We start from the raw sequence: 143,090 nt of genomic DNA on the forward strand, positions 1-143,090 counted from the left end.
GCACAAGGTCAGCAGTTTTGGAATATGCATGAATGGACGTGAACCAGCCTGCCTACGCCACAAATAGCAAGCACAAGCCAACTGCCGGGGAAGGACATAGCTCGAGCAATCATCTGCTCGGTTGGAACTGAGTCCAGCAGCTTCGCGGCCAGCCTGGACACCACCAGGCGTCAGCAGAGGCCCGCGAAGGTGGCTTCGCTCCCGCTGCAACCCGAGCCTGGCCCCGAGCAGGGAAACACGCCGCTGCTTTTAGTGGGGGTAAAATTAGAGGGAGAACGAACATTGCCATTTATCTTCCCCTACCTGGGGCATCCACAAGCATTTTTTTCCCAGCAGGCTGGAGTTTAAGAGCAAACTGAATCTCCAAAACCCTCTGACAGTAGTGGAGGCTCCCAAGACTGCTAAGACCCCTTGAAATGCCTTGAAGGTATTTTGTGCTTGCCGTAACTGTGCTCTTTCCCAAGTGGCAGACATCCCCCCTTGCTCCACACCAAGACCAAGGCTCTGCTAGCCCACCCTGCCTCTCCTCCTGCGTGGGCCTTCGCACCACGGTGGTCCCTGATGAATCGAGCATGCCTTCCTGCTGGCTCCTTCACCTTATCGGCTGCCTCTGCTATCAGTGAGCCACCGTTCACATTTGCTGAATTCCAGCCATTCCAGCAAGCCCATTCCTTAAGGAAGAGCAGAACCCGAACGGTACTTTCTATGCAGATTTGGCACTGCTGTTACTATTAAATGCCCTGAAAACTCTGGGTCACTGATTCGTAGTAGGAACTCCTCTGCTGCTAACCTTCAAAATCAGTGCATGTGTAAAAACATGCCCAGCGTGACATGCCCAGTAAAGAGTAACTCTACCGACTTATTTCTGACATCCATGAATGGAGCTAAGCACAGAACAACTGCCAGGCCCTCCACCTGACACAGACCCCCAGAGGGTAACAGCAGCAGCACAGCCTGCTCCAGCTCACGTTCCCACCAAAAGCACCACTAGAGCCACGCTTCAGACATCTTAGATAAAACCCAGAAAATACCAGGGTTCTTCAGCCACCCATGATGTGCAGGTACCCTGGGACCGTTTCGGGGGGGACACGGCCCCATGCAGGACTCTGGCAGTGCGTGGCAGGCAAAGGGCTCAAGCCACCGAGAGGAAAGCCACGGTATAGAAAGTGTACGAGTACCGCCCTGCGGAAGGGAAAACGAGCGGTGACGTAGCGCTCAGCAGGGCCTGAGTGCTGAGCAACGCCATGTCCCACATGCAGTACTCGGCAGCAAACCACAGGAGGAGGGGAGTGCCCAAGACTCGGGCTGTCAAAGTGGCAAAAAGTAGCGTAGCTTTCTAGATAGGGGACTGGGTATCCTCTAGGAGACAGGGCATCCTCCAGGCATGAGGAACATCTTGAAAACGCTGTCCCAGCTCAAACCAGGGCATCTCCACTTGGGCTGAGCACACCGGACATCCCACCCAGGTACCACTGCTGGGAGCTGCCTTGCATCTTAAGGCCAGCAAGTAAAATCAATGGGTGTTTGCTCCAGGCAACCTAGCCGAGCCCCATCTTGCCCCCAGGGACTCCTAAGCAGAGCGATTTCCCCCGCCCAGCGGCCCGCCGATGCGTCAGCTCAGTGTCACCCGCACCAGTGACGCCTGGAGCTGGCCCTGCAGTGACCAAGGGTTCACGTCCACGGGGACGCAGAGGCTGCGGTGAGGAGAAAGCAGAGGATGGACCGGCCTCAGGTGGGCGCAGGGAGAAGAATCACAAATAACCTGGACCAGCGACCGACCCCAGCGACCACCTCGAACACCACACGCTTCCGAAAAACCGGGCAGAAAGAGCGAAGCAGGAACGAGGCGGGAGCACTCACCGTTCGTGGATGACGTCAGGCAGTGGAAGACGCTACCGGTGGTGCAGTTCTGCCAGAGGTCCGCCGTGTGCCCGACGCCCACGAGCCATTGCTGCAAGAGAGACACAGCCCCGTGAGCCGGGCGGCACCGGTGCGCGCTCCTGCCATGGATTCGGCTCCCTGCCCACCCGGCATTTCCATAAAGCAACACGGCGCAGGAGAGCCCGAGAGCGTGTATGCGTGAGAGTACCCCTGCGGATGTTCCCAAGCACATGCTTTTCTTAATAAAGGGGCTGGAGAGCAAACACTATATTTGCCTTTAGCTGCTTTTGCCTCAACGGCGTCGAAACAGAAGCTCTTTATTCTCTTTAAACATCGGCCAAACCTCAGAGGGGAAGCGTGCTTCTCTCCCCTCTACCGTCCTCTCTCTCAGTGGCTGGCCTGGCTATTTGAACGGTTTCACGTGATTTCTAGTGACTCAAAAAAATTTTTAAAGGCTTCTACTGCTACAGGAAAAAAAAAAAAAAAAAAGAAAGAAAACTAGTAAAGCAAGCCTCGAACTCACTACTGTCACAAAGGTTCTGCATTAAAACCAAGCAAAACTTCTTCCTAAGCAGGTGATGTGTTAACTAGGTTCTGGCCTGAGAACAGTCCTGGCAACCCTGTGCCTGTGCAGCATCCAACCCTCAGGCTTCCCACTGCATGCAAAGCCTTGACAATCCACGGCAGCAGCCCATCTAGTTTAGGAGACAAAAGCTGGGCCTACTTTCACAGCCCAAAAAAAGAAGGTCTGGAGACCAAAACAGTTGGTGCCAAGGAGCCAGCGTCCACACTGGGCTTGTTTCAGGGGCCTTGCTCAGACCAGCCTTCCTCTGGTCCTGTGGCCTGAAGCCTGTTAGCAGTTGGAGGTCATTTATAAAATGGCAATGCATCTTCCGGTTTAGTTTCATCCAAAAAGAATCTAGTTTAGGTGCTCCGAGACTGCTTCACAATGTGAACCAAAGCGTAGTAAGGCGGAACAAGCAGGAGATTGGCTTCAAAAGTGCTCTGTTCCTCTGGACTAAAATGCTAATGTGGATGCACTCAGTATGCAGCGCTGCACAGCATGTTAACCACCAGCTACATGCCGAGACCACAAATAACGAGTTTTCTGTGCAAAATGCTCCAAAATCCCACTGTTAGTAAGAACAGCAATGTGAAAGGCAAGATTTCCTGCTTAAAAAAAAAAAAGGCTGAAAAATAAACCAAGAATAAAAATAATGTCTTTGGCTTGGTGGTACCTCGGTGCCCGCCCTGCCTGAGCACGAAGGAGGAGGAAAGTTCATACTTACACTAACGATGGTGGAGACGAAGAGGAGAACGAGCACGGAGACGTGGAGCACGATGATCCCCAGCAGCAAAAGCAGCATCTTGGCGGTAGTCTCGGGCAGAGCTGGAGAGGGAGAGAGATGCTAAATGTCCTGCAGGGCGCCCTGTGCGCGTTATTTCTGTGCCGGGCGGGTGTGAATGCCAGGCCGGAGGGCGGCAGGAGGCGCTGCGCCGACGGGCAGAGCCGAAGGAGAGGCAGCCAGCTCGGTTAAATATACTGGTGCCGGAGCAGCACGTCTGCTGTGCCAAACACGCGTGGCTGGGGAGGGGAGATGCGCGGGGGCAGCGCGCACGGCGGCCGGCTCCCGCGGCTGCCCCGGCCCCGCCGGCGCCCCCGGGGGTGCTCCGAGCCCCCCCCCCCGCCCCCTCTGCCCTGGGGATCCCCGGCCGGGGGGGTGGGGGGGAAGCGGGTTCCCCGGCCCCACCGCACCCGGGGGTGCTCCGAGCCCCGCTCCATCTCCCCGGGAGGCTCGATCGACCCCTCTCCCCCGGGGCGGCTTCTCCCGGCCCCTCTTCTCGGCCGGGGGGGGGGGGGGGGTTGTCTTCCAGGCCCTCTCTCCCAGGGGTGCTTCCCTGGTCCATCTCTCCCCGAGGGAGGCTCCATCGGCCCCTCTCCCCCAGGGACCCCCGGCGGGTGGTTCACTCGGCCCCTCTCTCCGGAGGAAGGGTCTTCCGAGCCCTCTGCCCCGGCGGGGCCTCCCGGTCCATCTCTGTGGAGAGCTCTCCCGGTCCCTCTCCCCCCGGGGGGGCTTCCCCCGGCCCCTCTCCCCGGATTCCCCCCTCCGGGGGCTCCCCCGGGCCCTTTCCCCTGGGGGTGGGCGTCTTCCAAGCCCTCTCTCTCAGCGGGGCTTCCCTGGTCCCTCTCCCCGGGGGGAGGGTGGGGGGGCTCCCTCAGCTCCTCTCCCCGGGGCGCTCCCTTGACTCCTCTCGCCTAGGGGCGTCTTCCGAGCCCTCTGCCCCCCCCCAGGGGGGGGGCTTCCCAATCCCCTCTCCTCCCTTCGGGACTCGCGATGGGAATGCGGGAGGGGGGGGCTCCGCAGACCCTTTCCCGCGGGGGGCTCCGCTCCCCCCGCAGCCCCGGGGGCAGCACGGAGCGGCGGGGCCGCAGCGGCCGCGCGGGGGTCCCTTTCCCACGGGCCGGGCCGTACTCACGTCGCGGGGCCGAGGCGCGCGGGGCGGCCGGAGCGCAGCGCAGCGCAGCGCAGCGGAGCGGCGCGGCCGGAGCGGAGCGGAGCGGGGCGGCGCGGCGGGCTGTCAAGTTTCCCCTTTAACCGGGACCAACGCCCCGCTTGCGTGTGCGGCCCAGGGAGTGTCCTGGCGGCGAGCGCCCGCCGCGCCGCTCTCATATAAATACGGCGGCGGCCAGCGGCAGCGGCAGCGACCCCGGCCCTGGCCCGAACCGAGCCGAACCGAGCCGAGCCGAGCCGCCGCCGCCGCCACCGCCGCCGCCACCACCCATCCCGTCGCTTCGACCCACGGCTGTCAGTCACCTACTGCTGGTGGCTCCCCCCCCCCCAACCCGCGCATCGCCCAGGCACCCGCCGCCCGCACCCACGCCGCGCACCCGCACAGCGTTGCGGGCGGGCCCACGCTGCGCGTGGCAGCACCGCAGGCACCTTGCACGCGCCTAGGCGCTGCACGCCCACGCCCCCCCCCCACGGCGCCGCCACCCACGCCCCCGCGCGCCCTGCCCTGCTCCGCGCCGCCGCCGCCTCTCGCGGCGCCGGGGCCCCGCGCAGGCTCCGCCGTGCCGGCAGCGCGGGGCCGGGCAGCGCGGTCGGGGGGAGCGCGGCGGCTCAGCGTTTACGGAAGAGCTGCTGGCCGCGCTGAAGTCAGGGGCAGTCGCGTGTCTGACTTGCGTGGCGGGTTCCCAGGGCTCGGGCCGGTAAAGTGACACCTGTGCAGTTTGTTCCTGCCGTGACAATGAGATTCTGGCTGCTTCGTCTGGAATATTTCAGCAAAACCTTGTAAAACCGAGCAGTTTTTCATCAAACAAAGTGGGGGTGGGGGAGGGGGATTTTCCAAAATGCTGGAGGATGTAGGTGGCCGGAGAGGAAAAGGTGGCCACACGCTGGCAGCCGTCACTCAGGCCTTGTCCGCACCTATTGAAATGACTGTCACCCCCCTCCCTAGTCCCCACGGGAGACCTACACGCTCCTGGGTGTCCTGAACGCTGGGATCAGCCTCCCCATCACTTCTCCCCTCTAAGTGCACCAGCTCCAAACTAGTCCTAATTTGTTGCAGAGACAAGGCAATTCGGCATCCAGCCACTGAAACTGTAAATCTTGGGAGAAAGAGGGAGAGGAGCGTGCTTGGCTGCTTCCTCCTGGCAAGCGCCGGCTTGTTCCCTGCAGCACGGGCTTTGGCTCCTCCACGCAGCCCCCTGTATAAACGGGCCCGTTGCATGCAGTGGGGCCGGCGAGTGAGAAATCACAGCACGGCGCAGGGTGGGAGGTAGAGACGGGCCAGAGACTGAAACGAGGGCCCCAGCCCGCCCGTCTGGCCGTACTCGCTCCTTTTTCCAGGCTGATGCTTGGGCTCCTCTCTGCAAGGGCTCCTATTTCAGCACGTGCCGGCACGCTCAGCCGTGAGGCCACGGAGCCTAATCTGCTAGCGTGGCCTCAGGCTCTGTAATGGGCAGGAGGTTTGCCCAGGCTAGCCTCAAAGAGTTCAAGTTGCTTTTCCCTCGGGAAAAAATACATGCAATATCCATTTTTCTGAAGACGGCCTCTCTTCCTGTGTGCCTCTTTGCCATGTCACACTGCCGCATGCCACTAGCAGGCTCCTGCACGCAACATCAAGGACCCATGCCGTCTGTGACTGCAAACTCCCCAGGGATGAAAACATCTGGAGCGGCATCAGCACGTTCCTTACTGATGAGGTTATTTGAGCCTTCTTGCCTCAGCGGGTTGGGAGCGGACTATGTTTCCTGTGCAGGAGGAACCACCGTGCTAGGGGCTGTACAGACACAAGACAAGAAGAGTCGGGTCCCCAAGGATGCCAATCTAGCCCGCCTTTAGGCACTAGCTTGTGTTTAGGGCTTGTAGGTCTGAGGAGATCCCAGCCGCCGTGTCGTGGATAGATCCGATTTGCCAGTTCCCCCAAAATGCAACAGGGAGAGTCACAGCTGTAGAAGGCATCGAGGAGGAGCAGGGTCACGTACTGCACCTGAGCGGGGAGCTCTCTGCTCAAAACGTTCCCCCATGCATGTGGGAGGGTGCCAATACTGTGCTTCCTGTTCTGCAAACGGTGCCAAAGGCGGCTTTTTTAAGCGAGAGGGAAGTAGCTGAAACTCAAATCAGAGAACAGGGTAGCCTGAGGGTCATGAAACCTGTTTTGGCTGTGAGTTGGGGATTAGGAAATGTGGAGAAAGCAGAGTGCAGAGTGCATCACTCGAGTGCTCCTCAGACACATTTTTCTTTCTTTCTCTCTGGATCCAAACGGAGCAGGGCTCTGGAAAAACCTCTGCTGAGCATGTGAGATCCCTTGCAGCTCTAGGGACTCGGCGCCACGCTGCTTCCAAGTGGGGCGGCGAGCTCACGTGAGCACAGCGGAGGGAAGGCTTGTCCGTGTGCCCGCAGCTGAGCGGAGTACGTGAGTGTGTTTGTCCACAGGCACTGGCACGTTTGTGCAGGTAGTGAAAAACACTGCAGGATTTTTTTTTTTTTAATTTCCCCTGAGGCAAGCGTAATAGTCCAGGGCAGAGAGGACCTAATATCCAGAAAACATCTAGTGGAGCCAATGGAGAAGAGCAAAGTAAGAAGAGAAAACCTGTGTTGCCTGGAGAGCTTCCAGGCAGATTCCTGAGCACTCACAGCACTCATTTCATGACGAACCATCTGCCGTGCTGAGGCCGGGAGGGCCGGCTGGGCTCCGCGCCCGACCTGCCGCCCGGCGCCGGCCCAGGAACTTGCCCAGCGCTTTCTGCACCGAGGTCGGGGTCTCAGAAGCCACCTGGCTCCCCTCCACCGATCCCCGTACGAGCGTGGCTAACAGTGGTCACGGTCTGAATAGAAACTGGCGCCAGAATAAATTTGGAGACATGTATTGTGTACAAAGGAGATTCACCACAGGCTCTGCTGGGAGCGCTGTAAGGTTAAAGGGTTGTATAAACACTGGATGAAAAAATGTGGATTTCTCACTTCCAACCTCTTCCAGGGGATCACTTAAAACGCTTTATGATGATTCAGCTCGAGTTGCTAGAGTAAAGTAATGAGAATTTAGGAGGGAAATCATTTTTTCATGTAACTTTAATGGCCTCAGATGCTAATCTGGCAAGGCAGCGGTAAACTTTGAGGACTGTGCTGGGTAGAGTCTAAACCTCGGTTTAACCATGGTCTCCAGCACTGCCTGAACCAGCCCATCGCCGTCCAGCATACAGGTGCGCCATCCCATTCCTGGTGTTTGCCCCAGACCTGTAACCCCTCTTAAAACAAGTGTTTTCAATCTGTGTGAGAAGACAAGATTGTCTCTGCGTGTCTCCTTGTGGATGACCTTGTTTAACCTCAGGACTTTGCTCCATCATCAGAATTTTAGGGACTTGTTTCCTGTTTCCTACCCTGGTGATTAAAACCATTAGCAATAGAGGATTTAAAATGCAAAGGGGAAGGGGCAGAAATCTGCCCTGAGATCAGCAAGGCTGCGGCTTGTGCAGTGCTTCAACAGGGGGCTGGATGGGCAGGGAACAAAACAGGAGGCGAAAGACAAGGGAATAAGCTTTTTTGCAAACAACTGTGCAACTAGGTAAGTAAAGGGCACGATAAGCAGACACGCGAGAGTACAGTCACACACTCATAGGTAACTATGCTCATTTGAATACATTAATATACTGTTTGATGTGCCTGTTATAGAGAACCTATAGTGCTCCCCCCCAAAACACGCATACATGTGTGTGTGTACGTGTATATATATTTATACATACATGCATACATATATATATATATATATACATATATATATAAAATATATAAATACACATTCACATAGAGAAATAACTATCTAAATCAATGTTTCCAGTTGAGGGGATGGGGGAAGGCTCTCCACTGTGACGGCTTGACTCTAGCTGGCAATGAGAGCCGGTGTCAGAGAGCCGCCAGTTCCTTGCCCCTTCCACAGCACAAGAAGGAGGGGGCTGTGCGATGAGCGTGGCTAGGTCTCAGCCAGGCGGCAGGCGAGCCTGTGGGGGCCGTGCCCCGGGAAGGAGTGCCAGTGCAGGTTACTGTGCCGTTTGGAGAACGACCACTCCACCACGGGCCTACAAGAAGAATGGATCAATTCTCCAGTCAGAAATGCCGTTTGGATCAAAACGCGGGATCTTCCAAGGGAGAGCGTTCTTTACCTTTCCCCATAAAACCCGCAGAATGGCTATTTGAAAAGCCATTTCAAGCAGCAAAATGGAGGGGGTGACATTTAAATTTAGCAAACTTCTAAAACAAGAGTTCTAACATCTTGGAGACATTTACTTACTTACCCTTATGTTTCTTTTCCACCAAACCCAGATGAATTTATGAAATATTTTAGTCTTGCCAACATGACGTTCATGGCTGAAAACCAACTTTGTCCAATGTTTTCCTTTCAACTTCAAGCCAGTTGTCATCACTGATGCAGTCAAGCTGAACTCACTGGAGAAAATCCCATTGGCTTCAATGAACCCCAAATTTACCCACTGTCTCCAAAAACCAACCAAATTTCCTAGCTGGGCCATGACCGTAGGTCAGAAAACACTCCGATACCTTAGAAACTGTTATTTACGGCCTGTTCTTATTTGTGCTTGTTTCCTGCAAGCTAATATAAAAGGACGGATCAGTGCGTGCCGTGAGCTGCTGTCTTGAACCTACAGAGAAGACGAATCTAAAACAGCTTCAAGCCACTTTTTTGCTCAAGCTATGGAGATTTTGGCTTCAGCAGTCCCAGGTCTGGCCCCTTTTTCAGTCTCCTCAGACTTTATAAGGTTGGACACGGATGCTCTGAGGTGTGACGCTCTGTACCTTGGGGCTCCTTGCTGAGGGACACAGTGGATGCTGAAAGTCTGCATGGGCTCAAGATTAAACTGGAACAAGAGCATGTGAAAGAAATCTGGGGGCCTATTAAATTCAAGGACAGCACTGTCAGCTCAGGAAGTCCCTTGAGATGCTACTTGCTGAGAGCTGGGAAAGTGCATTGGGGAAGTCTCGCGGCACACATGCCTTGTTCTTGTGCTTTTATCTAAGCGTTTGCTATCGGGGCTATCCAAGCTTGAATCTGGGGCTCGCTGGACTTTCAGGCTGAGCCAGTGCAGCCATTCTGATGTTCTTATACTTCACAAATTTCCTTTAGCCATAATTTGACTGAAAATGTGTCTCCTTTTCTCCACTGTAGTGAGAAGGGTTTTTTTTTTTTTTTTTTTGAACTGCTGGTGCTGTTTTAGGAAGTCTCACCCTAAAACATGATAATCTGCGTTTGTTACGCAATATACTGTTAAAGTATTTTTGGCAGGCTTTCATTTCACCCAAATTTGTATTGGACTCCTTCAGGGCATTTGCTGATTTTCTTTCTGAGGCAACAAAAACGTCAACCCTCCTTTCTGAACAGCTTCTGGCTAGACTGGCCTTGACTGTTCCACTGGGTCCTGGAATGACACGAAGCTTAACTTGTGCAAAGCAAGGCTGTCCTGTTTTATAAACTTATTTCCTTTGCTCCAGCCAGTAAACAGTTGATTTACAAACCCAGCTATGCAGGCTTTATTGGAACGATGCAGGAAATCTGGCAGTAGGCAGGGTGGGAATATGGCTGTAGGAGGCAAAGGAATTTCCACGAACTAACTTTCTCAGCAACTTGGCCGATAAAGTGAGCAATAAAACGGCAATAAACAGCAATAAAAGCAGACAAGTCCTCCTGAAGACTGAAGGCATTTAAAGAAAGGAAACAGATCAAATCGATGCAGAAAGGCAGTCAGATGAGAAGGATAGTACTATCTAAAAGTGAATTAAGAAAACGAGCAATGGTGCAAATCAAAGGCATCTCTCACATCAGAAGCAGGAAGGCAGGACAGCTGTTTTATGTACCTGGTAGACATCAAATATATAGGCTACTGGGCTGTAACCCTAAAAACAGCCCTGCAACAATCTAACAGAGAGGTTTTACTGACCGGCGACTCAGTTGCGAGGAAGCGAAATCCATCCCTGTGCATAGGGACTGCATGAGACCCTGCTACAATCCTGACGTCTGTTGGGATTTCACCGCCTCAAACTGTCCCTAGAGACCCATTTTGGAGGAGTTTGCGGCAGGGCTGCCTCTTGTCGTGTGACGTGCATAGGACATACTGTGAGGGGGGAAAAAACAGGATTCAAACTGAAGCACACGTAGGATTAGGTGATCAGAGTGCCTGGAGGATTTTAGAGTTTCAACTATCGGAAGAAGTAACATGAATATTGTTGACTTATGGAAAGCTGGCGTGGAGGGGAATGAAAACCCTGAGGGATCTGGGAGTCCTCTAATGTCTGGGAAATCTGCTGCAGGAAAGCAGAAAGTATTTGTGAAAGAAATTAGGGAGGCTGCAACTGAAATTCCTCTGGTTAAGGCTCCAGTGGAGAAAAGCACTGCCTTGCCAGTGTGTGTAAAGAAGCATCAACAGGATAGGACAGCTGGAGAAAATTTACAGTCAGACAATTGTGACAGCACGTGAATGCTGTCAGTTATGAGAAAGCCTTAGGGGAGCTGGGCTAGTGGGAAGGAGGAGTGTTTGGGGCGCTCTGAAAGCAGGTGGGGAAAATAGGAGACTTTGGGTGCTGCCTGCTCTGCATGTGCTCTCACAGTAGAACAGGACTCTGATTTTATTTAATCTGACTCAGAGATGAAGGTGGAAGCGAAATGATTGTGAACGTGTCACTGACGCCAGGATTACACTCCAGGGACTTAAAAGTATGAGCCTCTCAAAAGCAACTGTGGATGCTTCCACTTCTTAGTGCTCAACTTGGGACAAGTTCACAGGGCCCGTTTCTCAAAAAAAAGAAAACGCACGGCTCTTTCCAAAAATCTGCCATCTGAAGCTGGGCTTCAAAATAGCACGGTAGCCAAAATCACTACGATTTGTGAGAGTCTTGAACAAAGAAACACAGGGTGAATAACAGTACAAATAAGCATTCGGCATGAAGGTCAGTGAGGAAGCTACTAAAAACTGGAAGTCACTATGAGTTCAACAGACCAAAGACTTATTTCAGGATACAGGAGGGCAGTCAGTTGTCTGGTGAAGCAACAAGATAAGTGGAGGAAGGGAAGGTACACGGAGCTAGACAGTCTTTTCCAGTTTCTGGCTTCTCTTCTCTTTTGAAAGGGAAGCTACTGTCTCCAGTGTGCTTTGCCTATAGCTCCGAAATGCACCTAAAGTGGAGGGTATATATATTTTCAGTCTACAGGTTAGCAAAAAAAGGTTAAAAAGGCCACTGCTTCCTGTTTAGGGCTGCTGCCATGAAGAGAGATGCTGCCAAGATGCAGAGGTTGGGGGCAGGACCTTACTGCAGGTTAGAGCTCTTGAACTGGCCTGTGGGAGAGTGGAGCAACCACAGCTGGGGAACCCAGGACAAGCCGGTGGGTCTGTCTGGCTCTGCGCTGCAAGAGGGAGCCATCTGAGGATGCGAGACAAGAGAAGCTACTCTCAGCTCCTGAGAGCCGACATGCCTGAGGTTCATGGCTAAGAGTCTCAAGGGAGGAGAATGGACTTGAACTTCTCCTTTGGAATTTTTGGTACCTAAATGCTTTAGGCTGAGCTCAAATCTCAGCCTCAGCACCACAACGGAGTAAAAATACACAAGCTGCCTGACAAAGGGCTACAGATAATTTGTGCTGGATGAGTACAGGCCTTGCAGTTCCTGCTAACCCCAGGGATGTGCTCTGAAGCTCGATAAATCTTGGGGTGTGATCAGGATTAGATGCAAGCCCAGGGTGAGTGCCACCATCTTCCTCTGGTCCTTGTTCTTGTGACCACTGCTTAATTTCCACTGTGTACAACAAAGCTCCAAAGACTACTGCTCTGCAGGAGCATGGTGCCAGGGGGCTTCCCCAGGGTGCTCAGCTCTCTGAAAAAGCTGCAAGAAAATCCTTTTCCCTGTCCAAGCTGCCCAAGTGCTGACGAAGAAACTCTTGGCTGGAGATCTCATTGCTCACGGTGTTTAATGATCACGCAGCAGTTGTGAGAGATCTGCTTTATTTCCCATCTGGCTGATGCTGGCTGTGCACAAGCCCCTCAAGAGCTCCACGGCACCTTGCTCACTGTCTGCCTCCAACACTTGGCCCTTGGGACACAGCCTCAAGACTGCCCATGGAAGGTGAGTCTTCACTTTCACCAAATTAGGGGCCACGTTTTTCTGGAAGCGGATGAGGAGTTGAAAACAGTTTTAGGAAAGAGGTTGAAGAGTTTCCTGCAATTTAGAACGCTTATGGCCTCTTTTATGCCTTATTTCAGCTGCTTCCTAGCCATAACCTTCTGCATTCCTCTAGGAGATAAGGGCGAGACAGAGAGTTACGGCAGAACAACCAGCTCTCCCCTACCGACGGCAGCAGGAATACTGCGATGGAGTTAAACAAAACAACAGCATGCCTAGTTATGTAAGAGGGTTTTCTTAACACAGCAATATAAATGAGACTGAAATGAGTTACAACACCGAAGCTGGAGTGAAGAGAATCACATCGAACTTTCTCTGAACTTTTAAGAAAATAAAAAAATCAAACACAGATGCAATACATATTACCCAGCTAAGTCCTGCCTTCTGATCCTCTTTGGCAGTACCAGCACCTGGCTCCAGCTGTCTATCCTCTTATGCTAATTATAGCAGTAATTTTTCCAGATAGGAACTGAGATTAAAAGTCTCAGGAGGGTCTTAAGTGATATATGAGTCTAAGGACCAATTTCCAAAGTGACTTTGACGATGAACCTCAGATTGGTTAAAGATTTATCCATCTGAAAATTCAAATACTCAGTAAGATAGTTCTGATTTACAGCATCAAAACAGTTTCACTGCAGTCAGGACAGCTGACTGAAAGATTCATTCATATCCTTATGTTCAGGGTGCCTCGATGTTTCCACCAATGAATGCAATACAAGAGTTTAAATTGGGAACCACTTCATACTTACACACACAGCATTTTCTTCAGTTAGCTGGTTGAAAGTACTTCCTCGTTTTAAGACCCTAGCGCTGACATTTTAGATGACATTTAGATCTTTCAAAAGCGAGAAAATTATGATATATAGAAATCAGTTTTCAAGGCAGGTTTTTCTATTTATGAATAGAATAAACTGCAATGCTCTGTAGGATAGTTTTTGCTTCTCCTGCTGCATCACTAAAAATACATGGTGGATGTCATCACCTAATTACTCTGACAAGTAGTTTTAGTTCCCCTTGTGCTTTTTCCACGTCAGACAGATTCAAAAGGAGGAAGACCCGACCATTTGTTTCTCCTAAAATCACAGATTGGAACGGCAGGAATGAATCCCAAAGGGTAGATTTGCTTTCAGTGCCGTACAGGATATTTTCAGCTACTCTTTGACACGCTATGAAAGAGCAGTGGAAAAAGGAAAAAACAATGGAAAAAAAATCCCAGTAGACCATATAACACACAAAGTGATTGTTTAATTTCTACTCAGAGCTTTCATTAGTAAGTGAAAGTATGATTGCATATTTTCAAAGCATCTTAGCACAATTGAGAATACATTCCCCCAAAGATACCACGAGTTAGGCTAAGACAAGGCTAAACATAACCCACCAGTCGGAGAGCATTGGGGAAGGTCTTGCGCATCCCCATACACTTCTCCTGGTCGATGAAGAGGGAGTTTGCCTTGATAGCCAGGTCATGCTCCAAGGTCGACTTGGTGTGAACCAACATTTGCAGCGTGTCCTCAGCATCCCTCAACCTCTGCTGAAGGCTCTGGATCGTGTCATCGATTTCATGGACCTCGTTGACGAGGCTAGAAAACACCGAGAAACCCCACTGTTAACGGGTGCCGGGATGGAAGTAGCCTTTCCTTGGCGTGTTTCTAGCACAGCATTACTGACAGGCCCCTTGGCACAGCATTTCCCTTTTCAGCACGTTGATAATATAACTAAAAGGAAACGTTTCTGGCAGATGTGTGTAAAAAAGGACACACAGGGCTCCTCCCGATCTCCATTGGGTGGCATGATTAAGTCTGCGGCCAGGAAACTGCTCTAAACCTTTGGTGAAGCACAGGAGCGTCTCCCAGAACAGCCTGTGCCCCCGAGAGGAGGGACAGGCAGCTGTGGTTTCTGGTTCCTGTTCTGTTTTTTCTGCTTTGCTGCCTTGCCCTTCGGGATTTCTCTGTGCAGGGGTCCTGCCCACACTCACTACCGCACACTGCAAAGTGAGGAGGACTGGTGAGGTTGAAAGCGAATTCGGAAATAAGGAGATGATGGAAAAACAAAAGCGGGTGAGCTGCTGAGAAAAGAGACTCAGGAGAAATAGCTGTGCTTGCAACTCATGAACAGAGCTCAAAAATTGCTTTTAAAAGACAGAACGTCAAATCATGACTAAAAGGCTTCTCGGGAGGATGCCCTGCACCAGGGCAGGGAAGACACGGAGAAGGAAGCAGGTGAGCTTTCTGCACTCTTTCTTCCTTTTGTTAAAAAAAAAAAAGAAGGGAGGGGGGCAAAAATCCCTGCCAGAGTTACAAACTTGACAGCTCCCAACTGCCCCACCCCGTAACATCAGCCAACTCAGATTTGCATTTCTTTTTGTGCCTAGGCAAAGAGTAGCAGCAAGGTCATCTCTAAGGGCCAGAGAGACAGCTCCTCCATTTGCGAAAAATTGTCACTTCTGCCTTTTTGGGGAAGGTGCTTTCTTTGGTTTGCCATCCTTTCAAAGCACACGATACCCTGGAAAGGATGAAGAGTGGGTGCGGGCAGGCTGCAGGCCCTGTACAGTGCCCGGCACAAGATGTTCCTCCTGGCAAGCCTCTAGGTTTCTATCAGATGCTGGGTTGCAGCACCAGCAAGCTCTTGCTCTGCGACTGCCACACCCAGCTGACTGCCAGCAGGACCAGAGGGGCCTGTGGGGGAGGGAGGAGTAGGAGGTGAGGAAGGAAGTCCTTGACGAAGCCTTGTGGAGAAGGCAGATAAGGTGTTGCAGGAATGCAGAGGAGAAGTGCTCAAGCCAACCACCCCAGCCCTGTGCCTATGGACTCATGAGCCCAAAAGCTTGGTTGTGTTTTCCCCCATCCTCAGCAGAAGTTTAGACAGCTGGTACCACTGCCTGCTTCTCCCACAACTTACACCCTCCCTTGTAGCTACGCAAAAGGAACCAGCTAAGCATTCTCAAGGTGAGGTTGTAGGAGCATAAAGGCCCTGTTCTTCAAGACTGGACTAGGCACATCCAGCTCCCAGGAAAGCAGGCAGGAGGGAAGAAGGTGTTCACCCAAGCAGGAGAAATTCAGCCCCTCGTGAAGCAGCATCAGACCGCACCTGCTCGTGGCATGACCATAACGACACAACAGCCTCCTTTGTGGGTACAAAGCTGTCACAGCACCCAAAGCCTGGGGTACTCACTTATTGTTTTTGATTATATTCATGCATTTAAGGAAAGACTATTTAGAAAAAGGCCCATTATTAACTTTGTCATCCAATGATGCTCCTGTGAGCTACTGGCTGGTGGCTCCTTGAGGACAGGGACAGCCCTGCGCTCCTGCCTTACCGTATCTGGGCACTATCCCGGCACAACTCCACATTTGGTCTCCATGTGCGCTCGTCCAGCCGGGTGTGGGCCACTTTTAATGGCGGTCCTTTGTCCCGAATGGCTTTTTGAATGGCTTCTATGCTCATCTCAGTCTGGAAGATTTCTTGCAGGGTCTAGCATTTAAAAATAGAACAAATACATGAATTAAAACATATCTTCCAATATATTCTCAATATTCAATATATTTGTCATATGTTCTCAGATGACAACATCACCTCCCCTTTTCTCCTGCCCATCTGTAGAAAAGCCCGAGTTCATCAAGTAGACCCTGCTGTCTCTTCTAGCACATCTTCAATACACCTGCAGCTGGGTGGTGGGTTGGTTTTTGGTCTATGGCTTGCCTCTTCCTCCCTTCGCTACCTGCTGTCAGAGCCTCTCCAGCCCAAGTGGAAGGAGGCGGATGCAGTGCTCCCGTCTGGAGCAGGTACAAGGTTGGGCTCGGACTGCTGCCACTCCACCACTTATAGATGCGCAGATCCAGCAGAGATTTCTCCTCAGGGGAAAAGCCTCTCATTGCTGTAGCCGTCACACCAGAGGTTTTGAAACAGAGTGATGGATCAATTGAATTACTGCTTCCCAAAGTTACTGCTTTCAGGAACTATTCATCCACCAGTAGCCACTAATGGAGAGCAGGTTTTTAATGGAGCTGCTTTTAAAAGCATGGCATCAACCTGCATTGCTGAAAGCCCAGGCCAGCTTCTGCTCAGTCATTCGATAGTGGACTGAGCACCAAGCCGTTTTTAGGAAGCTTTCTGCAAGATCCTCCTGTCTGAGCCACATGCCTGTAGCTCTGATCTCAATTCATCCTGCTCCGCAGAGCAATGCACAAAGCACTTAGATATATGTGCAGCAAACACAAAGCACCAAGAGTCAGTGAGTCCTTTTCAAAAGAAGAAGTGGTTCTATGAAACCCCAGACAGGCGTCCTGGCAGAGAGACAGCAAACACTTTATACACAGTGACAGTTTCTGAAGTAACAACCAGGAGATGCAACAAGCGTTTTCATTTTCTGCTAAAAACCCTCCTTATGTTGCCAGGTTGTCAGCTAGGATATACTGCCAAATGACTTGACAAACAAAATACAGTGTTGTTTGAGATGAAGTAACACTGCAAAGTCAAGTGTGCTGGAAAACAATGCCACCAATACTTTGAATTTCAAACAGAAAATTATACTATAATCCAGATTTCTGTGGAGACCATTCCTCTGCTTGGGCCAGATCTTCACAGAGGTTCAAGCTCCTGCTTTGGAGGTATCTCTCATAAGTGACAGTTTTGCATCCAAAGTGAAGGGTTCAGGTTACCTTAGCCAGGTGGGTCTGAATCTTATTTTTGGCATCTGCTGTCTCTGCAATGCGATTGGTGAAGGCGACGTTCACTCTGTTAAACTGGTTCCACATCTCGTTGGCGGTCAACACCAGCAGGTTCTCGATGTCTCCCCGCAGCTTGGAGGAGGCAGCCCGTTCGCTCTGGGAGCGTAGGACATTATCATCCGTAAACTTGGCCCAGGACTCTGGCACAGAGATCCTAGGGAAAGGAAAGAAGAAGCTCATGATAACACCATGCCACTGAGGATGACTATGAGCAATCGTGGATCCTGCTAGGGAGGAGCTTGGATTAAACACAGCTTTAAGGGGAACCTGGGCTCTTAATTTGACTGTATGTTAGTTCAACGTCTGGATACCATTTGCTCAATAATGCTTATCAAACAATGACATATTCATGAAAACAACTGCTATTTTTAGGAAGGCTCTGTCAAAAATGCCTAGATGATAAAGATTTCCAGACCTCATATCTACAAACATGTTAATGGCATTTAAGTGCCAAATGATTCACAACTTCATGACAACGCATGCATCGCGATCAATTGATTTTGCTCCTAACTTATGATCGCTAGATAATATTCGATTCCCTGTTTGTGCATTCAGAACGAAGTTCATGCCTGTGCAGTAGTCCAGAACAAGGTCAACAAAAGACTTAAATACCACATAAGCTCCATGTAAAACATGCTGATCCTCTGCACATTTTACCCCCTCTGAATTTTAGCTTCAATCCTTTGCAATTCATTTGCCTGTCTAAATATGTCTGAGCTCCACTGTGAATAATTATTCAAACATTAGAAAAATTGGATCAATGTATGCCACTCCATAAACTGCATGTGTCTATGAGAGCAACAGATTTATTCCTTTAGCCCTTTGCCAGTTATGGCATATTTATGTGAGGGCTGGTTTAGGTCACCATTCATTTATTGCAGAGTCAAAGCTGAATTTCTGGCATCCAAAAGCAGCTGAACTGTATCCCAGTACCGCTCCTCTTTCTTTCCTGAACTCCCATGTCATTTAGGCTTCCTGCCAGGCCTTCTCTGCAGAGGGGTGAAACCCCCAGACTTTACATTAATGAGGAGCACTCAAGCAAGACCTAACACATCTTTGAAAACATGCATAAACTTAATGAGCAGCGTAAAGGTGCTGAATTGAATTCCTTCTTTTTTAGGCTGATCTCCGAACCCTGATAATGTTTAATTAGGTGGGGGTCATTTCCCTTCACTTTTGCCCTGTAAATTTTAGGTGTCCAACTGGAGGCAGAGGGACCTGCCGTCTTTAAAGTGAGGAGAGAGGAATGGCACCTCCAAGGCAATTCAGCCCCTCCATTGGTGGCTCGGGAGGTGCAGTGGGTATGCCAGGCAGAGTGGCATGTCTTTACAGAGGAGCCTGAATGACCACCTCCCCACCAGGGAGAGGCACTGTGCCTCGGTCGTTCAAGCTCTCCCGGTCACAGGAAGCTGGGCAGCGTCTCCCAGGGACCCCCATGGCTCCATGCTCCCAGCTCGAACCCAGCCGGCGCACATGATGCTCAGCGTAAACTCACGTAGCATCGACCCGCTCCACCCCTCGGTAATAACTGATGCCATCGGAAGTGTTCCTCAGGTGGTGACACTTGTCATCGATGCGGTGGGCAGCCTGTTTGTCAGCCAGGTCCTTCTCCAGCTCATGCTGGGCTGCCCTGCTAGACCTTCAGCATGAGAACAACCGCTATTAGTGAGGATGTAGAAACATGACACGTCACAGTGTCCCACTGCCTCATTTTTAGCAGCTCCCACCCCAGCAGCGGCATGCCCCCAAGAGCATCGCTATGCATTTCCCTTAGGGCCTACACTGGTTTGGCAGCTGCAGGGTGGAGGTAAAGGTGGGAGGTAAAGTTAGAGGTCTGTTGGAGGTAAAAGTAGGGGTCTGTTGAGGGGTCGCATGACAACTGCAAACCCAGGTCAGCCCTGTGAGGTGAGATATGGAGTTCCTCCTCACGCGAGCTGGGCGATTGCCTTATCCAGGTACCGCTGCATCCTCTCCTGACACGACCTGATGACGTCGACCTCCTGGGAAACAACAAAGCAAGCGGGCATCAGTATCTGTGCTTGTTCACCCTGCTTGCACTCATCCCCTTGGGCTTCCCTCAACCTTGTAGAGCAAGAGCTTACCTGCTCATCTTTCTGCTCAAGGCAAAAAGGCAGGGAGCGGAAAGCACCATATCCCTCAACTCCACTCATGCAGCTGACCCAACGCACAGTGATTGTGAGGGGGAACAGGCAGGCGTCATTTGGCACTGGTCCAAGAACGAGCTGAGGGGTCCTCAACCTGCTGCCCTATCGGCTTGCTGGGCAAGTCACTGGTAGAGACTGGGGTCGAACTCCTGCCACCTGGGAGCTGAGGTGAGCATCCCATCCCTGGTTTGCTGTGGGGACAGCTCCGTCATCACGGCAGTGCCCAAATGATCCTGTCACCTCCTGGTCACCCCCAGTAGGAGGCAGCTTCGCAGGCAGACCCGGGAAGGGCAGTCATGCCCAGAATTAACCCTAAGTACATCCCTGAGAAGGCACAACCCTGACATCCCCCCTCAGGCCACGCTTTCTTTTGGCTCAGTTCACCCATGGCCTTTCCCACTCCGTGATTTAAATTTTGGGTCGGCCCAGCGGACAACTGCTTGTTTCCAGCTGCCTGTCCCGTTGCAGCTGCTCCCGCTCCCCTGCACCCTGTGGCAGGATATGGAGCCCCGGCTATGTGCCATCCGTGCGGGTGATGGGGACAGCCAGCGCTGCCGTGACAGGAGACACACTCTTCCTGCTTCCAGCTGCCAGGCCCACAATGCCGCAGATTTATTCACGGACTCGGATCAGTCACATAGCAGCTACTCCGGCTGTGGCGATGGCCTTTGCATTAGCTTTCAGGGCCCGGCGGTGGGTTGCCAAAAATTTTCTCATCTTGACATCAATGCCAAGTCCCAATTAGTTCCACTGCATGTGGGCAGGGACTGCTCCCGACCTGGGATAAACTGGCAGAGTGGTTATATGGATCAGCAGTGCTTATACGCAACCATCTCAAATCAGAATCTGCCCTTTTTGCCCCCTAAATGTTTTGTCCCTAGGAAAAATCACAGGGGACAAGAGCAGATGGATTTTGCCTTGATATAAATTCTCAGTCGTTTGTGATAAGCATTCAGCTCCACTGAAAAAGGCATGTTTTGCACTTTCAGCTCTCTTGACTTTAGCACCAACCTATTGCATTTCTGAAGACCCAGCTACTGAAGGCAGGTGAGTAGCACTTCAAAGAAAAGTTTTATGTTTTAAGCCCTCTTGTCTGCAAAAGCCAGCTGAGAAGCACGGCCTAAATGCATCCTAGACACTTGAAATACCAAAAGCCATTAAGGAGATGATACCAACTCTGATCATTTTCCTAAAAATCTCATGACCTTTAAGCTAATCTTCTAATATTTTAGGGCCTAACTCATAAGAAAAAAATCTTCACACTGAGCAGTGGCTTCAGAGTCCCAGGCGCTGCTATTTCCTCCCCAGTTTCATGAGGCTTTTGCAGAGATTATATTTCGCCTTACCCTACATTAGAATCCCATCTTCGGTGCCAACTCTTGTCTTGCTTGCTTTTTGCTGGTAATTTAAAGCAGACTATATAAAGGCAGGCAGGAGGCACACGTTTTTATAATTTCTATAAAATACATGGCTTAACTGCACATAGTGGGCCTTCTGTTGCAGCCACGCTAGGCTGAGCACAGAAGCAAAGCAAAGCTGAGGGTAGACATAATATCTTTTAGTAGATCAACTAATATAGTTGGGAAAACCAGACAAGCTGTTGGGCATGTGCTGCCGTCTTCAGAACTATGTGTGTATGTGTGTTCAGATACGTATAGATCTGGCGCTGGCAGAGCTCTGAAGTACAGGGACATTGTGTCAGAAGAGCGTTTCATAATCTGCTTAAGGAAAGACTAAGTAATTCCTATCCACTACAAAAAGGCCCAGCTGTTTTTCAGTGGGAGCTGCTCTGGCAGGAACACTATGCTTCCTTCCTCTCCAGGAGAAAGTCTTACTCATGAGACAGGGGCACACGGCTCTGCGGAGAGACACCATCCCCCAAGCCTGGCAGGTTTTGGAGGTTAGACTAGTTTGTCTCGTGAAACATTTCTGCTTCATGGTGGTTATTTGTCTGAGCGTGCAAAGTAGCCTGGATCAGGCCCTTAGTCTCTGTGCTGTGCTTAGCCAATAGCTCTTTGGAAAGGAGTGTTTACTAGTAACCACCAACTCAGCACCGTGCGCACGCTGGAAAATCACTGCGCTGGGTGGCCAACGTCCCTGCTCTCTTCCTCCACCACCTGACCAACGGCTCCTGGAGGCAGCACCAGCCCCTTCGCAATGCAACACACTGATGATGGCAACACAGATCATGGGTTAGAGCTACTTTGACCTAATCTGCCCTGAGGAGACTTTGCAACCCTGTTTCCTAGCTGGCCTGGTAACAAAGCTTACTGTTAAGAGCTGTTTCTCCACGTCATCATGGACTAGATCAATGCCCATCCTCTTCTCCCGGTGAAGCAAGCACTCTTGGGCTACCTGTTGGGTAAATAACATTGCTACTGGCTGCAGGAACAGGATGCCCGATAGGGACGGTCCTTGCCTCCATTAGTGTAAGAGACAAGAAATAATAGGTGGGCACAGGAAAAGAAGGACAGAGTTGGTCACAGCAGGAATTGCTCATGCTCCAATGAGGACTTTGATGGTGCTGGGGAGGGAGTCTGGTGTGTCCAGGGAGTTTCTCCAGGCTTAGGGACAGTCCAGAAGAAAAGGCAAAGATGCTTATTCTAGAACATATCAGCAAAAAGCAGAGGCTGGCACCACAGACTGGCTGGAGGCTGTGGGACCTCTCCGCAGGAAAGACTACGGCTGTGCTTTGTAAAGTGTGCCATATCTCTAGTTTCCCTTTTGGAAAAACGTCTCTCCCCTTGCACGGGGGAGAAAGCATCGCACACAGGGCAGGGCCTGGGGCTGCACCCTGGGACTTTGCCAGAGCAAAAAGGCCAGGGCAGAGTTTAGCTGACACCGTGCAGCCAAGCTGCAGCATCAGCATTAAATAAGCATGAAGGAGCCCATGTGTCCCTGGTGTAACAGCAGCTGCATTCAAGGATCTGCACCAGGCTTTAATCCGACCTGATCAGAGCCTCATAGTAAGATTTTTGTATCCCAAAACAGGATTGTGCATATACCACTTAAAGAAATATTTGGTTAAGCAAATACTGTTCTGATGTGTTCAACATGTGCTGATAGGGAACGTAGCAGATGGCAAGGGCTGTGCTTATTACTAACTTAACTAATGGTCTCTTAATAAAAAACATTCTCGATGTTATGGAGCTCCAGTGAAACTCAATTAGATGTTTGAATGGCTGCACATGTTAAAGTGATTGGCTACAGTTTGTACCTCACTGGAAACAGTGCCTACCTGGAGGGGGCCCTCCGTCTCCTCCAAGGCTCTTTCCAGTCGCCTCTTCATGTCTGTAAGTGCATTGGTCTCTCCAATCATCTCATCCAGCTCATGGCGGAGCTCTGATTTCCAAAATTCAATATCATTGACACGTTCGCCCAGATTTTTGGTGCTTTCTGCTTGAGTTTTCCTCGTCTGCTGATCTTTATCCTGAATCATGCGGGAAGTATCAACTCTCAGTCTCTCTGCGCTGTGCCGGGAGGTCTCCGACTCTTTGTAGTTGCTCAGGTTGGACCTGTACCAGTCATCAGGGGTGTAGCGAGTGAAAAGCGTTGTTCGATTGGAAATAAAGGGAAGCATCTTGCTGGGGGTTAATCCCTGGGAGCTTTTGGAATACGGAGCCAAAGTTGGAATGATGCTAGCTGCTTTGTAATAGGAATCAGGTCTCCAGGGAAGGCTCAGACCGTGAGGCAACGCGTAGTAAGGAAACCGGTTTTTATAGCTTGAAGCCATGGCGCTGATGGCAGGTAGAAAGTTGGCGGGTGTTGATCTCGGATGGGCATAAGTTGCCGTTAAAGTAGAGCCGACAAGCTCCATTCTTGAAAATTGTTACTCAGTTATGTCTCCTGCATAGAAAAGGAGGAGATGAAAGAAGACGATCTCGTTTAGTAAGCTCCTATACTTACAGTACTTCTTATATGAACATATGCAACTTATAACACAAATGGTGAGGCACACAACACCCACGCATCACTCAAACAGATCTAAAACTCTGAAAAGCAAATCCTTTCTGACAGCGTCCCAAGCATTTGTATAAATAAGGATTTGACTTTGTTGTTAGTATCTAGTGTCACATCTTGAAATGCAGAGAGAAATAAATCATGGTTGCTACTGAGAATGACAGAAGTTGTGTTATACTTTTCCTTAGATCTGTCATTCCAGTGAAATTTTCCTTGGTGATTCTCTGCTGTTAATTAGCCTTTTAGCTAGGGTATGTGCTGATCTTGGAGTATTCCAGATGTGACATTGTATTTAAATATTCCATTACCAGCTCCAAGAGCTGTGTCCCTTTGGATATACAGCTGCTACCACTCCAGCTTAATCCACGGATGAGGGACTCCATCTTCGTCATCTGTATCTTCACTCGAGTTAACTGATCAAGCGAGGAGTCTGCAGATGAGCTGAGCTTTGTAGCACTATGTCCAAATTTAAAAAAGTGATTTCACCCTTAAAAAGCAATCTCCCTTGACTTATAAAAGAAGAAAAAAGTCTATGGCTCACCCAAGATAAAATAAACACGCTCGGAAAAGAGATATCCCACAAAGTCTTTCCAGAATGGATTGTAACTGCCAGCCTCGCAGTAACCCTCAAAGGGGTGACCACACAGGAAGATTTTGCTACTAGTAATTGCATCTTCTACTGTGGATGCTATTGGCCTTTTCAGACTGGGGTCATTAGCCACTTGTTATCAGAAATGTAGTGCAGACAGCCAGTTAATGTACATAACACATAATCCACGGACAAACACTCAGAAGGGTATGTTGCGCTGACGAAGCTCCTGGATGGGTATAAGCGTCAGTAGCTGGTGGACTAGGTCCTGGTGGCCGCCCAGGGGGACCAGCCCTGGAGCCCACACAAGCAGAGGGAGAAGCCTTATAGCCACCTCCTGCTGCAGAAAGACACCAAATCTCCAAAACTCCTGTGTTAACAGGAATTATCAATCAGGAACATATTTTCCAAAAATCATTTAATTTAACTAAGGGAAACAGTTCCATATTTAACCATATTGGTTAACTACTGCGCCACTTAGGCCAGCATCTCTCACCTGCTCCAGACTCCGGGACCCAGCTTGCTCCCAGCCAGTGGGACAGCTCGCTCAGTATGCTGGGAAAAGCCGAGCCTAGGAGCGTGTGCTTGCACTGCTCCACAGCCCTCAGTCAGGGGTGTGTCCTTCCCCCAGCACCGTTCCATCCCCTTTGCATCCAGCCTGGCTCAGGAGCCCTAGTGAAAGATGAGGATGCCAGTGTGCTAGGACAAGAAAACCCTAGATGGGAGTGGTGTTTGACATGAAGCTTGTACTAAATCCCATTTGTTACAGCATAAAATAAACTTTATGCCTTTAGAAAGGGAGGTTCTGTATGAAATAAACTCACTTTTACTCTAGGATAAAGCACCCACAAAAGCAATTACATGAATAGAGATTTAATTGCTCCTTTGGGGTTATTCTGATCTATTCGCATGTGTAGACTAACTGAGAGGCTGGTTTAATTTTTAAAACGTTGAACCTTTTGGGAAAGAGAATTTCTTTCATTTTAGTCACGTCAGCAACAAAGAACGCTCCTCTCAACAGAAAGGCAGGACCAACAATATTTCATGATTTTTTACTGAAAAGCTTAAAAGGCAATAGATGGGAGACCCACAGAATGCTCAGCAACCTCATCCCAAGCTACATAACACGTCATTAAATATTCAGCAAGTGATCATTCAGATGGGATGAAAATAGAGATGAGAAAGTGCATTTTTCTCAGGGACAACCACGAGGCAGAAAGATAGGGCAGATCTGACTGTGATCCAGCTGATATTACTGTACACCGAGGGCAATGCCCTTTAATTCGGTAAGCCAGGCTGTTCGCAGCCCTGTGCCTTTCGTGGAGCTGTGCCAGCTTGCACCAGGCAGTGAGCACACGACACAGCTCATTAGGTGCAGGGAGACCCACAAAATTTCTGGCTGCTGGTACAGATCTGAGTGGACCATTGATAAACCTGATGCAGGGGCCTCCAATGACAGCTGTTTAGGCAGAGCAGTTTTTTTTTTTTTTTTAACCCTAAAAAGCAATATAAATGAGATGGAATAAAATAATGCAAGGGATCAGTCAAACCAGAGAAAACTAGAGACTTGAGAGGTGACAGCAGAGGAATAAGCCTGTCCATGAGGACAGTTCACGGCTGAACCCAATGGAGAAACTCGGGGATCTGCACACAGCCCTGGCAGCTACTGCAGCCCCGGGGATGGCTGTATGTGTGTTCAGACATCCAGCCATGGCAGCGGGTGATCTAAGAGACATTTTAGGTCACTGGTGCCTGCAATGGTTTGATAGATCCAGATGACCAACATCTCAAACCAGGTATTAAATAAATGAATAATGAATTTCAGGTCCTCCAGCTAAGCAGTTTCACAGCAAAATAGGGATGAGTCACAGAGAAAAATGCCCAGCCTGCATCTGGGAAATTGTTGAACTTTGAGGACTTTATTTTCAAGCCTTGACCGATTTTGGCCATGCTAGCTTTGGGCTGCCCCGGTACCTGCTTTCGGACCACTGTAGCTGCGGGCACCAAGCCTCGTCCCCAAATCAGACCCGGCCTCAGAGGCTCTGGGGTAAGCAGCAGGAAACTCACAACCTCAAATTTAGCAAAAAACTTTCGCAACCATGACCCTCTGAGCCAGTTTGGCAGAACCCGGGACGAAATGTCTGCGCTCAGGTCCAACAAAAACCACTGTGTGTGCCGGTTCCCACACACCAGTTCCTGCAGCCCTTTTGTCCCTGCTAGGGAGACATTCCCGCCCTCTCCCTCTTTCTGTGACACATATTTCTACCTGAGAAACAGCATTTGGAGAGTGGGAGACAACTTCCCTGGCTGCCACCCCTGCCAATAAATCAGTCCCTTTCAGATAGTGACACACAGGCTTAGTTAAGGAGAAAAAAAGCCCTGGGAATACATGGGGGTTACATTTCCCTGCGTTTCCAGCTGCAAGCGGGGTTGCTACATGCCCCGGGGGACGAGCCATCCCCAGGTGACACTCGCCGGACCCCTTGAGCGCACACTTTATGACATTGGGCACATCTGGATGATATACCATGTATTTTGGGGGCTACTTTTTTAGCCCCCTCCTTCCTCCAGCCAATTAAAGCCCGTGCACATCCTTAGCACTAGGAAAAACATATCTGGGGCCAAGTTTCCTGCTCGCCCTGCTTGGCACCCAGACTGGGTGCAGCCTCTCACCGCAGCAGGTCTGTGCCCAGGGGTGCCCGGGTGTGCTCCCAGGGTGTGCAGGGCCCCCGGCGAGGCCGGGCCCTGGGGGCTGCTGGTGGGGCTGGGCAGAGCTGCCACTCACCACTGTGCTGGTGGCTCCGGCCTCGGCAGCGGGGCCCAGGCGTCCCCTGCTCTGTGACACGCGCCCCGTGTGCTGCGCGTGCCCACGGCAACGTTGCTATGGGTGCGCAGGATGCTCGGCAGCCGAACGCTGCCGCCAGGCAACCTGGTGCAGCTGCTGGGCAACTCGGTCCCCTGCTGGTCAACCCAGTACATCCATTGGGCCATCAAGTGCATTCACTGGGCAACCCAGTCCCACGCTTGGACAACCCAGTGGCACCCCTGGGCAAGCCCCTACCTCCACTCAGCAACCCGTTCTTGCTCTGGGGCCAGGAACGTTTTCTAGGAGAGTGAGGTTTTCCTAGTTATTTCAGGCTTTGAACTGTGAAAAAGCACTGAAACAGATATTGGAGGGGCCTCTTCAGGCTAAGGTGGTTAGCCCAGGCCAAGCCACTGCTCAGGGTAACCCAGCTGCACCGGTACGTGACCAGATATGCTGGTGATGGTCACCTTGGCTTTTGAGAAGGGACAGTCTGCCTGCTCTATTTTATGCAACTTTGATGTCAGCTTTCTGGCTTCTAGCAGATACAACATTTGGGCACTTCTATTCCAAGAGAAACTGTACACCACCACATGAGACTCCTGCTATTATTTATTAGTATACGCACTATGCACTCAAATAGTCCTTGGAAAGGAAAAGGCTTTTCTCTAACTTTTGAAAACATACATCAGATCTGCAGTGAGGACCTCCATGTTCCACTTTATCCAAGAGCAAATATCTTCATCTAATTCATTTTATTATTTGAGATTTACTGTTAGAAATGTGGATGGTTCATCAACTATTTGGGCTCATATATTTGTCTTCTCAGATTCTTTTTCAGTTTCTTCTCATTTCACCCATCTACCACAGCTGTGACTGAGCATGCCAAAATGTTTTACATCTTCTCATTAGTGCAGTCACACCCTGCCCACTGCTTCTCCTTTCTAGGCACAGGCATGTGTGCACACATATACACACACACACACACACACACAGAGCTAGCCAACATGAGAAAACGATGCCTTCATTGCCAAAGATCTGACATGAAAATATTTTAGCCAAACTGTCTGGTGTATGCAAAGCTTAGCACACATGGATTTCACTTTTAACACACATTTTGCTTTAACCGGGTGAAGAATCAGCTTAATCAAATTGAAATCCAGGGTTCATCCCACAGGCGGCTTTTCCTTAACTAAACCAGAGAAATTAATTTCAATCAAGCCTATCAAATCTCTGCATTTAGGCAAGATCACAGATCCACACTTACACACTCACCCTCTGGGATCTCTTGCTCTGGGATCCTTGCATGTCTCCCACCCTTCATTCATGACCTGCTCTCGCTCCATGCCCAGAGCTCATTTTGCTCAGATGAATCACTGCTCTTTGAGGAACACCACTAAGGCTTGCAGGCAGCTCACAAGGCCTTCGTAGCATTTACTTAAATTAACCAATAATAACAGGTAACCTTGTAAATCACCCGCAGGTGCTCTGGAGGGAGGACCCCAAAACAAAGGTGTCCCAGGGCACACACTAATGTAGGGGACAGTGGGAGAGGTCTGCTGAGGCCAACAGCACTTGGGATCAATGAGAAATCAGCCCGATGGAAATTGCTAGCAGAGAAATCGTACAACAGCATTTAAAAGCAGGTGGCTTTTTAAATGCACTGTTAAAGACATTCACCTGAAAACAGTGGTCCTGAAAACCCTTTGTGCTGCAGGTTCCACATTGAATTAAGTGGACTATTCACATTATCTCCAGTTGTCCCAGTAACTACACCAGGTCCCTTCGTTGTGACTACGGTTATAACAACAGTTAATTCATAAAACTAAACACTATCACTCCCAGGGTTGGTAGTGCATATTCGGTTTTGATTGACATGTGAGAATATAGTTTGTTCCAAAACCCTAACTGAGCTCAGACTTAAAAAAAAAAAAAAAGAAAAAAAGTGAAAATTTGAGGCTGATATTAAGCAGAGGTTGCCAATTTTTGGCACATAAGCCCAGCTTCGCCTCTTTGACTAAATTGCAATTATAAGGCAGATGTGTAGGCACCTAAGTATAAAACCTACTGCCAAAAAGTGTCACTCTTTCTGTCACAACTCTGTGTTCTCACTGGCTATTAATATGACATTACATGGGGACCATAAGCCGTTCTTCTGAAAATACGCAGATCCAGATCTTTTATAGCTTCAGAGTCTACATGTTACTATAACATGGCCTAATTGTTGAGTCTGACTTCCCTGCAGAATATTGCTCTCTCTCCTACAAACACTACATCTGCCTGAGAGGGATCAACTGCCCGTTCAATAGCAGGATGATTTTTAAAGGACACACGAATTCATGGAGAATTAAAAAAAATAAACAAACCTTCTTTAAAGCAATGCTGATTGTTGCAATTATTGGAATAACATTGGGACAGACGACAAGCTACCTTAAAAACGGTCAGAAAAGTTCATGTTCTAGCTTTTCTTTGGAGAGATCCTTAGGGATGGAAGTAAGCAGTTTTTGAATGCATGCTTTGGAAAGTCGTGCCCCCTCTCTTGCATGAGCAGGTTTCCGTGTGAGCTGCATCCTGTGCCGGTGCACCCAAGGACAGGGATGCTGGCAGACGCATGCCCCTGGCTGGCCCAGGGCTCCTTTAGGGTTAAAAAGATTTTGTTTATATATTTATAAAGCCAAGGCTGGCTTCTAGGAACAAGCTGTATGTGCAACTGCAGCCCAGAGATGCTGCCCTGAAGCAGGCACCATCTGGCTGGGAAATTCATGAGACTTTCCAGGGTTTTACAAGGATTCCTGTGTTCAAGGAAAAATTATGAGCTGACCATAAAACACAGAGGGCTAAGGACTCTCAAAGCGTGGCCTGGGGCTGGGCTGCTTTAATTTCTACACATGCTAGTGGAAAAAGATGGTTGAAGCCATTGCCAAGCCCCCTGCACCCAGGGCCAGAACCAGGACAGCAGGAGCAGGGCACATAGTTGGGACATCAAACACAGGGACACTGATCAGGTTGGCCTGGAGAAAGAGTCAGCTTTGGCCACAGCCCTTGAAGCTGGCAATCATTGCGCATGGCCATGCTGAGCTCAGGAAAGAGCCACCAGCCAGTCAGACCCCCTTTCAACGCTTCGTGAGCAGCTCTGGAAGAGGAGCAGGAAAACAAGGCTCCTCTGCAAGGCTGCACCCAGGCAGAAGCAGGGCTGGCCCGCCGCCTGCTGTGCCAGCGTTCTTTTGGGCTTTTTTGTTGTTGTTGTTGTTGCCAAAACATAGTCAACCATGCAGAGGCACGTGCCACGGGAACAGCCACCACCTGAGTGCTTGACCTAATACGATCTCCCTTAGAGGCAATTTAGATTTCTTCTTGTCGGTTCATGGGCAGTAGGTGCCTGCTTTTGGTACAGAAACATGAAAGGCTGAACTTTCTAAAAAACGTAGCTCCTTATCGGCTGGCAGTCACACCTCTGAGCTCTGTAGCTGGGCAGGTAAACCCTGGCAGAAAAATATCTGCAGTAATAATGAGCAGTAATGCCAAATTCAGATTTGTGGTTAATTTCAGTTAATTTCAGTCATTTCCTCAGTTTCCTTAAATAGCTACAAAAACACAGTACATCAACAGACTGCCTCAACAGGGCCTGACTCTTCTCCATTGCTCTGATTTAAGCTGGGATGAACTCTGCTATGTCGATGAAGCTGCACAGGAGTAAATCTAGTATAAGAGAGGGAAGAATCAGCCCCTAAAGTTAACTGCTGCGATATAACCTGGCCTGTTTGCACGTGGTTGTGTTGGCAAAGGCTTGAGAAACCATTACACGTTGTCAACACATCAGTACCTGCAGTCCCGTTCTACCTTCATTTCACTATCTTCATATAAAGGCTGTTAAAAATGTTTGTTATGAAACCTTTTCATTCTCTGAGGTGGAAGTGGGTTGTATGTATCCCCTTGCCTTGAAAGAAGCATGAGCAACAGACCAAATATTTTGCACACATCTTGGAGACAATTATCCAGATAAATTGTTCCTTATCTATCCGTATCTATGGGCTTTTATGTGCGTTTCTTTACATTTTATTTGAGGTGAGTGGTTGCTTTTCCAGAACTTGGGTTTTCTGCCAAAGTTCACGTCTCCTTTTCCACCCTGACTGTCAGCTTTAGCAAAACCCTGACATTACTATCAATGCAGTGAAGGGAAGTCGTTCTGGTGGAGTACTTCTGACACCCACAGTACTCATATTCAGTGTAGACTCCTCTTTGCCTTGGGACTGTGCCCTTGTTTCACTCTGGCAGAGCAGGGAAATGAGGAAGAAGTCCCTACTTGGTCTACTCAGATCTTGAGTCCACAGCCCTGTTCTTCAGATGGTGCCTGCAAACTGCGAGTGGACAAAGGCAGGCTGCAGTGAGGGGAGGCAGAGACATACCTTTGCCCCATCCTGCCAGTTGCTCCCTTGTTGTCCCGATGGAAAGGGAGGAGTAGGCTGTTCCCCTCCCTTTCATATGCTCTGCATCAATCGTGAAGGAGAGAGCACCTCCCACCTCCAGCCCTGACCTCAAACTTGAGGGACCAACACTCCTCTACAGGAAGACATTTCACCAAATTTGTTAAAGGCCCTGAAAATTTGATTTAGTTAAACCGGCAAGACTCATCGTGCAGACACATAAATTCCACTGTATGCTGACCTACGCCTGTCTCCACACAAAGTAGCACTGGAAAGACGATGCTCAGAAACGACATATAACTTGTAATAGGAACTCATTTCACCCAGTTTGACCCACTGGGGACAGAATAAATCAGTCACCTCACCTAAGCATCCACACTGAAAACTAAAACGTCTTTTACACTCAGTGGGGAGAAACAGACCTCTCCAGAAGCCTATCTTAGATGCTTTTTTTAGGCTTAGACAAATGGTCTCCTGGAAGGCCCATTACTCTCCATGTCCCACAAAAGATGCACAGATTGCTCAGACTTCCAACTGCCCTGGGACAGATGAACCTCAGACTGAGTACAGACTCTCTTGAAAACATGATCTCTACCATTAGTCCTTTAGCAAGGCCAGACCTACAGAAAATCTAACCTCATAAAGTTCTGGTTCCCAGAGATGTCAAGCATGGAGAATTGCCTGTACACTTCGGTGAGCTTCACCACTGAAAATGAGGCTCTTAATGAGGAGAGAAACCGATAAAGAGATCAGTAAGTAGACTGGTAGATGAATTATTTAGTTTAACCATAGTAACGTATGATTGAACTTTCCAAACTATAAAAGTGGCATGAATAAATCATCACAAATCCCTCCTTGAGCTCTCATGATGAGTCACAACCACCAAACCACAGATTCTCATTTTGCTTGCTCAGGGCAAGCTATGTTGCATATCCACAAGGTTAAGATGCAGATAACTTATGTAATCATAGTAATTGAAACCTCAGAAAATGTAATAGTTTAATATGGGGACATTTTCAGCGGTGCCTGAGTGACTATAGAAAATAAAAGTCGGTGACTTCAGTGAGAGTCTGCCTGCAGCCACTTCAATGTACAGCCAGCTTGAGAGGGGGGTCTGGATCTTGCTCTCTGTATTGACCACATTGCAATATCCACGGCCGTGAAAACAATGTGCTTTAAATTGCATCCAACAAGCAAAGGATTTGTTCACACCACAGTGAAATTGTCATAAGATTCAATCAACTACACAAATAAATAAGACACACACAAACAGTTATGACACAGGCATATATACCCGCTGAGTTACAGTTCTATAAAAGGTCTAGACATCAGCATGAAAAGAGGTGAAAATATGAACACAGTAGACCGTGCAGAGCATAGCGTCACGTATCTGGCCGTTTGTGGAGTCTCCCAGGAGCCTGATGGGAGTTTAATTCTTACATTTTTTAATGACTGGAATCACTTCAGTAGGACTAGGAGGTGCTACTTGGCTTGGATGTCACCTCACAATTTTGATTTATAAAAACTGATACATATGCTGAACACGTGCCTTTGTGGCTTATTCCAAACCCCAGACGTGTCTGTAGAAAAGCCCTGCTGATTTCCTTAACAGCTGGATCAGCGCCGGGAGCAGATCGGCAAAGGACGGGGGATCCACGGCTGACACTTTGCTGAGGTACGGCACGATCGCACATGGGCACATGTTAGAGGTTATGTCCTTGGGCATCCTTGTCACACAGAAAGTGCCGTATGAAACCATCCCCAGCTAGTTTTCCTTTGTATGTCCCATTTCCATGCCTAGCCCGTCATTTATCAGAGGTGCAACTTTCTGACAGCCCTCAGGGCTGATGTTTTTCATAGAAGGAGGCTGGCTGAAGACTGAGGGGTGCTGAGGTCACCGATGTCTGATAACTGACGGTGGTGGGAAGAAGGGAAGTGAAATCAAGTTTCTCGATGTTCACCTTGAAATATCCCACCCGTGAAAGCATTTAACCATGTGCTGTTTATTAAAATCACAAGCAGCCCTATTATTTCAATGCAATTTAAACACAAGCTTAAAATTGAGCTTGAGCATCTGAGATGTGCTGAGTAGAAAAGGATGGTTTATGTGATTAATGTTACACGCATGCTTTTGTGCTTAGCTGAAGTGAATTATTGGTGGCCTCTCCATACTCACATACACTCCTCATTTCTGAGCCAGATGTGAAAGCAATTAGCACAATGGGAAGACTATCTTTAAGTCTGCGGGGCTTTTTATAGGTTAATGTTTATTTTTGGATATGTTTTCTTGAGGTGAATTTTGGCAGACCATTCAAGGACTGGTTTATGTCATGACTGGCTATTGTTTAAAGGCTTTTTATTGCTTTGGCAAGGGTTTGGGTTGGAAAGGAGAGTGTTATTGTATTTTTTTCTCTGTCATCATATTCAGGCTACTATTTAACAGACAGCAAAAGGATCACAAAGTCTCCAAAGCCGATAGGAACGACATCAACTTCTGCCTCCTCAGGAAATATCAAGGGCAGAATGCAGTCCCGTCATGGAAGGACCCAGAAAGCTCATCTGGAAAAAAACAGCCTTCACGGAAATTGTGCTAAAAAAAAAAAAAAACCCTTCACTTTTCAACTCCCCTTGCAGTACAGCCAGGGTGATCTTTCCATGGTAAGATAAACACTCTTCTCAGTGGCATTAAATATTAACAAAGGAGTGGTGCACCTCTCCATATGCCCACTGAAAAAACACACTGACTTGCCTTTCCCTGCTGCTCTGAAAGTCAAGGCCAGGGAGAGCAGCCTTGGCTCATCACTCACCTTGTGCGGAGCAGAAAAGCGCCCCAAGACAGAGCTTTGGGCCTTGTCTACATGGAGAAATGCACCAAATAATTGCAGCAGGACAGCTACCCCCGAGATTTCTGGAGGTCCAGAACAAAAAGGTCCGTGTAGCACCGCTATCAGTGCAACGCCGTGTTAATGAGGTGCTGGGACACTTCCCCACCATCCATGCGCTGCTTCAGGTCAGGGTAAAGGAAACATCTCCCAGTGCACAGACACTTCAGTAAATACTCAGCAAACACAGTACATTTTCCTTGCATGAATGGCTGTAATAAGCTTGCTGGCCACAGCATTAAGATTGGTTTGCTCTTGCGTTTCAGCTCACCTCGGCTATCTGTTCCGCTTAGACAGAAGCAATGCCTAGAGGGTGAGCGTTGAGCAAGGCTTCACTGTGTTGGATGTGGTCCAGCCATGTGGTGAGGTTCACTGAAAAAAATGGTCTAAATAAATAAAGTAAGAAAGGGATGCAAGGCATTCCAGGTCATGCAGCAGAAGCAAGAGGAGAAGCTGGATGGTGTTGGCTGAGGGCTACTGCCCTGTCCTTTCTCCCATGCTCTCTCCTTTATTAGGCTTAGGATACAATTAGCTATTCACATGTGAGCACACAGAGGAGAAAAAGCATAGGGCACATCCTCTCTTCTCCATCCCAATATATTGGCTGGTCTGCCCAGGGGACTTGGCAGACAACTGCAACCAAAACTCAGTAATTTAGATACGAGTTCTTTTTGTTTGAACTTTCTGAAACATAGAAGGACTTGGCTGAATAGTTCTGCCAGTAATGCACTGATGAAACATGTGTATGAAGCACTTACGAATATTATTCATTTTAAAACACCATCCAGTCTGTGCTAGGCACTGAAAGAGCTGACATCAATGCTTCTGCAAAGGGTTCACCTGTAGCGTTACTTCTGCTAAAAATGAAACAATAATTCCGTGCAATCGTTATAATTTAGTATCACTCATTAGCTGAACTGAGTGTCTAATTCCAGAAGAAATTCCTTGTTATCAGATTTAGCTGCTGAGAGCACGGATAAACATAAAGCATGTGTATTTAAGAGCCGTCCCAATATGTGAGATGAATAACTCCGACTGCATTCAGTTGTTGGACGAGGAAAATAAAGCAGCCTGCCCTGCTTGGCCAAGTATTAGGCTGGAATTGGAGTCTAAATCTGAACTGTCCTGTCCTTTAGGAAAATTCAGTTTTGTTACTACATTTGTGACTGGCCCTTATTGCTGTTACAGCTCAAGCCAGGATGCCAGGGATGAATACGGCAGCAAAGTATGGGACGAATCTGGATCCCTTTCTAGCTGCAGCCTGTGACGCTCAGGCCTTCGGAGGCTGAAGTCCGTGTCACTCTCTGGTTTCCAGACACAAGCAGCCGCTGGGGTCGTGAGGGTTACAGAGGAAGTTTACTACTTCAGAAGAAAGTAAAACTGTTTCCATCGAAAGCTAACAAACAATTCAGATAGCTGTAATCAGATTTGATTCCACAAAATACTTGATAGAATTTGATTTTTTTTTCTTTGCCAGAAATGGCAGATCAGACTTCCTAATTAAAAAAAAAGTTTTCCTTTATCCCTGGGAGTGTCTTCTGTTGTGTATCTGTTCAACCTGTGACAGCTCAAGGAGAGGAACATTTCTTTTCAGCCCTGCCCTGCGGCAGACCTTTAGAGCGATCATTAAGATTTCATTACGTAAATATTTTGCCTGATACTTTATCTCATATTACATGTCATTTTTATCCTTGGAACACTGTGGTCCACGTAGCCAGATGGAATACATGGTGTCTGCTAGGAAAAACGAAAAGCAGGGTTGAGCTGACGGGTTTCTTCCTTTGTAAGAGGCAAATATTTTCATGCAGTTTAAGTAGAAGGTATTTTCTGACTGCATCCTGAGCAGCCTTCAGATAAAAGGTTTATTCTGGCGCATTTTGAAGAGATGAAAGTTGCTCAGACTAACTGGAAAGAGGATGATAGTCATTGTGGGTAGTGTTTAGAGCACGCAGCCTGGTACAGCAAAGGCCTCTAGCTCTCATCGTTGGACCCATGATACAAGTTTGCTCCAAAAGGCACCTTAGGCCATTTCTGCTTGGAGTTTGAGTTAAGAGCTGTGATTTTCACCTGAATCCCAAGAAATGATGTGCCAGCATAAACATGCTCCAAATCCCATGGCTCCTTTTTGAATCTCACCTTACAACATACCTGAAAAAGTGCAATTATAATGCAAGGAACAAGTGCTTTGTGCAAGTCCTGTTATACGCAGAGGGGCGAAGAGCAGTCAGAGAAAGAGTAACCTCCCCAGGACCCCCATCCGGAAGCTTTACGCACAGTACCCCCCACCCCAGGGAAAGGACTCCTTATTTAAACAAATTCCCTGAAGCCTCCTCTCTACCAAGCTGTGGGTTTTCAGAGAGCTGGTATGCAACAGGATTTGCTCCGCTCCACCTGCAGCAAGCTCTGCGAAACCCGTCCACAGAGCCGAGGCAGCTCAGATGTGGAGCTGAGGCAGAGCCCTGGCTGCACTGCCAAGAGGGATGGTCCGAAGATTGCCACAGGGCAAATTCCTTTGGCCAACTGCTCGACAGGCGACAAGATCTACAATGACCCCAAAGCTGGAGGGTCAGAACATGCGCTGGGTTCCTCTAGGGACAGGAGGAGCCCTCATGTGGGATGTAATTATGGGAGCGAAACCCCTACTTGGAGGCAGTCAGTGCAATTTGGGTGCTGGATCCCTAGCTGAGTTCCTGTCCCACAGGTACTTCAAACATCTCCTTTCAATACAACCAAGATCAAAACCAAGGGATTTGTTCCCTTACCAAGTGTGAACTGACTGTATGGTGGACATCACACAGGTGGAAATGGGATCTGTTCTAAAACTATGTATTTTTTTCCTAACCTACATTAACTTTCTGCATGTAAACGCTTTCTGCTCGGGAACGTAAGGGTCTGATACCACCAGCATCAGCAGCGCTATCACAAATACAGCAGCTCGGCTCTCCAAGGAGCGTGACACTATAATTGATTTTAACAGAGCATCGTTCAGCCCCTTGATTTGTTTCACATCCGCTCCAGGACAAATTGCACCGCTCAAAGAAGCCACTGCTCTCTAACCTCCAGACCTGCAGCGAATCCTGCGACCTGAGAGCCAAGCAGGTTTTTCACCATCACCAACAGTCTTCGGAAAGGAAGAGTCTAACAGACAAATCCTGCGCTCAGGAACTCATCACACAAGTGCGCCCGAGGGTAGACAAGAAGGACGCAGGTTATCGGTAAGCATAGCTCAGCCAGAATATGATCAGCTTTTGTCTATATCAGACATACAAGTCAATCAAAACGCCCTGATTGCAACACAGACCAGCTAAAAATAATGACGCGAACAGCAACCAGAAGAAACGTTAAATCTTGGCAATAAAGCTGAAAAATACACCAGGAAATCTGCATTTTCCCACCACTTGTTGAGAAGTGCTTTCCTGACGTGCTCGCAGGGACTGTGGATAATCACTAACAGCTACAGCTAAATGGATTGCAGGCACGAAACGTCGCTCGAGAGATCAGTAACGCATGCGTGGCTTTAACAGAGGCCAAGGCAGCAAAAGGCAGGGCAAAGGCTGCATACGGCCCAGATATCTGCAATGCCTCCTACGGTGATCTCTTAGCAGCGCTTTCAGCCCCCTCCAGATATCGCTACTAAACCCGGGGGCCGAAGCACTGCCGAGCGACGGGCAGCAACTCCTTAAAAAGAGACTTCCAGGCTAGAGTGAAAAAAATGTTTATTCTGAGCCAAGTTGCTATAAAAAAACCCACCACAGGATTTTGAGGTCACGTGCCTGGCTCTTTGTTGTGGCGAAACCCTTCGTGGCTGCTTTCAAGGACTAAATACCAGGAAGAGAGGCACAAATAGGAGCTGCAAAATAAATAATCAATTGAGCTGCCGGCTCCGGCTCTGCCCGCAGCCAGTCTCGCTCCCGTTGGTGCGAGAGGCCGGGGAGGCTCTGGCTTGCTGGCACCGCGTGTGCAAGATGCACCCGAGAGCCTTTCCACTGGGAGTACAAGTGCTGCATTATCCTGCTCATGGGGCGAGGAGGAGGAGGAGGAATATTTTTCGGGAGTTTAGGAGAGCAGAGAAATTCCTGAGTAGAATATAGGCATCAGTGAACACAAACCTGGACTCGGACCAAGAAGAAAGCCAAGGGAGGCTTATGGGTTATTGTGGCAGGCCGGGCGCGCGCTCCTGCGGCGCTGGGAGAGCCGGCGTACAAAGGCACTTGCGTGGCCTCCTCGCTGAATTATACCTTTTCTACTTCTGTTTCCTCTGAATGCATGCTCTGTGCTGGCGTTTTTTATTATGCCTTCTGGGTGGTCAGCGAGTAAAGCATATGGAAACAAAAATGACCTGTCTCCTGGAGATTATTCCTCCAAAAAAGGAAAAGAAGGGGGGAAAAAAGAGAAGATAACCTGATACTTGTCCTTGTTTTCCCAAGCGTGCTTTGGCATCTGGGTCTCAAAATAAGGACAGGAGCATCGCATGGATCAGAACCCTTTGGCTGCTTCACAAATAGCGTTTATTCCTTAGGCATGGCATTTATTTCTGCTAGTGCTGGCCTTGCCACCGTCACCCTAAGCAAATACACCCCAAAGGGCCATTTGTCCCTGAAAATGAGACCTTTATGTTCCCATAAAACAGAAAGCTGAAACCACAGGACCTACCTATGAAGGTGGACCGTGTTTGCTGGCAGGCGCACAGCATTAATTCATTTAGGTGTGTTTGTAGCTGTGTCTGAGCAGTGCTTTTTCTCCTCTTATCACTGTAAACGGTTTCTTTCTTGGCTCTGTGCAAACAGCTCAGGAACGAGGCAGGTTGGGTCCAGCTGGACTAACCCTTCCCAGAGTGGAAGTTTTGGCAGGAGCTAGGCTCTTTGGCCTGATTTTTTACCAACAAGCTCTGAAGGGTTTCAAGTTTGCAGCCCGATGGAGCTCACATTTTTTCACTTTATTATTTTTCCCTCTTTCCGGAGGGTGAAATTCAGCTCCTGTGGGCTTTTTAGAGTTTCGTGCAAGCTATCTTTCAGATTTGGGCTTGTGCGGTTTCGTTACGCCCACCTTGAGTTTTACTTGAGTACGGCCCAAAATACAAAGTGAGTAATGGCCAAACCTGGTGAGTTTTGCCTGGTTTTAGGCCAACATTTTTCAAACCCACCTGAATACATAAATCATCTCAGTTGTAAAGCTGGGCTATAAAAGTAGAGGCCGTTCATTTACTTTCTTATAACATACATTTAATCCCATCACAGCAGGGAATGATTCTGCTGACCTATTTTAGACTTTTACCCTAGGATGAGCTGTGCTGTGCCCCAGGTGGGCCTATTTCTGTCCACCAGCTACAAAGCAAGTCTGGACAATTGGCTCAGATGGAGATACTTACGCTGGAGACAGGAACTAGGACAAATGACTCCTACCACCAGCACAGGGGAGCCCCAAAATCATTCTTTTTAACTAAAGCTACAGTTCTGTAAAGCCAATATCATGGCTGTTAAAATCTGACACATGCTCCTGAAATATTTGGGGTTACACAGTTCCAGTAGCGTTTTAATCTCATAGGTATGCATGTAAGCCCGCACGATGCAGTCCCAACACAACCTGACAGTAAGTTAGGCATGGCTTGGGGTGCGCTGATATTTGAACAAAAAACATAACTTTGCTACGCTATTTAGCATTAAATGTAATCTGGGTTCAGTTATTGACCTCTGGGAAAAAGCTCGATTCAAGCATGACACCAATGTCGCACAAGGAAAAGCTTCAGATGTTGCCCCTGGAGGGATGTACCAGAACAAGGTACAAGAATGGGAGCTGGGAAGATGCAGCTCGCTCTTCTAAGTAAGGTTAAGCTCTGAGCTTCGGAGGGTGTTTATATCTTGTGAGAACTAAATCCTGCTGCCAATACTGAAAGAAAGGAAATAAGGAAGGAAGGACCTGCCTGTGTTGTCAGGTTTTTTTGTTTCTTTAAGAGTTCCATGAAATTTATTATTTTTTTTAAAGCCACAATTCCTGGACTCATAAGGCTATATTAGAAACTCATCTCTCACTACGAAGTTCCTGTCTAAACCTCATATTTGCACAGCAGAAATGTGAAAATGTGACCCTAAAAGGGAACAGTAAGGCCAAAAGCGTTTAAAAATATACCTCAGTATTTTCAAGCCGGTCTTGAGATGCGCTCAGTTTGGGGTCATCATTTTTGCACGCACACAATTGGCAAGATCATAGGTCAGAGCCCAAATTCTTAGCATGCTGACAGAGGCCAGCCGTGAGGGAAGGTTTGTGTCACCATCACCTGTGCCCGCTCTCCGGGGACACACACACACAATACCAGGACTGTGCAGAGGCTGACGCCACGGGAAGCTGTGGCGCAGAGATGTGGTTTTACCCAGACAGGAGTACTTCTTGCGCAACATCTCACACAAATGCCCCTGTGAATTTGGCCCTGTGACTCAGGCACCTGAGCAGGACTACACTAGTTTTGTTAAATGGATGTGTGGTTCTTGGCCACCTTCAATTGTATTGACGGGAGTTTCCGAGGAAATGAGATCACTTGGCTTTGCCATGAGCTGGGGTCACAGAACGATTCTGGATATAAAACGATGAAAACCTTCACTATTTTCTAGTGAAAATGGGGTGGGACTGCAGAGTCCATGCACCCGATGTCTTGAGCTCCGCAGGACTTGGTGTGCTCCAGCAATGAGCAAGAATTGCTCACAGTGCACAAGAACTGTGCACAGTATTTTGGAACAGATGCACCACCAAAGCAAATGACTTCCTTAAAGATCACAACTGAGTTTGTTTACCCTAACACATAATTCAAACATCACTGATATATTTTTGGCATATGGAAGTAATATGTACTGAAGGCACTGTATTGCACAGTATTTACAGTTCTCCACCCAGTTTGGATAACTGTGTTTATCTCTTTTGTCATGTCTTCAGTCAATAACTATCAGGTAAAGTATTAAAGAAGTGCTGATCTGCTCTTGCAAAGCATTAAGGCCTATATGGGAAGGTCAACACAAACCTACCATAAATATGTAAGCTGTTCCCACAAGGCCAGGGCACAACTCGTGTGCTGAAGGTTAGGCACTTTTTTGCTTCACTGCCTGACCTGGGATCTGGTCACTCTCCCTCTCTGAAAAACAGCAGAGCTTCCTGGTTGCTGCCATGAAGAGCAAGTATCCCAGTTAAGAGTCTAATCAAAACCAAAGTTCACCAGTGAGGCTGATACTGGGGGAAGTAAGGCCGTCACGAGACCCTTGAGACTGACTACTGGCCAACCTTGAAGGTGACAGCCATTCCTTGTAGTTTCACCCTTTCAAGGCAAGGGTGGCCCAGATGGTGACCAACAGACCCGAGGCTGGGGAGGTGGCAGGACCGCCCCCCCCACCCCCAGCACATGTTCTCAGAAACAGTGGTGGAAGCAATGCCAGCCACAGTCTCTGTGTTCTCTGCTCCACCGCAATGTGATACAGAAAGGATATGATGTAAATTAGGGGAATGTAAATCAGGATACTGGAAAATTATCCTCAGAGAAGTACATTTCCATGGGAGATACAAGATGAAGTGGGACCTACCATCTTGCCTTTCTATTTAGACGCACTGGCTGGCTGAATTCAAGCACAGCTTCTGCCATGCTGAGTGGGGCCCAGAGCTCCTCTGCTCAGAGCTATGCTGGGGTCTGGTGCTGCCCAAATGTCCTGCGTTGCTTGGCATTTCCAAAGCTCAAGAGGATCTCAGAGAACTATGGGATAGCAATCCCTCATCCCAGCTTCCTGTGCTGGAAAGCTGTCCATACCCCTGACACATAGAACTGCTAACAAAAACCTTCAGGCTTGGTTGCATCTGGTCATAGGATCACAGGATACTTCAGGGTGGAAGTAGGTCATCTCAGACAGCCTCGTTTTTCCAAGGGACATCTGCGTTTCTTTCTGTCAGGACTCAGAGAGCTCACCCACAAAATCTGTTTGCCCCAGGCTGCAGCTCTGCAGGTGACGCACCGTCATGGTTCCACCAGCCCTGCCCACCCAGAAGCAAGCGGGTGGGAGAAGACCAACATCATAGTTGCTCTGGTGAGTTTGGCAGACCTCGAAGGCATGGGTCTTTAAATCCAAGGATCCGGTGAGCTGCTCTGGGCCCCATCCAAGGGGCGTTTGGCAGCTCCAAGCTCAGCCAAGGGCCAGCCGCACTCCTTCTTGCACCATAGCCTGCCTCCGAAGGGCCTGCAACGGAGTTTGATGCTCCGGGTGAGCTCACCTGAGGTTAGAGTTGAAACCCATTACTTAACAATTACCTTCTGGCTATTTAGGGAAAGCACTTCTAGTTTCCCCCAACCCCTTTCCCTTGCGACAACATCCTGCCCTGAGACGGCGAAGAGCTATATTTAGAGCCATCTATTTTGGGATTTTGGTTGGAATGCTGGAATTAATATCTTTCCTTTAAAGAAAACACGCCAAATGATATTTTAAAAGCTTCAGCCCAGTTTGAAGGTCTTACACGCTGGCCGCTGAGTGAAGCTAATTTATTTGTCGGCTTAACATTTAGTAGGGGGTGCTGGTGTGCCTGGCCCCACTGGTCCCCAGCACTAGGAACTGAGCGCTCAATTCAGCTACCCTCCTATGATTTTGTGAAGTTGTATGATATTTATTTTAATTTGCTGAGTGTCTGCCACAGAGTTTATTCATTCCCTCTTTTTTGGCAGCAGTTTGTATCGGCTTCGAATAGATTTAGTACAAAATTTTCCATCAAAACCTTTTCTTGACAGAAAATGGCTTTTGGACACAATGGAAACTTTTGTGGGGAAAAAGAAAAAACAATTAAAATACAACCTGCTCAGCTAACTTGGGGGAGCTTTATTAGAAACCCAAAGTTGTTTTCCTGCTTAAAACATTTTTAGGGAAGGTACTGCTGCTCAGATATTTTTTCAAGGTGAATATGATTTTTTTGGTGTATTTATCAGAGGAGTCCTCATGCAATTATTGCTCCTGGACCAGGAGTCGCTTGCAACTTGGGTGGAGAGGGCAGCCGTGGCTCCTCCTAGCGCTGCAGGGAGCTCCGAGCGGTACCCGGGGACAGCTCTCATCTTCACGGCAGCACTGGCTGCCCCAACAGCAGTTCCCTGTCCCCCATGGACAGCAGGCAGGAGGCTGGATGGAAAAGTCCCTCTGACTGGTTTTGCCTCCAATTCGGGCCAGGCTGCTCCTGGCTTAGGCAATGCCAATAGCTGCTCCCTGAACCCTTCTGGCCACCAAAGGGAGCTATCGGAGGCAGAGAGTGGAGGAGAACATTGGTCCGGTGGCAGCACACTCTCAGAGGTCTCCAACGTCATCCTGAGGCAACAAAGCAACCCTATTTCTTCTATATAATAATATTCAAAGCTTAAAGTGAGAATTAAAGGCACATTTCTGCCCGAATGTAGGTCGCTACAGGTGGCCAATGGGGCTGCATGGCAGACACTACAGGGCACCATCAATACCATAATAAATCTGGCTCCTCACAGGTAAGGATGCAGTAAGACTGTCAGAAAACTGCACAGAATAATATGTGTTTGTCTTGCCTTTGAACCTGCAGGCTAAACACTGTCCTCGTGACCAAAGTCTAGTATCCCAAAAACCTGGAAAGGTGACTATTTTCATGCGACAGCCAAGATGCTAATGTAAGCATAGGACTCCAGGATCTGGGCCTTTAAAAGAAACAAAACCAAACATCTCCATATCACTATAAGATCAATTTAGTTGGCAGTGAAACCATCGTTACAAATGGTTAGATGAAATTACATGGCAGAAACTCGCGGGTCGTAAGTCTTCAAAATCAGAAGCTGTTCACAAATGATCGAAGAAGCAGCTACATTTGCAAGGAGGCTGAACTGCACTGCCGTGTTTCCTCAGCAAAAGCTTTCTCACTGCCCTGGCACACATCTGGCGCTCCACGGCGCTCTATAACGTGGCAGCCAGGGCTTGCCTTTGCCAGAGCAAAATTCTGGCACTATGCAGCATCTGGAGGGCATGGGGATCTCAGTCATACCTTTCTCCACTTTCTCCCTTTCCATCAGCAGTGCCAACAAAGCAAATTTTCTGGAAACCTTGAAGATAAATTCTTGCCACCACCTCTTTCTTACTGGACGCTGGAGAAGCCCAGTGCAGGAAGTGCACATTTAAGATAGTGGGTGCTTCCCATTTGCTCACTGTCATTGGACAACAGTTCAGCCAAGGCAAATAACCCCTGCTCACAGCTTCCCTGAGTGTCCTCCTTGCAAACCGTTATGGTCTGCTGCTGCCTCGCTCATACAAACACACACACACAATAAGGATTTCATTATTTCTCTAAGCAAAGCACACAAAAGCTGATTCTGGCTCCTGAAAGTGGCAGCTCAGTTATTGCTTTAACAGCAGCAGCTAAATCCTTGCCAGGCACAGCCAAAAGCCACGATGAGCATTTTGTGCTTTTAGGCCTACATCAGGATTTTTCAGTTTTCATATTGCATCTGTTGTAAAAACCCTCTCAGCTATGACTTGCTCCTACCTTGCAGGGTCTGAAACACCAACCACTTCCCCCCCAGCGAAGCCACAACCATCCGTCCAAGAGGAGCCTGTCTGTCTTCCAGGCTGGGCGTCCTATTGGCTTTGCTTTATGTCTCTGGCCAGGCTGAGGATGTGACAATACTTTAATGCAGTGGTGTTATCTCAGGTTTCCTCTAAGTAAGTTATCTCCTATTGTATCTGACTGTGGTGAATAATTAATGCAGAATACATCCTGAGCAGAGCTGGCCAGGAACTACAATTTCCATTACTTGGGAAATCCTGACATTAAGGGAGATATTGATTTCAGCTTTGCATAAAAAGCTATTTCTTTTATATTTACCAAGAAATCAAAATTATGTCCCCCCGCCCCCACCAAGTGATCAATTTAGGACCATAAGAATGTTTCACTTTGAGGGATTTACTCTGATTCTTTTTATTATTCCTTTCATTCCCACCCTTTACTTAAATTACATCACACATGCAACATTTTTACATGGAATTATGCAATCTACAAAGACAATACAATATTAAAATTTACAATATTGTCTTCCTGAAAATCATTTAAAAGACACAGTAGAAATGACACATTCTGGCTCTGCTGAAGCTTTCATATTGTCCAAACAAAATATTTAAATTTTTCTTTTTGCTGCTGGAAAGTGTTGTGGGAATCAGCACATTTCTACTACACGGCTCAATTTCAGGTAACTTGTTTTGTCATATGGAAAATTATACTAAGAATGATTAGTCAGTGACTTTAATAACTGAGATATTCCTATACCAATCACCCCAAAACACTCTCACTTATCCTTTATTCACTGACGTTGAAATGCTCTGCCAGTAGATAAGCAATGAAGACAGAAATTGAGCCTGTATTTTTCCAACTTTGTACTCCAACCCTGACAGTTTCCGTGAAAAGGCCACAGAGAGGTTCAGAGGAACTTTATCTGCATTCGCTTCTATGTGGACTAGATTCAGTAGCTAACTTTTAGGTTTGAGGGGCACATTTTCTACTTCTTTATATCAACAAAATATGTAATAAGCCTTTCACGTGACTCAACCGCTTTGGACGCAACATGATGAGATGCATATGTATACAAGGTCATTTTAATGCTCTGCTTTCACAAGGAGCCCTAAAAAAAGTGTGTAAAAAAAGCACACTCAGTGAAGGGCATTTTCTGCACGTTGAGATCCTGAGCATGGAAAAGATGATGAAACCAACCTCTGCACGGAGCAAGACATCAGACTAATTAGCTGCAAAACCTGAAAATGACACTATAAATTGTGTTTGTTCCCACAGCAACCAACATTCAGCTACTCTGTCTTCAAAGGTTGCAAATATTGGGTTGCTGGAAACGCTCCACAGACAAGAGGGAAGGGCAAACGTTTTTTATGGTGTAAGAAGACGTTGCAGTGGGACTTCCAGCTTCCTTGGAGGGGGGAAGTACTGGAATTTGTGTGTTTGGCAAATACGTCCGTGTGGCTCTGAGCTGTAAGCGTGCTCTGGGCGGTTCAGGGCCAAGGAGCTATTTGGGGAGTTAGCTGCCCCCAACACAACAGTGTCTCGGCAGCACGACTTGTAGTGCTGCACAGGTTGGGAGGAGATACCTTCATGTCCGTTCTGGACCTTCACTGTCTTGGATCCTGAGGCCAATTTTGACTCGGGTGTAAATCAGCATAGCTTTAACTATGTCAGTGGAGCTAGGGAGTTTATGTAATCGGAGATACAGTCAATGAAAGGAAGGCATGTAGGGATTTTGCTAGCTACAGGTGGGTGCTTCTGGCTAGAGCCTCCTTTGAATAGAACCTTTACTGAGACGCCAAAAATCCTTCGTTAGTTCATTTTCAGCAAGTGATGATAGCTATTTTAATTTCATGCTATCTAAATGCTTCACAGCTTGTCCCACTTGCTCTAGACACCTCTTTTAGGGGTTGTCCTGTAGGTAGTCAATCTATTCCCATCAACCATACAAGAAATCTAGAGATCAGTCCTGAACCAGACCTCATGTCTAGAACGCGCAGAGAGCAGACTGTAGCCAGCATCTCCAAAGCACTAGTGACAATCCTACCCCATGACAATCCTGTAGCCTCCCATGTTTAGTGCTATCTCTCCTCATCCAGGCTCCGCGTAGCAGCCCAGTCCAACAAGGAGACGTTGCTGTTGATACGATGCAGCCCCTGACAAGCAGAGAGGAACAGGCGAGGACGCCTGCAAGCCATGGTGTGCTGTTACGGGGCGGACGAAAGCATCACCCACCTCAGCTCTCTTCACTTTGTGGTTATTACTACGTTCTCAGGGCACAAATCTATGCAAAGTCCAGGTGGGGAAATAAAGAGATAGGGACAAGTGACAGAAAGCCTGACAGTAGGTGTTGTATAGTAATGCAGTAAGGAAGTCCTGTCTCTGATATGCTTCAAGATAAAAAGTCCAGCTCTAAAGCCTTTCATCATGACGTCCCAGCACAGTGTGCTAGCCATGGGCTCAACACTCATTACTCACCGCCTGCATCTCCTCTTACCACCTCAGCAGAGCCCAAGTGGAGACCCCAGGGCACACAAGGAGATCCCTTCAGCCTCAGAGTGGTGACAAAGTGGAAGCTGACACATGAAAAGAGATAGACCACAAAGGTGAGGAAGGACCATAACTGGCTGATAGTTTAGAGGCTGTGTTTTGGGTCTGTGATTCATGGGGGTGCACACCCGCTGAGCACACCGTCTCAGGCTTTGGAAACAGGGGCTTGTAAGCACCACACTGATGGGGTGATGGAAAACCAGCAGCCAAAACCGTGGAAGTTGTGTACTTGACCTATGTCTGTTTTCTTTGCAAGCTGTGAGTAAATCCAGAGAGTGTCTACAGGGTCTCATCTGAACCCTGACAGATCAGGTCTGAGTCTGTAGATATACTGCTGTTGCTGGGTCCCCATGAAGCTCCCCAAAGGGATAAGGATGCTCAGAGGTAGGTCTAAGACCGGATGTGCTCCCAGGAGCAGGGCCCCAGTGCCAGGCTTGCTGTAACGGTCCCTATGCAAACTCTTCTATCCATGTCAGATAGAAGGATGCACCCGATGACCATATTTGTATTTTCTACTTTAAAACTCTGTAAATAAAGCTAGTATCTCTGTACCTTTCCTTCCGTATTCAGGTGGCACTTCACAGCCGTGAGGCTTCATTTCTGCAAGGCAGCACAGGGCTTTCTGCCCTGGACATCCCCCGCAAGGACACTGAGATCCTGTACTGAGCTACAAATTACAGGCAATTTTGCCACAACAAAAAAATACATCTTTTCTTCTAGTACCATCAATATTTGGCACTTTGAGAGAGCTACCTTTTTTTTCATTGCCTCTAAAACAAGTGGCTTTCCAAGCATATTTTATCCCCAATGGTCCACTGCGTGTGGCTACTGCACATTCCTCACCTGCAATGAGAACACCAGCTCCCAGGAAAAACATGGACAGCATTTCCCAAGGCACCTGGACAATAACCGGTGCACGGGGTCAGGCCGTGGGGAAGCTCAAGGCAGTTCTACATCCTCACCCCAGCTACGCCAGCGGCCTACAGGATTTAGTCCGAGGCAGCCAGGCTGCAGAGCTCGGCACTGAGCAAGGGCTGAACCAGCAAGGCAACGATGGTGCAGAGCTCAGCTCCCTGTGGAGATGCTGCCTCGGGCCCCTCTCATCAGCTACCGCACAACGGGCTCTCCTCCTCGGCTTGACGGCCGGATCGTGATCTGTCTGTCTGCCTCATCCACTTAGAAAGCTCCTATAATTGTGAGATGCAGGCATCACATTTAAAAAAATTACATCAAGCTGCATTTGCTAGGATCAGCTTGAGTGAAGCCAGGCCAGCCTGGTGCCGGCGGCCTTCCAGTAACAGCCCTGCTGAATAACCTGTCTTTCCCACAGACGTGTCTGCTCTGCCCTTTTCCTGGGCCGTTGAAGACGAGGAAGATCTTGCTTTTCAGCCTGTGGCTAAATTATTATCTTTTGCAGGAACTAAACATCGGTTTGGTTTTCTGCAGCTCATTCCAGCTGCTGACAGACATTCCTGTGTTAATCCTAGGGAGAGGGGAACGAACAGTCACTCTCTAAATAAGTTTGGGATGATTTGAGGGCAGCCCAAGCCCTGCAGCACTATCCCAGCTTGTAACCTTAAAGGGACACATCGCCCGTGTAGATCAACTCTGTCACCAGAAGCTAGCCAAGAAGACAAGGACAAGAACAGACCACAAGGTAGGCCCCGAACTGCACTATCCCCAAGAAAATCAGCTTTTGGAGCAAAGGCAGGAGAAAAGCAAGCCCCTGACTTTCCATGCCTGGTCTCATAGAGCAGCACAGCACTAAGAAGGCAACAAAGCCAAGCACTGAAAAGCCTGGAGATGCCGGAAGATGGATTACAATGCTTTTTCCAGCCACGGAGGGTCTGACCATGGGCTCTGGTGCAGAGGCTCCAGGGCTGGCATTGCAGACTCAATCACAGCCCTTCATGAGGTGAGGAGCATAACGTCCTGGGGCTTTCATAAGCAACGTACGAAAACAGCAGCTCATGGACACTGATCAGGGCTGGAAGAGTTCAAGCTGCCGCGCAAGCCTCTGCCTCCCATATTAATAAAAGGAAGCGGTAGCAGTGAAATATCAGCCGCTATGGGAGGATGAGATGTTTCTCTCTTCTGGAGAAGTGAAAGACACATCTGCTGGAGGACACATGGATTTAGGGTTTTTGTCCCACAGCTATGGGTCTTTGCCCCTCCTGCCTGTCCATCCCTCAGCCGCTTGGAGCCCCCATCTCCCTGTCTGGCTTGCTGCATCCCAGTTCTCCCCAAGCTTGCAGTCTGCCCTGCCCCCTCCCAGCTCTATCTTTCCTCCTCTCACCCTCACCACCATTCCCTTCCCTTCTGTGTTTCCTGATCTGTCTGTCCCCCAGGCCAATACATCCCTGTCCCACCGCACGGCAGCTGCAGAGCAGCTCTGCCAGCCCAATTCCCATTCCTGTGCCTCATCCCAGTGCTGCACACAGCAGCCCAAGGTTAAGAGCAGGCTCTCAATTTTTCTAAAGTTTCAACGTGGCCAAACATGAAGGGATTTCTCCTGGGATGGCCAAAAGCAAAACCCTGACCTGGGCTCCATCACTCCCATGAATTTCCAATCTCCACCTTGTGACAGGGGGCTTGCTGAAAGGTGAGATGCTTAGACCAAAAAGGGCAGTGTCCCAGCCCTGTTCTTGGAAGCCGCTAAACTCTTCCCCGGAAAGCTTCCAAAAAAAGAAAAGAGAGCTGACACACATCATGAAAAATGTACAACCTAATGGCCACAGTTTGGAAAGACTATAAGCAAATAAAAACATGATCGACATTGTTAGGCAAACACAACAAGAACCGTTGTCACGAGCCCCACCTTGCAATAAAGATGAATCTCAGCACTGGCGACACCTTACTTTAAGGGCCCATAAAGTGCCAGCATATGTAAAAACGCACCGTAAGGGCTTCAGAGCAATGCCAGGCTCAGTGCCACTTTTGTCCATTGTGCAGGGAAAAGTTTCACCCCAGCTGAACATCCTGCTCTTCTCTGCCTGCTCAGTGTACTTTTGAGGAACAACGTATAAACATTTCCACTTCGTGCACTGCAGCTGCCCAGCTGCCTTGCCCCTGCCTTGGCTGTTTTCCCTTAAACATGGAAACAAATGAATACATCCCCCAGCTCCTCACTCCTCCTTGCTGCGAGGACACACGTCCTGGTAAATAGGGTTAGTGAGAGATTTATGGGAGAGCCTTGCATTAAACCATCAGCAGCACATCTCTACACAGAGGCTATTTTTAATAACTGTTTGACTAGAAGCAGCATCTGGGGGACTCTGGGAGACTCAGGATAGCGGATGGCAGAGCTGCACTGGCGCGAGGTGAAGAGCAGCAAGCCGAGAGACTCATCTGCATCAAGACATTTCCTCCTGTTGTCTAAGCTCAGCCTCTGCACCCTGCTACCTCCTGGCCACCCCTTTTCCTCCGTCCCCACGTCCCCAGGTGCGAGTCCCCGCAGGCATGTGGCGTGCACCCGGCAGAGTGGAGAGCCACCCTCTCTCGCCTGCACCCCCATGGGCCAGCTCACTGCTTGCTCCACGCATTCACTTTATGTCCATATATGTGGCTTTCTGCAGCAAACATCTGCTGTGCTTCGAACCACAATTCTAAAATCTGAGTGTTTGGGAAGGGAGCCACAAACTTCCCAGGGTGACTTAAACTGTCCTTCCTGCCGCAACCCATGGGGGATCTGCTCGCTCTCTTTCCCTGCAACTGTGCTGCCTGACTTCTCCCTGGATCTCCTAACTTTTGGAAAACAGCAAGTGAATCGCTCTGGGGGGTTAAACGTGAGACTACTGAATGCCAACACAATAACTGGCCCCGGCTCATGATGTGCTCCACAGTCCTTTGGAGGAAATCACTGCCTGGGAGTCGCAGAGAAAGTGCAGCATGCAGCACACCTAGGGTAATTCTGCCGTCTACAAAAGGTGAGCAGGCGCCAGCAATAGTCCTGCTACGTGTGATCTCTGCTGGGCCATAGAGTGAGGAGGAGATGCAGAATGAACTGCCTAAGCTCGTAGGTGTAGAGATAAGATAAGAGAAACAACACTGCCTCAGCAGAAATTGCACATAAGAAATCAAAGAGCAAGGAGTGCTGCCGAATTACCAGAGACAGGGCAGTCTGGTAAACATGGCTTTAGTAGAATAGCTGCGGAGCGTGGGCTACTTACACGACTGGTACAACAGCCCAGCGCTTTTCACTTGCTTTGATTTCTGCAGCCCAACGCGTTTTTCCAGCAGAGGTATATGTTCCCACGCAGGAGACTGGAACAACTGACACCGGGATTGTGGCTCTTTGGCCCCAAAGGTACCCACATACCTCACATTGAAAATCACTGTAACAGACAGAAGACCTCGGTGGTGAGCAGTTACTAAGGAGGCTGCCTGGCTTTCGGGTAAAAACCCTACTTTCAAAGCATTCCCTCAAGAAAAACCCCTGACATTTCAGAAGCCAAGAGAAAACAGACCTGCCTGCCTTCGACAGCACTGCAGGCTCCAAATGCAGCCTCAGATACTACTAGAACAGTAAAGACAAACTGAGCTCTTCAACTGAAAAGCTGCCCTGTAGCATTTTTGAAGATAGATTTTAATGAACAGCTCTCCCTATTTGAAAAGAAGCGGGGGGGAGGAAATGCTTTTTCCAGACAAGTTCTTGAGTGCACCAGGGTGACTTCTTGGCATGCGCCAAATATGCCTTTTAACTAGAAGAGTGCGAAAAAAGATAAATCTAACTCCTTTGCAAATACATTAGGAGTGTGCGCAAAGCCCAGGGTGGAAAACACTGGGAGTTTTCATACTGGGCCTGCGAAGGATCAGCACGGCCATGTGGCTTGCAAGGCACAGAAGTAGCTTTTGTTCCCGGAGCAATTAGTGCATTCCAGCAGAGCCACGGGGCCGCGCGCAAGAGAAGAGGCTTCCCTTGTAGCAGCCTCCATCAAAATGCTCCCGCGGAGAAATCCGGGCCAGTGGGAGTGACGACAGACGGAGTCTAGAAAGCAGGCGGCTCAGAGGAGACCTTCAGGACATTTCCTATGCCAGCGAAGCAATGCCGAGAATGCAGTGAGGCCTCGGTGACAAAAAGCGGGGGAATATTCGTAGCCATGCTGGGAAGTGGGAGGAACAGCGATGGGGCACCGCAGGGAAGGGGTGCTGCTGCTTGCACAGGGATCAAGCAGGGCACAAGCCCTGCGGCTCTGGGAAAGACAGATGGGGCAGTGCCTAGTGCAACCTGCTTTGCTGGAGGGTGGAGCTCTTCTCCTTGGGTCACCTGGAAGTAAAGCCTCATGTTTCAGCTTGTGACCCAGTCCCCAGCTTCTCTCACCCAGTGCAGATATCTAAGAGATGGATGCAGGTGCCCATTTCCTTCCAGTGACTGCAGAATGAATCCGGATAGGGATGAGGTATTTAACTTTCAGGTAGCTAAATTAGTGGCAATTCATCACTCCATGCTTTGCTGATATTAAAGGAAGCCTCTTCCCACGAGCTTGGCCATACTTTGCTGTATGAGATGAATGTCCCGCCACTGCTGCCCAGGACGGTGGCCTCCTCTAGCGTTATCAGAGGCCCTGATCCTTCTAAGCACTTAACACATCTATTTGACGGCAAACCCTGCGTGCTCTCCCTGTGTCCAGCAGAACCGGCCTCCAGCGTAAGCAAAGTACACCCTGGTGTGCTTCGTGGAATTGAGTTTACACGCACAGATGACATCGGGCTAATGTCTGGGGTTTTCCTGAGCACCTGGCTAACCCAGGGCTGATACCAGGGCTCTGTCTCAAGAGGGATGGGCTGGAGAGACACTGCCTGCAAAGCACTTAGGGATCCCAAATGGAAAGCACACAGAAATTCACTTTGAATGGAAAATATAAAGCTTGAACTCTTAATATAACTGAAGAAGGTCTGCTTAAAAAAAGACACATATTTGGCTTCTACTTATCTGGCATATTACTGTAGAAACTGTTTTTCTTCCTCAGTGAGGTGCAAGCACTCACTCAGACACCATCTCCCCTCAGACACCATCCCTCCCTTACACACAGCCAAGTGCTGGGCATGCATCCATCTCCTCTCCCCTCAGCCCTCCAAAAACGCAGAGCCTCGCTAACTCTGCGCCAGTCTTCGCCTGTGCTTTCCATTAGCAGACCTCCAACTGCTCCGCAGAGATTGGTAGCACTATTCCCGTGTTATATGGGGACAGACTTCTGCCTCTACAGCCAAAGGAGGTGGGTGCTGCAAGGAAGCAGCTGCTTTAGGATACCTAGGTGTGCCATTTGAGCGGAGTTGAGGTGCAGGTCGAGTGACTGGGAGGAGAGCTCGCACCACTTAGCTCCACCCCATCAGTCCCGCACAGTGCCCAGTACCGTATTGGCTTCCCGCCATCTCGTCCCCGAGAAAGTACTATTTGTGCCACAGGCAAAAGAAGACGACCTGACCGTGTCAGTAAGGGTGGGGCAGTCAATGATGGTGAGGCAGACACACCCTAGCTCTCCCCCAGATGATTCATACGTCCCTCCATGACGCAGGGAGAGGTTAAAATCTCCAGAGATCCCTGCCAACCCAAGGCAACAGCGGCACTGAGTTAACCTGGAGTGCATGAGGGCATCACGTCAGGGGGTGCCAGGCTGCTGGGGGCTGCCTGTCACTAGTGTTTCATAGGAAGAGAGAATTCAGCACCTGGACACTGCCTGGTGCACATCTGGCCCGTCCCATGTGGCAAAAGCCTTCTCCTTCCTGATCCCTGCAGATGACCTGCCGCAGCCCTGAAACTTCACCAGCATTTCTAGAGGCTACCTGAGAGCATCACTTTAAAATATGACTGTTGTCTCTAACTTGTATTCCAAGTCTTCATTGCACCAAAGCATAAGCCTAACTGGTCCCTGTCCTGCGATCTAACTCACCAGGGGTTCGTCCTTGGCACTGGCACTGCCTCGCCTTATCTTATCTCCCCTGTGCCGTCACAATTTAATCACCGCATTATCTACCTGCCTTGTAAGAAAGCTATTGCTGAGAAAATATAAACCACACCAGCACCCTTGGGTGCCTATCTGGGGCCAGATAGCAGGTCCTCCTCCACCAAGGTAAATACACTTGCTTTGCAGCTTGTGACATATCAGTCATAGCTGTGCAGATAAGCCCCTTTGGTAATCCAGCCCCGGTGACATAAAGGGGTTGGAAATAACGGGATATCCCAAAACATACACATTTTGGCCCTTCCCAGGCCCTGGGACTTCTTTAGGTCCTGTGCAGACCCACTGCTGGCTGAGATCGTGGGTGTCATTCACAAATGAATCCCATGTGTGGCAGAAGCAACATATTGACCTGAAAATGATTCCGCGCCAGGGAGGGAAGTTTGTCTATGAGTCATGTATGGGAAGCACTGTCCATGCATGTATGTTTTCAGTGTTGGCTCGCTGAGTGACATCTAAAAGCTAGCTTGGAAATCCAAGCATGGAGCTAGCAAGTCATGTAGCAATGGGATTTCTCTACTTAAAAATAAGGGAAAAAAATAAAGTATGCTTATAGAAAACTTCCATATCATGCAATATATTATCTTTTTATAAGCTTTCCGGCTTTATGAGCTTTTCCTGCTCTAATAGTCTGTACAACGCTTCCAAAACCGTACAGGACTGAGGGCTCACACAATTTAATATCCCAAAGACCAGCAATAAACCTCAGGGCACTCTTCTTGCCATGACAATACTAATCTCTCCAGAGCTACTCTCTACAGGCAGAGACTGAGTCCCAAACAAAAGCACAGCTCCAAACATCTTCAGGCTGAGAGAAACTCAGATCCAACTTTGGACTTTTAGAGCAGGCAAAATGCGCTGATATTTTCCTGTGTGGCACACAGAGTATGGAAATGGCGCCCAGGCAGAGGCCAATGATATCCTTGGGAGCATTTGCATTAATCCCTGGGGAATGAGAGCTCCCCAGTGTGTGGGGGCTACGAGGCCCACAAAAGACACACACATCTTTTGTCTCGCCACCTTTTCTCAGGTAGGTTCTCCTGTGCTCGTAAAAAGGGGCTCAGCACTCAAAGCACAGCTTTGGGATGCAGGCCTGCCTCCAGGATGCCGTGCACGCACATTGGATCTGATTGTGCCATCAATTTTATTTAATCGTGTTACCATTTTTCTTAATTCACTTACATCCTGCTTTGCCATCCATCTCAAGCCCACGACTGCAGCAGGCACTGTCCTGGCAAGCCGCAGGCTGCGTGCAATTAGTGTCTGAGCTGATGCTGGGCTGCAGGTGTTGCATAGCTAGCTGGCAGATTTTTGTGCAAGCCCTTTGCAGCAGACTGCAATGCAATCTAGGGCCGAGAGGAGTCCAGCCAGAGGACGAGGAAGGCCGTCTCGAAGGCTTGCATGTTCAGAAGTAGAGTCTCAAACCTCATGTCTTTTGCACTAATGCTTTCTGGCAAAACTTTGTTTAGCTCAGAGCCCATCTGTAAGCAGCAATTTGGGTCTCACAGGGTGGAAATGGCTCTAATAATCTAGGATCGGCATAGTCAACATGGGCTGAAAGTCACAGCCTAAGCATCGATAAAGGAACTTCGCAGCTAAACACACTGGGTCTTTATGGAGCAGCATTTCTGCAACACAGTGAAAACACCTTTGAAAAATCTCCACCAATAAACAGGTGGGGAAAAACACGGAGAAAGAAGGATTCAGGTAGGGCTGGCTGAAAACTTTCAATGCTGAACAGTTGATTTGTCCACAAACGTTTCTGTGATTTCCACGGAAAATATTGAATTTTCTGGTGATACACTCCTTGCCAAAGCAAATACACTGTGTACCTACTGTGGCCACATGAGAGTGGAAAGTTTTTCTCCTTGTGTCCTCATTTTGGCTCCTGAAGTTCTGTTTTATGAGTCAGCTTCTACTCCTTAGCTATATCTACTGTGATGCACTGTGCACAGACGACACAATAGCACAGCTTCCGCAATCAGATTCAGAGAATTTAGCGCATGGCTGAAGCTTGCTATACATGTTTGTGGGTTTTTTTCTGGCAGTTAGCTAAAAGTTTTCCAAAGAAGCTTATTTCCTAAAAAGAAATCTACTTTTTGACTGTTTTCTCGCAGGAAAAAATCTTAAAAATATGCGTCCACATACGCAAACCTCCAAAATGCAATCCGAGTTATAATTAAAAAATTATGAGTTTTCATCAGAAAAATACCACGATCATTTTTTCAGCTGACTTAAACCTTCCATATCTTCACCCCCCCCCCCACAAAAAGTGGCTTTTTGACAAAAGTAGTTTCCAATGGAAAAACATTCACATATAACTAGCTCTGATTTTTCCATTGCTAATAAAATGACTTTGATTAGCTGAGTTATTTACATCCCAGAAAAAACAGCACAGTAATAGCATGCATGTCATTTATGGGGCCTATAACTCTCAAACAACGGAAACCTCCAAGATGGAGAAGGCTATGGAGGGGGAATAGTTGTAGTCATATCTATTTGTATAAACCTTGCATACTGCTATGCAAAGTGACTTATTGGGCTAACCAGAGATTGAACCCGAGAGCAAATTCTAGCCACTTGCGTGTGTCGCGCAGGGTAGGGAAGCTGGCATGGTGACAACGGGGCTCCAGGCGTGCCGCGGAGGGCAGGGCATGCGTTGCACTGAAGGCATTCGGCTCTGCCTGCCGGAGACCTCCCAGTTTATTACCGGTGACACAAATCACAGCCACTCCCAGCTGCATCACAGAAGTGATGATCAGTCTGTGTATAGACATCAGAAAAATGCCTGAAAGCACATGGCCTTGGCTGCTCCATACTAGCACTCCGGATGGGAGGGAGGCCCTCGTTTACCCTTAGTTTAAGTGTCCCCGAAACACTGCCTTGAGATGTGGGCAGTGTTACAAAAGTCTTAGTCATAGAGCATCTCAGAGAGATTCCTGGCAATAGCTGAGCAATCGCTTCTTGGAACAAGTGTGAGTTATCTTAGCTGTCTCCAGTACGGCAGGGCAGGAACGAGGGGCTGCACGCAGGCCAGAGCTCTGCTGGTCTTCAGTGGAGTTCAGGTGTCTCACCTCGCAATGTGCAGGGTAGGGGAATTTTAAACCTGGGCAGCTGGGATTTCTTTGGAGAAGATTGTTGTTCTCTAAGGGGCTGGATAGCTGAAAACCTTTCCTCTTCCATCACATCATGCTTGGCCCTCCCAAAGTCTCAGGACAGCCTTGCAACATGAGACCGAGCAGGGGAAAGGGCTGTATTATAGGATTCTGCTGTCTGATATTGTGATAGTGGGTGTTAAAGCAACAATGACGAAAACCGTTTGCCAAATGATTTGATTCTATTCATAGAGACAGGACCAAACTTTGTTATGACCTGGGTGTCATGAGAAATTATGACATTTTCTTTGTTCTCTACCAAGAAATTCTCAGCACAGCTTTGTGACTCATGTAAAATGACAAAGGAAGCCTACAGGCAAAGATCTCCTTTATAGTGCATGGGAGCTACTGAATTTCCTCAGACCTATTTTAGTTACCTCCCTTGGGATGAGATTTGTGCTCTAGAAGTGCCTGTTTCTCCCCAAGGGCTGGGACTAGAAGTGCCTGTTTCTCCCCAAGGGCTAGGAAGGAAGTCTAGCCAGCTAACTCACACCTCAGTGGGGATGTCTCCATTTGGACAGCACATTCCCCCAAGGGAACTGGAGAAAGCCAGACTCAACGCTCCCTCTACGGTTAACGTCTCTCACGTCTCTCACCTCCCTCCCTCCACTCACTAGGGAAGATGAATCCGGGACTAGCCTAGGTTAAAACCCCAAACTGATACCCAGTTAAAATTCAGTGACGTGGATCACACCATCTGAGATGCCCTCTGAGCCAAACCTCTACTGAAACAGAGTGAAGGCTGCAAGGACTTGGCCCACTGCCCTGCTGTGTCCTCGTTTCTTTCTTTACAGTGATCATGACGCTAGAGTCCTCATGCGGACAAGCTCCCTCAAAACCTCTGTCCTGCCAAAGACCAAATTCTGGTCTTATTATTAGATTCAGCTTATTATCAGAAGTCATTGAGAAGGAAGAGAAAAGGGTGGAACACCGTTTTCCTATTCCTCCTTTCTCTTACCATTCAAATTTTGCACCGTACTGTGCAATCTAATTTTTGTTTGAAACATCAGAATCACCTAAGCCCCCCAACGGAGAGGCCAGACACAATGTCTTGCCTGTGCAGTTGGGCAATCGCTGACCTCAAGGTGTGAGGAAACCAAGGTTTGAAGACAAGGTCTCCTCTGGCATGAAGCAGCTCGGTGCTGGCCTTTTTCTGTATTTCAGATCTGGTAGACCATAGCAAGGCACCAGCGAGCTGGTTCTTTTGCTTATTGTTATTTTAACAGGATCTTTATTAAGGTTAAAGATCAAGGCCTGGCTGACCCTTTGAACTGAGCCATTCACATCTGAGTGCATATTCAGGAAGGCCTGAGGGCCAGCACCCGCGCGCAACTGCCAAAACAAATTGTTGTATTATCCAATAGTTTCCTCCCCTGAGACCTGATTCATGAAAGAGAAAATCAAAGCCAAGAAACCTTAGGTGTGAAGCTGTAGCCCTACATTAAAATAGGCCCACAAATTAGTTGTAACACATAATCACAACCCCTCTGATCGTTTTTTATTTCATGTGCACATGATTACAAGCATACGCATTTTTAAATGCAGGTTTCTGGAGGTTTTCCTGGAGGAAAAGAGTTTTGATAGGGACAATAGGAAACAAACACACACACACAAACATGCACAAAACAGGGCTAGGGAGCCCCAGAGTGACTGTAGACTTGAGTTCTGGCCTGAGAGGAGGGTAGTGGGGTCCCTTAGACCATTGCTGCCTTCTCCGCTCAGCCCATGCACGCTGGCGTCATCTCCCTGCCGCACTGCCCACTGCTGTCCATACCAGTCCTCTGCTGAGCCTGACCTGCCAGGGCAATGCTCCCGCTCGCCATGGGGACACCAGGGCCACACAGCCTCCTGGGACCCATCCCAGCAAGGCAACAGCCCCATTGGAGCTCACTGTCCCTGTATTACATCAGCTGAAATATCTCCACCTTTGGCCACATGCAGCATGTCCATCAGCCTCACAGAATTAGGTCAGCACTTTGAATCTGATCTCCAGGCCCTACCACGGCGCTGCAATAAGAGAGGTTTTGGAAAAGAAATGTCTCTGACCTTTGGTTTTGTCCCCTTTCCTGATGCCATCAAGAACGTTCCTCATATGTCTCTGTGAAGAAATAATAGGCTCTTGAGCCTGGCAGGAGACCTGCCCATGTCTTTACCTCCTGGTCCTCCACCTTCAACGACGAGTGCCTTGTGTCCTAGGGGGATTTCCCATTGCCCACTCTCTTGGATGACTTTGGTGTGTTCTCCGCATCTCCCTGCTTGCAGGGAAACCCCTGCAAGTCAAAACTAGCCATCTGCAAGAGTGAGGTGGTGAGACTGGCTGGCATTCAAATGTTACAACAGTGGCAAAGCCCCGGTCGGGAGATGCTTTCATTTCAACAGAGGGACGATGGAGCTGATGTATTATGCATTGGTTCTTTTAGAGTTCATGGAGAGATCTTCTAAACAGTTTGGGCTAATGTTTTTAACCTCTTGTTTCCCTATACAGACGAAAGTGAAACTGCACTGAGGCAAAAGGGAACATCTCGCATTTCTAGAGGGAATCCCTGACTCACAGCGTGTTTTATGCCAAGAAAATCATCTCACCTCCATGTCTGCCTGTCCTTATCTGCTCAAGGGGCTATAATGGGATCAGGAGGCGTTGCCTGCAGGCGGTATTCGTCATCGCAATGTGCCTTCACTGCCTGACAGCCTGTCTGGGTGCTACAACTGCACGCAGAAGCATAGTCACACCTAAGGTATCTCCATCCTGCTCAGACATGGGAATCCCCTCCAAGAGGGACTTTTTTCAAACCTCTTTGCTATCAGACCAACATTTTCACTAGACATGCAGGGGCCAGAGCAGGAACTAGAGAGCATGTGTAGGCGATTCACTCCTCAGTGAATCATTTGGTCCTCTCTCCTTGGAAATACACCCCCCAGCTCATTTACATAATTAGTGCCTTTCATCCCAAAGGTTTCTAAATTGCTTGAAAGATACTGAATCTGGTATCTGTCTTGCAGCAATCACACAACGCTCAAAGACAGTGCAAACATCTCTGGGGAGAAGTAGCAGATGTTTCAGTGCTACAGGACACTCACAGCTGGGGCCAGAAGTACTAGCAAGGAGTATAAGCATTTGGCCACACAAATGATCTTAACATCTCCATTCTTGCAGAAAGTATCTTGGAATTTTTTAGGGTCACCAAGACTTTGATTTTTATCTCATCTGAAAGACGGTACCTCCCCCTAGCTCCATGCTGAGGAACTGGTTCAGTAATGGCTCTCACAAAATTTGCCACTTAGACCTTCTCTGAAGCACCTGAGGACTTCCTCAGAGCCCCCATACCATGCTGGGACATTTTCAGCTAGCCACTCGAGACTTTTTGTAAGAAAAACAGGAAGAGAAACCAGATGAAAAGGTTTAGTAGAGCACAGTAGGACGGCAAGCCATTGGATGCCACAAGTGAAAAACACAAATAAAAAGGTAGATTTCAATTTCTGTGGCTCTTTCATGGTCCTTTGACTCCTCTTCACCTTTCCACGCACCCCTTCCCTGGATCATCCAGATCCAAAGCAAAGACAGAGCCTGAAAACGATGGGTTGGAGAGAAACGGGGAAGTTCAGAGGCGGCTGGATTTCTGTGGCATCAGGAATGGCCTCAGAATCACACCCCACACACTGGAAATCCCAGAACCGGGGAGGCAAATACGTCTTTACCTTTAGACTACTGGAAAAGAGATCTTTTAAAAAAAATTTAGACTTCAATTGAAAAAAAAAGATGTTTAAATAAAGAAAAAACTTTTTTTTTTTTCTTTACTTCGAGACTTTAACAGGGACGATGTCTTCACAGATTTGCCCTTAATCAAGATCAAGAACCATGAATTTGTATTCACACCTTATGTCTTCCAGTCTCTCCAGCCTCTCCAAGTGGCAAGAATTTGCATAGTACTTATCATTCACATCTCCCCCCCTTCTTTAGAAGCAGAAAAATCAAATATATGCATGTGAGCGTGGGTGTATTGTATTTTTAACAGCTATAACGTTATTATTGCAAAGCAAGGTTTCAATGTACAAGAAACCAGGCTATCTGTGCTTTCCCTCACTGCCTGCACTGACCTGGCCTTTAGCTTCAAGAGCAGATGCAGCAACGAGGTGCTGTTTACAAGCAGATGAGCACACAGCCTGCACTGATTTGAGACCTCAGAGAGAAACAGTGCAAGCGAAAGGGCCAGAGAGCATCCACACTGCTCACCTGCTACCTTGGTGCATCTTGAGGAATCAGTGCAATTTATTGTTTCCCATATATTATCCAGGTTTTCCAGCTAGGAGCACAGTCAATCCTATTAGAATAGCCTAGTAGAATTGTGCAGCGTTTCTTCCATAGCCTCTAAAACATTCAGGTAATTACCATATCCTCAGTATTACCAGCTATTCCGAGTGATAGCCATATTTTTTGAACATTTAAGTCTTCTACCTTTTTCACTTGATTTAGTCACCTCAAGCGTCCACGTGTCTTTTGATTTAGGGAATGATTTTGAAACAAAGGCCATTAGCCCGTGATTGCGCTCACTACCAGAGGAGACAGACGTGTGAAAGCCAGCAGTGGTACCACATAGCTTTGCTACCACTGGTGGCACTTAGAGGTAGTAACTGAGGCCACAGTTGGAGGCAAATTATTGTCACAAGACATCTGCTGTAGATTTCTAGCATTCTTCTTTTGGCCTAACACGGTGGGAAGAAGGTGTGTGGCTTAGTGAAGCTGGGAAAGGGAGCTATTTTTGAGTGAAAAGCCTGCACAGAACTACACAAGATACACAGAGTTCTGGATTTCCCAGAAGACATCGTAATCTTTCCCCCCACCTTGCACTGGTCCTGCGCAGGATGCACAGATAAATCCTATGCTGCCAATCATGTGGTTTCCCTCCAGCATACTGCAGCAACAGAAACAGAGAGGCTACAAGCAGAAAGAGCTACCAAAGGTGTCAGGGAGTTTGAAGCCAGAAGCTGCACTGTGCGTCAGATGGGCCTGTTTCTCTGTATGCAGAACATGCCATTCTCCACAGGGCACCTCTGCCCACCCAAAAAGCCTCCTTAAAGGTCACATCTCCCTGTGACAGATGGTGACAGTCAAATTCATTCTGCGCACCAGGCAGGGTGGTGATTCACAAAGTTGTGTGTTGGGTTGCGCTGGCAGGACGCAGCTGGAACAACAGCTGTAAGCGAAGTACTGCACGCTCCAGGGAGCTGTGTGAATAGTGGGATATGTGCCGCTGCTGAGAGGTCATAGCTGAGCAAAGGAGGTAGCAAAGAGGGTCTGCAAAGGAGAAGTAAGAAAATTCACCACCACAACTCTTCCACTTCCTGCCAACCCAGGAAGAAACAAGAGCTTAGACAATGAGAAGACGAGAAGAGGACACCAAGGTCTCCCTTATGCCAAGGCATTAATGATGAGCCAGCCAGGCTGCTCCAGGAGGCTCTCGTGCTTGGACATCCCCCTCTTCCCCCAGCACTGTGGATCAGGGGGATCTTCACTCCTTCCCAGTTCCACTGGATTTGGCTGACAGGTACCTATTACAGGCCCGAAGCCTGGTTGTCTCATGGGGCCACAGCTAGGACAGCTTGGGAAAGAGTCATCTGTGAGATTTCCACCCTTTTCCTCCCCAGGGATAACAAGAAGAAACGTGGTTATTTCACGAAAGTGGGCATGGCAGAGCTCGGGTCAAAAACTGGAGCCTGGCAGAAGACAAACAGGGTATGCCTGGCCACAGATGTCATCTGAAAGCCAGTCTGATGACATGTGTCCATCTTTCCCTCTCCGAAGGTCCCTGCTGAAACTCAGAAACCTCCTGGATAAAAATGTTTTCACACCAGAGAGATTTCCAGAAACTGGCATTTTCCAAAGGAAAATAAATATTTCTAGGAAACTTTTTCAACAATTCAGCTTCAGGATTTTGGGTTCAGTTCCAAGAGACACCACTAAGTCAAGTACATGGTAATTCATGAGACTCAACAAGGCACCCCATCACTCTTTGGAAGACATGACATACATTCCCATATTCCCCTTCGGTATTTGAATAGATGGACCTCGTTCTACATCCTCCCTCTTCCTGATGTGGTCTGTCTTATTAACAGCATGCCTACTGTCCTCATCCAAGTTCACCAAGGCCATCAAGAGATGGCAGGGTGCTCTCAGAGTCAACAGGAGCTGGCAGGCTTCGGAGTCCTAAGGGTTCTGCCTCATCTTCTCTGAGCTATTCAGTGTTGCACTCAGGTTTCCTTCCAGCTTGTGGATATCTGCACATACCTCCAGGATGGACAAATATCCACAGAGAGGAAGGGAAAGAGGCAGGCGTCAGAAGCTGAAAGGAAGCTTGCGAGCATCCACTCAGGAGAAACTCTGTGATTGTCTGCTTACGCGACGCTTGAAGTTTGCTCTTAAAGTGACCCATAGGCCCAAATTCACCTCACCTAACTTCAGGTGCCTTACTAAGTAAGGAGACAAGGTTCCCTGGGAAGTTGGTGGTGAGAGAGAGGGATTAAGAAAAATGGACAGCCATTCACAGCCCAGTCAGTCACCTTCATCCCTCCGATCCATGCATGCACACACGCGCACACACTCCTCGCACTGCCACTCGTATCCCTACCCCTCCTTCTCTACTCTCCATTTCTAAAGGAGAAGAAACTGCCCTCCGGTGAAGTCAGGAGCTATGTTGTGGTTTTAGTTTCACTACGGGCTTTTTATAGCTTCCAATGAAAAAAGCAGTGTAACGTGAGAAGGTCGGACTAATGTGACCATCACGTAGCACTCTCAGCTCTGCCTGGGTCAGAAGCAAATGCTGCTGACAGCAGCCAAGCACCGGAATGCAAACCTGCCATCAACAAACCAGGCTGCAATTCCCTAGGGACGCAGCCCCGAGCAGCACCCAGCATGATGCAGAACCCCCTACCCCTGCTCCAACAGCCTTTAGAGAAAAGTACTTCATTTCTCATGCCATAGTCCAGTAAATGCGTAAGCTTTACGCAAGCTGATGAGTACAATTACTCACACAATTAGCCCTTCTGACAAAGAGCTGATATTTATTAGCCGTTGGGATTATGCACTTGAGTAGCTGCTCACAAGTATTACGGCAAGATACAGAATATGGCCCTTCTTTTTAACATTGTAAAACATTTTAAAGCAGCTGTTGGCTCTGCAGTTCTTTGCTTTGGATTGCACAGAGCATATTTGTGCTCATTAAATGAATATGAAACTAATTATTAGGAAAGTAAAGAATTCAGACAGCTGATTCTGTTCCCCTTAATACGAGAAAGCTTTGAATGTGGAAGAAAAGCCCTCCCAACTTGGATTTATCCAAGTCGGATGGAATCTGCAAGCAAAATTGTGGAGGCACAAGGTCAAAGCCCATGGAGCTGACAAACGAACTGGATGGGCCCATCTGTGCGAGCACTGCAGCAGCTCCCACCCAGATGGCAATCTCAGCTAAGGAGCAGCTGTGAGTCAGGCCCACAGGAACTGGCAAGGCTGCACGGCGGAGGCAAGCGTTGACACCTGCCCGCACTGCAGGCACCACACGCCAGGCCTCTCCGTCACTCCCTTTCATAACCAAAGTCTTCATTCACAAACTTTGCAACCCAAACGAGCGTGTTGCCATAGCTACGAGTATTTCAGGAAGTCTAAAACGGTAACAGGAAAAACGGCAAGCAGATTGAACGGAGCAGAGCTCAGCAGTTATATACGGGCAGCACCACCCACGTGCTTGTTCACTCACTCTCTTGTGTATTTTATAGTGCCACGAAATCCTATATAACCCAACGGGGTTTTTGGTTTCTGAAACGTTTGTGTTGTAACAGAGCCTTATTCATTAAACACATTGCTAATGAATGTTCCACTGAGCAAAACCAAGGATGCTCTCAGAGACAGCTCCTGAAAAAGAGTCTGTATTTGCATTCAGCCGCTGGAGAAAATTATTTTTTGTGCATGTCAGATCAGATTTAAAAGGATAGTGCATTCATCCTCAGCTTCAACACCTCCAGATTCACATCACCTGTCTCAGAATGCAAGTGCCCACTACTCTCCCTCTCTGTCTGCAGAGGGACCCAAGACTTTCAGGAGGCCAAAGAAAGGTAAGAGAAGTTGCCCAACCAAGATGGAGAAACCCCAGTCCCATGTTTCAGAAGGGATTTAGGCACTAAGAAGTCTGGTTTTGAGATTAAGAAACACGTTTTTCTTTCAGAACACCACAAAGTGGGAGTCCAAAGTCCTTGAGTGAGTATAGAAATCTGCTATCACCAAAGCAGGACCTCAGCAAGAGCGCAGACAGAGTTGACACTTGGTAAGGATTTATAGTCTGCATTGTTTGCCCTCTTTCCTCTTCTGCTCATAAACCTAAGCTCACTGCATAGATCAAAGCTTGCCATTTGGCAGATCATGGCAGGAAAACCAAATCCCCATCACACAAATCATGTTTGGTGAGGAGACTGTGTTTCACTGAGAAAACCTCCAGCATTTGGCTCTGTAACAATGTGGGCTGGGCATTCATAAAGCTGCGCCTGCATCAGGCACATCAAAACGGGATGCATCCACATGCACAGCCCAGCATCCCGCCTGCAGCTCCCCATGAGAAGCCAGCTCAGTGGGACTTGCAAATATTTTGTGTTGAAGGACAGAGAGCGTTGACCAGGAGTTATCATGAAGGCTACAGCACACTGGGATTTGTTCCCAGTTCCTGGCTCAAAATATCCATTAACATTAATGCTCAAGTCATGGTGCAAAAACCAATTACCTGCTAGGACTTGGGACAGGGATTGACTCCACGGGAGTGTTTTTCTGCTGTTTTGGACCAATTTTCTGACTCTGTCGGATTATGTTTATATTGCTATATGGACATTCTGCTTTACCCTACCTCTTAATGCAGTGCCCACCACCCAGTTTTCAGCCATCTACATACTCAGGCATCGTGGAGGATCAGACAAGAGTCCTGGCAAAGGACACTGGTCTCCATGCTGTTTGGATACCCACATCCTCCCTAACATCAACAGCGTAATCCCTGGTTTGCTACTAATGAAAGGAGCAGGTGACACAACTGTATCTAAAATGACCTCAGTCAAATTTAAAAAAAAAAAAAAGAAAAGAAAAAATACTCAGTTTGACTCATTGCGCACTACAGTTTGTCACTGATTCATGCCTCAGAGTCAGCCACAAGACCGCAAGGCCAGAAATGCAACTCCAGGAAGAGAAACACTAGAGAACATCAAACAGCTTTTGGCTGGGAGTTTGAAAAGGGCCCTTCTCCCCAGGCTAATGAACATTTCACTTCCTGGGAGACCTCTTTCCTCCAGAAAAGCTGCGCCGGCCTCGGGCACTAGCACACTGAAGTTACAAAGAGGGAAGGCGAGATGACTCGGCTGGAATTCAGGCAATGTGGCCATTTATCTTTGAGGACTAAGCTATGTAACAGGAGGGAGGGGAGGAGTTTTCCAGGGTTAAAGTGCTTATTCATCATCAGAATTCATTTGGAAATTGTCCAGAACCAGCTATTTGACAGAAATGAAATTTTTCCTAAGCGTGTCCCTGTTCTGACATAGCTTTGAAGAAAGATGTCTCCTCTTTGCAGTGGGATCAGGGGCAGAAGTGGGACTGTCCCTCCCAGGCAGGGGTCTTTTTGTGGGCCATCACCTATTTCTTTGCCTCTGCTTCTTCATCAAAAAACTTGTAGGTCTTGGTCTGTCCTAGTACAGAAAAAAAAAAAACGGAACTCTTTTCGATAGATGAGCAAATCTCCTCCCACGCAGCCCTAACCACCCTGCTGGGGAGCTGCACCCAAGGGAGCACAGCATGCAGATGATTTTAGCACACACATCTCTCCCTCAGTTGCTAAGTGCCATTCCTAGAAGCGCTATCAGGGCCTTCAGAGCTGTGGGGGCAAGAGCAGATGTGAGATCAAGCTTCACAGGGTGATAGGATGGAGGGACGTAAGAAAGCAAAAGAGTAAGAAAGGCAGGCTGGCTTGGAAAGAGCAGGAGGAAAGCGCAGGAAAGGAAAGGACTCAAGCGAAGCGTCCAGGAGGGAGAGCAGGTTATCCTAGAGAGCCACGCTGCAGTGCATCTGGCTGTATCCACAGGGTACAGGCTCATGCCAGAGAGATTGAAGGTTACAGGCAGAGGGGAGTAGGTGAGCTGTTGCAATAACTGTTTTAACCAGCTTTACATATGACAAACATTTTCTAATATTACTCTGAAGTGACACAAGGTTTCATCTCTTGAGGCTCCTCAGCTCCCAGCCCTGGTCCTACCATTGCTCTGTCAGGTAGCGTTGGCCACAGGAAAGAGCAGGCAGAGAGAATCGCAACAGCCACCTCGTTTGCACCACGCGTTTCAATGAGCCTGGATCCAGCTGCCTGGCAGCTCCATCTTGCCACGAGGGCAATTGCACCCTGCAGGATGTGGGCTTTTTTTCACAGGTCACAAAAAAATCCCCAGAGCTACAAACCCAGTATAAATGCTGGCAGGCAAACAGATAAGAGAGAGGCACAGGGAGATGCTTTGACTATCAGCAATGAGTATTTCCTGTACGCATTAACTTGATACTTCTTGTGGCACTAAAAGGAAACTTTATGTTGCTCCCGCCACGGTCTGTCAGATAACACGGCCTTTGCATCTGCATATTTCAGTCAGGTCAAATAGAGTAAGAAGCTGCTTTTAGGGGGGAAAAAAAAAGGAAAGATAATAATTAAACATAAACATCTTAAATTCTACCTCTTGCCTGATCCTCTGTTGATCACAGGTAGGAAGGCAGAAGCAGACAGGTGAAGGCTGTACACGGAGCCGACCTGATGCTCGGTCCCACCATAACGAAAGTGCACCGTATGGGCCACTTCCGAGCTTGCTCCAGTTTAGGAAGCCACGCAAGCCCAAACGGGTTGAAATAAGTGCTGCCAGTGTCTCCCCCAGCTCCTGTGTTTGCATGTCTCGGCCTCCAAAAGGCCCGAGCGCAGGAGCTTGACCTCCTCCCCAGCCCTCCCTGCCGGCTACCCAAACCCACCCTGAGACACGGTTCCCATGAACGGCCCAAGGGATTTCTCTTGCTGCACCACGGTTTGTCCTTGTTCTTGAATCTATCCAGATCACTTTTAGTTTATTATATACTCTCCAAACCCTATTACCTCTTTGCTTTCTTTAACAAGGTTAATATCTTGTAGAATACCTGAGACCAGGGATCAACTGAGCTGCTTTCATGAGCCGAACACAGTGAAGGAAGGGTTAAAAAAAGTTTTTCCTCTTCTGTTGTGTCCCTAACCACATGCACCCACGGATTCTTCCCTCCACCCACCTCTGGTCTTTTCTCTGTTTTGCTAGGCTAGAGCTGGGGTTTTACCGGCTTTATAGCCAGCATCTCTAACAGCATTAATCCGCAGGACCTCAGATGCTCCCAGTGACAGCCTGGGACATACCCACTATACTGAGCTGTAATCCCCACTCCTCCACATGTACCCAAAATCACCCACGGAGGAGGTATCTCAGCCTTAGCACAAGCCAAGCTGCAGGGTGAGGCTTTTGGTGACCCAACCTGAGTGCAGGGCGGAGTGAGGAGAGCATGACCCCAAAACAAACCCGCCAGCCACTGCCCCCAGCTGAGCGCTGCTGTAGCAGAATGCCTTTTCTCACGGGGAGAAACCAAGGAGCAGAGCACATCAGCTGCAGTGCAAACCAAGAGCAGCTGGAGCAGAGCCAACAGGGTTGTCTTCATGTTGGTCAGAAGGGATCAAGTCCATAATTGTTACCTTCTGTTTCAGAATAATTCATCTCCTCTCTCATTTAGGGTGCGGGAAGCAAAGGATCTGGCTGAATTTGGGAGTGAATTTCACTTCCAAGTGAAAAGGCACTTTCCACCTACTTCAAATCCCACCTCACAATCCCTGGCCAGAGAGGCTGCCATCGTGTCTGCTCTGGTGGAGACAAACTAATCCCAGCGGTCTCTGAAATAATCTGCTGCAGTCTGCCAGCTCTAGACCGCTAATCCAAACAGTCTGCACATCCCTGGGCCAGTGTACTTGAGACAGGACAAAACGGGAAGCTGGATGGGAAGTTGATGGGCAATCAATATCTAGATAGAAGTAAGTATTTTTAAAGATCAGAGTAAGTGCAAAGGCAAGTGAGAACAACAGCTGCTCTACATGGCTGAACTGAGCAGGACCAGGCCAGGAATCTCACTAGATGAGAAATGGCCATCTGCAGTGCAGAATATCTATCTCACTGAGCTTCAATTTTTAATTAAAACTGTTAGGCTTTTTGGTTTGATCTTTGGACAACAACTATATTTTGTTGGAAACTATGTTCATGTGAGAGAGAAAAAAAAAAACCTTCATTCAAAACATGGAGCTGCCCCGAAAGCTTTGGAAACCAGTAGGGCTTGGAAATGACATCCAGGATGTCTCAAGCTTTGGGAAACCTCATGGTCCTGCTCCTTAAGCAGCCCCAGGCCATAGCCCTTCACTCAGGCCCTTAGGCCTGACCACTGCCTGGGAGGCACCAAACCACTGCTTGTGTTCACGTTCCAGAAAGAAACTCTTGCACTAGAGACAGGTCAAATGCCACTGACTTCCACAAGGCTTGGTTCCCACCTCAGCTGGGTTACGCCCACACCAGAGGTGACTGGCTCCATGGCAGGGTCAGGAACAGCACCCAGGTTCCTCAACCCGTCACCTTCACCACAAAACCTCTTGGATGGGTACAAACCAGCTCCATACAATGGGGAAAAGCATGACTCTTCACCTGCCCTACTGCACCACTATCGGAAAGGTAGAGTTCATAGCTGCAAGCACCAGAGTCCATGTGAAATCACCCTTCTGCACCAAATGAGAGTCTCTTTATGGGTCATTCAGATCAGCCTGTGAAGCTGCACAACCACGATGTACTTTTCCACGCTAGACTATAGCAAAAACCCTATGCAAAACTGAGCATTGTGCACTGGATTCTGTAAGCCTCTTCACAGAATGGTTTAGGTTGGAAGGGACCTCTGGAGATCATCTAGTCCAACCGCCCTGCTCAAGCAGGGTCCTCTAGAGCGTATTTCCCAGGATCGCGTCCAGGCGGGTTTTGAATATCTCCAGCGAAGGAGACTCCACTACCTCTCTGGGCAACCTGTTCCAGTGCTCTGTCACCCTCACAGTCAACAAGTTTTTTCTCAGGTTCAGATGGAACTTCCTGTGGTTCAGTTTCTGCCCATTGCCTCTTGTCCTGTCGCCGGGCACCACGGAGAAGAGACTGGCCTCATCCTCTCGACAACCCCTTCAGACACTTGTACACACTGATGAGATCGCCTCTCAGTCTTCTCTTCTCCAGGCTAAAAAGGCCCAGCTCTCTCAGCCTTTCTTCATAGGAGAGATTCTGCAGTCTCCTAATCATCTTTGTAACCCTTTTCTATAACAATCAAGGGAAATAATAATTATCCGCTCCCTGGGGAGTGATGTAAGTTCTGATGACTCCTATTTTCTAAGTAAATGGAGTTTGCCAATCATACAATAGTGCAGAAAGCCAAAGTATTGTTATTACTACTACCTGGTTTCAAGTCAAGGAGAGGCCATTACAACAGTCTTTCCTGAATTCCTGCATCATCCAGGTTTTATAGAGACTGACCCTACAATTTCTACATTATTATGTTATCAAATCCTCAAGGGAGGAGAGTTTCAAATGGAAATGCTGACACACGCTCACATGGCCTCACTGCAAACTGCCTGACCTTTCCCGGCAGCAGCTTCTTTTGCACCCACCGCTTTGTCTAGACGCCGGAGTGTGTGCAGAGCATCCCTATTTATCCACTAGGGAGTGAATCAGCAGTCTAGAGCCCCGCTTGCTGTGGATTAGCTCTCCATTGGAAATGATAGCTCTCGTTATCAACATCGTATTTTGCCATTAATCCATCCGAAGGAGTTTGGCCAGCAGCCCAGAACTGCCGGGGCGGCCACAGAGAGTTTCTGTTCTCTGAGCATATTTCAGCTCCACCATGCCGAGCTCCCCTCGTCCCTGGTTACAGCACCAGCTAAGAGAGGCAGGCCACTTCCAGCTCTGGATCAGTGGCACATCTGTGTGGACACAGAGCATTTTCCAGGAAAAATGAATCCTTTCATGGTTAGAAGAAAAACTGAGAGGAGTGACACAGTGAGCATCAACCTTGGCTTTGGGTGTCACCCTGCTATAAAGCACTCTGAATTCGGACATGAACCCTTTGAGGGAAGAAATTCTGAGGCGAGCTGACTCCAAACCGTGGCCACGGCCGCAGGTAACAGTGCTCAGCAGCTCAGACCGATGCAGTTTACTGCCTCGGTGTAGAGATGCAAAGAGGTCCCTTGGCAGCACATGGTGGCTCTGCTACTGCAGCTGTATGTCGGATGCACGGGGCTGGCAGTTCCCTAGCAGAATTTATACCTCATATCTTGTATGAATATCTTTACTGAGCTTGTAGTGCAGGACAGTAGACTGAGAGCCGCAGGACCTGTTCTCTTTGCTCCTGTATCTTCAGAGAAAGTGCTGCAGCCAGCAGCTTCTAAGAAGGGCCTAGATGGCTTGCTACCTCCGGTGAACTTTGCAAGCCAAGTCAGGAACATTTTGATCATTTTAAAGCATTTAATAAGCATTTCTCTTGGAGGCCCAACATAGTTGAATAAGCAAGAGAGAGAGCAGCCTCACCAATCTACTGGACCGTGAAGGGACAAAGCACCTCGCGCAAGCATAACATACGACGAGCTCTTTTCTGCTCTGCAGCATAAAGTGTAGGATGCAGTGGCAGGTAGGCATATAACTTATTTATAATAAATTCCCAGTCTTATGGCTGCTTTTAGCTGACATGATTTCTGTGGGTGGCTGGAATGCCATCTATCCCCTGAGGCTGCTAAAAGGGAGCCCAGCACGCCAGCGCCGAGGGGGAACTCGTCTCACTACAGAAGAGCTGCAGCAGGGTGGCCTTCCAGACAGCCTGCCGAGCAGCCGTCACACGCTCACATGAAGCATGGGCACAACCCCCCTGAAGTAGGAGCCCTGCAAAAATTGTCAAGCCCTGATTGCAAATCAGAGAATTTTCCCAGCTGCTTTCTCTTCTGCTATCCTGCTTTGGCATCTCACTGGCGTTTAGGGAGCTGTGTTTTGAGAGCTACAGGTCAGATTCTAGCTCCCTATGACCGTGAGAGTGATCTGTGATACACGGACAAGATCTATCCGCTACCACCCTCTTCTTCCTACACACGGAGCCCCTGCTAGTCCCTGGCATGCCATCAGTGAGTTCAAGCAGACAGGGTGGAGGCAGATGTGGAGAAGTGCAATTGCAACTCCCAGTGAGGGCAGATGGTCCCACCTCTGCAAAAACAACCGAGAGATCTGCTGGCTTCCTACCTCTCTCTGCTGGCATTTTAAGCTCCAGCCCCACCAGTACTTTGAGCTCCAAACCCCACAAGAGCAGCTCCCGGCCTCTGCGCGCTGCAGGGAGCAAGGGAGTGGTGCCACCTTAGCCCCTAGCAATCAGGCACGCTCAAGCTGATTTCAGTCTAGACTACTACTGCCAAATCAGTCTCTTCATCCTTAGCTTTGCCACTACAGCAGAACCTGTCTTCCCTGCTGCCTAGCTGCTCATGTGTTACAACTGTGATGAACAGAAAGGACAATAGAGTAGGCAGACCATTTCTTAGCTCTTCCCTGGAGAACCGTATCATATGCATTCCTCCAAACAAAGCTTGTCACAAATCTTCAGCTGAACCTGCTCACACCTGCACTCCATCACCCCAAAATGTGATTATGCAACCCTTTGTGACTTTGCCTGCAGGAGCCCATGGGTATGACTGTGTGCTGTTACTGTGCAGTTGCTGTTATTTCCCAGACATATTATAGGAGTTTCTATCTACAGAGCCACTATGACATTTCTCACTGGAATGATTGTCCAGTAGAAAATCTACTGTCTGCATAGCAGAAATTTCTGCAGAATATCTAGTTTTTCAAAAATATGGCTTTTGCATCTGAAGACTAGTTTGCACATTTCTAGCTGAAGTCCTGGGAACTGCCAAGAAAGACCCTGTGTAGGCTCCCAGGCATAAGAGCCTCATCTGCAGGATGTCTCCGAGCCCAGGCTCTCGGGGTATGCAGGCTCCCAAGAATGGGTGCAGGAGTATGCAAGAGCAATTCTCTACCTAAACTGTGCCTGATGTTGCTGAATCGGACTCAGGACTTTGCTAGCAGGTTTCCCCTCTGTTTCTATCCAACCTGTTTGAGGACTAGGGATTTTATGCTATGCCCATGGCAGTTTATGGTACATGCACATGGGGTGCAACCTGTCCACCACAGATAGATATCTCCTCCTTCTAAGCTAGTCATATCAGGCTTAGTTTATAGTAATAGGACAGAAAAAGGCATTTCCAGGGTGCCATATTTCTCCATGAGATCTTGCCCTTGCTTAAAACAATGCTAGAAATTGGTACCCACAGAGATAAGTTGCTGCAGAAGGCAAGCTCTTATTCTGAAGTTGGCTTCCACCCTCAGGAATCATTCTGTCCTTAAGTCCCAGCTCTTCCTCCTCCTTCCCTCCTAGTGTCTAGGCAGAGAAGTGCCCAGCATGCTGACCTCTTCCAGCGCAGAAAGCAGCAAGCTGGCTGGGAAACAGAATTTGTGTGAAACATGCTTTGCTCAGAGCTGAAATACAGCATTTCCAATGAGGAACCCAATTCTGCTCTCCTTCCCCAAGCTCATTGGAAAGAGACCTTTTCCCCCACTTCATACTTTTTTATTTTTAATTTAAAAACTGAAAATCTGTGGTCAAAACCAAACCAAAATCAGTTAGTGGTTTTCAGATTTCTAAGAAGAAACTGTAAGGCCTTCAAGAAAGCATCTACTGTGCACACCATTTTCTTTCAGCCAGTAAGAAATTTCCATTACAAGGAAAGTGTAAAAAAACTCTTGTTCGACCCTGTTCTTTGCCCATGCAAAATTCTCACTGCAGTGCTAAAGTCAGCCTTGAATAAGGGGGTGCCACCCACTGAAGACAGTGACTAAACATAGCTATCCATGGAGTTTTGTAAGTGCAAGGCATAGGGATTCACCCTTATATTTGAGCCAGGGAAATCTCATCCAGCATTTAAGTGTTGCCCCTATCCTCACTGTAGTATCAAGCAGCTTGGATGAAAGATGAGGTAGGGAAAACAAGGAGAGAGAAGAAACAGGGAAATGATCATCCTGGAAAACAGACAGGAATTACAATGGCTGGGCTCTCCTTGCCATAATCCTCCTCCATGCTGCACTATGCAGGAGAGCAGACAAGGCCTGAACCAAACAGTACCGGTGGGAACACAGCAGAACCCCATTAAAAGTCCTGGCTTCCATCCTCGGAGATGATCCATTTAGGGGTGAAACTGCATTACCAAGCTATCCCTTGGAAACAACAGATTGCAAATAACACCTATGACCCACCCACATGGTTTTCCTGTATCCAGAATTTAGAGCTCAGTCAGAGCTCAGCTCTGAGCAGTTCAGGAAATTCAAACAGGGCTGGTTTATGCTAAGCCTTTCCCAACTTAGCCTTTGCAGGGGAGAGGAATTAAAATGCAGTTCCTGCCCCAGCAGAGGTGTTCGTTGCTTAAACAGGGTCACACAAGCTCATGCAAGGAAGGCAGTGCCGGTCTCGGAGCTTGCAACAAGCCTGCCTGTGCTGCATGGTGAACCTGATGAGCTTGCACATAAGTAAGTTGTGTGAGGCCAGCCACAGGAATGGAGCTTATTGTTCTAATCAAACAGCTTGAGAGCAGGCCAGAGATCAGACCAAGGTTTGCTGTCAACATGATGAAAACAGTTTGAGGAGAGATCAAGATCTCTGGCAATGTCTTGGAGGCACACCCTCAGAGCCACGTGTCATGGAGAGCATGACAGAGCATGCTGGACTATCAGCAGGGCTGCTTATCGGGGTTTTTGGGTTTTTTTTTCTTTTTTTTTCTTTTTTGCCTTGAAGGCTTTAAGGTGCAGACACTAAATCCCTCTTGATCTTAAGAACCTGATCCTGCAAGGAGCTGAATACTATGCACCTGCAAAGACTGCCATAGGATTTAGACATTATCAGACCCCACCTCTCTGCCCACCCATCCACCCCCCTTCTTCACATTACAAAAACGTGAGAGTTTTACACCCACATAAGTCAGTATTAAACCTCCACCAAGCTGCTGCTCAGGGTCAGAGTATCAGGACAAACCTGCAAATGCAAACATATTAACCCCAGCTGCTTTCATAAGCATCACGCAGTGAAGCCCTTCAAGATACCATTTCTCTGTGGTTTAGATTGCTAAGTGCAATGAAAAACACTGCCAAAAATAGCCAGTGCTTCTTCCAGAGCGGCAACAGGACAATTTTTTTTTGGAAATATATAATTCACCTAGTTTTTGGAGAGCCAACACTGGCCTCTGAAAACCTCTTCATCTGCCACCGCCATCTGGCCTCCCATTCCAGCTGAAATGGTGGAAAGAACAGTAGCCGGAAAGCTCTACAAAGTATGATGTGAACCAAGACCCAAAACTCGGGCCAAGCAATGTCTGACCAAAAGAGAAATCGTTCTAGTAGCAATGCTGTAAAACAACACACCAAATAAGTCTCAAAGCACTTTAAACTATGATTAAAGACCACTATTGTGGTCTTTAATCCACTCCATGTATGAGGAAATGTTGGAAAAGTGAAATGCAGCGATTTAGATCTTTGCCAGACAGTACAAGAAGGCCATCTGAAGGCCGCAGAATAATTTTTTCATGGTGACAAGCAAGATAGCACACTGCTGGAAACAACCACAGCTTTTTATACCTTGGGCCACAAGATACCACTACCCTGCTGAAGAGAAAGTCAAGGAGGGGTAGTCTGGCACCACAGCTATTCCAGTCCTTTCTCTCTTCTCCTTGCAAATCCAAGGGATTTGGGTGAACTCTGCTTCCCATCACTAGCTTTATGACACCATCAGTAGAGACAGTGGGACACTAGGGGATAACAGAGATATCAGCAAGAAGAAATGTTGCAACAATTTACTCTCCTCCTCTCCACTATGACACTTGCAACTCAAACATCACTTTTTTTCCCCCTCAAAGTTCCCATGTCCCAAAACACCATAGCCCCCAGCAAGGGCTTCATGCCAGAAAAAGAGACATACAGACATTTCTGTAACCCACAGTGAACTTCCTGCTGCAGTTGAGTTGATGTGGGAGGCACCCCAAACCCAGCAGGATAGGTGACCCGAAAAACTGACCTGATTGCAGTCCTCACTACACGTCACAATTAAACACAAAATCCTGGGTCTGGCTTCAGTGTACATCTAAATCCTGGAGACGAATCAGGACAGCTTACTGCAAGGAATCTAGCCCCAAGTACCCTGAGGTCTTTGTGGGTGCTTCACAGGTAGTCTGGAAAATACTTCCAGTGCTGATGGTGTAAAATGGGGAAATGGAGGCTCCCCCTTCAAGGGGGGTAAAAGCTGCTTAGACTAGTCTTCAGACTGAGAGAGTGAGGGTCCAGGGGGTGATGTGCAGGCAGAGCATGGTGTTGCAAAGACACGCGCAATTGGTAGTGGATTCACAAAGAGAGCTTGTGTTTATGCACGGAGCTATAAATATTCCTTTTCAAAAAGGCACAACTGGAAAAATGTCTAACTGTCTATTTTTGCCTCCTCTGCTTCACCCACTCGAAACATTGACATCATACCAATCTCCTACTGAGACGGAGTAATTCCTGAGACGCGGAGTGGCACGACTGCGCCCGGCATAAGTGCTGGGGAAAGGAGAAAAGCATCTTTGTAGCCTGGGAGGACGGTTAGAGCAGCTCTTGGGGAGGGAGAATTCTTGCATGAAAATGCCAGTTTTTCCATCACTCTTTGATTCTTTTGAAACTGCCTGGGCAAGGCTCAAGTACAGCTTGTCACAGCTTTGCCCTAGGCTCCTCCATGGCTCACCTGAAGCCTGACACTACTCTGAGAGGCTTCCCAGCACCCAGGTTCAGCCTTCCCAGCCAGACAGCCAACAGCTTTCTGATGCTAAAACAAGAAGGGAAGCTCGAAAAAAACGGCAGACTTCTCTCTAGCCTTCCCCTCGATTTCATAACCCTCCATGACCAGCTTCAGGCTGCCTGGGAGAGAATTCCACATCTCAGTGAGGATAAGAGAGTTTGCAGCAGGCTGCGGCTCCCGTGGACCTCGCCAACAGCTTCGCAAAGAGCTGCAAACTATCCAAGAGCAGCAAGCGCCAGCAGCCCTGTCACCTCTGCATCTGCAGCATCTCCCTTCCTCCTGCACAGAAAGGCGAGAACAGGTCGCAATGCTTCCTGCAACATTTTACATGAGCCAAGAACTACTAATGATAATTGCTGGCAGCAGCTCAGTTCCTCCAAGGCACAAAAACGAGTGCAAGCACTTGCAGAGGGTAATCACAGCGAGCGCTTCCCTGTCTGGAGCTGCTGCTGACATGGGCGGCTGCATGATGATGGATGAGCCAAATGGAGAACGCAGACCCAAATCGTTTGAGAAACACTGTTTCGGAAATACCTTGGTCTTAGCTGTACAAATCTCCCTTCTGTTCCCAAGCAACTCTAATTTCACTCTGCAGAAAGAAAAGAGAAGGAAAGGGAGAGATTACTACCAGCAGTGCTCACGGTCAGGGAAAAGCACTCTTAGATCAAAAACCCTCAGTGACAAGTCCTGCAAAAAAAAAAAAAAAAAAAAGCAGCTGCTCTACCTATGAGGTTAAAATTGGACAAGAGTCACAGCGATGCCACACAGACTCAGTCTATAGGTTATGCCCCAGCATCGCTCAAGAAGCAGCACCTTGCAGCACTGTGGGTTTGGCAGCTTCATGCCACAATGCCCCTTGCTTCGTACCTGAGCTGCAGGCCTTTCAGTCAGGCAGGTGTCCTCATCTAGAGTCGCTTTTCTACACTTATAGCATCAGATCAGTGACATGCTCAGGGACACAACTCCAGTGTATATCAATACCCCATCCCCCTTCAGCAGCCTTGCATCCAGTTGATACATCAGCCAAGTCCCAAAGCAACATTAAAAGCCTGACTGGGGTCCTAAAGCCACTGAGGCCACCTTTCTCCACACCTATCCTCTCGCCCCACTCTTGGGTGCCTGTATATCTATGACCACACTCATTGCTGCATGAAATCAGTGGATATTTTGCTTAAATAAGACAGTCAGCACTTGGCTTATATCTCTTTAATGACTTGAGCATCTGGTTTCAATACAGCAGGCTAGGAGTAACCACATTATAATAAAAGTCAGCTAGAGCTGCAATTAGCTCGAGGCCCCGATCTTATACAACTAAGTAGGTGCCGCCACATCTGTTGACAGATACTGGGGGGGGGGGGGGGGGATCGAACCCCACACCTAACATCTGCACTCAGTTCCCTTGTGCTGCATCCAACATTATGCTCCTGGTTTGCTCTGCCATAGCATCTTTCAGTTGGGCTTCTCAAAAGGACCCTGCACACGCTGCAAAACCACAGGGCGGCAATACCAGGATGCATGACCTGCTCAGAGACCCTTGCACTGCACCTCTGCTGCCAGTGCAGAGCACTCTGACTCAGGTCTTGCTGGACAGCATGCTTTGGCCCAATGGCTTGGCAGTTTGAGAGTCAGCTCTCAGGCTCTGGGTTCCCAGCTCCTGGTGAGGGCATGTCCAAGGAAGCCTTTGATTGATGAGGTTCAGCCTCAGAGGGCACATGTCTGGAGAGTGGAGCTCACTGACATAAGTAGCCCTGTCGATGCCACCCGCACCCTTGCCTTGCAGTGCTGGCTGGGCTGATGCCACATGTTACCATGCCAGTGTCAGCTAACACAGTGGATAAAATTCATATCCTATAAGTATTTTTCCTTCAAACACGTTGGGTCTCCAAATTAACATTCTCCTGACTTCATCTGGTGCGAGATAGATGGCTTCGAATATTTTATTAATAATAGGGGGCACAATGAGCTGAAATCTAAAATTACCACTCTGAGATATTACAGCTTTAGGGAGATTCCTTTAAACTTGAACGAGAATAGAAAAGCCAAGGTTTCCCATGGAAAGCAGTTACCGAAAAACTCATTTTAAGAGTTGCCAAAGCCAGCAGGTTTTCATCTACGATGACTTTGTCGCATCACGTGCGTTTGACTGTTTCTGGTTTACCCTTTTAATTCATTTACTTATGGAGAAGAAGCAATTCAACCTTGTTTAAAAAACCAACGTATTTTCAACAATCTTTCTAACAAAATCATCAAGTTTCTTTAAACATTTACATCTCTCTCCATTTTGCTGCAGAAAACTGGTTCTGCCAAAACATTTTCAGGCAGCTTTAACATGCTTGAAACTCAGTACACCGGTTACATTTTACAGTCCCCAGAGTACAAATGTGAAAACTGAGGCAAAACCACAGTTATTACATAGAGCAAGGAAAACAAAATCAACAGGAGAGCAAACAGCAGCCTGCAAAGCATCCATCAGTCTGACCATGGGACAAGGCTTCCTATCTGGAAAGCCACTGCTACAGGGACACCTTCCCAGCAGCAAACTCAAACGCGCGTGCGTTCGAGCACATGCGCAAACTCTTACCCACGCAAAAGAAAAACAAAAATGTTTTTTTCAGTCACCTCAGCTATCATTTCTGGCTCTCTAGGGATGATTTCAACCTTGTTCTGCACCGTTTCTTACCACAGAGCTTCCTATAAATAGTTCTGGTTTTTCACCTGCAGAATTAGAAGGCTGTTCCCCAAGGGAGGGAGCGTAATAGCAAAAATGGTTTAACAAAAAGGTACAAGCAAAAATCTCAGCCCCAGTGAAGGCCCTGCGCTGGGATGAGCAGAAAGGTGGGTGTTTTCTTTCCCCAACGCAAGAGCATTGGCCAGGTGCCCCGAGCTCACGCATCCGCCACCCAATTGTTTCTGGAGTCATCACATCTGCAAACAAACAGGTAAGCACATGACATGACACCGCCCCTTTTCCAGGATCACTGCCCAATAAACAGAAAAGTCAGAGGGAAGAGATAAAAACTACGGTTTATTTATTTCTTCCCAGTTTCGTGGCTTGCAACCAAAGCTGCGGGTTGGCAGGCAAGACAAATTGCTAAACATGGGACTTCTGACGCGCTCTGTCTGTGCGCGCACAGGCACGAGGGGGTGGGAGTAACTCAGGGCTAGAAATAGGGCAGGGGACAGAGATTTATTAAAACGTTCATAGGAAATGACATATTCCCTCCCTTTTGTTTCATTTTGTAGTTCTTTGCATCTTTATTCTGGAGGCCTGACAGTCTTTTGCAAAGCATTCAGCAGAGCAGTGGCATTAGCCCCGTTTTCGCCAAAACCGCAAAATCTGCCAGCAGCAGTCAGGAATAGCCCACGAGGTGCATCAGCAAATACTGCCTGTTATTAGACCTCTAACAGCCTGTTTGTAGTTGCTTATAACTTTGTCAAGATTTGCCAGAGCAAATGACTTCCTCTAGCAAATCTCTAATTTTGGCGGGAAAAGAATTTTGGCAAAAATAGTTCCATGGACAAGGTTAAGGAAACACCTTGTTTTGGACACATTAAAACATCCAGATGATCTGGCACCCCGTAAGTCCTTACGGAGGAGGGATCTGAAATTAGTCAGAAGCAATCGCCCGTGTTAAAGATGTGCCTTTACGCTGCCTTCATGACAAAAATTTCTGACCATATTTGGTCAAGTTAGAAAGTGCAGAAATGTGAGGCCACACGCTCTCAGCAGAAACCTATCAAGGCGCTAGTGGAAGAGCTCTCCAGGGGTACCAGCATGCCCAGATACACTGGGCACGCTACATCCCACTTCTCCAGCACCTCTTGCTTTTTCCCAAGTCTTCTCCTTACCAGCGTGCAAGCTGGAGGAGAATCCACCTCTCAAGTATGCAGTCTTATAGTGTCTTTAAATGAGAAGTATCTCAGTCCTGATTTGGACCGTGATGCACACAAAGCACAGGACAGACCTTTCATAGTCTCTGGGGCACAAGATAGAAGGACTTCGCAAAGGAAGGCGGCAGGGACAGAAAAGTCAGATCATGGTCCTGGAAAACAGGATGCTATGACTAACCAAGCCAAAGAGCAACTAGGTGATGCCAGACTTTTCAAAAGCAGTTGCAAATATAGTGTTTCTCATTGTTCAGGGTCATGAGCAGCTGGAGACCCCAAGTATATGCTTTACAGTGCCACAAAAGGCAAAGTACTTGGAAAAAAAAAAATCACATCTCTCCCAGTAGTTTTGACCTTAGTCTCTTCCCACATGTAGAAGACAGGAATAGCAACTCATCTACCTGCTGAGTGCTCAGCTGCACTGCTCAGCTGCATCTTTTAATTCACTTGTGTATATGAAAGTATTATATACATAAATATGATACACAGACATTCACCTATACACAAGTAGAGTAAGTGCTAGCGGTGTCAACAGACCTCACAATCTAAGGGCAGACAGGTCATGGGAAAAGAAGGGACTAAAGTACAGGCAAATTCTCGGTGTAAAGGGCCAGTTCCTCTCCCTTCCAGTCCATGCTCCTCCAGTGATGTATAACTACAAGAACAGAGAGGGATCACTGACTTTCTTGGTGCACGTTTCTCTTCTCCCACTGCCCAACATCTCGTGCAGACACTGGCACCAATGCGCAGACAGTGCCCAGAGGCCATTACCCTCAGCCAAATCCCTGCAGTGGCTGCTGGCGCAAATGGAGTCACAAGACTTAGGAGAGCGGAGAACTGAGCCCCGCGCGCACCCGGCAGGGTGGGTGTGCAGGCATTCGCATCTCCGCTTCGTGCTTCTGCTTTGCCGCCTTCATGGGGCACTTCCAGGACACCTCACAACAAGGTACTGGGGATGCACGTGAAACTCAGCGTGTAAGGACAGGTCGCAGCTTTCTTCAGACCTGCAGAAGGGCGGGTGGGCCTGAATGGGTCTATTTGAGCAGGAGAGGTGGTAGTAGTGCCTTTTGATTTGTCTGCTTTTCTTCTAGTTTTAATGTTTTTAAGAAAAAAGTGAAAATCTAAGTGTTATTTGCAGAGTAGTTCAATACACTCCAGACCTGAGAGTCTTTTCTTTTCTTTGTTTCTAGCTGTGGACAGATGATTTCTTCTTGCTGGAACATACGAAGGAGCTATACGGTAACACATGCAAGGGAGGTCTCCTAGCAAAAATTACCCTATTGCATATGCTGTGTGATGGCAAACTGCTCTCAGCCTTAGACTTGGCCTTTCCTACAGAGTCCTTAGTAATCCCATTAGGACAGCTACCTCCACTGAGCTGCGATGGCACTTGGGTTTTCTCTACCAAATCTGCTTCTGGAGGCACTCCGCTTGGCTTTCCTCCCGCCATGGGGGCGGATATAGTCTTTCTCAGCTCATCTTGCTCAACAAGCATCTTCACCACAGGGGCTGTGTGAGTGGTGTAGGCCGGCCATGGGTGGTGGCACTCAATCAGGTGGCTGGGCAGGCCCGTGTTGACTGATGGCAGGGTGTTTTCTGGAATCCAAGAAACAGAGACACTATGAGAGTGCAGCACCCACAGTTGGTTAGGTTTTGGCTTCTTCTGACTCTGGGAAGGGTAAAAAGAAAAGAATAGCCTCACTGACACCAAGGATGCCCTTCAGAGCTGAAGAGCATAGCCGGGATCAATGAGGGCTTTGCTGCAGTCAGCGAGGGCCAGGGCAGTGCTCTGGGAGAGCAATGCAACAGCTGCTAGCTGCTCTGCATCACGGTTCATTCAAGTCCCCAAAACCTGTACAAGAAATATGCATGATGTCCATCCTTCCTAGCTATCGTGCTTTTATTATACGTGGGTGCAAGGTTTGACCGCACTGAGCAAGGAGGAGCTGCAGAAAGAAAAAAGGCAAAACCCAGCAGTTTTCATTTCTACCGTACTTGGACCAATGTCCGAGATGACGGACATCAGGGCAAGACTGCACTGAAGATCTTTCCAGTCGCAGCTTTCTGCCCTAAACACTTAATCACCCAGCCTTGTACCTCCAACATGAAGCCACAAGGTTGGTAGAAGAGATTAGACTAAGTCTACCTGGGAAGATGTCTGTCCAAGAGCAACTTCACACACAAGAAAATTCCCATCAAAAATAACATAGAAAAACAAGTGAGACATTTAAGCAGATCTTGACAAATCAGGTAGTTGGTATTCTTAATTTTTAAATATAAGGCCTGCCATACAACCAGCTTATTTCACTCAGATGTCATAACTCATTACAGAATTACACAGCACGGAAGCAGAATTTTCTGCCTGAATTTAATATATTGGTTTTACTAACTTTGCCATTACAATTAATGTAATTATGACTAAATGGTCAAAGAAGTAAAATCTGATCTTGCTTAGCACAAGCAACTAAGATAAGATGGACGGCAGGAAAAAGCCCTACTGATCGAGGCTCCCCTGAAGGCCAGTCTCTGTAGAAGTGACAAATTCCCATGCTACAGGGCGTTTAAATCTGATCTGAACCAAGCTGTGAACTGCTGCAGCCTGCGGGTAAGAAAGGAAGGACGAACCAAGGGATGGAGTAACTGTCCTGTAAGAAGGCTTTTAGGATGATATCCATGTTTAGAAAGAGTCCGAGAATCCCCTGTGCGTGGAGGACGCAGCAGTCCTAAGAGCGTCATCCCAGCTCCTCTCCTTAATTGCCCTCAAAATGGGTTAAAGCAGCAGCTGCTGAGGAGGATGACAAAAGGCAGAACACAGTCTTAGTAAAGAGCAAACCTGTTTGGTTTATAGATGTGGGAAGCCCGGCCCATGAAAGGATAGTAAATCCTACTCTCTAGATGCTTGAGGAACGATTTCAAGCAGGAAGAAGTAGGGCCAATAAGTACTTGGCCTCTCTCTAGCACTGTTCATCAGAGGTGCCTGGAGCATCCAGCAGCCCCTCGTTGCACCTCCCCAAGCTTCACACAGCCCCTTCCTCCTGCTTTTTTTTTTTTTTTTTTTTTTTAATTGGGGAAAATTTTGTCTCATTTCTCTCTCTCTCTCCTGCAGAGGGTCGGGTCCTTGAAACCAAGCTATGCATATCGGGAAAATGCCCCAAACAAAAACACGCTCCGTTTCATTAGGGCTCTGACGTTCTGCTGCGATACCCGGAGTTCCCAGCAGATACGGGCCAGCGTTGCGCATGCAGAGATGAGGACGTGCGCGGGGCAGAGCTGCGCGCGTTTCCTGCAGCCCCACCACGAGTTCCTGGCACAAATTTAAAAGAAAAAAAAAAAGAAAAAGAAAAAGAAAAAATATTAAAGCGCTGTTGCGCTCAAGATTATCTTCCGCTAAAACTGAAGGGCCCTGCCACGTCTGGTGAAGAACCGCCTCTCCCGGGGCGCGGGGAATTTGCTCTTGCGTAAGCCCGGCTCCGCTGGCGCGCTGCAGCAGCGCGGCCGGCGCCAGGACAGCTCTGCCCTTCCCGGCGCTCCCCGCTGCCGGCCCCTCCGCGCTCCCTGCTATAACCCGGCGCTCGCTTTCACTGCCCGGCTGCAAGGGAGAATTTTCGTCGCCTCCCAAGGGCGCGCGTTCAGGTCTTGCTCGCTCCCCCTGCCTTACGCACACTCTCTAGAAACCCCTGGCCTTCCTCCCGGCCAGGGTAAGGCCAGCAGATCCGCTCGTTCCCCGGCGCGTTACTTGGTGGAAAAGCTTGCGTAAAAAGCGCTGGTTGTCCGTCTGCTTTCCCGAGCGGCGCTTTTATTCACGCTGTGACAACACCGTAACAGGTTAGCTGACGGACAGACAGCCGGAGAGCAGGGTAGCGGCGTAGGGGCTGAACGGCCTGACAGGCAGATCAGGCTCTTCCCGACTTCTATAAATAGAAAGAGTCTGACACGTGCTCATGAAAAAGTTTCCATACCAAAACCCAGTTTCACTGCAATCATACTACTCTACAGTGACGCTGCTGTATACCTGCACAGCGCGCGCGTTCGGCTTTACAATCAGGGAAATCCAAACCAAGGGGGAAAAAAATCTTCTTTTAAATTACAAACTTTGAGACAAAGTGCGTATTTTGACAACTCACCACGACCATGTCTCTTTAAAGTGGTTGAAATCTTCTGTTCTGACTGCCAGTACAGTTTTTAACCCTTCTTTGTCCCAGAACTACTGTTAATACTGCTTTAGCACTTAGCTCCTCAGGCCAATTTGCAGCAAAAAACACTAGAAGAGGGTAAAAACACCAAAAAAACTCATTAAAGGACAATTCAATTATTTTCCAAACGTTTCAGATGACTAGAAAATTTTGGCTTGGCCCACGAAAGCAAGGCTGGATGGTGGGTACCCCTGCCACCAGCTCCATGCCGGAAGGAACCAGAACGCCAGGAGATGGGTTTCTACTGCACGTAAAACATTATGGGAGACGCACGCACGCGAGTGAATTCAGCGTTGCACCAAAAGCACTGCAGCCTACTGGGTAAAACAGCAAGATTTGACACCAAATGCAACAATTACGAGGCACAAGACAAAGAATCGACCTGGAGTTATTTCCCCCGCTTTTACAGGCTGCAGATCAGGTCTTTACAAAAGCAGGATAAACACACCAAGTAAAACCTGGGCACCCAGCCACCCCACGGGGCCGAGCTGTAAAATTTAATTCGGGGGTAACAGAGGCCGCGGAAAGAACGGCGTGCGCCCCAGAGGCGCAGCAAAACCTCACAGCCTGTTCCCAGGGCCGGACTCGGAGCGCTCTGCCGCAAAAAAGCTGCGAGACGGGTGCCAGGGGGTCGGCGGGGGTGACGCGCAGGCGAGCGACGCCGTCTCCTAACGCTGCAAACCGAAGCTTGGTGCTGCTAAGGACCGCGCGGCGCGGAGACGGAGAGCCGTTTCTGCCTGCAGCCCCCAAAACAAAGCGCACTAGATGCTTTGCAGAGTAAACACAAAGATCTGGCTTAGTCCCTCATCTAAACAACTGATGGTGCAACAAGGCAAGGAATGAGCACAACGAGGCGGTGGAAGAAGGAAGGACAAGGGTTACAATAACAAGATGTGGCTTCGACCCGCACCCCTTCCTTGCACGCCTGTTGTTTTCGCTGGAATCTGCTGCACAAAGCTAGACATTCCCAGCTCAAAGCTTTTTTTGATGTAAAGAGCTAATCTGGTAAGTTAGAAGTAGGAGGGCATGTGCACACGCTAGGTGTGGCTCTCCTAATATCTTCTTATGTTCGCAAAGGATTATTTTAATTCTAGATAAATGTTGCTGCTTATGAGGTTCACGTAGGCTGGACTTTCAAAGGGGCCTTGGGCTCAGCTGTGTTGCTTAATTGCTGTAGCATCATTTAATGGGCAGCATGTGCATGTCAAAAAAGAAAGTTTTCATAATTTTGCTAATGCTGCAGAACGATGTGGTATGACTGACAACAATCCAGTTTGGACATTTGATGAGACAGGAGTGTTCAGTGACAGGGTCAAGGGGAGGCTATTTGGATACTGGTCAGGGAAGCTTTCCCAGGTAGTGATATGCTTGAACTGGGTACGCTGCTGGAAAAAACCTCAGATGAGGCCCCAAGATCTGATTGCAAGCTGCTCACGCTGGACTGCTGAGACAGAGGTTGGTGACAGTGCAAGCTCGAGATGTTTCTCCTCTGACCTTACCTCTAGTCTTTCCCAAACCAGCAGCAACCAGGAGCTGCAGGGAGAGAGAAGAGATGAACACGGTACTGCCTACACAGAGTCCACACAGATCCATCAAGGCTTCTGGGCTTTTGCTTGGCTAGGTTCCTCATGGAGGCCACCACAGAAATGATGCAACATTCACACCAAGGGGCATGACAGGAGGCAGCCAGATGCCATGACAGTACTGCAAGCTGCATATGGGAATGCAGAGCACTGCAGAGAAGATGCCAAAGGAAAGCCTGGAGATGACAACATCTCAGAGCAAAATGAGATGGGATCATCAGCCACCATTCGTTATTTACAGCTTGCGCTTGGCTACTGGCCTGGAAGTGATTTCAGAGCCCAGAGAGGAAAGGCTCTGCAGCATCCCTGGAAATCCGCTAAGCATATCAACTCCTTTGCTTCATAAGCAGCTGCTGGTAGGAATTGCCTCCTGGATTGTCCTGGTATACTGGCAAAGACTTTCCAGAGCATAATTAGATTTAGTTCTCCCCTGCTGTAGTTACAGGATTATTGTCTGCCATTGCAGGTGCTCTATAAACTTGGCCTGGGATTTATCTGAAGCTGCCCAAGATGAGATATCTGCTGATGAGCTACTCCAATGGGAAGTGGTCCAACATAATCATTTCCCTTCCTGGTGCCAGCTCTGGATTCTCACCTGCAAGAGGTCCAGGGCACACCAGGATGGGATTGTCGCATTCCCGCCAGACCACGGTTTCCAGTGACAAATTCAGTCCTCGCACAGCGCGCCTAATAATGCAGAGACCAGCTCAGCATCGGGAACACTTCAGGAGATGCCATTATGGAATCGTCCAAGTCACAATCATGCTGTGTTCCTCTGCACACTCAGTTGGAGTTGGTTGTCTAGAGACTAATTTTGACCTGCCACGCACCACGCGGCCTGTCCTGTTGTCAGAAGCTATCGGCCCAGTTGCATAGCTCTCGGCAAACAAACTGCTGAGGAAGCATGGCTACTCACGTACACCACAGCCAGTCCCTGGAGCCACAGTGAGTGCAAGAACTTTTCGCCCAAGAGCAATTTCCTCTAGTCTCTGCTTCCAACACATTTTCTTTCCCAATAGTCCTTGCTTTGAGCAGTACACCAAGCAGGTCTTTCGGGGTTCCTGCTCCCTCAGGGCACAAGTCCTGCTGTCCATCCTTGGCAAAAGGTTCGCTGTGAGAAGAGGCAATCAGACTGTGCAAGGCTGTCCACTTGCACCCCATCCCCTGCTCTTGTTGGGTCTCACAGACTAAGTACACTCCTGAATTCATTGATTCCCTTTTCTGGGGTAACAATAAACAAATGCCAAACAGAAACTGAGCCTGCCTGAAGTAGCAAGATCAGGAAGTGTCTAATAGAAATGATTACAAGACTTAAGAGTCAAGGGCATTGGGGCACCTAGCCTGCTTAGGCGCATCTACAAAACGATCCGAGCATTCCCCTTCATCTGGGGCAGCCAAGAGCATCTGAGCTGAGAGCTAGCCCCTTTAGTGCACACAGCGCTCAAAAAGCTCAGTCTGCAGTGCTAACTTTTAGATACCTTCATATAAAAGGTGTCAGCCCCGGAATACAAGGCCAAAAAATCTCCCACTTGGCTGATTTCCAGAGAGGTCCTTGAATGCTATAATATATAGTCTGGGATGGTAAAAACACGCTGCATTAACTTTTTGTTGGTGCTTTTTCCTGCTGAAATAAAATTCATCTTGTCCACAAAAGAAACATTGATCAAAGAATTTATTGTCATCAAGGGAACGGTATCTAAACAGAATAATTTAGTAGTCTGACCTAACTCTCATGAGCAATGAACAATCCTCCAGCAGCATCCACCCAATCTGGCAGTCAGCAACAGTCTACAACAGCTTGTCATACAGGAACGCAACGCTAAGGGTCTCCGCCTTGATCACTTCACTGAAGGAGCCTGCGCTGAGCAGCTCCCTTTAGGAAGGAGGCCAAGTAGCACTTCTATTAAAGGCTGGCAGGCTTTTACTCGCCTTGATAACCAGCAAGTTGAGGTCAAACCTGTTCGGGCTTGCAAGGCAAATCCAGCTTCAAATTAGACTGCAACTTCCTAACTTCATACCTGACCAGATTTTAGTCCTACTAATGTCAAGTGAGGTTTGTCTGAGGACAGTCTTGGTTTTGAGACACATGCATATACATGCAGGCCTTATGTTTTATAAGGATATCAATTTTACACCTGTAGCGGTTCTTCCTGGAAACGTGCTCCCAACACAAAGATCCAGTCTTCAGGTTTCTGTATGCTGTGTGCGTAGGACCATGCCTGCAGCTTCCCGGAAGCTGGAGGACATATTCTTTACGCTCTTCAAGCTAACGTCAAGGGAATTCGCTACACAACGTCCTCCAGATCCTCTGTGGGTACTTACGATCGAGTGTGATACCCATGAGCAGTCTCTGTGCAGGAACTGCAGTAGTTTCCAACACGAGAACACGCGATGCCGGAGAAGAAAGGATTCTCAAACTTTCCCCACAACCATACAAGGGCTCACTACAGCTTCACCCACAAGCCCAGCAGAGCAGAACCATTTCTTACATGCCTCCTAGCATTTGCAAATTCTTTCAGTCTGGAATTAAATCCTAAAGCTCCCTTTGGACACAGGGAGTCACCATTCCTGTCCAGCCTGAACTGTGTCCAAGTGCCTTACGGGATCGTCAGCAGCCAGACCAGAGCCACAAACTGTCTCAAATCCCTTCATGCTGGTTTGGTGATGCAAAGCTCCAGCCAGCTCAGTCTAACCAGACTACTAAATCAGATTCACAATGTTTTTTTGGACATCACAGCAGCATGCTTTAGAGAATTAAGCTGAAAAGACCCTTCAAACAGTGATTCTTTGTGAGCCAGTGGCGGGGGGGGGGAGGGCATTATCAGAACCATACAATAAAAGTCACCAAGAAGAACTAAGATTGTTGCATTTCAAGGGAAAAATCAGGGTACGTACAGCCAGTTTTGAATCCAAATCAAAAGCTTAAACTTCAAGACACTGATAGTCAAAGGTCTGATTTTCTGTCTCCAAAAAAGCAGCAATTAGGAATGGCATGAGCTTTGCAGGCAAAAAGGGAGACTGTGTTCGTGAGCAGACAGATACACAGAAGTAACATTATGCAGTGAACACAACTTTACGTTATTAACATATCAGAACATTAAAAACATGCTAAATTTTGCTCAGGCTGAAACTGAATTGAATACAGCTTTCCCTAATTTTCAGTGCTGTTATCAAGTTACTTAAAACTAGTGCTCTAGGCTATTCTACTGCATCCTGTCCACCATGGTATGCTTCACTTTCAGGTTTTTTGTCCAGCCTCTTACGAATTTGAAAGAAAACCATAGATAAGGTTCTGCTGCTAAAAACCTCGGTCGATAAACATTTCCCTTGTCACCTGCAAGTCTCTACTGATGGCACACCAGGGAGCTGGTACCAGGGAAACAGTAAGGTAGCAGCCACTATTTATTTTATTTTCTCCTAGTACAGGTAAACTTACTCAGTGTTATTAACAGGAAAGAGAGAGGCAATTTCCCGAGAGAAAGGAGAGAGGGTTGCTTTTTGAGAGACATTTAAGTCATAAAGTACCCAATGCTTTGCTTCATGCTACAGCTTGTGCAAGTTCTAATTCTAAGAGAGTTGCTGGCAGTGGGACAATTTTCACACTCTTATATTTAGAGAGACTTGCCTGAAAAATAGCCAAAGCTGTCACTTATAAATCAGGTTGCTCTGACAGTGCCCAGAACAAGTAGTAAAAGCAAATGAGGGGGAAATGAAATTACACGCTGCAAAGAGAACTCTGTGAAATAATAAGCCTTTTATTTTGTATTTTTAAAAGCTCACAATAATTACAGCCGTTTTTTTCTTCTGTTCTTTCATTTGTTTTTTAAGCCAGGCCCTGCTGACAGGCTTGAGGGCCCCCAAACTCTGGTTCCTATTCATTTGACTCTGGCCATGTGGTTTCCATGTTCTCAGTTGGGGTATGCTAAATCACGGGAGCCAATGGTCTCCCAAGGCCAGGGTGGAGAAGGGAGAAGCAGCAACTCTTCAGTTTACTTCGAATTCAGGAACTAGCCCACGGCAAGCATGTCCCTTTCAACTGCCTTGCAAGGCATATGTATTCCTACAACACGAGGCCAATCCATAGCGCGCACGGAAGTCAGTGGAAAGGATCTTGTCTTTGGTGGGCTTTGAATGATGCCTTTCAGTGACATGAGATTTTTACATTGAATGGGAGCATCTATTTTTCTGTGGCCAGATCCACGTGTGGGGCTGAAAAACGCTTATATGGAGCTAGAAAGACATCATGGCCATCCTTGTAGACCTGGATTACCCTAACTAGAGAAGCATCTTGTTTTCATCAGCATAGGCTCTGGCTCCTTTGCCAGCAGGGGTTAACCTAAAGTCCACTATAACAGCAAGACTCATTCTGAGTTAATAGGTTTCTTAGGACAAGGAACACATTTCCAAATTTTCCACACTGGAAGGAATCACTAATGAACTGGTAAGTCTTGGTGCTTAGCACACAGACCATAGACCTGAGCAAACTTTGAGCTCTACAGTTTTACTCCCCATCCTTCATTCAGCCCTTTTAGTCCTGTGCTGTTCTCAGTCAGTGCATCCTTGAAGCCTGCCCCTTCTCTGCCCCATGTCCCACGGATGGGAGCCACGTGAATCCCTGCATGAGAGCTCTCAAACACCATCCACTGTGGTGTGCGCAGCACAGGAGTAGAAGAGGAGGACTAAATGAAAAGATGAAATACCTTAAACAGTGTGCTGTTTGGGGAAAACATGACCCCATCCTCTTGGTGAAAGAGATTTGCAGTTGGCAAGATGCGTAAGATGCGTTACGAGTGCATTATGCATTACAAGTGTGCCGTGCCAGGCAGGATTTTACTGACAGTTCGGTAGACCAATCTGCAAAGGGATATAACTTAATGCTGCATCTTACTACCTCTTAGCTTAGCCTACATTGCTGGGGAATTTCAGAACATGAATGTCTTCCCTTCCAGGTTCCTATCCAAAGATTTTTCAGCAGCAGAGAAACGTATCATATTTTACCAGGAGAGAAGCCAACTTCAGACCTTACCAGTCCTATACAACTCAACAGCAGTTGGCTCTCGTCTCCAGTGGGGTTTTAATTTGACCCTCAGTGACAAGCCAGATGGAACAGCAACTGTGAAAAGAATTGCTGGAAACTGAACAAAGCTGATGAAAGGATAAGAGCAACAAAAGTAGCCTTTATTCATTCATCTGATTTTGCTGCTTGAAATTCTCCATAAAATGGCTTCCAGCCCAAACTCCTCCCCATACATGTCAATCAGGAAGCCTGCAATAGGGATGGAAAGAGCTCCTCACAGGCTTGGAAAGGGCAAGCAGAGGAAGAGATCAATAAAAAGAAGTAACAAAGAGGATATGGGAACCCTAGGATCCCCATGCCAGATCCTGGAGAAGGAAAGAAACCCTGCCTGCTACAGTAAAACCCCAGGTGCCAAGAACACAGTGAAAAAACTAACACAAGAAACATAGCTTAGCAAATCTTTTCTTTCTTTATCTGTTTATTCCTAGATGGACCTGCCCTGACATTCAGTGGGGTTAAAGGACGCCTGTTCCTTGCCTGTTCAGGTCAGGCAAAAGCTGAACTTCTGGGTAAACTATGACAACAGAAGAGCAATTAGCCAACATCCTGCCCCAGGCCAGCAGATACAATCACATCACCCTAAATGCTTCTGAAAGGTGCCAAGGTGAGGAGGCAATGCATGAACCTGCATGGATCACATCCCTTCCACAGCCTCACCTTTCAGGAGAGCTGCCTTGCCAAGCACCGCCTTAACTCCAATATCTGCATTCAGTTGGCAGGATCAGATCCCTACCCTAATGGGCCATGAATTTTGAAAAACTGACAGTGGGACATAAAAGAAACCAGAAGTTACCATGCCTCTGACAGCAGTAATTTGTAGGCAGGGCATCCTCCGAGTTTTACAGGACATGTTTTACAATACACCCAGTGATATATTAGGTTACATGATTAAGAAGGGGAACAGGAACATTGAATAGTACACGTGTGCAGTGCAGCTGAATGAACAATAACCACAGGAACGCTGCTGGCAATGCATTTTAGGATCTAATTTATTTTTACTTCGCAGACACAACCCTTTTTTTTACTTTTAATTTTTCTTCTTAAAAAGGGGAGAAATGGGAAGGGCACATGTTAGAAAGAAGAAACTGGTCTCCAGGACAGAAGTCTCTTACCGTACATCTGAGAAGCTCTAGTGTGTACATACAAACAGGAATTAACATAGAAGGGGCTGTTTCTCAGCTGCTGCAATCTGTGTGGCGCTATTAATTTGACAGTCACTTACACCAGGGGAACTTCTGACCCCAAACTGTTGGGAACCAAAGCAGGATGGATGATACCCAGGCAAGGGCAGAAAGAGACAATAGGGCAGGTTGGTGTCAATCGGGAGAGTTCAGTGGCTTCTTTGGAGTTATGCTCATTTCTGTAGGTGAGAATTTACCCCCCCATTATCAGACAAGCAACAGTCCTGTAAATCAAGAGCCAAGAAACCATTCATTTCCTGCCGAAAAGGCCTTTAGTTACCTTTCTTGCTCCCCAAGACTTTCTGGCCCACCTTCCTCCGGCTAGACCTGCGTCTTTCTACCTGCCTCCCTGTCCTTGGCTGCAAAACTTTCACTGGACGCACCGAGCACAAGCCACACAACTCTGCTGCCTTTGGGCCACCTGGACACTGATTACAGCAGGCTTCGACCTAGCCCTCAGTGCATCCCACAGCCCTTCAGCCCAGCCTCGCGCACAAACTCTACCAGTAAGGAAAGGGCCAGCCAGGCTGTCCATCCTGCGGGCACACAGCCCCATGCCCCAGCAAGGAGAAATACCAAGCTGGAGGAGCAGCCTTGGAGCACAGATATTCAGGGGAAAGTGCTTGTTTATGTGAAAAGACAAGGAGGCAAATAGTTGACATTAAGATTTCAGGGAGGCAGTGGGACTGGGCTATTTCTTTCAGTCCTCGCACAAAGGGATCTTTTTTGTCTCGCTGTAAAACAGAAACTATATTGATGGCCAAGGAAGGGTCTGTGGAATTTCTGTGGATTTTTTTCCCCTTGGAGACACAATGGCTCGCGCTCCAAAATGACAAAGTAGGACGCAAAGGACAAGACGTTCATATGTGGCTCCGCATCCACCTCTGAACTACTTTACATCCCCCCGCTGCCATCTTCTTCAGGACTTTTGCCTCTGAAAAGCCATTGTTGCTTCTTAGTCCTGATCTGCTCCTGGCGGAGTCAGGGGACTGCAGATTAGAGACACGCCACGCACAGAGGTGTGAGCTGAGCTGCACCTCCAGTGAACACCCCAGCAGGGAACAGCAGCGCTTCTACCTAAGAGCCAAGCATGGCCCTGGTTTGGAAGGGATGGGCACAGCCGCCATCCTTCCCCTGCACAGTACGTGGAGTAAAGAAAGGACCAGAATATGGCCTCCGGAGTCTTCAGGTGCCCCAGGTGTCTGCCAGCCCATGGTCCCAGCTGCTTGTCTGACCCCTGTCCACTCCTTATCCCCTGCTGCTGCCCAGCAGCCAGGCTTTCTGGATGTACTCAGCCCCAGCTCAAACACCCAGCTTCCAGGTGCTCCAAAAATCACGTAACCGTTGCACCTAAGCCTAGAGACAGTGCAAATACAGCCAGTTTTGTTTTCAGAACCTTTTTGACACCAGCTTCCACACCCACAGGCACCCTACTGCTAGTCTCCAGTCTGTTGTCTTGCACCTGATTGATAACTCATGTTTTCAGCCATAGCCTCAGGGCCCAGACAGGCTGCCTTGGCCTCATCATCCCATGAAAGTCTCCTCCAACTTCAGCCATTCCAAAGAGGGGCACCCAGCCCATACCAGTCTTCTGGACTCCTACTACGGCCAACAGTGAGAGACTGGCGTCTCCAGGCAGCGACATATCCCACCTCGCCAAGACCTGTTTCACAGGCCAGGATGAGTTCATCTCTCTTGCTAATCTGAGAAAGGGAGCTAGAACAACTTGTTCAAAGTGATGCTACCCAAACACATTTCAAGCAAATAAAGGTCACCCTACCTGTGCTTTTAGCATTGTCTCCTCTACGTGGCCCACGTTCTTACATCAATTAAATATCAACAAGTGCTGTCCTTTGCACATACTAATCCTGTATGCCTTTGCCCCTGCTGTAGTACTCCCCACGGAGCTCCTCCAGAGCAGCCCATCTCCTCTTCTACTGCTTGATCTTTCCTGTCCCAGCGAGCTACCAGAATATACATGCTGCCACCTTCACTGGTGCTTTTTCTGACAGGGTTGAAGAAGCCTCTCAGCCCTTTCTTGTGGAAGCATTACACAACTCAAAATACAATTTTGCCCTCAAATGTTTCCTGCACCAGTGTCCACAAGCCTTAGTCCTTCCCAACCCAAAAAACAGTCAGCCAAATTCAGTGAAGCACAGCAGCCAAGAGAAGCTGCGGATAGAGTGGCTATACAACATGGATGGAGCTCTTCTCCTGTTCACTCATCTTTGCAAAGGTACAGAGATTTTTTTCCATGCCCAAAAAAGCACATGGATACATCTGTTAACTGACCCTCAGTGAATTCTTGCCATCTCAAAGACTAAAAGTTTGATATAACTTGACAGAGAAGACAGACCCCACCACACCACTTGCCTGAAGCTTCTTAGACCCAAGGCCCCTTCCTTCCATGGATGCTAGGAATAACTTGTACTTTACAGGCAGCCAAACTGTTGTGAGCCCTACAGGAAGGCAATCAGGATAGGGAAGATGGCTGATATCTATCATCAGCAACAGACTGGTGCCTTTGTGCAAGCAAAGCACCTGAGAAGACACAGCAGCGACTGTTGGTTGCCTCAGAGCATTGCTTCAGGCACAAGACTGGGGATGAGCGTCCTATTACCAGCACTGCTTGGTGCAATCCTGCTGTTATGGGAATTCCCCCAGCTCATCCACCCTCCAACGAAGGCAAAACAGAGACCTTTGAAGTCCATTTTCAGATTTGCTGCATTTTCCCCTGCTGAACATGTACAGCCCACAGCCAGCATGTTAAGGTCATTTAAGGACAGCTTTTGTACAAAAAGCCGAAGACACATGGAAAATAAAAACACCATTCTTATGCAGTGAGCGTTCGTCAGGACCCCAGTGCCAACAGAAAGTGAGTAATCCAGTCCCAGTGTGACACAAATGGGGATTACAGATAGCGGGAACAGTGAGATGCATTGTGCTTGAAGCAGAGGGAATCATAATACTGGAGTGCCTGGCAAAAGGCTGCTTGATGACCTGGAGTTTTGCTCCCTCGGTTAAGGCTGGTAGAATTAGCAGGAGTTCACAGAATAATATTTTCCCAGTTTACTGTGAGACTCTGGGGGAGGAAAGCAAAAATATTGAGCATATCTGCAGACACGTCTGCCCAAGAGACATTTAACAGATGAACCCAGTCCCAGCCACACGGAGACCAAACACTGTAATTCCCCTCTCACAGGTGAGTTGGATGGACAGACAGCACAGCCTGCCCCACCTCACATGCTGGGGCTCCAGCCAGACCTCTCTGGCTGCCTGCTCCAAACAGCCCACTCTGCAGTCGCACGTGCTTTATTTCTGCTTTCCCTCATGGATATTAGCTTCGGTCAATTCACCTTTCACTTCCTTGATCGCCCCTCTGAAAACGAGCCCAGAGGGAGAGAAAAGCCTCCTCTTCTGAGGGGGAAGAGGGGCCTCTGAGCTCAGAGGAACTGCCCTTTTAGGTCCCCAACATCTGGCAATAAGCCATCACTTTGCTGGGTTTTACGTGTTTCATCCTTAGAGGCACCATGTATCTTTGCAGAGGACTTAACCTCTTTGTCCATTGGGAACAAGATCACGAAAAATAAGTGGCTGCACAATTTCCACTCGGTGCAAAAGAGGAAGTGGTGCCGCAGGCTGAACAATGGGTGCTTTGTGAGCCTGGGGAACGAGCAAGGAAAACACAACAAAGCAACAAAAATTACATGCTAAGCTGGCAGGATGGTTCAAACAGATCAGCCTGTTCATCCTCCACTTCCCGGAGGTCCCTACAAGAAATGCTGGCATTGCCACTTCAAATGAATGCTTAGCTTGAAGAAAACAGGCTTTACACCTCCAAGATAGCTCTCCTTCCTCATTCCCAGTTTGAGTTTCCTTAATAAATCCCAGATTGCTTGACTTTCATGACACTGTTGTACGAATTCAGGCAGTCTTTAACCCTTTGAGTCCCAAAACAATCAGTGAACCACCTCCCTTTTCCTTTTTATTTGCCTTGAGTGTGTTTTTCAGGATGAGCTGCACACTAGGGAAGGGGGCCAGATACCACAGACATGCAGGCTTTGGGTATCTGTCCTATCGAGACAAAACAGGTACAAAATCCAATACCCCTGCTATGCAGTATACCTTACACTAACCTGCTAATGATGCTAATGACTGTACAAAGCTCATGGCTATGGGGAATGAGTGCAAGAACTCTGGGTCTGCCTTCTGCATCCTATAACACCAGGCGACCACACCATAGCTTCAAAGAGTGTTGATTCACGCACAGTCTACCTAAAAAAGATTGTAAGGCAAATGGAGGGAACAGCAAGCTCAGGTAGCTAACTTCATGGATACACATAGCGTCTGTCCGGAAATGTGGTAACCACACATTGAACCCAGTGACCCAGCAGTAAAGAAATATTTTTCATCTGGAAAATTCTTTGTCAGAAATGGAGATTTTAGAACAACTGGCAATCTTGCAAAAAGATTTTCATGTAATCGAGTTGGTAATTTTTTTTGCTTCCCTAGAAATGCCTTTTTAAAAGAAAAAACAGAAAACCTGAGAAGTTTACAAAGACAAAAATCTGATTTCAGCTAGGAGAACAGAAATCAAAAGCAAACCAACAATCCACCCCATGTCCAATGTTTCTACGGCACACCTGTTTCTGTGTCAGGGCACTGATGTGGTCAGCACCATATCCCATTGTCTTTGACTTCCCTACTGCATATTCCAGATGAGCTACCTCAAATCAACTCTTGGATTCAGAAAGTTAACTTTGATCCCCGAAAAGCGGAAATACCTTTGAAGCCTCAGTTCTTTCTTTATTTATTTATTTTTAAACCACCAGCTCTCCACTCTGCGTACAGTTGTATTTCCTTTGGAGATGTCCCAAAGGGCCTTCAGCAGTGGGGATCTCAGGGCTTTGTCTTGCCCTCTTTCATGCGCTTGGTTTATACACAGCTGTTTTCTAGGGGAGAGGCAACTACAGTCTCAGGAGATGTTCATCTCTCTAGCTCCTTTTGAGACCCAGTTGCCTTATCCTCATGTGTTTGGCAGCTACAGACCTGGAAGAAATCCAGCAGGCAGAAGTTTTTCCCAGACGAGGCGACATGCAGTTCACAACTCGGGGAGGGAGTAAAAGACACTGCCGCACTGAGGCTGACTCCTCTGCCTACAAACATCTGAATGCCCTTCACCAGCCATAAACATCCCCAAAACCTCTACAGAGATACAGACTGCTCTGCACTTTCTTCTCTGGTTCAGGCATTCCTCTAGTCATCCCTGCTGTTTCCACCACTGGCTGGACCAACGCAATGGGTTTTACCTGGAGGAGTCTTTGGATGCCTGCTCATAACCTCAGCCCATTGAGGCTGGCTGCTGGGGAAGCAGGCTCCTCACCTCCTCGTGTCCACCAGGAATAAGCTGCTCTTAGGAGAATCCACCACCACTGCCCCACAGAGTGCTCAGACATCCCAAGCTGGGCCATGTCCTGAGCACCAGCATCCCTCACAAGCTGCATTTCCCCTCCTTGCTCCTCCTCCTATCTCATCTGACCCTGACCCCAAAAGGCTGGGACTATCAGTGTTCCCATTTCACCTGAGCTGGGCAAAATGTGTCCCACTATTATCCTGCACGTTGCAGTTTCTCAGATTGCGTGCTTATTTCTTACCACCGCAATAGGGTCATAAACCTTGACTCACAGCTAAAATAATTCTTTGGAAGCCTTACAGTCTATTTTACTCTAGACACCAAAATAAAAACAAAGATACCTCATGTGTTTGTAAATAAATGCATTTGTAAAGACTGTGTAGTTTAAGCTACACTTTTGATTCATGTTGCCTGGAAATAAGCTGGCTTGGAGAGTCATTTCAGGGCAGCTTCTGTTTTAAGCACCTGTTTGTGAGCCCTGCAAAAAGCTTAGTCTCCCACATAGTTTTACTTGTATGAACATTCCCACTAAAGTCATATGCTGCTTTGCACATGGGAATAACATCTGTGCTGAGTCTCCATAGGGTTGGAGCCTTCAGAATTTTCCTGTTTGTCATCTGCAGCATTGAGGCGTTGCCTTCTTCTGCCAACACGTTGTGATGCAGACAAGGAACATTCCTGTGGTAGGTTTGCTGGAAACCCCACTGTAAATATTGTTATTTGTTGCTTTCCAGTCCTGTGGGGGCTGTGGTTTCTCATGGTGTTTGATTTCATACCACAAGAATGCCTCGGTACCTGCCCCAGCGCTCTGCTCTCCCAGAGGTGGGAGAGCAGAGAGCATCTCTGCCACAGTCAGCAGCTGGCCAACGCAGTGGCAAGGGATGTACAGGAGAGAGAAAGAGCACCAGGTACAGTCACTGCAACCACTGTAACAGGGTGCCTTATTTTGATGTCCTGAAGGCCAAGGGATTTTCCATGCTTTGGAAAACTTTCCAGAGAAGCTTTCATCTCCCAGCTCCCCAAACCCAAATTTCACACTTTTGCTTAAGCAGTAACAAGCTGATGAAAATCATTACAAGCTTCCTTGATCCAGCATCACCCTTTTGCTGTTTGGTTTCTATTTCAGGTGTCTGACACAGCGGTGATGTCAGAGCTAAATACAGGTCTTAGTGCTACCAAAATACAAGCAATGACCACATTTTTCCCAGTAATCATTTTCCTAAGACATCAGCCAACACGTCCTTGAAACGATGGCCATTCCTCACTGGAAGGTGATCGGTTTAATACACTCTTCTCCAGCCAGATTTCTTAGGCAAACATACTCGATATCTCCTGCAGGGCTTACGCCCACCTCAGTGGCAACGCTCCAGGTCTCCCACCTAACGTAAAAGCAAAGCAGTAGGTCCTGGCCAGCCTGTAGTGCCTGCCTTGAGCACAGCTTTTGTGCAAGAGGGAAGAATAACCCCATGCATCATTACAGGGTGGGAGCTGACCTGCTAGAAAGCAGCTCTGCAAAGAAGGACCTAGGAGTCCTGGTGGACAAGCTGACCATGAGCTAGCTATGTGCCATCGTGGCAGAGAAGACCAAGAGTATCCTGGGTTGCATTAGGAAGAGCATCACCAGCAGGTCGAGGGAAGTAATCCTCCTCCTCTACTCAGCCCTGGTGAGGCCTCACCTAGCATAGCGTCCAGTTCTGGGCTTCCCAATACAAGAGAGACAGAGTTCCTTGCGTGAGTCCAGCAAAGCGCTAAGTTGATTAAGGGACTGGAGCATCTCTCATATGATGAAAAGCTAAGAGAGCTGGGACTGTTCAGTCTAGAGAAGAGAAGACTGAGGGATGGTCTTATCAATGTGTATGAATATTTGAAGGGAGGGTGTCAAGAAGATGGGGCCACACTCTTCTCCGTGGTGCCCAGCAGCAGGATGAGAGGCAAGGGGCACAAACTGAACCACACGAAGTTCCATCTGAACATGAGGAAAAACTTGTTGACTGTGAGGGTGACTGAGCACTGGAACAGGTTGCCCAGAGAGGTCTGTGGAGTCTCCATCCTTGGAGATATTCAAAAGCTGTCTGGACACAATCCTGGGCACCATGCTCCAGGTGCCCCTGCTTGAGCAGGGAGTTTGGACTAGATCTCCAGAGATCCCTTCCAACCTCAACCACTCCGATTCTGTGAAGAGCCCCAGTAAGTTCCAGCTAACAGTACAGCCCCGCAGCAGGCTGTAGACTTCACCCAGGAAATATTCTGGGAGTCAACCCATGCTGAGCTACCTTCTGTCACAGCCACGTTGCTGGCTGTGCTGAGTTAGCTAAAGTAAAACTAGCTCAGCTTTACCTGCTGATAAATATTCAATAGAATATCTGATAGATGTTCAATGTAGACAGCCTTCAACTCAGAGCAAGTAAGCCAAGTCCAGCCAGTTTTCTGTATTTACCGCAACTGATGCATTTTCCCTTGCTGAATGACTACCCTTCCGTAAAACGGCAACAACCTAGAGAACAATCTGTACTGCATTGCAGGCCAGTGGTAACATGAGGAAAATCTGACTGTCCTGTCCTTATTCTCCCAAAACTCACAGACAGCATCACCAAGTCCTTTATGCAGCTGGATAACAAGGCAAGTCTTTGGCAAGATGAAGATCTGTCTGTAGAAAAGCTGGCACGTGGGGCCATGTCTCTACAGTTCCTCCACGGGGATTTAAGGAGACAACCTGTAGTCATGAAGACTCAAGAAACAGAGTGCTAGACCCCAGGAAGAGGTAATTAGGAAGCAGCTCCATGCTATTACACTGATCTAGTACTCTTTCCTTAAGCATCCACTACTGACCACTGCTCAGCACAGGAGACTGGGGCAGGCAAATGGATGGCTTGTGTCACGATGTGCACAAGGCGGACACAGACTGCACCAGCCTTGCAGAGAAGTGCCTCTTCTGAGAAAGGCTTGAACTGGTAAAATGCACAGCAGTCAGAAGTCCCAGGATTTACCCTGTGACTAGTGCATGGGGAGAGCACTGGCATATCTATCTGAGGTGTGCTATGACACATCAGAAGACAGCCACATTCCCCAGTGGGTTTCCCCTCTCCTTCTGCACGAGGATTATGTACAGCTCAGGGCTCCTTTTCCACAGGAAGCACAATTATACAGAATTTGATTCACAGTGCCTGGTGCATGAAGAGGAAAAAGCTTGTGTTGGTGCCACCTTTCAAGATAACCCATCCACAAGCAATAGAGGAGCTAAATGCTGCCCACTGCCTATACCACCAGCTCTGTCCTTTTAGCAGCTGAGCTGCTCAGCAACACAGTCACCTGCATCACTCCCCTGCCCTCCCAGGCATCCTGTCACTATTCTCAGTGCCTCCCATACTCACGGGCACACACACAAAAACCCAACACACCACACCCCATTACTAGTAGTTACAATATACCATGGTTACTCTGCACACAGGGAGGACTGGATTTGGGATCAGATGAAATCATGAAAACTAAGGAAGAGACAAACCAGCCTGGCAGGGCAGGCAGGGAGGGATAGCAGCTTTAAGTATTAGTCAGAAAGAGTCAAAAGTTCATGATATTCCCACAGCAGAAAAGCTCTGTAAAGACACTGTCCTCAGGTTAAGCACTTAAACATGAGGGAAGGAAAGTTTTCTCAGCAAGGGCTTCCCCCTCATAACGTACCACTTGCCCACTGTCCACCCTCACATACGGAAACAGAAGCAGAGACAAAACTCAACCCAGTCACAGAGTAAGCCAAAACCAAACCACAGGCAAGGTCAACACCTTCCAGGTGGCTCTCCAGGTTGGGATCTCAGTCAATTGCTGCGGCCAAAGCACTCAGCAGCAGGCCATTTGGTTTCAACACCCAAGGGCGCGTGCACAGGGTTGCGTTGCAAACCCAGTTGCACCGCTGCGTTCACCAGCTTCAGAAAAGCTACTCCACATTTACTCTTCATAGCTGAGTCAAAGTCTAGGACATGCCGTAGGGAATGAGATAGCCTCTGGCTATGATTCTGCAAACCAGAAACGAAGCTCAAAGCTAATACTGGGCTGAAGACCATGGGAAGTCCCCTTGAGGTCCGCTCTCATTGAGACACAGATCCAACCCAATTCCATAAGCGTGCTAGCAGACACCAGAGTTGTTAATGATCTTGTGAAGTATGGCTTTGCAGAGGCTACAGAGAGGCTGTCTTGCCTGCAGTCAGACAGTATGAGGAAGGACTCGGGCATAACTAAAGCTGATACCATTCTGTATTTCTCAAGTAGCAAATAAGAGTGATTGAAATAGCTGCTGAAGAGTAACAGCCAGTCACGGTTATGTGCGAGTATGAGGCCCTGCCCCCTCCTGAGGGTCCTTGTTGCCCTAGTGCTTCCTGTGCTGGGAGCTGCTCACGTGGAGTATCCTTTTGCACGCGTCGTACACCACAACGCAGAACGTTTCAGCTGCAGGGAAGGCAGGGCATACCTGCCTCAGGCATTTCATCCCATGTTTAACACACAGGCTCAGGTATATGTAGATGCTGAAACAGAACAAAAAACCCTCAGGTCCAGCCACAAATCTGACCTCTTGGTAGGGGAGTCTCTCCATAACCCCCAGAGAAATCAAAACAGTGACATACAGAAAGGAGCATCATCTTCCTCCTCATGGCCTCCTCAAGACAGCCATACTATTTGGTTGTCAAACTGCATCCTCAGCAAATGCTGGAACAACACAGTTTATAGCAACACGGAAGGGAAACTTGGACCAGATCCTCAGCCAGCATAAATCAGTGAAGCATTAATCAAGCCAGAGCTTTATGACAGTGGAAGATCTGGCTCACGCTCAGCCCACAAGACCAGCTGCCATCAGACTAGCACAGCACAAATTAAACACAAGGTTTTTAAATCAAACCTCAGATCAAAAGTAGAGGTATATGATTCAAGTTACAGGCGCAGCTTCAAATTAATATTTCTTTTAACCTTAATTACTGTGCTATTAGCCTCAGCAGTAAACTTAGCTTGATAGGCAAGATCCTGCTGTTAGCCAACACAAACTGCCTAGGAGTAATTTCTACTGAGCCTCATTCAAGTTACCTAATACCACCAAAGTTAGCTCTATCTGGCCAATTAAATTTGGAGCACATTTCAAAAAAAACCTCATCTCCTGGATTGGAACATGCATCTTTCACAGAAGTGAAGCATAGGACAAAAGTACACAGTGGTTCCAAGGTGTCCACCCAGGGTATGGAATTCTGGCTTTGTCACGTACAGCAGCCATAATTTTAGCTTGAGTGCTGGTGGGCTTCTGACCAGCTGAGGGTTTGGTAAGTGTATTATTTCTACAAGGAAACAACAGATAGATAAATGTCACTGTTTCTGCGTCCCACAGGAACTAGAAGGATGCTCTGGGCTTGCTCACTCCCTCCCCCTCCCTGTGCCTTCCCTCCCTATTTTGTTATCTGTAATCCCAGCAGTGTTTCACAGGGAGGAAGCATATTATTCAGGGAAAACACATATTTCCCCTTTTATTTCCCTTTTAAGTGATTCAGCTGAACATAAAGGTAAGAAAAAGCATGTGTGCATAGCAATCTGCAAACAAGCATAGAAAGGATGGCATGGAACGCCCAGGATGGCTTGGACCCAGGCTTCAAATTTGGCTCAATAACCTTAGTCGAGCTCCCTGCACTGGCCGGCTCATTCAAACAGAAGTTGATGACGAGAGCTCAAACCGGGACACTGAATGGTTCAGCGGGAACTCAAACGTTGCCTCAGCACATCCACACTAACAGCTTCCAAGTAGCTGCTGGAGAAACCTGCTCCAAAATCCACATCAGTGGACAAGCTAAACGCTAACTAGGAACGGTTTCTCAGCTTGCATGCAAAACTATAAACTTTAGATACAAAGTTTAATTCAGAAAGTATCTACTTTCTCACCCAGCAGCCTCGTTTGATGCACAGCCAGAACAAGAGCCAGGATGGCCAGATGATCAGACAGCCCCATCCCATGGGCAAGAAAGCAGAAAAGAGGGAAGCTGGATTTAATTTGAGGTGCAGCACCGAGCAGCATCCACTCCCAAAACCAGAGCTGCCCACCATATGCAGGAAAACTTGGTTCTTGTTTTAATCATTATCCCCAAGCTGAGGTAAACATGCTTCAGATCCTGCATCTCCCTCTGTGACAAGGTTGGACAACACCCTAGAGCACTCAGAGATCCTGTGACCAAATGGACTCTGGGAAAGGCCACCTTGTCTTTGAGTGAACACTTCCATCCAGGTTATCCTCAGTGATACCCCATCTTGGCACCAACCAAGGGCTACAGAGACACAGGAGCACGATACAGGGTGCAGCTAGGCTGAGCCAAGATGAACCCAGGGCCAGGTAAGCCTGCAGACCCGGCCAGCTCAAACAGAAGAGCTTATGGTATCCTGTTGGTGAGCCCATGCTGTCCTGTTGCTGGCAGTGGTCATCTCCAGTGGGAGACATTGCTCTCTGCAGGCCTCTGCCCTCTAGAGCTCAGCACCCGGAAGATGGGCTGAAGTGCAGCACACAAACCAGCCGCAAACAACTGGTCTTTTGGCCAGGGGCATTTGGATACAAATGCTTCTCAAAGAAGGACCCTCTTGGAAACTCTGGCTATAACAGGTGAGGTGCAAGGCACAGATCCCTTCTTCCTTATAGATTTCCTGCAAAACTGAGAAAGTCATGAGATTTAGCTTCTCTGTGCCTCTATTCCTCTGAGCCAAGAGGAAGGCACAGCTTTCCTCTGCTCTTTCTCCTCACCTAGTCAGCCCGTAAACTCTTTGGAAGAAAGACTGCATTTAGCTTGCACGGACTTCAAGATCTGCAGGATGTCTCAATCTTGCTGCAAGACAGATTGCTTTTCCTTTCGACTGTTCTGGAAGTACCCGGAAGCATCTGCGCTTGCAAGTCACTATCTCTAGCAGTGGCCAAAAGGAATTTCACTGAGCAAAAGGTCAACCCTCTGTGGTTTCTAATATTTCCATTTCAAAGGCCTGCCTTGAATCTCAAAGCACATGGCCTCGCTTGCACTAGCGCAGAAGTACTGAGGTCAGAGACACCTCTGTAGATCAGCTGGTTCAAGCTCCTGTTCAAGCAGGATCAGCTAGAGCAGGTTGCTCAGGACCATGGCCAATTTTTGAATAACTCCAAGGATGGAGACGACTTTTGCTTCATGAAAAGGAAGGAAAAATTCAGTCCAGTCATGAGAAAACAATTTAATCCTTTGCACATCCAGTCATCAGCACTCAGTCTTACAATCCAGGCAGAAAAGCAGCTCAGTTTCTAGACTATTTAGTCATCTGGGTCCATAACAAAGGCTTGTCCATATCTTGCCTTTTTAATGTTTGCACATGCTGAAGATTTCAGGCACACACATAAAATGCTTTCATAGCTCTGTTGATGAGACCACACAAACGCACACAGGGTCATGGCAGAGTACCTCAACCTCCTTAAAAGAGCACTAACCCTGAAGGTGAAATGAAAATCCAACAACTCTACCCTTTAGTCATTAAGGACTTAGGCAGGACTTTGTGCAAAGCAATGCTTTTGAACAGAAGTCTCAGAGCAACAACCAATCTTTTGACAGCAGTAATGAGCTGGGCCAACTAAAAAGTCAGCGGGGAGGGGAAGTTTTAGCTAGAAGCTATTTTGCTGGAATAAGTTTGCTTTTCACCAAAGCTGGAGTCTTTCATTTTGACAAAAGACAACAACTGGAAAGCATCCATTACGGACCAAAACCTCATCTACCAGAACAGAAAGTTCAGCCCTTTAGTTAAAGGGATCTCCCAAAACAGAAAAGCTTGCCGTTTGCTTTCATTTCACCATGAAGTTCTCCTTAGCAAAAGGAACCATTTCCCAGTTAGCTCTAAAGATCAGTGATCAGGTCGCTCTGCCAGGTTCACAAGTAGTGACACCATGCATCACACATGGTGCGTCTGCCACAGGACACAGTGTCAGCCCACACAAGCCCTGATGTGCCTTTGCTCCTGGCTGCAATTTCAGGTGGCCCCAGACCACCTCCCACGGAGCAGCACTTAACTCCAGCTGGAGACCCACAGAAGAGCTGATTCCCAAATATCTCCAAGGCTCCAGGCCAGCAGTGTGCTTATACATGAAATCTGCTCCAGTGATGTCCAAGTTTTGACTTTGGCTTCAGGGGATCCAGGGTTGCAAAGCATGTGCCAGTATACCCAAAACAAGCCCTTAACAAGCAATCTGGCTCTTTGAAATGGAGCATGAGTTGATGGACTAGTTCATCTTGCCATCCAATTACCTTAAACGTGCATGCTATGAGAGTCCAGCATGCACCAGTGACACGCCTCGCATTCCCCAGAGATGCCGTTCATTAAAAGCTGGGTGTGTGCATGCGCGTGCATGTCCCTGGCCGAAAGCTGTTCTGGATGCAGCATGCAGTGTGAGCTGAGGGGGCTGAAATAGCATCTGTTTTTAGCAGGGAGATGCTGCAAGGCTGCGACACCCGCCTGTCATGCTAAAAATGCAATGCGGGAATGTTCAGTATCCAGCCAAATTAACCTTGAGAACAGAAATACCAAGCTTGTACAATTAATCTTCCTAGGGGAAGAGAACATTCCCCTGGCCCGCCCTTAGGAAGCCCAGGACAACCCAGGACAGAGCTTGCAGGTCTGTCGCTCATAATCCACAAACAAGAACAGAGAACAATGGAGAGGGCAGAAAAGGAAATCATACATGTATGTGCCACCAAATATAACTCAGGAAGGGGCTTGCGTTTAAGTAGTAGAGCCTCTTTTGCAGGCTGAAGGATTTGACTTTGTTTATCCTCATGGATTGTCCCATTCAGAAAGTCTTTTGAGTAAATGAAGTGGTTTAACTGCAGCAAGCTCTTGCATGTTTTCATTTTCCCCTTACACACCACCGCAGCCTCCCCCTTTCTCCCCCCTGGAATCTGCAATGCTTCTGTTAAAACAGCAGTCTGCACAAGAGGATAAATGTTTTACAAGTGCAGGAAAGACAACCCCTTAAGTAGTTGTGGTTGCTGAGTTATGTTGGTTTCATGTCTTCTTGGGAGCCTCCTGGAATGACCTGAGTGAAGGTGGTCAGTTAAAACAGCCTCTTGATGACCTCATTTTCCTTCTTGTTAGCAGGCCTTGGCCTGAGCAGGGCAGATGGATGCTGCAGACTAGGGAAAAACATTTTAGTTTTTAATACAGGAACGTATATCCATCAAGAACAGCGCAGGAGTATCAAGTAAAGGACTCCAAAGAGGCTTTTATATCTGAACAGTCACTCTAAACCTTCCCTTTGCAATGCAGACCTGGAAATTCAGTTTTAACAAGCTAGATACTGCTTTGACCAACAAGAAAAGAGTCAGGTCAACTAATGAAAAGGGTCATATAAATGTTGACATATCTACCATCTCTGATCATTTTCTGCCAAGAGTTTTGCTCTACACAGGAAATTCTCTCCATTTCTAGATCACATTAAGGGAGAAAAGCAACCATCACTGAATCCCAATAGGGCCATGAAAAACCAAACCAAACTCTTCCCAGGGACACAAGGTTGACTACATTTCTCTTGGCTTTGGTTGGCAACTGTGCACAGAGTCATAAACCGGTGGATTTGCTGTGAATTAAGATTCTCCTGCCATCCAATGGGTTCCCTGCTCTCCTACAGAGACCAGTCCTAGCTTTGACAAAGCCTTGCTTAGAGCCCAGCTCTGAAGATCAAGCCATCCCTGCTTTTGAGTTTGTTCATAGGGATCAAAGCTACAAGCACATAAGATCTTGATGCTGCTCCTGCAAAGCTGATGACTCAACCCCCAATGACTTAGTGACACAATCAAACTTTTAGGCAGGTGCTTACTAATACAGCACTACTCAGCATTCAGCCACCAAGCAAAGACTGGGCACATTCTTTGAGCAGAAGGGCATGAAGAACATCTCTAATCCCAAAGACACATTCAAAGGCCTCTATGAATCACCACCAAAATACTCAAGCTCAGGGCAGCCCAGTGAGCAGCTAATGTATGCCTCCTCTGCAAAGTCTTCTAGCTGTAAAGCAACCTTTTCATGACCTTTAGATGGCAGCAGCTTTCTAAAAGCTGTGCAAATACATGGGTGGAGGGATAAGAGAGAAAGTTTATGAAGTTTGTAGGAGATGGATCTAGAAGAAAGAAGAAAGGCCAGGGATAGAGCTTATGCACCCCCAAACATACCCAGGCCCGGAGGATGCAGGGATAGAGTCAGCCAAGAGCAGCGCCTCTGACAGAAGAGCCACCCACAAGCAAGTTTATGGCCATTTCTAGGGCAACTGCAAGGAAAATTGTTAAACTGCTTCTGAAGACATTTATCTGTGGGCAGATCGCTCCAGCAGCAGGACTCAGCGCTGAACCAGGCAGGTTTCACAGGGGCCACTGACTAGCTGCTCAGACAGGAGACAGGTCCCAGCAGGAAGCACATACTGTCAGCGATGCTTCCACATCATCACTCAGCTAAGCAAATATCCCCAAGATATTTGCCTGAAAGTTTCCTGAACTCCTCACGCATTCCTGCAAGGAAGCATTTATGTTACAGTTTCCATGGAAAAAATCAATACAGAAAACCCCGGGACATCAGTAAAAAATTTCCTTAGAAATATGAGTATTCATTACTGAAGGACTAACTTGCAGTATTGTTTTTCTTAAGCTGTGATTAAGAAAATATTCCTTGGAATTTGTATAGCTTCCTTCTGAACTGCAATCCTCTGCAATGGTCTGCTCAGCCTTGCATCATCCTCTACCTGCTAGGAAGCATTATTACCCCAATTTTATAGAGCCGGAATTTGAGAATCAGGAGAAGATATAATCTTGCTGGGGCACAGAGTAAAAAAGACGAAACCAAAACCTAGGAGTTGCTAGAGCAAGTGCCTCACAAGGCTACACTGTCCTTGAGCTGACAGGAAGAGCATCCGGGATAAAAAATACTCAATAAAACAGGCCAACTCCAAAAAAGTACCCTCAAATTAAAATACAGGCCACTATGTCCAAAAGGGATTTGTGTCCCCAACCCCAAGACATCCTGGGCCTGGATTTGAGGGGATAAGAGCTTGATGCTTATTGAACATCAAGCCCTTTCTAAAGGGCTGAGCAGGGTTTCCAGATTCAAGTCCCTCCTCACCCTTGGCCACATTCAGTTTGTCACTGGAGACTCAACCCTAAACACAGGACACGTTCAACTCCCCAAATCCACCCCTGGACTTCAGACACTCCAAATTCAGGGGAGCTGAATCAGAATTTGGATCCGGTTAGATTTCCTAATCTGTCCCGGAAAAGGCAGCCAGGACTGAAGCTGTTCCAGCTGTACATACGGCTTACAGCATGAAAAGCCCAAGTCGCTACAGTGTCCTCTCCAGTGCATTTCACAACAGCGCTACTCCTCACTCCAAAAGGAAAATCATTCCGGTGCTGAGCTCCCCCTGCTCAATAAAGGCTGACATGCCTCTTCTATAGCATTTTTTCCTGTCCTCTCTTCAGCTATGCCCTTTGAAACCCCTTAACTTTAGTGGTAAATGGTGCCTATACACAAGACAGAATAAAGCGAATCCCAAATTTGTTTGGCTCAGAGAAACATCAGGCTGCAGAAAAACCAACTAGCTTGCACTGGCCCCACTGAAGAGGGGCCATTTCATTGCCCCAGCTGAGCTGCAGTGCAGAGCCAGAAGCCTGAAGAGTTTAGCACGCCAAGGATGCGGACAGAGGGAGCAGCGGTCAGAGCCGGCGCGGGAAGCCCTCTGCGCTGCCAGGAGCCCCGCGCCAGCGCTGCCTTCGGCCCGGCAGGTTTGCAGCAGAGATCACAGCTATACCATAAGCACGCCTGAGGTCTCTGTGCGCTTGGAGCTGCTTAGTCTCATGTTTTGGGGAGGGAAAGCTTCCTTTGGCCGGTTCTAGCAACTCCTCCTCCTGTTAAATCTCTGTGCCCAGGGTCAACAAGCAAAGGCAGACCCAAAAGCCCAGCGCTATCCCCCTACACCCATCAGCCGACACAGGTTGCTCTCCCATTGCAGAGCGCTCCAGGGCCAGCACTGCTTATTTTCCTTGGCACGGGTAAGTGCTTCAACATGCCTTGGTTGCTCAGGGCACCAGCAAAATCAGTTACCGCTGACTTGTGCGCAGCCTGGCTGCTATGCACCGTGTATACGTAACAGAGCAGGAAAGCCCCGAAGCCGTCCAGGGCTATGCTGAGGCTCAAACTGCTGCAAAGTCCTTAACAGATCTTACTTAGGGCCTAGTTTCACACATTTGAGCAAGGAACTGTCCTCTCTGCTCAAGCATCATGGCCAGTAAGCGCTCAGTACGAATAAAGTGACAGTGGAGGAGGAAGAAAAGCAAGCATGCCCTGCTGCACCACTGGTGGGAGTCAGGAAACTTCTGTAGAGCCCAGGGAAAGACACTGCCCATTTGTGCTTTGTGTTGAGTTTAGAGTTTGAACAGGTCTAAAGATTTTGCCCAAGCCCTCAGTTTTCACCCAGCTCTGTAAAGTAAATGGAAACGGACCAAAGGTTAGCTCCTAAATCCAGATAGCCCACATCTGTCCCGAGTCCCGTGAAAGCACTGGGATGCTCGGGGTCAGCACAGTGAAATATTGCAAGTCAAGCTGAACTAATCCAGCCTCAGTTTGCTAAGGTGCAGAAGACAGCAGTAAATATGTAGGCTCTCAACACACAATAAAACATTGGCCACTTGCAATATCAACTGCATAACATTCACCACCTGTTTAATAGGTGCTGTGCTGAGATTTTCCAGGGCAACACACACATTGTGCAGAAACTCGTCCTGCCTGATCCACACCAATAAACTCCTCACCTAGTCCCATCTGGAAACCTTGATGCAGTGGCCAGATTCCAGTTTGCTTCCGCACGCTCCAGTGAGTTCAGAAACAGCACGTGTGGGAGCCCCAGGCAGAACATCATCGTCACTCCTAATTGACCAGACAGCTCCATCCGTGAGGATGGATGCTCTGTGAGTCAGCAGCTCACAGGAGGCACAAGCCAGCTGGCTATTACCACCCCCCTGCTACTTTCAAAACATGAGGAAAAATATATATCAAACAGCAGTTTTAATATTCCAAATTAATCTCTCCTCAAATGGGAGCATTTGTTTATGCTGTGACAGATGCTGCTGCCCTCTTTGAAAGGTCTGAGCAGATAAGCAAACCCACTTGGGCTCTGCTGAAACAGTTTTGAGGAAACGAATTCATGCTGAGGAGAAATCGCTTTATTGATAGCGCTTCCTCATTCATCCCAAATGCACAAGGTGTCTAAGGGGTGAGTAGGGATAGGTCCAGCGCAGCAGGACAGATCAAAGAGAGCCCTACACTCTAGCTGGCAAATGGTCCCCTGCTGCAACTGAGAGCAGCCCCCAGGCTACCTTAGCTAAGCATTTGTGGGGGGAGGAAATCAGAGCATCTCAATTTCTTGATCATGCTTCAGTTCTGATAACAGACAGAAGCCTTGTTAAGTGAGCTTTAAACAAACAGACACTCTTTTCAGCCGAAAGGGTCAGGGCTGTGCTGAACTCACCCAAGCCCCTGCAGAGTTTAATTCCAGTTCTGGTAAGAGCCAGACCACAAAGGCGCAGGAGTCCAAGGGGGAAGCGAGGATCAGGATGCTGGCAGCCAGGGCCTAGTGCTTATGCACAAGGTCACTGCTCTAACAACATCTGCTTTCTGTGATCCCCTGGGCAGGACTCCAAGTTCATAACATATACATCTGTGTCTCCATACAGTACGAGCCATTTGTCTCCAACTCAGGGACCCCAGCAAAACGCAGCCAAGGCACAACAAAGAGCAGCTCCCCGAGAAACACACCTCATCCGCAGAGAAATAGCAGGTTGCATTACAAAAGGAACGATTCCTGCCTGTAAAACGAGACTAAAGCTCAACCTCGCAGGGTAAAAATGCGGCAGCATTGTCAGCTTTTAAGGGCATCCTTTCTCCGCAGCAGCCTCTCCACAGTCCCTGCATCTGAGCGCTGCAGACAGTGTTATTCTAACCCCGTCCACCTGGGTGGCAGCAGAAACATCTGCAGGCTGACGTACGTGCACGGGGCTAAACCAACCAAAAAAATACGTGGTCAACAGGGGACCGTTCCCACCCACCTCAAGATGTCTGGAGCATGACTGCACCTCGGTAAGCTGTTTGGATACTGGAGACAGCCAGGCTTTCATGATGGGAGGACTGGCCCCAGCCCTGCCAGGCCCACGGGGCTGGGAGTTATGTACTGCCTCATGTGAAACACTGTCCCAAAACCTGCTCCTTTCCCCACAGCAGGGGTGCTCCAGCCTGCTGCACCCACATGCAATAAGTCGCATCCAGAAGTAACCATGGGAGGAGGACGACTTGCATGGACCCAAAGTGATTTTTGAGCCCTTTCAGGATGGCTCAGGCCATAATGGCTCACACTGCAGGGCCTGGGCCACGGCAGGGACACCCCAATAACTACACAGGAGGCAGCTCAAGCCCAGGTGGTCTCCACAGCTTTGGCTCAGCACAGGCACACTGCACGCACCATCCCCGGGTTGTCCCTGAGCTGCAGCATCTCTAACAGCCTACGATGCTGGAGAGGGGGACGTGGGCATGCAAGGACCCCAGCAACATCCTAGGGGTGACAGGGCTTGCCAGCTGGGATCTCTCCCCGCAATGCTCCTGGGTGCAGTGAAACAGGGGCTGGTACAGGTCTCCTGTGCAGAGCTGATTCGGGTCTGTGAGGTTCACCAGCTCAACCCCGCTCCACGGGAAAAAAAACTGCCACGCTCCCAGGCCGAGCTGTCTCGGGAGGGCACCCAACCACCTCCAGGTAGGGCTGGGTCTGAGCTATGACCCTGCTGGAGGTCGACCAGGCACATGCCAAATCAGGACACGTCCCACCTACAACCCTGGGAAGCCACCAGTAGGCACAGAGAGGCGACTGCTGCTCTTTGATCAGCCCTCCTCATTTATCTGTTGCAGACACAGCAGAGGAGCTTGTCTTGACCAACACACAAAGGAGTCGAGCCAGGCTCCTAACCCTACATAAAGATGATAACCAGGGGACAAGCTGAACACCATTATCTGCCCTTTTTATATATTTTTTTCTTAGTGTAGTACTGAAGTGTTTGAGATACACATACAGAAGAGACACCCTGACCATTTATGAAATAATTGCAGGGTAAAGCTGTATAAAGCAACTGTGCATACCTTTGACACCTGGGAGCTGTGAAAATAATTCCTAGCCTTTTATCCAAGCTTCTCCAGCTGACAATTCCCTTGCCCTGCAAGCCACCTTCCTCTGCCCAGGACAGCAGTCCTGCTTTTATACTGAGGGTAGCACACACACACTAAGATCACCTCCTGCAAGGTATTTACAAACCCCAGAGACAAAAAACGTATTATAGGAGGGTCCTGAGATCAAGACGGAGTTGCCAATCTATTGAGTGTCCCACAAAAGCTCTGGGGCACAGCAAGGGACTGCACTCGGGTCACCTGCAGCACCAGGCAACCTGGGAGCTGCAAGAGCATCTGCCCAGCACCTTAAAGCTACAGCAAGGTGTGCGGTGACCGAGGCTGCTCTAAGGCACCTTCTTACCACCCAGGTTAAAAAACGCACATACAAGTAGTTAACCATTAGCAATTTACCAGGTATACGTAAAATATATGTAACAGTAAAAGGTATATGAGATCCAGGGAAACCTAACAGCAAAAAATTATCACCCGAGTTGCATAATATTTGCTTCCTGCATGTAAATAAGTTACACATCCATAGTACTGTTGCAGCGAGCAATTCAGAGGAAACATGCTCCGATATCTCGCTTTTTTGACCAAAAAAAAAAATCCACCTCCAGCCAATTGTCAGGGAAGCTACTGAGCTGCCACGGTGCAGCAGGAGGCCAGAACAGAGCTCGAGTGACTTTAAACAGTCCTTGTGCTCACGCTGTGCACGCTTGGCACATTAATACAGACCCGGGTTTAAGGAGCAGGGGGCTAGCTTCTCTTCTGGACCGTGCCGATTTACGGAGAGAGACATTTTAATGTTACCTGCTGCAAACATAGCCTCCTCGTCCCCACCGCCAGCCAGGGTGGCATTGCACAGGTAGTGAAGCCTTGAACTCCCAGACTGAAATTAGCCACTAGTGACTAATTAGCCACTAATCACACTCACTTGCTGGGACTTCTGAGGAGGGAGTTTGCACTCAGGGAACCACCTTGTGACAGGCAACTTATGATGAATCTCACTTTTCTTCTACCCATCTGTCCATAACAAAATTTCAGCATATTTAAAAACGCCAGAGGATGAATCACACATTTCCTCAGCAAATGGTTCCTGCTCTAGGTATCAGCTGCAGAGAGCCAGAGGGAATAGATAGTTTCCTCCCAAGTCCTGGAGGGCACAAGTTAAGACCTGCTCCCAGAACAAGCAAGAGAACAAAGCAGCGCACGTTCGAGTACAGTGCAACTTGTTCACATTCAACGTATTCACAAGGTCCCAGCACATGACTCTCAGCTTGGCCCACTATAGAGTGAAAAATTTAGCTTTGCTACTATTTTAGCAGTCAAATTCAAATTTCAATGCAGGGAGCATCTAAGTTCATAGATGAGGAACACTAAAGCCTTCATTGAAAATGAACATGAGGGAAATGCACCTGCTCAAAGGGCTTTTCTGTGGAAGACAACACACACACAGCCTTCAGGTTTTCTCCAAATACCTAAGTTTGACAGAAATAAGCAGGAGGCTTCACCTCACCGCGGCGCAGCAGGACCGAGCACCGACGATGCAGAGCCACGCTGTCCTCGGCAGCACTTACCCGCCAGCGAGCTCTTAAAGGTGTTAACAGGAGGCGTCTCCATCCGCGTCAACTGGTCAAATATATCCCTCCCAGAAGGCTCCAAGATTCCCTTTAAAAAAGCATCCATTTTTTCCTCTTTAAATATATAGTAGAGGTACAAAAAAAAGAAAAAAAAAATCACAAAAAACTAAGTGACCAAAACATTTTCTTTCCTTTTTCCCCCTCCTCTTCCTCCTCACAGACACCCAGGCCAGGAGCAGATTGCAGGAAGCTGCTCAGCTGCCAACAAACACTGCGTTACTATAGAGATGTTACAGTGCAGCCACTCTCAGGAAAACACGGCCGATACTTTGTGTGCCAGCAGCCTTCGAATTGGTCTAAAAGCCATTGAAGTCAATGCAAGTCTGGCTGCAAAAGCATTTGGATCTGGCCTTGGCTATTGAACAGGCACACATACTGAGCTCACTGCCTCTGAATAGCATCACGCAGGCTGCCAAGCCATGCATTCAAAAGTCAGAAAATACCAGAATTATGACTGATTAGATAACTTTGATTCCTCCACCCTGTTGCATGCTCCCTTTTCCACCAGGTTCTTCAACACCCAGGAAGTAGGATTTTGCTCTGTCACTAAAAGCAAGGGTACAGAGCATAGGACTCCTCTGCAGGAGCCCTGTCTTATCCAGTGCAAGAGCTTGAAGGTCCTCAGCAGATGCAGCTGGGGTTTGCAGATAGCCCTTCTTGCCCCCTCCCTCTTCCTTGCACTGCTAGCTTCCCCAGCCTCATCTCCTAATCCTCCTCTCTAGCTTTCCTTCCCCATTTCCTACAGCACCTTTCCCCCTTCCAGCCCCAGCCCTTCCCACCCCCACTTTTGCACCTCCCTGCCCCACCAGCTCTTGCTCCCACCACAGCTTTCCTAGCCCACAGAGGCCAATGTGCACCCCAGGTACCTGGGCATCACAGGGTGCTTTTTCCATAGTGAAGCACCCCCAAGGAGCAGTTAAAGCAAGGGGCAATAATTCAGCTCCAACTGCAGAAAGCACCCCTCTCCCACACCTCTCATCCCCTAACACCACCTCCAACCACCACCTGGAAGGGGCTTTTAAAATAGCTTTAGGTTTTCACCTTCTTTAACAAGTTTCAGCTGAATCAGCCAGCTGGTTTATAAGCTACAGGGGGAGAAGCAAGCACTTGGTGCACTTATATAGACCTCATTTCCTTAGGAAACAAGCCTAAAACAGTCTAGATAGCTCCAGGTGTTCCTCTTGCCTATATGAGTGGCCCTTGTACAGCCTCCTCTGTCTCTCCAGCTATTTCTTCATTCCCTAGTTACCTGCAAGCACATGAGTTTTTCAGGGATGTTGGACACAAGTTGTACGTGTGCTCCTGGGCCAGTGCCGGCACCATTTTGCCATCCTCCTTGCATGCCAACCTCCCCAGGAACTACATACGCATCCTCGCATGGAAAGGTTGCCCTGCTCACTTCCATGCTGCTCTCTCCATGACTCTGTCCCTGCAGCCTAGGCTGCGCACACGGTTTTGATGAATGTTCCCCTCCCCAGAGCACAAACAGAATGCCTAAACCCAATTAAACATCTAAAACAGCACCTGTCCCCATGCACACGCTAGAGTAGATCACCAAAACTGCACGGGACCTATTTCCCCATGGATAACGCAGGTAACAGGCTATCCAGAGGCTGCATGTTCAGTGTCTATAGCACCAGCTGGGGTGCCCAAAGAGCTAGGATTAATCCTTAGCGCCATCCTGCAAGCATGCCTACTTTACTGGCAGATTGTGAAGTTCAATTAATAGCTGGAACATATGTTACACTGTTCAGACCAAAAAGGCCTGGTTAATTAGACATATCATATTCATAAAAGCCTTTGAGGTTCACAACAACACTAAAGAAACCCCTAAACTCGCAAAGCTCTGGTTTTCTGAGTCCAGCTTGCAGGGACTGAGACTGAGCCAGCTGCTCCGTGCAGGCGCAGGAAGGTCGTTGGATGGACACAGTTGATTCGTTTGGCTCACGGAAATGCCATGAGAGTTCCTCTGGGATTCCCATTCAATCCGGCATTAAGCAGAACCTGTTCGTTAGACACTGGAATACAAAACTAAACATGGCTCAGATATTTTGTGAGGCCTGGGCCTAGGCACTTTGGCTGGTAGCTGATTTTGTGACTTTTAATAAGAATAGAAAGAGGGAAAGAGGGAGAATTTTCTTCTACGGGAAGAAAGTCACTTTAAAGAATACCATCTAGTCTTCTCGAGGGCTCTTGGTTACTGGCAGTAATTAAAGCCCTCCTTTAGCTGGAGAAGCATCACTGCTGTTAAACGCTCCTGCAGTTATTAAGACCTCCTAGTTTATTCTAGGCCTCATGTCAGTGACTGTGGGAGAATCGTCCCAGCACAGGGCCCTGCACGGGTGGTGCCGAGACTTCCTGCCGCCTGCGCCTTGCTCAGGAGAAAAGCAAAGAAGACAGCAAATACAGCCAGGGTTTTCCAACACTTTTCAGTGTTGAAGTGTAAGGGGAAGGCAAAAGCAAGCTGTGCCCTCTGGGTGCGGAGCGTCCCTCGGGTGCATGTGAAAACTGGGAGTTGTGGGCGGCCAGCTGCTCTCCAGCAGACACCAGGAAGGGAGGGGGTCTTGCTCTCTTTTGGAGGATTTAACCTCATTTGGTGAAGCCACGTTGTGCAGAGACGCGTTAGGAAGCAGCCCAAGTGTCCGGTACCCAGCTGAGGCATCACTGCCGCTCTTGCAAGCCAAGTGCTGTCCGAGGCCACCAGGGCAAGACTTGGGCATCCTGCTAGGTATGTCCGTGTGGAAACTGGCCTTTTTGACAGCAAGAGGCAACAAGGTCCTTCAAGATGCTCTCCGAGTCTGAGGGAAACTGCCCCAAAGCCACTGTCCCTAGCAGCCGTGGTTCCAGAATGAGACTCCCGGCAGCCGAGTCCTGCTCAGAGGCAGATTAGCGGCTGGAGCCCGGACGCGGGAAAGGACAGACTCTGCCAAAGAGGCTCCTTGGTGCCTCCTCTGAGCCCCTTCCAGCCAACGAGGTGCTGTGGAGGCCACTGCCCAGGTGCGGGACGTACCTAGGAGAGCCAAGGGGTCCTGCTGCTGGGAGCACTGAAGTGCACCGCCGACACACGCCACGTCCAGCGCCTTTGGGCCCGGCGAGCGCAGCTCCCCGCTTTGCAATGTCTGAGCCTCCCTCTCCTCTTTCCACCTCCTGCCCTGCCGGAGGGGATAGCAAGGATCTCCAGTCCCTCCTTGCAATATCTCACCTGCATGGTAACCCGCGGTGGTGATGGAGATGGCATGGCAGATGTTTGCAGGATGCCGGGCCGAATCGGTCCCGCGGGGCCCCTTCTCCCCTGCGCGGTGGCTGCCGGCTGGGTGCTGCCCTGGTCGGCAGTGGGCCCTGCTGCGGGCCCCCAGCCCCGTGCGCGGCACTGTCATTGTGACACCGCCGCTCAGCCATTACAATGGGCTGGGGGCTGGGTTTTACCAAGGGGGGATTTGGGTGGCTGCTGCTTGCAATGCGACTGTTGTTATTTAATTTTTAGCATGTTTGACCAGTGGCATAGCAATCTCAAGAATATGAACTTTCTGCAAGTACGTGGGACCACTATTAGCAAGCCAACGAGCTAACCTCTTTTAACCGCTAAACCTCTCTTTTATTTACCCTTTTTAACTGCCATTATTCATATTATTGCTGGTACTTGAAGCCTCGAGAGTGATCATAGTCACACTGAGCTAGACACCTCCTGTCCTAGGGAATTTTTAAGCTAAATACATGTATCGAGTGGCAAGTGAGAGAAGGGAACATAATTCTCATTTTACTGACAGGCAAATTTAATAGAAGATTAAAGGATTGGGTACCCAGGGGAATTTGCCAATAGAAGTAGAGGGAAACCATTATAACCAGGCTAAGATAAGAGCATCCGCACAGAAGCAAAACTAATAAACTTCCCTACATCGTTTCAGCATGAGGCCAAGAACTCTGTTGGCACAGGGAACTGACCCTGGGTCCTAAAAACCGCACTACTGGCCTTAACCATTACTTAAACACTCAACTGATGCTTTTAATGTCTTTGCAACCCCAGGGCAAGAGTTGGTCATGAAGATGAAAAGCAGTCCTGCAGGCTGGCCTGCCCTCAGGGTATCCCCTGCAGACACTGATTGGTATTTCTTGCATATCACCTGCTGGACCCACAGGATTCCTAAAGTTTCTGCTTTTACCACAGTATATTTTAGAAATATACAGATAGATCCTCTGCAGAGTTTTGAAGCCGGACAAATTCCGCATCTGCACACTGCACTGAAGAGCCACAGAGGAAAAAGTGTTGCAATAGCAGAAGGAGGAATGAGCTGACCTCATAGATATTTTCTGCACAGAGCGTTTGGGAGCTTGTAATTCCCCCTGGAGCCTCCAGTGTGCTGCTCATGATGAACTGCAGGCGAAGAAGAGACAGTAATCTCTCTGGGAACAGGCTGGACCAGGACCAAGTCACCGGCGAGTTAAGCGGGTTTCAGCAAGTTCCCAGTCTTCTGTCACCACTGCAGTACCGCGGGCTTGTGCGCCCTGGTTTGCGTCCTCTGGCTTTTCTGTGCTTCCCTTCCCCTGGCCGCCCCACAGCAGAGGTGGGACGCAGAGGGAACCGTGGGGTGGGCAGACCCCACCTCCCCGTCCTCATCTCTGCACGCTGGACCTGTGCCCACTGGTCACGCGATGGCCAGGAAGGCTCAGCTCCCACAGCAAGTGGCTAGGTCGGCAAAAAATAAGTATTTTATGACTAAAAGGCAGGGCTATTCATGTGAAAAAGAGCTGATTTTCACCTGCAGCAGGTGGGTGAGGACTCTCTGTGGGAAGCCCGGTGTAATCCGTTACCCGATTGCACGTGGGAAAGGGATGCAGAGGCACATAGTGCATCTGGATTGAGCAATACGTTTGGCAAGAAGCGGACAAGCTTGGGAAGTGTGTAATGTTGCATCTCATGCCACGAGAGCCTCAAAGGACCGACTGCGCATGAAGGGGAGTGGTGGATTAAAACCCCGCCAGCCGCAGCAGAGCGGCGCGCTGCATTCCCAGCTCGCCTCCCGCCCATGCCGGGAGCTGCTCCCTTGGAGCGCAGCGCTCTGACGGCTCTGCTCTCCCTCCAGGAAGGACCCGCGAGCGCCGGCCTGCATCCTGTGCCAGAAAGCACGGATATTGCCTCGTTTCCTGCAAGCCTCCCTCCCTCCGAGGGTGACTCAAGGGGCCGCGCTCCCAAAGAAGACGGTGTGCACAGAGTGAGGCTTCATGCACCCCCTCTCCTTCCTCAAGCTAAGGATGAAGGCTTAGCCAGCAGGGCAAGAGGGACGGTATATGTTCTCCATCTGACCCCTCATCTTATTTAGCAGCAGACTTTTAAACAGCATATATAACAGATCTTATAAACGCAAACTCTGGCTCCTTTTACATCTTAGCAATTGGGACTGTGACCCATTGCTTCCAGCCCCAGCGCAGGGAAGGGCGAGGGAAACGCCCGAGCAGGAGGCAGAGGGTGGGAGCTGCTCGAACATCTGGGAAGCTGGAAAGCATCGAGGTAGGAGGTGGTGCAAGACAGGGAGGATACACTAAAAAAGAGAGGAGGCAGAAAAAGGCAAATTCAACTAAGCCCAGCAATTTCATCCCAAACAGCCCCAGGAGCAGGGATCTGGGCTGGTCATCTCCCCAAACCAGCCTCTCTCACAGGATGGACAGTATTTTCCAGATAAGAGAAAGCTATGTCTGAGGACTGTGCCTGGGTGGTGTTCTGGCGCTTCCACTTCTGTTCCCAGCCAGAAACAGGAAGCACAGAAGCTAGTACAATGGAACTTTTTTCTTGTTGACAGTAACTATTTTCCTGGAGCATCATAAATTAAGAGAACTTCAGAGAACGCAGACAAGGCAGAACCCTCCCTGCAAATTCAGAAGTTTCAGTGCTGAGGTCAGTTCTTCTACTATCCAAACCCAAACGTGTCCCAGCCCTGTGCAGTAGAAGTTCTGCCAGCTTGGAAAAGTGGTGACAGGAAGAAAGGAGGCTCGGGGGGGTGGGGGCAAAGAGCTCCTTTGTGGTCAGGGAGAAAGGGAGAGGAGAGCACAGGGAACAGAGCTAAGAACCTTGTTATGTCCCCTGGAAGGATATAGCAGAAAGTTGATTGAAGGAGATAGCTCTCATTAGGAGTAACCAAGGCGGCTGGGACTCTCCGCCCAGATAAAGCCCATAGAGGCAAGGTATGACAGCAGACTACAAAACCAGGCCTCCATCCTACAAGAACTAGGTTGTAGTAATGAAGCCAGTAGCATGCAGGTTCAGAATAAGCAAAAAGATGTTCTTCCTCACTCAGAGTGTAGTTAAACTCCTTGACATAGGATACTGAAAGGTTATATAGGTGTAAAGGGAAACTGGAGAAGTTCAAGGAAGAGAAATTTGTCAAGGTTATCTCTGCTCCTAGAAACCATAGCTCGGGGAGTTGCTGGCCTGCAGATACACAGAGGAGATTTCATCCGTGTGTGTGGTATTCTCATATAGCTCCTTAAATACCTGCTTTTGGCCACTTTTGGAGAGGAGTTGTTGGGCCATGTTTCACTCTGTTGACTGTAGAAGGAACCTAGTTCCTAATTAACTTGTCTTGGTCCAGTGTCCTGGGAGGGCTCCAGCTCCCAGCCCCCTGTAGCCTCAGTTTCCCTGGTGGTGGCACTGCCTGACCCAAGTGCACCATGAGGATGAGTGTGATGCCCTTTCAGAAACCCATGCCCCAGGGGAGACCAGACCAGATCATACTCTCTTTGGGGGAGATTTGCTGGTAGTCAGTCAGCATTCATCAAATCTGCTCGTAAGGTGTCCTGGCCTCATACCAGCTCTATGCGCTTGGTCCTGGGCTGTGACCTACCTCCCCATGCTGTCCCTGTCTGCCAGGGAAAGGCTCTGTCTAAGTGTATGTGCTCCTGCAGCCTGGGCCCCGGCAAGTGCAGGGCTTGCCTGTGCGCCCAGGAAGGCAGCGGGCAAGCAGGAGGCCCTGGGGAAGCTCATCAGCGTGATATACAGCTCAGGTACATTACCAGGGACAGGTTTCCAGGTCCCCAGCATGTCTGGGGTGGGGGTTGGTGGCAAGCTTCGAAGGCACCCAGGAGAAGCCGAGCTTTGTGATGTTCACCAAGCAGGACCTGCCATGGGCAACCCAGGGGCCAGCTCATCCTCCATGGGCGTTGCTGGAGTTACTCTGGGGATTCGTCCGGCCTGGAGGCGCCCTGCAGCTTCTGTGAACCAGTGATGCAATCAGACTCACCTGCCCTTTGGATGCAAAAGTCACCGTACTGAGGAAACACATTGACATCAAGCACTAGAGAGACTTCCAGGAGCTTGCTCTAGTTCAAATGTTCCTGGAAATGAATAATCGCTTCCTCGCTCAACTTCCCTGAACTGGGAAGAGCTATTCCAAGCTTCGTCTGGAACTGAAAAAAGAAATAAGAGGACAATACAATTTGTTACATCTCGTAGTCAGCCTTCAGCATGGCAGGAAGCCAAATCCGTTTGCGGGCCGGTAGAAGTGAGCGCTCAGAAGTGCTGGTCTGACACAGATCCGGTGTGTGCTGATAAACCTCCCCTGAATCATTTGCTCTAAAGCCCTTTCCCCAGAAAGTCAGATTCATTATGCGGTCTGCTGTTAGGTGCTGACCGGCCACTGCGTCACTCACCTGGGCAGCGTCCCCTCACCAACTGCTGATGTGATGTGCAAGCAGGGGTAACAGCTTCCTGAATTTATTGGTGTTAGTAATTCTGTGCACAGCGAGAGGGATCTGACAAGTAAATGTCCGTAAAAGTACATTTGATTCACCTAATACACAGACCGCTTGCATGCTCCAGAATTGTCTGCTAACCTCTCAGTATGAGCATTGTATCGTATCTATCTCGGCAGGCCGGGAAAATGAGTGCGTGGGGGAGATGATGTAATCCAGACTCACATAATGAAGGCAAAGCATAGTGGCAAGTGATTTGCAGCGTGTAGGTCCTGATACCATCTTTGTATAAATACTCATGCGAGGTAATACACTATTAGCCCTATATGATATTTGGGGAAACTGAGGCAGGGCCCTGAGGCAGCCTAATTCTGTGGAAGGGGTTGATACTGAAGATATGTTTAGGGTCTGCAGATCGTGCCTTGTGATCAGGCCATGTTTTTTCCAGACCTAAGTCAAATAACTCTTGGTTTCTTCAGCTGTAGCCATTTTAAGCAAAAGAGTAAAAATAAGCAATTTCTCGGGTAACAAAAAGCTACAAGTCAAAGGAATCTAGCTGACATGCATGATCCTAAAAATACCTTTCCATCCATCCACCACCCATCTTCCTCCTCCCTCCATTTAGCTAAAGGGCCATAACAGGCTAGATTTACAGGAAAAGAAGATCTCAGGTCGGAGGGGAAGGCAGAGGGGGAAAGCACAGGAGATGCAAGGGGGGTGGCAGGGAGCCCGGCTTACGAGACCACAGCGGTGTCAGCAACGTCTCCCTCCGTCACCCAGGGGCCAGGGCACAGGCTCAGGAGCGAAGGGAGGACTGGTGGGCGTGGGATGTGCCAGCATGTGCCCAGCATCCTGCTGGCTGCGGCCTCCCAGGCTGCACCTGGACAGACGCAAAGGATGGAGTGAGACACAGTTTGCCGCTGATGTCTCCTTGGCCACCATGGGCTGGTTCGCGATCGATTCGGTCATTTCTCCACTGTGTCTCAGCTGCAAACGATCTCAACCAAAGTTTGTAAGGATTATTTTTCAATTAAGTTGTACAAAAATTAGAAAGCCTTGAGCCTTGAGAACGCTAAAATCCCCCATCTCTGCTGTCTGCGATTCGCCATCCTACTGACCGAGATCTCACAAGGAGGGTGCGCTACCACCACGGTCACGCAGTGACATGGTGGTGGAGCAACTACAAGTGCTGATGCAAAAAATGTCCTTGTGTGAGTCCACACCAACCCTGGGGAGTGGTGACCCTGCAACAAGCTCTGCGGTTAGCTGCAGGGATGCCTAAAGTCACTAACATGGTCACGTCCCTCTTGAGGTTACCCACAGCTTGTGAACGATCACACATCCAGCGAGGGGCATTACCTCTAATGCACTGAGAGTAGCTGGAGCAGCACTGTAGATGTTTTCCTGATGTCCTTCAGACTCTCGTTGCTGAGACTGGTAAGCAACCATCATCCCTTCTAGGGCGAGGAACGCAGTGTCCAGAGAGTGGGGAGACCATGGCAGGGCTCCAGATGGCAAGAAAAGCTGAAAAGTGACGGCACGAATTGCCCAAATGTCACATTGGTCACATTACAAAGCGAGGAGAGAAAAGAACAGGCCACAAATAAAAAAATAATAATAATTTCAAAATCCCACAAACCGGAATGCAAAATTCTGCCAGCTGCCACAGATTCTGAAATCTAGTGAGGCTACCTTCCTGCCTGAGTTATCTTAGCGCCCCAAGACCTTGTCATCCCACCTGTATTCATTTCTTAACACCGAGAGCAAATCTAAAGTCCAAGAAAATAAGAGAAAAAAAAAGGCCTGGTTGGACAGAGCGCATATTTGACAGGTGACTGCCCGTCTCGCGTGCTGGTGCAGAGGCAGCCCTGGCCTGTGGCCGCGATCTCTGTGCCAGGTCTAGCACAGGCACAGCGGTGCCAGGGAACCTCCCCAGCAGCAGCGCACATCCCTCGTCCCAGAGAGCACACAAAGCCCTGCCGTCAGCCTGGTCTGGACTGGCACGGCAGCTTCCAGTGCTGGCCCACGCGCTCCACTCTTGAGATGTCCAGTTGTGTCTCATGAGGATAGCTTGGGTAACTGCTTTAATTAACTGAGAGCCTGGAGGTTGCTGGAAGGAGTATAGTTTCCACTTTGTGTTTGCATCTCCTCCTTGGACACTGGAGCATCATTCCCTATGCCTGGGAAACACGGGAGGAGGCACAAGATGGGCACGTATGAAAAAGCAGTGCTGTTTCAATGAAGACAGAAGTGCAGGCAAATGAAGGACTTCCTACTGACAACGTGGAGACATAGTCAGCCTGCACGGAGGCGCGGATCCTACCGGCCATTTCCCATTCAGGAGCCCTGGTTCCACCAGAGCAGGCAGGGGACAGGATGCCATGGGCCTGCTAGGTTTCGGTGATCCTAGCCCAACCCTGACCCTGCAGGGTTAAAAAGGATGTTAGAAGAACGTGGAAGAACAGAAGGTTGCAAGAGGATTTGAGGACATCAGAGGAGCCTGAAGAGAAAGGAGCAGTGAGGATAACTAGCAAAGTTTCGGGGGATAACAGCAGAGCAGAGGGACCTTTTAAGGTGGAAAAGCCAAGCAGTGGGTGGAGGGGGATTTGGTTATTTTGTTTTGTGTAGCCTCACATCTCTGTAAGGAGCAATCTCACATGAGGCCAGCTCCGAGGGAACGACAAAGTCATTTCACCTGTTAAGTTATGGCAATTTCTCCTCGTAAATACTGATGGCAGTCCTCATCAAAAGGGGAACTGTGATGCGACATGGCTCATCCCTTGGATGCAGCGTTGAGTGAAGCACACTCATTTCGTCCATTTTTCGATAGCCATTAGGCAGCAGTGGCTCAGTGTTGGAGCATGTTGCGCATGTGGTGTGCCCTCACGGGCTGAGGAGCAGAAAGGCTTGGCCTGCCTTAACACAGGTGGTTGTGTCTCTCAGAAAGGGAAGCAAAGGTGGGAGTGTTTCGCTTTGATTCCTGGCTTTCTCGGAGCCTCCAGCAAATCCTTTCCCTTCCCTGGGCTTTGGTTTCCCCAGTGCGATGGAGATCGTGTGCTTCCTAGGCAGGAGGAGGCATCAGAAGTCGTTTTTGCACTCTGAAAGTGGCGAAAGGAAGACTTGAGAGAAAGATCCAGTTTTTACATTAAAACTGAAAACCCTCCACGTTTGAAGGTGCAAACCACTAACTCACTGGTAGCCTGTGTCATCGAAGGGACATGCAGGACAGAAATATCTTTTTGAACAGAAGCAGAGAAGAGCCAGTAAAACTACAGCCCTTTTGTTTCTATAAAAGTATTGTGGAAAGAGAGGAAAGATCTGTGCTCCACAGTTAATATTGATTCTCTTGCTTTTAAAAGAGAGACAGCAGGCAGTTCAATAGCTCTACTACCTATGCCCTTGGGCCCATTACAATTACCTCAAGTAGACCTTAGAATAAAGCCCCTGAGACAGCTCCACACCTCTTCTGTAGGTGAGCGAGGTGGGACGGAGCCGACCTTCCACGGTCGTTGTGCACACGCTCTGCTGTTACAGAAGGCTGCATTCTGCTGCACCTTTGTATCGAACCCCTCTTACCCGTCAGTAAGTGCTGGCTTAAAAATAGTGCCCTGTTTCCCAGGTTTTGAAGAGGAGCTGGGCAATGCGGGATACGAGCTACGCTAGCCAACTGCTGCTGCAACCTGCATGCTTTGCATTAAACGTGACAAGGAGCTAGCATGCCGCAGCGCCTCCCCGAGCAGCCGCCAACCCCAGCCGCCAGCAGAGTAACTTAAATCCCAGTGCAAATGTATAGAGCCTTTCAAAAGCCGTAGCATTTATGGCCGCCCTGCCCTGCCAAGTCCTGCTAGCGCTAAAGCAAATAAGAGCTGCCATGTGAGCTGGCGTTATTAGTCCGAGGCACGTGAAGCCCAGGGGACTCTCTCCAAATCAGCCCGGGGTACAAGGCAGCCCTGTGGGCCCCGCAGGAAAGCGCCTTTGCTTTGCTTGGATCCCGGTCGCAAAGGCACTAAGCCATGCCTGTTTATCCGATATATTTTACTGTCCTTCCCCAAAAGAGCCTGTTAGAAATTGTCAGCCCGGTTACCACGGCTGGCGGAGGCGGAGGGCTGGGGCGGTAACATAACACTTCTTAAACAAGGCCGGGAAACGGCCTCGCCGCGGGGCTGGCTGCGCCGCGCCGGAGCCGCGCGGCCTCCGCGGAGCGCCTGTGCCAGCCCAGCACCTTCTCGCCCAGCTCAATAGCCGCTCTGTTCCCGCCGCCCAGGCGGCCGCACGCGGCTCCCTGCCTCGCGCCCCGTCCGCTGCCCCGCGGAGCGATCCCAGCCAGCCGCCCGGGCTGCAGCGGTGGCGCGGAGGCTTTCTTGCAGCCGCGGCTCCACCGGGTGTTTCCAGGGCTTTTTGTCCCTTCCCGCAGACAGAAGGACGAGGCCCTGCGGCTCCTGCTGGGGCTGGCTGCCGATCCCCGTTTGTGCCCCGGCAGGAGAACGGCACGGCTGAGGATGTCTCGCGCCCTGCCCACCATCCCGACGGGCGGTCCAGAAGGGCTGCGAGCAGCCTTTCCCACCCTCCCTTGCTGCCCCTGCCCCAAATCCTCCTGCTGCCCTTATTCCCTGAAAGGAGGAGGTACAGCACGGGTCAGTCGCGGGGCTGCTAAGCGAGACGGGGAGGGAAACGACCAAAGGAGAGTGTAATACAGAGCCTCAGTCCTCTTAGCTTGAAGGACAGTTCTGTGACATCTCATTGGAAATAGGTGGGATAGTTTCCTTGACTCAGCGCTAAGCTGACTTGATAATTTGCTCTGTGTGATGCTAAGAAACAACAGGGTGGTTTCGATCGAACGGAAAAGCCAGACACGGTCCTCAGGAGCTGCTCTCCGAGCCAAGGCGATCCAGGGAGCACATGAGAAAAGCTCTTTCCCTGAAACCAGATCCCAATGTCCAGATAAACTCGAGAGCATCTGGATGCTTATCTGACCCGAGAGGCTGAAGCTGGCCCACATCTGTCTCTTAGGGATTTGAACTATATTTTGCTATATCTGAAATTTCTGTGAACATGATTGGGCTTTTCATGAACATATCAAGCATTACATCTGGATGTACAAATAAAATTATGGAAACAAAGCTCTTTTAGGAGTGTAATAGCGTATATGTTCTTTTATCCTCTGTCTCTCTTTTGTATCATAAAATCTCAGGTCTCTTTGCAGACAGGAGATTTTGACAGGACAAAACCCCAGTGGTTATGTATCTATAGCACGTGCAGCAGCTGGACACATCTGTCTGAAAACGAACTAAGCCCAAACTTTCTGGTAAAAGTGTGTGCAGGCCACTTGATTAAGCCAAAGGACTGATTTGCACAGTTTACTCCCTATGAGCTTTTCAGAGAGGTACACAAACATGTTTTGGCCCTGACTGATTAGCCTGGGACTACATGGCTGAAATTATCCTGCCGAGTAGGGCGTTATTGCCTGTTTCAAAGAAAGTAAGAAAATAACTGAAACAAACCTCAAACCTTTCCTTCTCTTTTGAAGCTGAGAGAAATAAAGGTCTGGATTTTGAAAAAAAAAAATCCTCTGTCTCAATACCCAGTACAAAAAGGAACTGCTGAGCTCAAAGTCACTGAAGACAAGATGAGCATCTGCACACGAATAACCCCTGGCAGTGCTGAACAGAGATGCAACTTCCAGCTGCATCTCTGGCTGCCAGAGCATGGGAGAAGAAACCTCCTTCTATACCTCCCTGTTTCGTGTATCCCTTCTGTATGCATCCATGACTAGCTGCTTGTTAGAGACAGGATTTTGGGCTTACTGCAACTTTGCTCTGATCTGGTATGGCTGTTTGGTGATTTTAGGTATTGATACAGAAGTATAGGCGCAGTAGCATAGGTCTAAGTATGTTTCACTTGTCTTCTGAGTTTGCGCTGTTGAATTCCTCTGAATTTTTTGGTATTTTTGGCTACAAAGTGGTTTCTGATTTTTCTGGAAATCAGGATTTTTGTAGAAATTGCCCTAATCGAGAAATTACAGTCTAGCTTAATGAGAGAGCCATTTATGTAAAGCAAGAGCAATTTCTCAGGCATTCACGTGCCTGTATGAGGCAGAACTGGCTGACAGTAACATCTGTGATCCGTGAAAAATACAGATGCCGTGTGGGCTCAGCAGAGTGCAGCAGCTACTATCCATGAGTGCCTTGGTGAGATTTGGTTTGCTGAAATTTTCATTGGTGAGTTATAAAAAACACTTGTAACTCCTGAAAGATTCAGAGAGTTAGGCACAAATGATTCATTTTTCAAAAAAAAAAAAGACTTAGAAAAGATTCTCTCCTTCTTCCTGTTATCCAGTTTCAGACATTTCCCACAGCCAACAAGAGGATGCTGCTGTCACAGCAGCTGCCCCACGACGAGGGTATTTGCAGGACAGAGTTTAGCATAGTCCATAAAATATTGCCCTGCACCATGCATTTGATGCGCCGATGAACCTGGAGACTAGCACAGGAGTGATCTAATCTAAAATGGGCTAAAGGTACCATGAACTTTCTCTGAAGAGAAAGCCTCAATAAACTGTGACAGAAGTAGGTCCTGAAGTACGTAGCTGCGGAGTAGCATCTGGCTGTTCAGTTTTAGGAGCTACAAATGGTTTGAAGAATATTCCTGTACCATATCGCTCCTGGCTGAGTTTGCAAATTGCTGCACAGGGCATCCTCATTGGCCGAGAGTTCAATGCATCGACCTGTTCATTCAACATGGGGATATATTCGGGGTTATGGGCAAAGCCGAGGCTGATGTTTTGCACAGATGGAGCTTTTTCTCAACCAGCAAGCATGATGCCTCCATCCAGAGCATATTGAGTCGTGGCATGTGATGAGCCAGTGATGGCATCAGCGCATGTTGAACTTCACGGCAGCTCCAAGCATTCCTCTGGCACACGTTCTGCAATGCAGATCCCAGCCTGTGCTTTTCCTTTCCATGAGCTCATGCTTCAAACCTCCTCTCCTGCTTTCACCCCCCTAGAAGAGCAAGCAACGCATACCAGAGCTGGGGGTGCCAGGCACAGAGGTGGGAATAGTGATGGGTCAGGCAGTGAGGGGGACTCATCCCAGCCAGCAGGTGGGCCAGCCCTCCTGGCATGGCTTGGGACAGAGAAGGTCAGCTGGATGTGAGTTGGTGGGTCCAGGGCACTGCTGTTTCCAAGCAGCTGCGATTGCTGTTGTATTTTGAGCTCCAAGCCTCCCAAGAAGGCTGCCCATTGCTAACTCACTCTGGAAAACGTTGTCGTGCATCGTGTCTTGGGTCCCCACTTCCCTGCTGTGTGGTTGTCCAAAGAGAGGATCTGTACTTCATGTCTAGGCACAGATTGAAGTCCCGTGCAATATCCCAAATGGGTATCTGATCACAAGTCACACTTGGCTGTTTAATTCAACAATGACAAGAAAAAGATGTACGATTTCTCCATATATAATCTGCCCTGAATTTACCTTGCAGAATCATCCAGCTAACCCCAGGTTTTCCTGCTGAAATAGGTTATTGTGGGGTTAGAGCATTACAGCAACAAAGGGGACGTAGAGCACAACCCCAGGAAAACTGGGACTAACTGCCTAACTAACTGCCTTCTAAAAATTGTCCTGCAACCCCTTCTGGGGAAGAGATCAGCATCTAAAATTTTTGTGGGCCAGGGCAAACAAGGAGCAGCGAGGCCTCATCCAGGGGAGACACTCTGCTTCAGAGAGATAAAAAAAATGACACAGCAAAAGGCACAGGAATGGTTTGCTAAGGAGAAAAATCCCGGAGAGTGCGAGCAATGGGACAGCTCTCGGCGGTTAGCAAGAAAGGTTTGTACTGAGGGGGAACGGAGCAGCAGCCCCAAAGCAGGGATGGCGAGGACTGCTTACTCAGCAACGGCTCCGTTCCTGCAGAGACCCAGGGCAGCTCGGCTCAGGCGTTGCGGAGGAGGACACGGGCGGACTTGCTCACTCGCAGTTTCCTCCTTCCTTGTTTTGACAGCGGATCTGAAATCAGGTCATTGAGATTGCGGCATCCTGGGAAACGAAAGGGACGCTGCACAGGCAGCGAGGTGGGAAGGCGACAGGAAAGTAAGAATACAGCGAGAGGAGACAAGGCATTGTCAAGAGCCTGAAAGAGGAAGATGAGGGATTTAAATACATTGCAGAGGAGCCCATTAGCTGGGCGATGCAGGGAGCTAAGACTGCATTGAGATCCCCAGTTCATTTCAGATAAGAAACATTTTCAGTTGCTGCCAGCTAGCAGTGGAGATTTAAATTCCTTTTTGCACAGCCAGTTGCCTTTCATCAGTCACCCAAACTATCTAATTCTCCTCCATTGCCCAAACCCCAATAATATTCAGAAGAACAAACAAAACCGCTAGGAAGAACAAATCCACCCTATTTTTGGAAGTTCTGGACAAAAGGTCAAACTTTTGTCTCTCTTTCTTCAGCCTTTTTCTTCGCCGTCGAAGGGAAGTGACAGCCTTCAGAGGCAGCAAGCACTCAGCGTCCAGGCAAGAGCCGTGCCAGGTGGACTGTGAAATGACACCGTGGGAGGCCAGTGGCTGTGGGTTCGGAGGAGCAGATTTACTCTCAAAGGGGTCAGCCCGTGATTATTTAGCAGCGCCCAGCCCAACGCAACCCTTTGCTAGACGAGGCAGGCGACATCGCTTTGCTCCCAACCCTGCGCACCCCGCTGATTACCCCACCGCCAAGCGTGAGCCACACGGGCATCCTTTCCCCCGACCAGCCGACCTCGGCACCCCTGCACCAGCGTGACCGGCCACGAGGCACGCAGCGGTTCCCAGCTCCCGGCCGCGGCGGGCAAGCATCGCAGAGCCGGGGAGCGGGTGGTGGCTGCCGCTGGGATTTTCCAGTTCGCCGCTGGAGGTGATGGCTGGGTGTGAGAGCGCAGAGCCCGGAAACAGGCTGCGGGGTGAGGAGGACAGCGCGGCTGCTCCTCCATCCTCCGGCCCCCTGTGAAAGGGCAGAGGGCAAGATTTCCAGGCTCTGTTTTTTCGGCCTCACTCCTGAGCCAGCGCTGGGCAGGACGAGATAAGCTCATCTCCAGGAAATCTGAGTCACTCCTGGCTATTAGGTGGGATGGGAGCGATTTAAAAGCATTTGTCTCAATGAGCACTTCAAACCACCCCAGCAGCTCTCCTTGTGCAGAGCAAAACAACCTCCTGTTTTGCCAAGAGACAGGGGAAGTCAAGGGCCATTTTTCCTGTCTGGGATGGATGTGGGATGTGGGAAACAAGCAGCCTCTCTGGATGATTTCCTCCCCTTCTTCTTGTACTGCCTCATTCCCTCCCAGTGTGAGGCTGGGGTCAGACCCACCTACCTGCTCCTGGCCAGACGTTATTCTTATGGGAGGAAGGTGCTGGTCCAGGACTAGTCACCCCATCCTGGTGGCATTGGCTCCAAAGGGTGGGCACAGGAGAAGATTCGGAGACTTTAGCAAGGCTCCTGATGCTCTGAAGGAAATGTCACGGGCAGCTGTGGAGAAGCTGTTGTGGGATGGAGCTGTTGCCCACCTTCCTGAAGCCTGGGGGACACCCAGAATGATTCCCTCAGAAATTCAGCACTTAAACTTGGCGGTGATTAAACATCACAGGTAACAAAATCCTCACTTGCGATGATGGTCAGCATGGCATGACCATGCATGGACATGGAATGACCATGTATAACGCTGGCATTGCTGTGCACCCATGGTCATATCAATATATTGTCTCCTGCCTTGTGCTTCAGGGCAAAGCCCTTGGGGCTGAGCCGTTCTTTGGCCCCATGGCTGTACAGCACCTCACATAAGGACTCCAGCTTGGTGTATTCACTGCCAATTCAACCCAACCAGGCAGCGCTAACTTCCTCACTGTGCAACTATGCAAACTGCCAGGTTTTCCCAAAAGGAGGCCACCGCTGGGAGCGGAGTCAGGACCTTTCTTGGAAAGTCGTGACATGCCCTAACTTATCAGCATCCTGGGGGTGGGCTCGCATTCATGGAAAGCAGAGGCACACCCACAAGGAAGCACACAGCTCACCTCCTCCTCGAGAAGCTTCTCTCTGATGTCACGCTGGCTTTTGACACAGCTGCCTGAATTGCCTGTCCCAAGACACAAAACTAAAACTCTTTGGAAAGCTCTTTTAACACAGCAAAATTGGGACTTTCAATGTGAGTCGAAAGGTAGGTGTCTATCTGGCAGGTGTGAGAGCTCAGGCCCACGGTGAAGATGTCTGCTCCCAAGCCAGCTGGCCACCTGGCCAGCCCCCATTTTGAGACAGCAGAGAGAAACAGGCTCTTCTGGATGTGGTTTGTCTTGTTCTGATGTGGACATCTAAAATGGACCAGCATATGGGACTGGAGTGCCGTGACTCTTCAGGATTCAGGTGTGTGTGAGTAGGCGCGTCCAGAGAGCTGGCTCGCATGTGGTCCGGATGGCAAAATTAGGTGGGCTAGACTTCACTCTTAAGTGACTAAAATGTAAATCAGTTAACTGAAACTGGTCACTGGCTGGCACTGACTGAACGCTGTTCAACTACCAAACAGTATATGTAATAAATTGCACATCTTAGTGACCAGCCCACATTTTGATAGCTTTGTATTTGTTTCTTATATTTTAAATTCTCATCAGCTATCACGATAGTTATTATTTCCCTCCTGCAGCTGCCATGTCCTGCAGATATACACCTATTTGCATGGGAGACTTCAGCCCTTCAATTGTGCTCTTTTGCTTTTGGTTTTTCCTTGAAGAAATGGGACATAATCCCAAGACATGTCTTTGCAGGGCTCGGCAGCTGTTCACTGGACACAGTTTAGGATTGCTAAATCATGTTTAAGGAAAATAGAACACAGTCATCCTGACACACATACTTAGTGTCTCACAGGGCTGCAACCACCAGCCAATATTTTGCTTTTTACTCAGAACGACACAGGAAAAACAGAATGTCTCACCTCCGACCTTGGAAAGGTCATACAGATGGCTTCCAGGCCCAGCAAAGTTTTAGGACATGGGATAATTCCCATGCTTATTAACTCTGCTGCTTCCTCTTGTATAACTACAAGTCATTCACAGCTGTAAGTTAGAGGTCCTGCATGCTCAAGCCACAAGAGTAGAGCTGGAGAGCTTTGCCAGGAAAGGTCCGAGCTGGAATTTCCTTTGAATACATATTTAGACTACAAGAGACCTGGAGCACAGAGTTCATATCTGGATTTGAGCGTCCTTGAGGATGTGCAGAAGGCAGAGGCCAGCCGTGCTAGCCTGGGAGCGCCCACGAGCCAGGGCAGCGGGGACAAACAGCAACACTGTGCCCCAGGCCCTTCCGCTCCCACCTGGCGCAGGCTCCCCACTGTTTGCAGAGCATGAGCCCCGTCCCTGAACTCATGAGCTGGGCTTGAATTCTGAACCGGGATATATTCAAGCCGAGATGGTTAGGCTTGTCTTTGGAGAGTGCAGAGGCACTGTGTTCGCCCTGTCGGGATGCCCTTTCCACTGATGGTGCCGGCAGGGATGGTGAGCCCTGCTGCACAACACCCTCAAACTGAAGTCAAGGACAGGCACACTCCAGAGAAACAGGGTCTTCAGCTTTCACTGGGAGCATCGCACTGAAAGAGGCCTTATGGCTGGATAAAGCCTCTCTCTTGCATCCAAATTGCTTTGCGCCTTGCAGGAGCCTGTGGGTAAAGGCTTCATTATACCGTGTCCAGGAATCACCTGAAAGCTCCATGGAGTTTGGCCACAAAATTCCTCCCACCTGACAACATGCAGCAGCTAAGCAGGCGAGGGACAGAGCAAAGGTCATTTTAAGATGAAAAAACTGCCTGATGAGAATGGCCCAAACCTCCATCCTGGCTTGCAGGGCTTACAAAAAATGGCAGCTTGCTCAGCCTGGCTTGCGCTGAGCTCATCCTCCCCAACTGGAGGCTCCCAGACCTCCCCAAGGATCTGCCGGCAGGCCCGGGTCAAGACCTTGCCTTTGGTTCAAGAATTTAGAGCAGCCACGCTAAAGCCAGCAGAGACGAGCTGAAAATAACTGTGCTGCCGTGGAAGATGCGGGTGTATACGTGTGTGTGTGCACGTGTGTGTGTAGCTTGATACAAGGGGTACGTGTTGGATGTGGTGTACATACCCTGTACCCCCATGGGTATCTGCATGATGATGGTTTTTGGTGTTTGTGAGTCTGTACATGGCTGATGCCAGGCAGCAGCCCGTGCAGCCAGTGCTGTGCATGTTCCTCCCAGTTACGCTGTGTCCCTCCCTGTGTGTTTGCAAGCCTCCCTGTTCCCAGCGCATCTTTCTCTAGATCCAACAGCAGCCAGGGCTCCACCAGGAAGGGCCAAAACGTGGGTGTGGATGGGGACGAGCGTGGAGCGCACCCACAGGTGCACCCTTACTTTTCTTCTCTGAGGTCTTCACATGGCAAAGGAACATTAGAAAGCAAGGAAATTATCGTTTCCAAAGAAATTTGCCTTACCTCAGCCCGGTCTAAGGAGGTCAAGGTGGAGACAGACAACTACGGCCAAGCTCCAAACAGTCTCCATGGCCCCGAGCGCTTGCTTGAATCAGTCACATTTCTACTTTTTTCTGACTAGTCACTCACCGCCTGGATTTTTGCACAAATATTTGGAGGGTGAGTGTTCCTCCTGCAAATGGCCATATTTGCTTGCAGACTTGGATGCAGATGTAGAATCCTCTTTTAGTCGTTTTGACTCTCATTTTCAGTCGACTTTCTTATTTGAGCTGTTCTTTTTTATAATATGCTTAATACAAAATGATTAAGCAAAGGAAGGGTGCTCCCTAAGCATGCAAGCTTGTTTTACCTAGAAGCAGAGGCTCATACTTCAGGTAGATGAGTTTTATGCTTTAGATACTTCTTTTAACTTCAAAGGCTCAATAAGATGGTATCTTTGGCTTTTCCATGGGGCTCTGATTTATCTATATGAAAGGATCTCGTTCAGTTTAGGTCAAAAAAGTGGTATAAGTGGCCACTGCACTATTCCCACCCGAAGGGCTGTTCAGGCTGTGAACTAAATATGCCTAATGTTGACCTGCAAGTCTGTAGGGAAGGCAGTCAGGTAGGACACATCTGAGCTCTCTAGCGATCATCCATTTTAGAGAAAAAAGCCCTCTGTGCCCTGATCCTTGTCATGTCATAAAGTCATTTATTTTCCAACAAGAGGAATAACCTAGGGAAATACAGTCTGAATTTTGAGCATAGATGCAAGACAATAGTGCAAAGAAAATTCTGCAAACTATAATCCTTGCAGGCCTCCTTTCTCCTCTCCTCGACACGTTCAAGTTATGGTCCAGATCCAAATGTTTCTGATTGGACCTGTTTGTAAAACGGCACATCAAAACAAAAACTCTGCTCATGTCCATTTGGATTTAAGGAAAGTCTGGTCAGCTGGAGTCAGCTGGTCATGACTCCTTCCTCTTGGATCCATCACTTGATGACTAGTCCAAGAGTCCAGACGGTTCTTCAGGGCAATGAAGGGCATTGATCTCAGCAGAGATTCATGGCGATGTAAGTCTATAAACTGATTCTTGATCTAGCATTGGGACTTCTGAAGGAAAAGGGTCCGGTGCCCTTCTCCAGCCACCCTAACTCCATGCCAACAAGTGCATCTACCTAGCTCAGAGATTGCAGTTCTTTTCCCGGTTACTCCTCATGGTTCCCACGTGACTCTAGCCCCTTACCCACAGAGTCCATTTAACGTCCGCCCAGCTATTCAATTTCTCCAATGCTTGACAAGGCCAGTGAGTTGTGAGGACAGATGGCAAGCTACGTACAGCGCTGACATAAACTGAGTGGATAGCTCGCAAAACCTCGCACAGCTAATGGAAGAGGCACCCACACTAGCAGAGGACACCCTCAGCTTGGGGCTGAAGCCTAAGAATTCAGACGGGGAGGATGGGTTCGGAACCCAGTTACCATACCGGTGGGAGGAGGACAGGATGCTGCTAGTTTTGTGAATTCTGGTATCAGCAGCTATCCACACGCTGTGGTGGCAAGAAGCCACAGGGAGAGAAAAACATTTCTTTTTGCTGCTTTTAGAAAAAGTTTAAAATCCCAAAGCCTACCAAGTCTGACCACTACATTACACATAGACAAACATACAGGTGGCTCCATGCCTGAAGAGAAGATCTGAGTGAGAAAGAGAGAGGAGCAGCCACAAGACACATATTAGTCACATTTTTTTGTTGTGCTGGCAGAAGATGGGAATGATATGCAAATCTGAATGAAACAGGGACACCAGATGTTTGAGGCTGCGCAGTATAAAATGTGGTCACAGCTAAGAGAAATGAAATCTGATTCCTAGGTAACAGGAGAGTTGTTTTGTAGATATCCTAGAATCACGTAAGAGTACTTCATGGCCTTATGGGAGCAAGGAGAGAGGAAAACAGTTAAAAGTAATGACAAGTCCTGTTGATATATCTGAAGCCAGAAACTTTGACGTTGCCAAAAATTACACTGGGGATGTTTGTACTTGAGGTCTCTCAGTGAAAAGACCACCCGAGGAGAGGGCGTTGAATCGTTCGCCTTGAGCGAGAAGGATAAGGCATCATTGCAAACCGAGTCAGGATGGATTTGAAAAGTTCATTTATAGGAAGTGGTTGCACAAGGGGGATACACAGGGCTGAAGGGGCAAAGGGTGATGGATTTGAAAACACGGCTCTACTTCTGGTAGATGGGTGGGTGTCAGAGGACTGAAACGTCACCAAGCAGGTGACAACTATTCCCTGCTCACCACCAAAACCAGATCAGGTGCAGCCAGTGGGAGACTCAGGAACGCCTCAAGGGAGCCAAGCAAGAGCTCCATGTCCCCGGATTCAGGGATGTGCTGAGAAAGGGCACATTGGTCTCATGGTTGTCAGCTGAGGAAGGCCACTGAGCTGGGCCAGAGCTGCTGCCCATCTCCAACGCCTGCTGGGGAGATGGGCTGTGGGGTGGGCTGTACACCTGCGGTACAAGGCAGGTGTCCTGTGGCTCAGCCCAAGAGCTTCCTTTTTTTGAGGGACCTGGAGATGTTAGTCTGGAGTGTGCTGGTTTGCACAATGGTGGCCAACTTTGTTGGAAATTACCTATGACAATGCTAGAAAGGCATCCTGCAGCCTGGGCTGCTCCGGGCGTTTACTGCAGAACTAGGATCAAAATGCTGCTGTTTCTTAACCCCTTACACTCACAGCAACGACAAGAATAAAAACATCAAATATTTTGCTGCCTAGTCCCAAATACCTTTTCCTTCGGGCCAGAGAATGAGCAGAGCTTTGCAGCAGATGGAGCAAGTCCACGACAGAGTTTCATCTTGCTGTTTCTGCTTTCCTGGGCTCAGAGGGTGACATGTGCTGCTCTGGCTCTTCGTTACCCCTCACCACCACCCCTTCCTGCCCCCACAGCCATGTGTTCATGGATCATGGGATCGCCTTCCCCATCTCCTGCCGTGTAAAGTAAAGCTGGACCTGCTGCGGTTTGATCTCTTTTGTATTGTACTGAGGCAGGGCAAGTCCACCTAACAACGTTGCTGCATCTTCCCTGACTGGGGGCTGGGACCCAGCAGCCACTGGAGCCACGTTGTTTGTGCTGTCCCTCCATGTCCCATCATCCCAAAATGTCATCATTTTAAAAGCAAGGAAAGCATTTAGCTGCTGCTTCAAAGCACTAAAGACAGGTAGTCTAGTCCAGAAGCTGCAGGTATGATTTTTCTCATGGCATTCAGTAATTTAACCTAGCAACTCCCACCAAAATTGGTGACAAAATGCCCTTCTGGTTTATGTGGGGGCCAAGCTAAGCCAAGAGGGAGTCCTTTTGAAAATCCTGCCCCTTGTGCTGGGTGCAACACTGCTCCAGGGCTGCCTGCAGGAAGGACACGTGTGCCATGAGCACCCACGCTGGGAGCTACCTGACTTGGGGCAGTGGGAGCCCGGCGCTACTGCAGGAGGGATGGAGCTGCAATAGCTTTCTGGAGCAGTAAAGACTCCAAAGGTGACACAGACCACTAAACACCAGCCGGTGGCAGAGGCTCTGCGTTAGCTGGGTAGCCCTGCTCAGCTTTAGGGCACCCAGATTCAAAACCCAGCTGAGAAGGGGACTTGGCAAGATGCTCACAAATAAGACGGGCCCATGATCCTGAGCTAATGAACAAGAGGCTCTGCTTCAAGCTAACGAACCAACGCGTGGAGCTGGGGCCACTGCACATCGGCGGACACCCTGTAAGCGGCATTATCTGGTATTGCTGCCCCGGCCACGGCCTCGCACAGGGAGGGGCCAACGCCGAGCAGGGGCGCGTGGAGCCCGTCGGGCAGAGCTGCGAGCACGTTTCGCACAAAAAGCCACCAGTTTCCAAACGCTGCTGCTGATGCAGCCGCTCTTCAGCGTGCTCCTCCCAGGAAACAGCCAGCCAGGCCCTTGGGAGCAGCCGGGGCCGCGGGACACACCAGGTCCCACGCCAGCTGGGCGCTGAGCTCTCCCAGCCAGCGCCGATCAGCGGCAGTGCTGGACGCAGGGCGAAACTGCTTCCTAAGAAGCATTGATTTCAACCGGAGTTTGTCCGTGAGGCCGGAAGCCTCAAACTAAAGGTGACGGACGAGATGCACGGACGAGCCTGTCCCATGCACCCTGCTGGGAAGAAGTTTGCTTCTTACTTATTTTATCCAGCTCAAGCGGTTGCTCACACCGCCCTGCAGCATCACAGCAGGGAAATCATGTTCCTCTTATGTCCCTGCTCGGCCGCGAAAAACGCGGCGGGAGCGGTGGGGGGAAGAAGAGGTGGTTACGGCCGTTGCCTCCCTCGCTGTCACCCCCTCCGCGGCGCCGCGGGGCAGGCGGCCGCCCCGGCCCGGCCAAGCGTGCGCCCTTCCCACCGCGTCCCCGCGCGCTGAGACCCCGCGGCCAGCCCTCGCGCCGGGCGCGCCGGCCTCAGCTTGGCGGCTCGCTCTCGGCGCTTTTCGCATGGCGGAGTTGACTCTCGGAGGCGTTTCGAACGGCCAGAAAACTGTCTTTGCTCCAATTATTTGCGCCTTCTCACTCGCAGGGGGATTTAAGAGAGAGAGAGAGAGAGGGAAAAAAAGAAAGGCATAAGAGCTCCCTCTGCCGCTCCAAGGGTTTCGATGAAGAGGGAGCGACTGCGCCCGCCGCCGAGCCCGCCTGGGCTGCAGGAGCCCCGAGGCAGGACCTGCCGCCCGGCGCTGCTCTGGCCACTTGCTTAAGCTGCCCCGAAAGACAGCGGTCGCGGGGAATAGAGGGTTTTTCCCAGGGAATATTCAGCAGGTGCCTAAATAAAAGGCGGGAGAAGCAGCCCCTCGCGGGCTGCCGCTTCTCCGGCGTGACAGGGGTGCAGCAAACCCGCAGCCTGAGGGAAACGCGGGCTGCGGGTCCTGCCGGTCCCGGCTGTGCTGCCGAGTTGCCCTTCACGGCAGCTGGGAGCAGCAGGGATTCGGGCATCCCGCTCGCAGTGGCAGAGAGCTCTTTGGGGGATTATCCCCACCACGGTTTGCAGATACGGGGCCACCATGTCGCCAGTGCGACTACACGGAGACGGCTCAGCCGGACCCGCTTGCGTGCCCACGCCAGCCCCAGCTCCCCGCCGCAGCCCACGTAAAACAATCCGGTTTCTTATCTGAGGCCCAGCGTGGGATTCAAGCAAAGCCCCAATTCCCTGCTCTCTTAGCTCCAGCTCTGGGCTTCGAATCTAAATTAAGCCAAACTTCTGGGCGCGACCCTGCAGCCTAGCACACGACATCTAGGGCGGACGTGCCAAAGAGCTGTGAAAAAAGGGGGATTTACTTTTTTCCCCTCTCCTGAAGAGCGTTTCGGTGAAGTCTGCGAGGTTTTGGGTCAGGACCTCTGCCGTCAGGTGGGTTGGCACAGCATCCAGCCCCGTGAGCTCTGTGGCCCTGACCGGCGCCCCAACAGAAAAAAAAAAAATATCCAACAACAAAGACAGGCTACTGGCACTTAAGAAGATTATATGGAGTTTTAAAACTTATGACTTGAGGGAAAAACAACAAGTGTGGAAGATCACGCAGGTCAAGAGGATATATCTGCCAGGGCAGAAGTCATACAAAGTCAAAAAAGGGCAGGCCTAAACGTCAGTAAACTTTCAGAGGAAAGCGTGAGTAAGTCTCAGCAACTGCAGTCTCCTTTAATCTGGAAACATTAGCAGTAGGCAAGAACAAATGGGTATGTCCTTTAGTGGAAAAACTAAGTGACTCATTTAGTCCACTGGTTACTATGGAGCTGTTTACACATTTCTTTGTGATTGAAAAAAATCCGAAGAACTCGCTGCAAACGAACTAAATAGGAGGAGATTTGAGCAAGCTGGCAACACAAATAGTAGTAACTCACCAGGTCAAGGAGGTTTCACTCAGTTCGGGCCACTCAGCTATCAGCCCACTGAGCTGCTAACGCTAAAATAAACCTACCTCTTATCTTAGGGTCAGATGGGCAGAAGGTGGGAAATGTGATATGGTTTCTTTTTTTAAAAAAAAAAAATTTGGGAGGAATATGAGGAACGTCAGATCACAAAATCCAACTTCTGTAGTGATCAAATTGCTTGAATATCTAAAGACTGGGATTCACAGAGGTAAGAAATAACTGGGGAGCATCAACGTAGTTTTGGCAGAGGGAAGTCCTACCTGACAAATGCTGAAGCTCTTTGAAGGGGGAGCAAGCAGCTGGTGGAAGGATTCGAAACAAAGAACGGGGGGAAAAATGCCAGTTTTCGTACCGGCGGAAGGTCACCAACGGGGTTCCCCGGGCACACGTCATTGCTATATGGGATTCATCACCATGGGCTGTTTTGGATGCCAAACAATTCTGAGACATGTATAGCTATTAAACACGGTAATGCAGACACAATCTTCGGTTCAAGAGATCCCTTTGCCACAGATTGCCTGAATTTAAGTAGCTGCAAGATGGGGAATAGCAACAGAAACTACTAGTTTCTATTTTGTACAGGGGCTCATCACATACAGGTATCAAGGAGCTTTTCAGGGATGAGGCTGTTGCAATCCGTTTTATAGCTGGACACTAGAGCACAGAGAGGTTACAGTCTGGATTTGCAGCTGCTCAGCACTGCTGCAGCTCAGCCCAGCCAAAGATCCCAGGCAGCGCTCCTGTATTTTACCCATTTCTTCTTGCTGATCCCCCAAACAGACTTTTTGAACCCCTGCAGTGCTAGCATTGCTGCTTTGCCTTTCTCCCTTCCCTTTCCCTTTATAGGCTGTGCCCTCCCTCCACGCAGACCCCTGCAGATCTGCAGCAGCAGATATCGATTGAAGGCAGTGCAGAACAGGCCTAGCAGAGACCCTACTCTTTCATCTCACCAGCCGCTCATTAAAAATTGAAATCCCAAGCCTGCAGGACTCTTTCCTACAGAGACACACCACAGCTCATTCCATGCTGCAAACGCTGGGCACCAAGAGGAGGCTGGCGCTGGTGGCAGGAAGGGTTGGGGGGTGTTTCAGCCCTAGGCTTATTGCTGTCCTTTACAATGGGCTTCAGCAATACAGTAAACCCAGCTGGGGCTCTTTGTACCAGCTCAGAAATGACAGAGCCAAGGGGCGCAGAGCTCCAGCTTAATAAGTTGGGGGATCCAGGGCTGCCTTGATCTGTCATCACTGGGGAGATGCAGCCTTTCAGCTATGGAAAATGTCCTGCCTTCTCTGGTGTTCCCCGTCCCTCCCTGGGGCCGGCTCCTGCCCCGTGCTGTGAGGTGCCCGCTTGCTTTCTCCAGCCGCTCTGTTTCCCATCCAGGACATTACACAAGATGCATTTGCTGTTCTCAGCCTAGGATCATTTGCATTAGTTGTGCACTTCGTTAGCCACCTTAAGAAATGAGGGGAAGACCTCTGCCAGCCTTTCTGAGTATCGTCAGACAACATACGCACCCTTGCGCTGCTTATCCCAGGAAAATTCCAGACCCAGAGCTGGGCTGAG

The 143,090-nt window shown here is 48.8% G+C and overlaps 2 protein-coding genes and 1 long non-coding RNA gene across 11 annotated transcripts in view; 1 reads left to right on the plus strand and 2 right to left on the minus strand.

The window, feature by feature from the left end:
• Positions 1 to 4,674, minus strand: part of PMP22 (peripheral myelin protein 22) — a 21,032-nt gene extending 16,358 nt beyond the window's left edge. Inside the window, exons 1-3 of the mRNA XM_068913575.1 lie at positions 4,360 to 4,674; positions 3,171 to 3,271; positions 1,861 to 1,951 (exon numbers count right to left, since the gene is read on the minus strand). Of these exons, the coding sequence (XP_068769676.1) occupies positions 1,861 to 1,951; positions 3,171 to 3,248 (169 nt within the window). The 5' untranslated portion in view covers positions 3,249 to 3,271; positions 4,360 to 4,674. The remainder of the gene's footprint in view (positions 1 to 1,860; positions 1,952 to 3,170; positions 3,272 to 4,359) is intronic.
• Positions 4,675 to 13,791: 9,117 nt separating this feature from the next.
• Positions 13,792 to 115,685, minus strand: TEKT3 (tektin 3). Of its 8 annotated transcripts, none has more exons than XM_009673917.2 (9): positions 115,414 to 115,683; positions 77,823 to 77,877; positions 22,697 to 23,304; positions 21,730 to 21,813; positions 19,223 to 19,293; positions 18,789 to 18,932; positions 17,225 to 17,447; positions 15,883 to 16,037; positions 13,792 to 14,146 (listed from the first exon to the last, which is right to left on the minus strand). In XM_009673917.2, exons 3-9 carry the CDS (start codon positions 23,273 to 23,275, stop codon positions 13,930 to 13,932), a joined length of 1,473 nt encoding a protein of 490 aa, XP_009672212.2. In that variant the 5' UTR covers positions 23,276 to 23,304; positions 77,823 to 77,877; positions 115,414 to 115,683; the 3' UTR covers positions 13,792 to 13,929. The 8 variants fall into 8 exon arrangements, with proteins under 8 accessions (XP_009672212.2, XP_068769897.1, XP_068769896.1 ...); XM_068913796.1 differs by lacking the exon at positions 115,414 to 115,683 and adding an exon at positions 114,647 to 114,722; XM_068913795.1 differs by lacking the exon at positions 115,414 to 115,683 and adding an exon at positions 112,155 to 112,308.
• LOC138061620 (uncharacterized) lies at positions 14,450 to 38,319 on the plus strand. 2 transcript variants are annotated; one of them, XR_011135505.1, is made up of 5 exons: positions 14,450 to 14,785; positions 20,448 to 20,505; positions 32,809 to 32,909; positions 33,663 to 33,892; positions 35,305 to 38,319. It is a non-coding gene; the product is annotated as an uncharacterized lncRNA (long non-coding RNA). The 2 variants fall into 2 exon arrangements; XR_011135506.1 differs by having other exon boundaries at positions 32,847 to 32,909.
• Positions 115,686 to 143,090: the final 27,405 nt, after the last annotated feature.

This window comes from Struthio camelus, chromosome 19, assembly GCF_040807025.1.
Source record: "Struthio camelus isolate bStrCam1 chromosome 19, bStrCam1.hap1, whole genome shotgun sequence".
Taxonomy (NCBI): domain Eukaryota; kingdom Metazoa; phylum Chordata; class Aves; order Struthioniformes; family Struthionidae; genus Struthio; species Struthio camelus.

Excerpts from the sequence above, each read along its gene's own strand:
- TEKT3 (XM_009673909.2), bottom strand. The coding sequence starts at position 23,275 with ATGGAGCTTGTCGGCTCTACTTTAACGGCAACTTATGCCCATCCGAGA. Across the intron at positions 16,038-17,224 it reads TTCAGACCCACCTGGCTAAG|ACCCTGCAAGAAATCTTCCA; the intron begins GTAACCTGAACC and ends TTTAAATGCTAG. Across the intron at positions 14,147-15,882 it reads CGGGATAGTGCCCAGATACG|CCTCGTCAACGAGGTCCATG; the intron begins GTAAGGCAGGAG and ends GGTGTTTTCTAG.